The 144179-nt window shown below is 33.6% G+C and overlaps 5 protein-coding genes across 13 annotated transcripts in view; 3 read left to right on the forward strand and 2 right to left on the reverse strand.

Annotated features, from left to right (window-relative positions):
- Positions 1–10501: 10501 nt before the first annotated feature.
- LOC137823596 (TOM1-like protein 6) lies at positions 10502–15831 on the reverse strand. The gene is made up of 9 exons (XM_068628800.1): positions 15341–15831; positions 14764–14842; positions 14526–14624; positions 13799–13912; positions 13124–13287; positions 12922–13003; positions 12751–12836; positions 12353–12637; positions 10502–11966 (listed from the first exon to the last, which is right to left on the reverse strand). Exons 1-9 carry the CDS (start codon positions 15463–15465, stop codon positions 10757–10759), a joined length of 2244 nt encoding a protein of 747 aa, XP_068484901.1. The 5' UTR covers positions 15466–15831; the 3' UTR covers positions 10502–10756.
- Positions 15832–31549: 15718 nt separating this feature from the next.
- Positions 31550–87893, reverse strand: LOC137823902 (protein LURP-one-related 10-like). 2 transcript variants are annotated; one of them, XM_068629226.1, is made up of 3 exons: positions 87554–87893; positions 81241–81471; positions 31550–31958 (listed from the first exon to the last, which is right to left on the reverse strand). In XM_068629226.1, exons 1-3 carry the CDS (start codon positions 87854–87856, stop codon positions 31788–31790), a joined length of 705 nt encoding a protein of 234 aa, XP_068485327.1. In that variant the 5' UTR covers positions 87857–87893; the 3' UTR covers positions 31550–31787. The 2 variants fall into 2 exon arrangements, with proteins under 2 accessions (XP_068485327.1, XP_068485328.1); XM_068629227.1 differs by lacking the exon at positions 31550–31958 and adding an exon at positions 76116–76526.
- On the forward strand, positions 54205–68977 carry LOC137823901 (protein LURP-one-related 15-like). 3 transcript variants are annotated; one of them, XM_068629225.1, is made up of 3 exons: positions 54205–54582; positions 54733–54960; positions 68630–68977. In XM_068629225.1, exons 1-3 carry the CDS (start codon positions 54382–54384, stop codon positions 68798–68800), a joined length of 600 nt encoding a protein of 199 aa, XP_068485326.1. In that variant the 5' UTR covers positions 54205–54381; the 3' UTR covers positions 68801–68977. The 3 variants fall into 3 exon arrangements, with proteins under 3 accessions (XP_068485326.1, XP_068485325.1, XP_068485324.1); XM_068629224.1 differs by lacking the exon at positions 68630–68977 and having other exon boundaries at positions 54242–54577; positions 54733–57443; XM_068629223.1 differs by lacking the exon at positions 68630–68977 and having other exon boundaries at positions 54345–54582; positions 54733–57443.
- A 7704-nt stretch (positions 87894–95597) lies between the features above and the next one.
- Positions 95598–144179, forward strand: part of LOC137823903 (protein LURP-one-related 15-like) — a 52293-nt gene continuing 3711 nt past the window's right edge. The window contains exons 1-3 of one of the 6 annotated variants that reach the window (XM_068629230.1): positions 95598–95848; positions 96002–96235; positions 96354–96692. In XM_068629230.1, coding sequence (XP_068485331.1) covers positions 95648–95848; positions 96002–96235; positions 96354–96524 — 606 coding nt within the window. In that variant the 5' untranslated portion in view covers positions 95598–95647 and the 3' untranslated portion in view covers positions 96525–96692. Of the gene's footprint in view, positions 95849–96001; positions 96236–96353; positions 96693–117636; positions 117836–117985; positions 118234–118339; positions 118586–144179 lie in introns of those variants that run through there. The other 5 variants (XM_068629228.1, XR_011083179.1, XR_011083180.1 and 2 more) reach the window with 5 other exon arrangements.
- On the forward strand, positions 120588–125816 carry LOC137826308 (uncharacterized). Its single transcript, XM_068632235.1, has 8 exons — positions 120588–120593; positions 121008–121034; positions 121192–121301; positions 122192–122266; positions 123696–123811; positions 123909–123958; positions 124675–124782; positions 124913–125816. Exons 1-8 carry the CDS (start codon positions 120588–120590, stop codon positions 124994–124996), a joined length of 576 nt encoding a protein of 191 aa, XP_068488336.1. The 3' UTR covers positions 124997–125816.

The following is a 144179-nucleotide window of genomic DNA, read 5'->3' on the forward strand; positions in this document are numbered from 1 at the left end:
ATCTGAAATCAATACAAGCAGAAATCCTATTTCACACTATTTGATCAATCTCAATCTCTAAGCAATCTCAACTCTTTGAAAAACTAAAACTTGTGTTAAAATCTACTTACTCAAATCTGTTTTTCTGAATATATTCAAAGATAAATTTTGTTATCAAATCTTAACAAACTTATTCATTGCATTTAAAAGATTGGTCAAAGCATTAAAGACTGGAGCGCAATCAGTTAAAACATTTAAAGCTCAGCCAAAGCTAAAACAGTTTTTCTGTTATGGTACCAAAACAAACAATCGGTTGTTTCCATGAATCAATTGATGGTTTTAGTTTTAACAGTTCAACCATTTGAAAAACAGTTTTCAACCTTTTCTAAAAACACCTAAGTATAAAACAATCGGTTGTTTCGACAAAACAATCGGTTGTTTTTCACTTAGTTTGAAAAACATTTTTCTTTTAAAAAGATTGAGAATGCCTATGCTTTGGATTCAATCAAGAGTGTATTACATAACCAATCTACCCCAGATCTTATCTAGGACAACTCAGCAACAACAAGCACAACCTAGCCTTCAACATTCTTCAAAGGGTTTGGATTCTTCAAAGCTTGAACACTACTTGGTTCAACAATCTCCCCCTATTTGATGAAGACAAATCCCCGGTGCTTGTGTTTGATCTGATTGAATCTGAAGTAGTACCTGCAAAACTAGCATATATACAGTCTAATGCTTCTTACAGCAGCAGGTTAGATTTTCACACAATTAAAGTATAAAACCTAAAAAACAATCAGTTGTTTACTCGAAACAATCGATTGTTTCTATCAGCAGCAGCAGAAAACAGTTTTATATCAGAGATTTTAACAGGTTACACAGTTTCAGATAAAGATATACAAGAACCAATTAATTCTCCCCTTATTTGTCTTCACAAATAGACTTTAGCATGTATCAAAACAGATTTAGGAGAGATTATTAAGATCAAGGATACCTAACTCACTTCTTAGGAAGAAAAACCTCTCTTTTGGTAAAGGTTTCGTGAAGATGTCAGCTAACTGCAGTTTGGTCTCCACAAACTTCACTTCATAGTTCCCATTGTTTACATGATCCCTGATAAAATGATGCCTTATCTCAATATGTTTGGTCCTTGAGTGCTGAATCTGATTTTCGGTAAGATTGATGGCACTTGTGTTATCACACATCAAAGGAACCTTGATGATTTGTAATCCAAAGTCTGCAAGTTGTTGTTTAAGCCACAGAATTTGTGCACAACATCTTCCAGCAGCAATATACTCAGCCTCAGCATTAGAGAGCAACACATGCTTGCTTCTTGCTATGCCATGAGATTAGGCTTGAGCCAAGAAGGTGGCAAGTGCCAATTGTGCTCTTTCTATCTAGCTTGCAACCTGCAAAGTCAGAATCTGAATAACCAATTAAATGAATTGGAGAGTGAGAAGGATACCATAACCCAACAGATGATGTTCCTTTGAGATATTTCAAAATTCTTTTTGCAGCTTTGAAGTGTGACTCTTTAGGATTTTCTTGATATCTTGCACATAGACATACCGCAAACATGATGTCTGACCTACTAGCTCTTAGATAAAGCAAAGAGCCAATCAATCCTCTGTATTTTGTTTGATCTACATTCTTTCCAGCAGCATCAGCATCCATGTAACAGCTTGATGGCATTGGAGTGCTTGCTTCTTTGCAACTCTCCATTTCAAATTTCTTGAGAATCTCCTTGCAATAATTTGATTGACATAGAAAGATTCCATCCTTTGTTTGCTTAACCTGCAATCCAAGAAAGAAAGACAGTTCTACCATCATAGACATTTCAAACTCACCTTTCATTGCAGCCACAAATTCTTCACACAAACTATCTTGTGTAGCACCAAAGATGATGTCATCAACATAGATTTACACAAGAATTATTTCTGCATTTGACTTTTTGATGAAGAGAGTCTTGTCTACCATTCCCCTTTCATAACCATGAGATAGCAGAAAGTTGCTAAGCCTCTCATACCACTGTCTTGGAGCTCGCTCCAGTCCATACAAAGTTTTCTTCAACTTGAAGACATGGTTGGGATATTTATGATCTTCAAAGCCCAGTGGTTGATCTACATAAACTTCCTCATTGATGTAGTCATTCAAGAAGGCACTCTTGACATCCATTTGGAAGAGTTTGAAACCACTCATACGAGAAAATGTCAGCAGCAACCTTACAGCCTCCAATCTAGCAACAGGAGCAAAGGTTTCACCATAATCTATGCCCTCCTCTTGATTGTAGCCCTTGGCAACTAGCCTTGCTTTGTTCCTTGTGATCACACCATCTTCATCTAACTTGTTCCTGAAAACCCATTTCGAACCAATAATGTTCATTTCATCAGTTCTAGGGACAAGAAACCATACCTCATTCCTTGCAAACTAATTCAACTCCTCATGCATAGCTTCAATCCATTTCTCATCCTTGAGAGCTTCATCAATTAACTTTGGCTCAATTTGAGAGACGAAAGTTGTGTGCCTGCAGAAGTTTGAGATGGAGCTACGTGTGGAGACACCTTCCTTTATCTTTCCTATGATGTTTTCCACTGACAGATCTTTAGGAATCCTCCACTCTTTGGGCAGCTCACTCTGTTGCAGAATTTCAATTGGTTGTTTCTGCGAATCAACCGGTTGTTTTTCTGCACAGATTTCCAGCTTCTCCAAACTAATGCTCTATTCTTCTTCTTTAGCACTGGTCTTCGGGATTTGGATGTTTCTGTGATCTACCTCATCAAAGACAACGTGAACTGATTCTTCTACAGTCATCAACCTCTTGTTGTAGATTCTGTATGCATGACTTGTGAGAGAATACCCTATGAAGATGCCAAGATCCGTTTTCTCATCAAACTTCCCTAGATTTTCCTTTCCATTGTTGAGAACGAAACAGCTGCAGCCAAAAATTCTGAGGTGATTGATGTTAGGCTTCCTTCCATTGAAGAGTTCATAAGGAGTCTTCTTCAGAATAGGTCTTATAAGCACTTTATTCATCACATAACAGGAAGTGCTTACTGCATCCGCCCAAAAGTACTTAGGAAGAGATGATTCACTAAGCATTGTTCTTGCTAACTCTTCAAGAGACCTGTTCTTCCTCTCTACCACGTCATTCTGTTGTGGAGTTCTTGGAGCAGAGAAGTTGTGCAGAATCCCCATCTTCTCACAGAATTTGCTGAACTTCTCATTTTGGAATTCTCCTCCATGATCACTTCTAATAGAGCCTATGTTGTTGTTCTTTGTATTTTACAACCTTCTTGCTAGCTTCTTGAATGCAGAAAAGGCATCACTCTTTGATTCCAAGAAAAGAGTCCAAGTGTACCTAGAAAAATCATCAACAATAACAAGAGCATAATAATTTCCACCAAGACTCATAGTTCTCGAGGGTCCAAAGAGATCCATGTGAAGAAGTTCAAGAGGTTTTAAAGAAGAAACAACGTTTTTGATTTTGAAAGAACTTTTCACTTGTTTCCCTTTTTGGCATGCTTCACAAATGTGATCCCTCTCAAACTTGAGCTTTGGTAGCCCAATCACAAGATCCCTTGAAATTAACTTGTTCAAGTGATTCATGTGAATATGAGCAATTCTTCTGTGCCAAAGCCAAGATTCATCTTGCTTGGATAGAAGACATCCAATTGAACATGGTGAAGAGATATCTAGAAGATACACATTATTGACTCTCTTACCTACCAACATTACCTCTTTGGTTTTGGGTAGATAGATTTCACATGTATTTGACTTGAACATCACTTGATATCCCTTGTCACATAGTTGGCTAATGCTCAGCAGATTATGCTTTAGGCCTTCTACATAGAGCACATCATGGATGACCAAGATGTCTTTGTCTCCTATGGATCCTCTCCCAAGAATCCTTCCTTTGTTGTTGTCCCCATAGGTGACATGTCCTTCTTGCTTAAAGGAGATGCTCATGAACTTTGATTTATCTCCTGTCATATGCTTGGAACATCCAATGTCCAAGTACCATTGTTGCTTGCTCTCCTCCAAGATTTTTCTACAAAGAAAATTTTCAAGTACAAAGATTTGGTCCCCTTATGAATGTGGGTCCATTTGGTTTACATTCATCAATTAAATCTTTATTACACTTAGGAATCCACTTCATAAAAACCTTAGGAACAACATATTTTCTGATTTTACAGAACCTCACAGAATGACCTCTTTTTATGCAATAAAAGCATGTAACAATCGGTTGTTTCGATGGTCCAATCGATTGTTTTTCTGGCATTTTCGAAAATGATTTTGAAAATCTATCTTGCTTGTTTTGTGGATTAAAACCTAATCCAGCTTTTCCAAAAACACAGTTTTGAGATGCCAAGACATTCTCAAAGTTGGATTGACCTTTAGAAAGCTTATCCACAGTTTTAACAAGATAGTGAACCTTATTTTCAAGATTTTCGCAATTTTCACAAACAAGAGTATAACACTTGCAAGAGGAGTTTTTGTAGATGATTTCAAGGTTTTCAAAATCTGTTTTTGAATTTTCTAATTCCTCTTCCAGTGTTTTTATTATGTTTTCAAGCCAGCTATTATTTTCCTTTAACCGATTGTTCAAGAGGGCCAATCGGTTGGCTTCTTCATGCGTTTCTTGAAAGGCTTGAAGTAATTGACCATAATTTTCAGAGTTTGATGAACTTACACTACTTGAGTCATCCTCCTTTCTGGCCATGAAGCAAAGGTTGAGGCTCTTCTTATTTTGCCTTCTTTTCCTTCTTGCTTGACTCTTTGACATTGCCTCCTTTGGTTCATTGTTTCCATGAGCAGCCTTGAGTGTGTCATCTTTAGCAGTTTTGCATTTTGATATCCTGAAAAACTCATTAGTATCTAGTGCAGAAGCTATTATGTTTTTAGCAGTACAATCAAGCTTGGCCATTTTACATTCATCATTGGTCCATTGAGACCAAGGTTTTGCAATTAAAGAACCATTCTTTTTAAACTTTGGAATGTAAGGACCATTCTCAATTGAATTCCAAATTCCTTGATCAATAGATTCCACAAAGATTTTCATTCTGGCTTCCCAATATTTGTAATTCAATCCACAGAATAAAGGAGGTTTGTAGATTGAAGCACCTTCCTCAAAAGATTGTTTTCCAGCCATAGAAATTTTTTTTTGGATCAACTTGAATAACTTTCAAGAACCAAGCTCTGATACCAATTGTTAGAATATATGGCCTTAAACGAGAGGGGGGGGGGTGAATTGTTTAAAGAGGATTTTCGCAAACTTTTAAGCCTTGAATGAAATTACTTCAAGAATACCTTGATTGAGAAATCAGTTTTTCAAAACACAAAGCTAAAAGCACAGCACCAGTAAAACAATCGGTTGTTTCGCAGAAACAATCGGTTGTTTATACCAATAAACAAATATCAAAACTGAATTTAAAGAGATTAAGGATAGAGAGAATGCACACAGATGTTTATACTGGTTCACTCTAAACCCAGAGCTACATCCAGTCTTCTCAGAAACCACTGAGGAATTCCACTAAGCAATCAAACCTAGATCACTTACAACACAACCAAGAAAGTGACCTTGATCCCCTCAAGACACACACTTCTCTTGGCCAACACACCAACACTAAGAATGCTGATCTTGATCCCCTCAAGAACACCCAACACTTCTCAGCAACCACACAAATAAGCTTGTTCAACAGAATACAAGGATTACACTTGTTACAGAAGCAAATATGAAATCAATACAAGCAGAAATCCTATCTCACACTCTTTGATCAATCTCAATCTCTAAGCAATCTCAACTCTTTGAAAAACTCAAAAACTTGTGTTAAAATCTACTTACTCAAATCTGTTTTTCTGAATATATTCAAAGATATTGTTTGTTATGAAATCTTAACAAACTTATTCATTGCATTTAAAAGATTGGTCAAAGCATTAAAGACTGGAGCCCAATCAGTTAAAACATTTAAAGCTCAGCCAAAGCTAAAACAGTTTTTCTGTTATGGTACCAAAACAAACAATCCGTTGTTTCCACGAATCAATCGATTGTTTTAGTTTTAACAGCTCAACCATTTGAAAAACAGTTTTCTACCTTTTCTAAAAACACCTAAGTATAAAACAATCGGTTGTTTCGAAAAAACAATCGGTTGTTTTTCACTTAGTTTGAAAAACACTTTTCTTTTAAAAAGATTGAGAATGTCTATGCTTTGGATTCAATCAAGAGTGGATTACATAACCAATCTACCCCAGATCCTATCTAGGACAACTCAGCAACAACAAGCACAGCCTAGCCTTCAACATTCTTCAAAGGGTTTGGATTCTTCAAAGCTTGAACACTACTTGGTTCAACAATTTGTATTAGAAAAAGTTGTATCAACCTCTCTCAAGAAACAAACCAAGGAACATTAAAGATGAAGGTTGAGCTCTTCTTGATAAACAAGCCCACAAAGTTATCTGTTTGACATTATCCCACGATGTTGCATTCAATATTTTTCAAAAGAAAATACCACATTGGGTCTCATGGTGTGTCTTTGTAATATGTATAAACTCCATCGACCTCAAACAAAGTTCATTTGATGAGGCGATTATTCAATTTACAGATGAAAGAAAGAGCATCGATAAGACAACATTTCAATGAACTCAATATAGTTACAACCCAATTGAGTTTTATTGGAATAAAATTTGATAAAGAAGTATGAGCACTAATACTTTTGTCTTATTTACCAAAAGATTGGAATGTTATTGTCACAATTGTGAGTAGTTCATTGGTAAGTAATAAGTTAAAATTCAACGATGTTCATGATCTGTTTTTAGTGAAGAGATTTGACGAAAAGAGTCAAGTGAATCTTCAACCTCTTTAGTTGTACATACAAAGTTAAGAGGAAGAATTTTAAGCAGAGGAAGTGATAAAATGTTCATGTCCAAGAATCATCACAATTTTCATAACTTAAAGACAATTAGTGTTGGAATTTTGGAAATATTGGACATTATAAAAATCAATGCAAGAGTGTATCAAAGAATATAGTGGTGAAGGTAGAGGAAAATGTTGCTTCTACATCAGAAAGAAAGGATGCATTGATTTGTTCCTTACAAAATAAGGAAGATTCTTGGGTGTTATAGACTTTGAAGCATCCTTTCATACCACTTCACAGAAATAGTTTTTTAAGAAGTATGTCATCAGATATCTCAATAAAGTTTATCTTGGTAATGAGAAATTTTGTGAGATTTTTGGTAAAGTTGTAGTGAAGATTAAATTAAATGGGTCTGCATGGAAATTGAAAAATGTTAGAAATATTCTCGACTTGAAAAAGAAATTAATCTCAGTAGGTCAATTGGACGATGATGGCTACCCAAAAGTATTATTTTGGAAATTTTTAAAGGGTGCAACAACAATTGCATATGGTAAAAAAAGTAGTATTTTTTACAAGACTAATGAAGCATGTCATTTGATTATAATTACAATAAATGAAAATTTCAATCTATGGCCCGAAGGTTAGGTCATCGAGTAAAAAAGGAACGAAGATCATGTTACTAACTATTTGATCAATAGAAATTAACATATGTGAAGATTGTATGCTTGGAAAGCATGTTTTTCGACAAGTGGAAAACCCCTAAGAGAGAGAGAGACTTGAGCTTGTCTGCTGTTGTTTGGGGGCCAACGATTGTCCATTGGTGGAAAAAAAATACTTTGTTGCTTTTATATATGATCATTTAGGAAGGTAAGTTTACTTTCTAAAACAAAAATCATAAGTATTTGAGGCTTTCAAGATTTGGAAAGCCATGGTAAAAAAAATGAGATAGTATGAGAGATAAGAAAACCTTAGAACTGACAATAATCGTGAATATGAAGACAATAAATTTAAAAGGTTTTGATATGAGTAGAGGATCAAAATGGAAAAGATTGTGTTGGGTTCACCTCAACACAATGGTGTAGCTGGGCATATGAGTCGAACGTTAACTAAAAGGGCCATAAGCTTGTATTTGCAGTTAGGCTTGTCGAAACAGTTATAGGCAGAAATGATCAACACAACAACTTACTTAATCAATTGAGGTCCATCGGTACCATTGGAGTACAAAATACCAAAAGAGGTATGGAGTGGAAAGAGACAAAATTCTCACATCTTAGAGATTTTTGTTGTGTATCACATGTGCACGTTAGTGATTAAGGAAGGAATACACTTGATGGAAGGAGATGAAGCTTCCATGCTTTGCAATTGTTGATGATCGAATGGAATTGGATGAATGAGGCAATGAAAGACTTTGGATATAAAAGGGAATGAAAGGAATGATGTTCATGGATCAAACTTCTCAAGGAAGCAAGAAGAAGAATTGTTCTTCTTCTTAGAACCCTAAGCTTGGTCTTTAACTCTAGCAAGGATTAGAGTGAGATCAAGGAGAGAAAATGAATTTGTAATTTGACATAATTTCTTTACTCAAACAAGTCCGAATTACACATGAAGAGTATTTACAGGAAAGAAGGAGAGAAAGTGGCATGTTTCTCAAGCTACCTAAACCTTAGCTTGCATAGCAAGTTAAGGTTAAGGTATGGAGTAGCCCTAGGTCTTCTACTAAATCCTAGCTTGCTTGACAAGTTAGGCTTTGTAGATACTCTTATATGCATCATTTTAATCTTAGGTTTAGAGTTTATTTTTATTCTAATTTTGACCCAAAATACAAGTGCAGGAAGGAAATTTCATATTCTACTATTTACAAATTTATACAGGGTTTAAGAGATCAAATATATTCTTCTTTTGGATGAATCTTCATCAACACTTGATCCTAAATTGAAGAGGTTCACTTTCATCGATTATGGTGAAAGTGAATGACTACAATTAATAAGTAGAATTCACCTATAAGAATCCCTGTCGAAAGTCAGACAAGAAACCTCTTGGTGAATGTAGAATTCACCTATGTGAAGCCCTATCGAAAGTCCGATAAAAAAACGCATCTCGACGAAGGTAGAATTCACTGAAGTGAAACCCTACCGAGAGTCTGATATGAAACCTCTTGGTGAAGGTAGAATTCACCCAAGTGATTCCCTACCGAGAGTTCGATAAGAAACCTCTCCCGGGATAGACATCTATCTAAAGACAAAACAATTTTTCTTTTATAGACTCAACGTTACATTTTAATAATTCCACTTAAGCCTGGGGAGCAAATGTACTATCGGATGACCGAGAGGCCGAATGGTCGACAAGGTCTAATGAATCTAAGAACAAACAATAAATCCATGATTAACTGTAATTAAATCAATTTAATTATAAACTATGATTAAGGTACACTTGGACCCTCGTTTGAATCCAAGAGTAAGCCCATAACAGTTGAGGCTCATCCCAAAGTTATAAATACCTGAGGAGACCCAGCATCAAAAGGTAATATTTCACTCTTAACTCACCTGCATATTGTACTCGGACTAACTTGAGCGTTAGAGGGCCTTCGCAGGTATCCCACCCCACTCATCTCGGAGAAGGGAAGTACAAACCGAAAATCACTAAGCCTAGAAGTCGGGAAGACGAGAAGACGAACACAGAAGGAATCACTATAAAAGGAATCCGAAGTTGTGCTCAACTTCAATTTACTTGTTAGAATAACATACAAGAGAAGGTTGTTGCATTAATTGACGTGTGAAGACATATTGAAATTAGTCTTCAGTTGAAGATTGTTAGACTTGATCATAAAAAGTAAAGCAAAATGCATTAAAGAACCTACTTGTTGAGAGAAAATAGGAAAACCAATGCAAATGAAAGGATTACATAAACATAGAAATAAGCAAAATCACATTGGGGAAGAAGACTGTTTCAAATAAAAGTTCAATGGACAAAACAAGTATTTCAAAACTTAAAAGGAGTAGAGGAAGAAAAAACCTCAACATATTCCCTTTGTGCTGATAAAAAAAAAATCCCTTTGTGCACAGATATGATATTTCTCTATGGGGAAGTGGTTTTAGTACCTCGTGATATTTTCTTGTTATAAGGTCACGACGTTGCAAGGCAGATTACGCATTCGTGGGGTTTGAGATTTACTACCACATCTAAAAAAGAATTTCCATAAAAAAGGTTATATAAGGATTTTAAAGTTTTTAATAATAAAATGCAAAATGGGTCGATCAAAACAAGTATGGAATAAATATTTCAGTTAGAGTGGTGCACGTAAACATTGTCCTCGGATGTACTTTTATTCCTACATACTGTTTAAATTATATGAAAATATTACCACAAATAAAAATGGATTTATTAATAAAAAAAGATATCTTGAGAAATTACAGGGATTGAAAATGGATATGAATCCCAAAGTGCCTTGAAGAATCTGAAATCAAGCCTATCCAAAATTCGCACATGTAAATCGATTTACTGATCCAAAATCCAGATTCATAAATACCAATGCGATGAATATTAATTTTCCTTGTTAAAAATTCACATCAGACTTGTCAATATGTATGGATTTGTCCATGTTAACTACGTGTCGTGATTTGATGGCTACCTTACAAGTGTATATGTTCTCAATAATTAATGACATCATGAAAGAACATAAGTACGAGAAACACTACCAGAAACTAAATATTACATCAAAGAATGTTCAAAGTCTGTCGTCTGAGGTAACACTCAGCTAATGACTTTATGATCTGTTGTTACTCATAAAATAGGAAGAGTCACTTGTATCAATATAGAGAGCTTCCATAAGATGCAAATGAGAAGCTGCAAACAATACTGCTGGTCCCATTTTTTACAGTATATCAACACATTTTTTACACAAGAGAGAGAGAGAGAGAGAGAGCACTTCACTTACGACCCCCAATCATACCAGGTCCCATTGTCCCTGACAAATTGGATGATGAACCACTGCTGGTCATCTTAACCTTTCCGTCTGTGTTTCCGAAAACATTCAAATCTTCAAATAACCTGTAAGATGGAACAAAAGTCTTTTGTCCTGTTGCACTCGCAGGAGTTCCACCGATACCTACTTTGGCAGGAAATGCATTATTGTGTAGCACGGGCCTAACCCCTGGAGCAGAAGGATAAGATACTGTTGTATTGGCTTGTGTTGAATTCACATTTGTAGCAGGCGAGTGATTTTGATAGTTCGTATATCCAGGTGTAGCTGCCCATGGTGGGGGAGGATATCTTGCAGGGTATTGAAGATGTTGATTCTGAAATTGTTGCTGTTGTTGATACTGTGAATGCGGTTGGGGTTGTGAGTGTGGATGAGGTTGGGGTTGAGATTGCAGTGTTTGATGCTGCGGCTGATACTGTAGAGGTTGCTGTTGATTATGAGGTTGCAAATGTTGTTGGTGAAGGCTATATTGATTATGTTGAGGTTGTTGTTGCTCAGACTGATACTGTAGAGGTTGCTGTTGATTATGAGGTTGCAAATGTTGTTGGTGAAGGCTATATTGATTATGTTGAGGTTGTTGTTGCTCAGACTGGGGCTGAGACCGGTCCTGCTGGGTCGGTTGATGATGCTGTTGTTCAGATTCATAATGTGTATGTCGAGATGAGGGTGGGGTTGGGGGATTAGATTGGGATTGATACGTCTGTTGTTGTTGTTGAGGCTGGGTTTGAAATTCTGACTTAGATTGAGGTTGAGCCCAAGGGACAACGTAACTGTTGTAAGACAAATTTGCCGGATATGTTTGGGAAGCAAAAGAATACCCTTCTGATCTGGACTGAACAGGTATCTGATGCATGCCTTGACTAGAGGGTGATGGTGCATATGTTGCCTGTGGAGACGGTGCATAACTTGTCTGTGGGGATGGTGCATAACTTGTCTGTGGGGATGGTGACATTGACAAAGTGATACTAAGTAAGTCAATAATGTCCTGATCCTTTGCAATACTAACTGGGGCAGGAGGGTTGGAAATAACTAATGCATTGGATGGGACTGAGGTTGAGGGGTTTGGAACATGTGGAGTTTTGGTGCTAATATTAACTGAACTTTCGCTGGAACCAGTTGCGGCATCATTTGAAATCACAAGCTGCGCCTTAGAATGCCTGCAAAAATAAAAAAAATTATTGACATGGTAGAACAATCTCATTACCATTACCCATGGTAAAACAATACATACTGGTATAAGGGCTTTACAAGAAATTCTATAACAAAACTAGGGCTTCTAAAAAATAGTTGTAGGACAGAATGAAATAACATGAGTGGAAGTATAAAACGAAAATACATGCTCAACGCATTTTGACTTCTATAAAACAAAGGGTACATAATCCCATTGCACATGCTTATCCATTCATGTCCATAGATAAAAGACCTAAACAGATATTCTAAACTAGTTTATTTTGAAGTTATAAGCAAGCAAGACTGAAAAGAAAAACATGTTTCAATAACCACGAGGCACAAAATATTAAGTATATTAGCAGATCTAAGTGACCTCCGAGCTAGCAGTGCAAATTCATCCTCTTCCTCCTCATCACTCTGGCTCCTGGTTTCAGAAAGCACTATGGCTGAAGAGCTAGCTCTAGGTGTTGAAGACTCTCCAGGGCTGGAGCTGTTTAGATTGGATTGATCTACAGTAGATCGAGCTTCAGTTGACACAGTGCTGGGACTTGCTCCTTGAATTGGAAACACAGTACCAGAAGCAATTGCATCATGCCTAGCTAGCAAACCTTGAATACTATCATTTAATTCCAGGCCTCGTCCAAGAAGCTCCTCATCCCTATGACAAAACCAAGATGAGAACAAAACCCACATATCTGCAGACAGACTTCACGAAGTAACAAACAAGTATATTTGGGTGTGTGCCAGATGGAAAATCCGAGTTGAACTAACCCAGTTGTTGTTAGCATTTGCATCAACTTTTTCTGGTTTGTGCGACAGCGATCAACAAGATCAATAATTACTTCATCTTTTACAGCCTATAAAGCATAAAACTCAGACGTTAAATCATTTCACTTAAACAAAGGGAGGATTCAGAAGACCATGAAAAACAGTTTAACTTACTGCACGATCACTAGGATTCACAGCCTGCAACATGTCACTTAACAGATCCAAAACATGTCGCATGGACTCCAAGCTTGACATACTGAGTATTTCAAGAGAAGTTAGCTTAAAAGCAAATATGATAACACAGAAGTTCTGTCATACAAAGGACAGCAGAGGAAGCAAGGGTGAAAAGGAAAAAAAAAAGAAGGCAGACATTAACCTTAAACTTTCTATCTCAGTCGCCATAGTTTCATCCAGTGTTTTTGATGAATTGCTTGGCATCCCATATCCAGCTGGCATATTTCTTACATTTGGATGGGTAGGAGGAGGAGTAAATATTGGAGCTGCATCTGGTGATCTTTTTGGAAAAACTACTCCAGATCGCTGTCATTCACATAATTCAACATAATATTATGGTGATAAAATCTGATGGTCGTTGAATAGCTCACATGTGGATATGGCTTACAGATATCAATGCAATCTTTCCTGTACATAAAACGTAAATTTGGAACAAAGGGGAGCTTTTGCCAGGGGACAATTCTCCACACTGAGGTGTTGATGGAATAAAGTATGTGGAATCTTATAAAGTTAAAATTCACCCATTTGTCACTAAAGATTTCCAAGAACTTTATAGTTTTAGGCAAAGCATCTATATGTGTTTTGTTTAGGTGACGCATTTAGTACAAAATACAAATTTGTATTACATATTAGAATAAGTAAAAGTGTCTTCCTAAATTTGTAATCTCACCCTTAAGATGAACCGATTGTCAATCATTTACAGAGTATACACAAATGCCAATTATATAATTTTGAAAATCTAGCATACCACTTTGCACATGAAACTATCAATGAAGAGATTGACAAAAACCAATACAAAATTTTTATCAAGTATTACCTTTAACTCCTCATATGCCCAATAGTACTGGGGATGTTTACCACCTGGTCCCCCAAATGCCTCTTGCCATGAGTCCAGCAACATTAAGATTTTATCCCTCACTTGCATATCTGCCTAAATAATCATTACATGTATTTCATGTTAGACTAGACAAATCAAATAAAAAAAATAGTTTGCTGGAAACAGTAGTAATTTAACAGATAAAGAACCCATCCATATTTTGATGAGTAAATATTAAGATTGTTTTGATAAGTAAAAAAACAGGGGGACTTCTACCAATAAAAACAATCTTTGTATTCACATATCAACATGTAGATAGATTCTATAACAGTTCAACTGCACATTACAACTTTCTTTTTTGAAAGACAAATACTGCCCATGTACATTTAACACACAGGTAGTTTTGAGCAAATGATCGAGTAACCTATCTAATATAGAATCATATACTACGGAAATCTCCACAAAAGACTACAACATACTCGTCATTAATAATGTACAGCAGTAGCCGCCGGACTAGATTTGGATATATATTGAATTAGGCAAAAGAGCATTTCAAAGAATTACACCCTTAGATGTCATAAATAATAACAAAATAGATTAGATCCTGACATTTGCATTTATAATCACAAATTCCATGAAGAATGCAATAACAATTCCTTTCAAGCATCAAATATACAAACTAAACCAGGAACATCTTAAGTTTCCAATCCAACTAAAACCACCTTACCTTTTTCCTTATGATTTTGATCATCTCTTCCAGTATGTTCCTCTCAGCAATTTGAAAGTGCACAAAATCACCACAGTTCTTTACCATTGTCTCCAGCAGCTGGGGTAGACAAACAGAAACCACAAATCAAGCTCCAAACAAATGAATTTTAAAGTTAAGTAATCCAGGAGGACACGGCCACAAACAACTTGAGCCAAATACAGAAAAGTAAGACCAAAAGCCAGTGCCAACAAAGTACCGTTAGAGCTAGTAATTGAACTCTAGAGCTCCTATGTTGTAATCTCCTCTTCACAGCTTTTACCACATCTTTTGGCTGCCTGAGAAATTAAACATGCAGTATTCATCAAAGATTCAGTAAAAACTTAAAAGACCAGTGCAAATAACGAGAAAGAAGCACAGTTTGCAGTGTCATCCATGGACCCTGGTTTTTCTGAAAGGAAACTGAAGGTAAAAAATTGTTCAATTTTGACAACAGTTATGCATGAGAAAATTAAAAATCACAAGAATTATAAACAATAGAAAAAAATGAATAGAATCAGAAAAAAGGAACAACCAGTTTCCACTCTTTTCCCAATAATACAATCTTATTGTCAGTTTCATCACAAAGAAAATACTAACTACCATCAACAACAACTTTAGTCCCAAAATTCCATCCGATGACAGAACCAACAAACATTAAGTGGAGCATCATATTCAAAGACATAAACATGTGGTATTTGATGAAAGTCAAACCCTTCAAAATAAAATAAAATAAAACATATTATCGAAATTGATATGCTATCTATCTTCCTCCTTTTCTTGTAGTTGAAGATTACCAATGATTAGAATTGATGGAATCACAAATTTCGATGTTCATGGTCCAATCAGGGCCCATAAGAAGATCGCTGGTTGCCTTCTCCACTGCGACAGTAGCAGAGGAAGAAGAAGAAGAAGAAGACATCGTATCCGTCCCCCCTCTCTCTTTCTGAAACTTCTTCAAGGAGCACCAAAATCAATTCTGGATTTAACGACCCAAAAAAAGATGAAAACTTTCCACCAAAATTGTTCTAATAAGCACCGCAACGATTGTTTGGAAGAGTGCAAAATTACGAAACCCTAACGCAATTCGTGAATGGAAACATCAAAATAATAACCGGAATAGTCGTCGCTTGTTTTCTCAAATAGAATAGTTTTTTATTTTTTATTTTTTTTTTATTTCTCTCTCTGAGCTAAGAAAGGGGAATCGGGGAATTTTCTCTTTTCCATTATTTTCTCGATACAAATTTTTTTCCCGGAAAGTGTGCGTAATTTTCCTTTATCATTCTATATTTTTCGTTTTCTTAGCTGAAAGGGGTGCGAGTTTTGTGCGGTGTGATAGGTGCACTCGCTCTCCCATGCCTGTGTAACCCACGCGCTATTGGCACGTGATGAGGAGAAGCACATTTGAATTTGGGTTTCCTTTTCCGCTGTTGAAATTGTTCTGTCACCCATACAAATTCTTTGACTTTATAGTAATTAATAATCATTTCAAAATCTCAAAAGATATTTAATTATTCACACTTACAAACCATGATTCATTTATTTCAATTTACATTACATTGAACTATAAGAATATAAAAGTATTTCTTAATTTGTACCTCATTATAAATCATAATTAGATACTTGTGAAGATTATTTGAATGGCAGAAATTGTTTGAATCTTTCTAACTCTGAAGAGATGAAGTACTGATAGAAAATTGTAAATACAAATATAAACAATCTAGATTTTTTGGAGTAGATTTCTATTCCAAAAGATCATGTAGTGTTATTATGATTTGATGTTATGATCAATCATGTGTTAAACTATGTCATGTTGATGCATCTCACTCCAACAGCATAAAAGTGATAATATTAGAATGCATAGACACCTATGATTTAATTGTGGATGGTAAATAACATTTAACTTTAATGATTATATTAAGATACTGGATAAGGTGGTAGATAATATCTTACTATAATATTAAAATTAGACTATAATAGCTAATTTTTTATTATATTTATCTGATAATTAATTGTTTTTTATTTTAATTAATTAATATTTAATGATTTTTACAAGATATCATTACATTTTAACAATGTAATATATTTAAAAATAAACATGATAAGTAGTAATTTTAAAAAGTTAGGATGTAATTTATAGTAATAAAAGAAATTAAACATTACAATATTTATAATTCTTAATTGCAGCAATTTAAAAAAAAAATATTTAAAACAAAAGATTTATAACTAATTCATGTTTATATAAGATAGTCATTAATCACCAAACATTAAAAAAAATTACAACATTATTTTCTTGCAAATGTGATTCCAACGTATAGTGATGATACAACCCTTTTTTTCTATTTCTTTAATATTACATTTATACTCCTCTAGAACAATTTTAAATATCTTGCGCCCTAAAATTTTGAAAAGAAAAACTTTTCTTGTGGAAAAATAAATTATTTCCAAAGATGGTAGCTTTTGGGACTGGAGGGAAGTCAATTTTATTCTCAAAATATTTTATTAAATAAAAAAAATAGACTAAATAGTAAGCATGATATTATTTTGTTATGATGATGATGATGAAGAAGAAAAAGGAGATAATTTGAGAAGAAAATGTAAATATAGAAAATGTGAATTAGGTTTGAAATTAAAATTGAAACAATTTTCAGTTTGTTGTGTTGTGTTGTATATATAAACCAAGAAATAGTGTGTAAATGAAGTTTTTGAAAAGAATATTATTTTATTAATTTATTTTATGCATTGCACACTTACTATTTTGGTGGCATCATTGTATAAGCATTAAAGTGAAAATGACACACTGAAAGCAAACCAAAAGGAGAGAGGAAGCTCATCGAGCTAATCGTCTCCTATCAATAATGCTGATAAAAATTATGACAAATACTAATATATTAATTGTTTTTTCTTTCTATTTTTTTTACTTTTAATTTATTTAAACTAAAGAAACGAGCACAATTATAAAAGTATAAAAATTTACTATTCAAAACAAAAATACGTACATATATATATTTTTCTTTTTATGATTATATTTTCATACTTTATAAAGCAACAAGGTATGGTAGGTGATTCAATAACAGCCCGATAGTAAGTGACCTGATAAAGTCAACAAATACTCGCTAGGATAAGCTTGAAATGGCTCTGATACCATATTACAAAGTGGACTTTAAGCCTAACTCAACCCCATAAAACCAATTCATGAGGTGAGGTTTGCACTCACTTATATACAATGAATTATCCTCATCTCTAGTCGATGTGGGATCTCCAATATACGGTTTAAAACAATTAAAAATACATATTAAAAAAATAAAACTAGGCTAGGCAATAGGTGTTATGGTGAAGCAAATACACTATTATAGTCTCTTATGTTTAATTAAGGTAAGGACATCCTCTTTGAATTTTAATGCACTTAAAGAGAATAAGGAACGCATTACAAATTGTTAAATTTTAATGTTAAAGAATATTAGTTTGGATGATTTTGTATTTTTTTTTTTTCCTGAGAGTATTTTATATTAAAATTAATTCATATTTGATGTCACATCGAGTAGAAATAAAAATATTTAATAGTATATAAGTAAGTAGATGTAGATTACATCTTATAAACTAGTTTTATAAGGTTGAGTTAGACTTAAAGTTCATTTCTTGATATGATATCAGAATCGTTTAAAATTTATTCTAATGAAATTTTATTAGATAAAATATTTCATAATATATAAGAAGGTACAACAGATGATTTTATAAGGTCTAATTATAAAATACCATTAATCCACTTTTATATTCTAATTAATTATAATTAATATTTATATTTTAAATTTGTCAACTAATGCCCAAGACACTTGTTAACAAGAACTAATATTTTCTAGAATGTTACTAATCTATTGTGTTGCTTTTAAAAGAAGATTAATAATGAAATTAGTTTCAAATTTGTCAATGTATATTTCATTATCTATTAACTTTATATAGTATTTTACTAAGAGTGCTTCTCTTTCTAATATGCATTCAATTATTAATTGAAGTTGGTTAAAAATCATAACATTCGATCAACTTTTCTTTTAAATTAATAGGAGACTTACTTTGAGACAGCGACTACCACTCATAGCCGTTTTTGTACACCAAACGTTTTGGTTTAGAATGATGTTTTAACTCATAGCCGCCGTTTTATACCCGTTTTAATTTTGAACCGTATAAGTATTGTAAATATATTGTCATAAATAGAACTTTTTGCACTAATGGAAATTAAATATATAGCTTTTTACACTTTTTGCATAAATCCAAAATCAATGATCATTTGCATATTCTTTGTGGAGAACTTAATATAGCTGAAAAAAAAAAATTAACTAAATAGATCTCTTAAAGACTTGTTAAAATTAACCTTAAGATGTTTGATAGAGCTTCAATTAAAGATAACTAAAATAGCTTCCTTTCTAATTTCATTGATAACTCAATAGCGTTTTAAGTGTTGTATTAATTGTTAAGATAATAATGTGCATACTTTCATTGAACTTTAACTCAAATGTAAATGGTAGACATTGAATTTATATAATTTTTAATTAATAGTGACTAATTGAATTTTACCTCTAATTTATTACAGACACCACATTTCATTTGTGAACTTTTCCAAATAAAATTCAGAAAAGCGACATAAAATTCAAAAATTCAAATAAGTATGATGACATTATCATTAAAATACTTTTGTAAAAGAGAAAGTGGATACTCAGAAAGTCATAAAGTCACCAAGAAGAGTTATTATTATTATATATACATTTATGAATGAAAGTGAAATGACCAAAAAACTATGAGTGGTATTGATGGAGTATATATTTTTATCTGAATTTCTTTTAATATTATTATTTATCTTTTGCTTTTTCGTTTGTTCTATAAGCTGCCACGCGCCACTAGCCATGCATATTTATTCTTCGTTTTCATAGTCATTTCATTATTTATTAATTATTATTATAGGGCCAAAGTTCATGACACGTGGAAGTTTTACAATGATTCAACGGAAAAATGTCGATATGCACTATATATATATATATATATATGTGGTAACTAGATTCTATTATTAAAAAAATTGAAATTTGCTAAATTTGACATTTTTTATGATAATTATGTCGATGTATTTATATTTTTCTTAAATATCAGGGCTTGTTTAAATCTCAATTTCAACGATTAATGTCGGTTTCATATTCATTATCTTTAGGAAATAATTTTTAGTTAAAGTGAGATAATTAAATGAAAATATTATATCAAACAGGATACAAATTATATAGTATTCAAGTGCTGTTGTCCTAATGTGACTACTTTTCCAATGATTTCAAATGCTTGTTAGTAAAAGTCTTGTATAAAATTCAATAAATATAAAAGGATTAAGTTGAAGTACTAGATTTGAAGCTACAGTTTCAACTTTATTTTTTAATGCTATAGGTTCAGTCATATTATTCTTTGCGTATACTTAAAAAATAAAATGGTTATACCAATATTTTGAAAAGTATTACGCTTTCTTATATTTTCAGAAGAATTCAATAAAAACATTAAAAAATAACTCTTTTGAATGTATTTTTCCATAAAAAGTCAATATGTATTTAATAAATATGACCCAACAACCATAATCTTGGTTTATTGGGTGTGAGATACCACTAAAAAAAATCATGAAATAGAAAACAATTTTAGAGATAAAAAATAATTAGTTGCTATAGTGACTAAATTAGATATCATTTTAGAAACTAAAAAAAAATGGTTTCTAAATTAGTTTATATTATTGTTAAATAGTTTCTAAATTGGTATCTAATTAGCAACCAATATTTTTGCTACCAAATTTAGAATCTAAATAATTGGTTGTTAAAACTTTGGTAACTAATTAAATACCAATTTAGAAACTATTTAACAATAATAGAAACTAATTTAGAAACCAGAATTTTATTTTAGTTTCTAAAATAGTCTTTAATTTAGTTACTATTGCAACTAATTATTTTTTATCTAAAAATTAGTTTTTATTTGATGATTTTTTTTTTGTAGTGGACTAACTTCTTCAAATTTTAGTTATAAATTTTAAAAAATAATATAATATTTTGATACTCTTGAAAAGAAATTACTTTTTACAACTCATTTTAATGATATAATAACATATATTAGTATTTTAAGTTAAAAAATATATTTATTATTAAATGATTGTTTCTTTTAGTGTCTAATATTAAAATAAAAGTTACACAGAAATATATTATTTTCCTTCTGATTCTATTTTTTTTTTTGTCTGTAAAGTATAATATTGGCTATATTGTTTTTTTGTTTGTTGTAGGACAGAAAAATGAAAGGTGTGGAAAAGAAAGAATGACAGTGTTTTGTACTCCATGAATAGAGAGTGAAGTAAAGGCTCCACATGTACACCAAAACAATAAAAGTAACACGACAGACAGTGACCACAAAGTCATGCACGCGGTCTTGGAAGACACCACATTCCAATATCAAAAAGCACCATTCATGACTGTGTCTATCTTCAACCAAATAAAGCTATGCAATGGTTAACCAACTCAACAATCAACTTTCTCAGGCACTATCGCCAAATAGCAATAACAAAAATAATGACAAAAAAAAGGAAGGAAGCAAACACACTTTAAACACACTTTTGGAGATTGCAAATTTCAAACACCACCTTCCATTCATTCACATTTCTCAAGAATCTGTTTGGAGTTGTGTTTGCAACTCAAGAAGTATATTCTTATTTTGACGTTACTAAACTGAAAAAAAGATGTGAAAGCTAAAGAGAGTAGCTTCATTATTAATGCATATTCTCATTTTTCACCTTAAATTGGAGAAAGATGTGAAAGCTAATAATAGTATAACTTTACTATTAATGCAGGAATCGTGTCTGAAATGGATTACCTAGACTAGCACATTGTCCATATATATATATATATGCTTAAACCTTTTCTTTTTCTATAAATATTACCATTATTAAGCATGTAGGTTATGACTCCATTCTGTTAAGAAATTTACTGCAGTATAACACTGCCTTAAATAAACCTTATTCTAGATATACAGATGCATGCTGCAGATGTGTAAAAAAAATTGTAACCAATGCAATGACTGTTTATGTGTCATATAACTCATAATTAATGTGGTCCATATATGCCAGAAGTGTTTGGCATTTGAATGGTCAAACTCTGAGTGGCCTTACTGTGGTGATAATGGGTCATGAATGCATTCTTGATGGAGTAGAATGGTATCCATTAGTACACCATTTGACATGGGAGAGTGAGCCTGGAAGGTCAACAAAAAACTAGCAGCTCTTCTTCTTAATCATGGCTGGAGTTGGTTCTGTTTATTCCACATTTGATTTACAAATGTGTTAGTTATTGATTTCCTCATTCTGTGAACTCCAAGTTCTTTCAAATAAATATTAAAAGCAGTAATATATATATAAAGAATTTTATTGAAATTGTCTAACCTTTTTAATAAATACGTTACATTGAAATGAACAAAGACTGATTTTTCATGTTTGTGTCAAAATTTTAGAGATAAATTTAAAAATGTTTAACACTCTTAAAGTTTTTGTTGTTATTGGAGGAAGTCCTTGTGAATTATAAAAAATCCTTTCTAGTGAATTAATAATACTCTGTTGAAAATTTTAAATCGTTTGAAAAAGTAACATTGTTCATGCATCCAATCTCTTTATTGTAGGATTATAAACCATTATTTTTACCTATCAACCCCAAACATGCAAGGCCTAATACTAATTGCCCTACTAGCCCATAATTAAAAAAGGTGTCTTTGGAAACTACCTTATTAGGAATCATGATTAACACATACATGGTACGGTTCTATTTTTGTGCTTAAAATGGTGTATTATGCCAAATGTCCTGTGTATAAAGGAGTTTGGCAAAAGTACTTGGATTTTACATAGTTTGGCAAACCTAACAAGTTTCACATTCTTGTCTAATTTCATTTTTACTTTATTCAAATAATTTTCAAGGCATCCACTACTTAAATTTTCTTATGCAGCAAAATAAACCTAACTAGTGATAAAGTACCTTTTATTTTTTGGAAAGAATTAACATAACGGCTTCCAAGGTTAGTGTGCACAATTTTAAGAAGTTGAGTGTTTCTTATAACATTTTTTTTTATTTTTTTTTTATTTTTTCTTTTTTACAATTCACATGAATATTTATATTTGTAAAATCTAATTTTGGAAGAATCTTATTCTATATTAATATTTTCATTCTTTTTTTAGAAATGTAACTCAAATGTTTATACCTTAAGAAAATAGTGTGTTCACTAAATTGCATTTAGTGTCAACATTGTGAGGTGTAGAGTCATTAGAGTTTCAACATACAAATTATTCAACTTCAATATATTAAGAATGACAAAAAGATGAAAAGAAGAAATGAAAAAAAGATGAAAAGAAGAAATGAAAAAAAGAGAAGAATATTGTATAAAGAAGGCACCACATTGAAACATAAAGAAAGAGGAATAGAAACACTAAGAAAAATATAGTAGAAATACAAATAGACATAAAGAAAAAACAGAGAAGTGTTACGATGCATGAATTATTCCTTAAATTATTGTTGCTTAACTTTGATATTGAAGTTGTGTTATGTTATTTAGATGTATAAATTTAAAATTTTTTAATATTAAAATTAATTGTTAAAATTAATTTACAAAAATAGATAAATGTTTATTTGATGTTTAAAATTAAAATTTGAAACTTAAAAATAGAAAAAATATAGAGACTAATTAAATAAACTATAGTGGTTTTCACATTCATTTTTTTTTTCAATTTTAAAACTTATTTTTACAAGTGTCACTTAATATTTTTTGTGTACATCACACAAAATCATTTCTTAAGTTAAAAGATTACAAGTACAATCGTGAAATTATAAGTTTGAGCATATATAATAGTTTGTAAAAGTTTAAGATCTTATTCTTCAAAAATTCAATTCAATAGGACATACATGGCAATAAAGTTTTAGTGGAAAATTGATCTGATTATCATTCTTTCATCGATGCTTTATTTTCTATATGCAAATTCGAATGATAAAGAAACAATAATAGAGGGGTTAGGGAGATTTGAGGAAAAAGAGTGGGTCTGAAAGTTGAAATGGAGAAAATAGTGGTTTGAGTGGGAAATTGTAGGCATCTTTATTGATGCAAGAGATCCAAAATCAAATCTTATATAGGTACAAGAACAGGAAGGATGAATGGTGTTGGATGGATGATGAAACTCATGCTTATATTGTTAGATCTGGTTGTAAGAAACTACTGAATGAAATCACTAGTGAGGATTGCCAAGTGTATGAAATGTTTTGGAAAATCAAGACTTTAGATTCTGCTCAGACCTTTTGCATAGAGAGTAATACAGAATAGAGTAGTCACGAAGGATAATTTGAGCATAAAGGGGGTCGAGGTAAGATGCAATATATGCGTTTTGTGTGGAGAAAGAGAAGAGTTTTTTAGTCAGTTTTGTTGATGCTGAATAGGGAGCTAAACAGAGTTTGGTGTTGTATGGGTGTTTGTAGTTTGAAAAATATGGTATATTAGGAATAGCATTATTTTCAGAAGAAAAGGGTAGATGATGTGGCACAAAAGTTGTGTTTTTTTACTAGGATTGGTGCTTGATCCTGTAACTTGTCTAAAATTCATAAGGGGTAAATTTTTATTGGTTGAAAGTGGTACAATAAAGGATAAAATATGGGTGCTGGGAAAGTGTTTGTCATGGTTATAAACTGCTGGGATAATGGGTTTAGACTAAATGATTGGGGGCTATCAGTATAGATAGTTTTAGTTCAGCAAATGGTTGATTATAAGGCTTGGTGAAAGGGGTAATGTGTAGCTGTGATGCGGGGCAACGTGGAAAGCAACTTATAAAATCATGGCTTCTGCATAACCATAGACATCAGAACAACACATTGACCGTAACTAAATGCAGTAGTAGTGGTTTGGCAATAGTTTCAGGCTTCTTGAGTTGGTTGCTGGTGTAATATGATAATGCAAAAAAGAGGAGTTGCTAATAGGAGAATATACAAATTTGATGGATGAAATTGGTGTTGAAATTGAGTTATTGCTAATTACTCTATCACAAACACTTAAAAGGAGATTTAAAGTATATTTTTAATATTATTTAATAAAAAGTATCTTGAAATATCTTATATTGAACTCACTTTTTCTTTTCTACAACCTTCGAATCTAAGTGGTTTAAATTTATAAGACCTAATTCAACCATCAGGTGACATGTGAAAGATAATATAAAATGTAATATTAAAAATATTAATAATAGTTTATGAAATTTGGAATGTTGTTTCGATATTTTTTGTTTAAGGTTAATTTAGTTTAATTTTTTTTTAAAGTGTGATTATTTAAAATTATGAAATAATAATTGTGTTATTTATTTTGTGGAATATTCTATTTAATTTTAAAATATATTAATATAGGTTTATTCAATATATTAACTAAAGTGGTATTAAAATTTGTGTAATATATAATTTTAGAATGTGATGTTGGCTTTTTTTTTTGGATAGAATATGTCATATAATATTTCAATGTGGTATATAATATAAGAATTTTATAAAACCTAAACAAATAAACTAAGAAAATAATTATCATCCTACTTAGTATCATCAATTATTGTCATGATCATTGTTGGAGATAGTTTAGTGTGAAAGGTTAAGGATTCAAACACAATTTAATATATTCTGTGTAGCTTGATCCTCAAAGCCTCTTTGTGAGGTAACATGATCAAGATACTCATTATGTGCAGGACATTGGTATCTCCCAGGAAAACTAGTGGACATGTAGAAGGAAAATACATAAAATGTGTCAATGATGGTCATCTAAATTTTTTACAATTATAGTTTTCATTTGATTCATGTTTAATGGTGATGGCAAACTAACTAATAGAGGGAATATTGTTGCTTGCGACTATAAAAGAAAACATGATTGACAAATGAAAAGGAGCATAACTCTCGACCTAAGGTGGATCCCCTAAAACATAGAATTTTCACAACCTAGAGATGAGGACTTGAAAACTCAAAAGTCCTCGTGGAGCCAACACATATCTCCTCCATTTGACGAGAGATGATATCATCGATCTTGATGATGAAGGTATCTTGAGTTGCATAGACAATCTTAGTGAATGTGTCGGATGTGTGAAGGATGGGAGCATGTTGGAGAGGATAAAATGCCATCCAAATATGCAAAAAAAAAGGCATTTATATGTGGTTTCTAAATACGTGATGGAACAATGTTTTTCCATTGTGCATATTCAAAAGGATTCTAATATATTGACACTCTCTGACAATAACACACATTTGACGCTGCAGACGTAACAATGACGTAGTAGAAAGAAGATTGTGCGCGAATGAGGAGGGCGAACTTCAAAATAGGGTAAAAAAGAATATATTACATCGATTCTTACTAACAACCGGTGTAATATATATATATATATATATATATATATTTTTTTTTACTCAGAATGACCCATATTACATCGGTTAAGCCATCTAACCTGTATAATATGACCCATATTAAAAAAACTGAATTCTTTTTCATGAAGAGTGGGTGGTCATAAACGTCACATAAGTAATCACTTACAGACACACGGGTAACCAGTTTTGCGTTCGTCACATAAGTAACCACTTACAAACACACAGATAACCAATTTTGCGTTGTGGAGGAACCTGTGGATGGGTAACAAGTTATGGTAGGGTTATTACACTGGTTAAGTCATCTAACCGATGTAATATATCGTTCTTATTAAAAAAGAATTAATTTTTTTTTCATGAAGAGTGGGTGACCCATAAACGTCTCATAAGTAACCACTTACACACACATGTAGCCAGTTTTGCGTTGTGGAGGAACCTGTGGCTGAGTAACAAGTTCTGGTAGGGTTATCACATCGGTTAAGTCATCTAACCGATGTAATATATGGTTCCTATTAAAAAAAATTGATTTTTTTTTTCATGAAGAGTGGGTGACCATAAACGTCACATAAGTAACCACTTATAGACACACGGGTAATCAGTTTTGCATGCGTCACATAAGTAACCACTTACAGACACATGAGTAACCAATTTTGCGTTGTGGAGGAACCTGTGGCTGTGTAACCAGTCCTCATGGCGAAGGACCTTATACCGATGTTTCCGACAACGTTCTGAGAGTTGTGTGGGTATGTTTCGACGCCAACCATTTTCGCGTCATCGTCCACGATAGCAACCGCACGTGATCCTTACTGTTAATGCTAGAGTTGTTCCCGGTGCATCGTCATGTCGAGCGCAACAGCGACGATCTCAGCGGGGCGCTGAACGTCACCACCGACCTCAGTGTCACCACCAACCTCCCAATTCCAACACCGCCTTCTTCCTCCGCGTTGAGAAAGTTCAACTTCTCACACCGTTTTCAAACCCTACGTTCTCCCCTTTCTCTCTCCCAAAGCCATATCACCATCATGACATTTACAACAATATCCTTTCCACATCACCCACCGTTTCCACGTTTGTAGCATTAAGAGTGTGTAACTTGACAGAGGGTGTTAACAAAATGTTTTCCTATTCAAAATCACAACCCCTCAACATCCAAGACAAGACCGTATCAAACATTAGAAGGACCTCAGCAGAAGAAAAACTGGACATAGGCTAGAGCATCAAATGTTGTTTCTTCTGGTCTTTTTACAAGACAAGTTTATGTAAATAATTTTGGCTCTTTCTAGGAGTTCAAATAGAAGAATAAGCTAGAGTAGGGTGTACTTAGTATAAATTGTGCTTGTGCCAAAGCCCACCTTAACCTAGCCTCTAGAAACACATTGATAGCTGTCGTTTTGCTGTCAAATTAATATGATTCTAGCGTAGACTTGTCTAACACTAGAGAGATGATAGTATAATCGTGGACAAATGTCCCCAAGTCGTCTCCCAACGAATCCAATAGTAAAATCAGTTGATCAGGGTTTAACATCTATCTGCAAGCAATAAAAGTTAGCAATAACAATAAAGATGAAAAGGGGGTTTGAGATAGTTGTGCAAAAAATATAAAAGATATTAAAATAGCAAATAAAAAGCGGTTGATCCCAAGTTCTTCCACCATTGAATTCTTCACAGGTTCTCTAAAGATTAATCTTTTCTCAATCCTCCAACAGAGCTAAACCAGATTGAACATGCGCCGATCTAATTCAACTGAAACTCACCAGTAAAGCATGCGTCTACTAGTTTAATCAATACTCACTTTGTTCCATGTGTATACTCCATGGGAATGCTTACCTCCTCTCTCTTGAATCATGCGCCCAAGAAATTAATTAGAACGATGCGAACTAACTAAGAAACCAAAGTTTAAGATAAGGAAGACTCTCAATCATGCGTTCAAGTACAATCTCTCACAAAAACTAGTTTTCCAGGAGATTAGACAATAAAAACAACTGCTATAGAGAATTAAAAATAGAAACTTTTATTGAACGAAACCTCAGAGCTCAATGGGAAATTACAGAGGAATCAACCAAAATGGTTTAGCCTTCCATGCGGAGGCAAAACAAAAGAATTACAAAGAAGAAAATAAACTAAGAAAACCCTATGAAGCTCTCTCCTTTCTCCTTGATGCTTGTGTCCTTTTATAGGCTTTTCACCTCCAAGGATCTTGAGAGAATATTGTAGTTTATATTTTGTTAACCGTTTCCAAGTTTCTATATTTCCATAATTCTTGTATTTTGCAGAAGATTTGCTTCCAATTCTGTTTCTGAGATATTATAGATTTTATTTTCTCTTTCTTCTCCTCAGAATTTGTTTCCTGTTTTGGTTCAAGAAGCATCTTGGACTTTTGCATATTTGGCCCATTCACAAAGGTAGATGCTTCCTCTGGATAATTTACTCTAAAAACACAAAATTAACAATAATAATAGTTAAGGCCCAAATCAACCCAATTATAAGAATATTAATTAAAACAATGGATTTATTTATTATTATAGTCCAATAATCTATGAACAAGGCTAGTGAGTGTGAATAAATATATGCTCATCACACATCCATGTGCCACCCATGTGCTCACCTTTGATCTAGATTCTAGAAGTCTCTCCATGTGCTCACATTTGACCTAGTTTCTAGAAGCTTGTAGTCATTTACACCTCTACCCTTCCTCTCTTCCTCTTCAAGGCACTTATCTCTATAAATAGGGTGCCTCCCCTCTTGTAAAGAACACATTGAATTTTGAATAGAAAATAAAATCTGCCAGAGTGTTTAGTGAGTTGAGTCTCCTAGAATTTGGGTCTTATCTTGATTGCTCTACACTTCAAGTGGCGGCTCTTCACCACTCATCTTGGAGTCTCCTCCCCCTCCAAGTGGCATGACCACACCTTCATCATCCTAAGCTTCTCTTTCCTTTCATATTTTTATTTTTCTATTCCTTTATGTTCTTATGTTAATCTTTTGCTATTCAGTTTCCATCTTCTTTCTTTCCCTTATATGCACTTTAATTCTGCACCCATTCACCATCAACACCATATGATTGTGTTTTCTCTTTGTCCTCTAGAAGTGAACCTTCATACTTACTTAATCACGTGGTTAAGTTCGTGTCCAGTGGGAATCTTCTTTGGGTTTCTCACCATATTCGATTTAAAATAAAAAAAACCATAAATAAAGTGCAACACATAAAAATGTGCAATTCTAAAATTAACTCACATTAACTCTTCTCATAATCATTGTTCTACTATTAAAAAAAATAACAGTATTAGAAATTCAATGCATCATTTTATTTAAAAAATTATTAGTGTTAGTTTTAAAAAATAAGAAGCACTTAAGCGAATATGAAATTGTTTAAAGTGTCAATCATTTAAATGATAAAAAAAGAGGGTCTAAAGGACATCAATCAAGAAAGTTAGTATTTACTTAATGTTCAACGAGGTGCTTTGATGTCTTCAAATCCAAGTGGAATGCATGAAGATCCTTGTTGCTGGTTGTGTGTGTGTCTAGAAGTAGTTGAATTTGTTAATTCACTCCTTGTGATGATCCAAGGTTAAATGAATCTTAATCCTTTTGAAAAAAGATGTTTTCTAAAGAAAGTGAAAATTCAACATGTTGAAATGTCGATTCAACTTGTTGTTTTACACTTAGTGGATTTTGAAAAGGTTTTGGAAAGCTTGACTTTGTTTGAATTTGCTATCAAGCCAATTCAATCGTTTGATTCGTGATTTCAATAGATTGATTTTCTGAAAACCTTAACATAATTTTGTTAAGTTGTGGAAATTTGTTTTAAATGATTAAAACTTCTTTTGGTTCTTGAATTAAAGGTTTTGACCATCTGATTGGAGTTTAAATAAGTTGTTTTACGCTCCTGGTCATTAACTAAGCAAGAGAGTTTAATCAAAACTAGTTTTTCAAGATTTCAAAGTGTTTTGGATCATTCTCAAGTGTGGAATAGGATATTCATGTATTCTCTGTACTTTAATCTTTGATTGTACCTATGTGTATTCTATTCCTTTATTTCTTGACCACTATAATTCTGTTTGACTTGGTGTTGTGCACTTTCAGAGGTTGTTCTGAAAACTGTGTGTTGTTTGCCAAAGGTGGTGTGTGTTCTTGAAGGGTTCAAGATCACCATTTTGGTGTGTTGTTTGTAATCAGGGTTTGATTACTCAGTGAATTCTTAGTGTTTTTTTAGTATTGGATGTAGTTCTTGGTAAAGAGTGAACGAGTATAAACATTTTGTGTTAATCTCTTTATTCTTACTCTTTTTTAAAACTACTTTAGCTTTGATTTTATAAATTGCTAGTATAAACAACCGGTTGTTTAACAAAAACAACAGTTGATTTTCTGCAATCAAACTAAGAACAGTTTTCTAATTGGCTGAAATGATTGTTTTTCAATCTACCTTCGATACTTGTGAAAATCTTTCATAAACAATTTATACTCCATCTTGTTTAAGGCTTATATTTCTAACACTTAAGTGAAATTCAACATACACTTAAGAGGCAATCATTTAAGTGAATTAAGACACTTAAGTGCTTTCACTTAAACATACTTATTCTCACATAAGAAGTTATCGCTTTAAGTGCATGATTCTTCACACTTAAAACAAATTTGAAAAACACGAGCTCACCATATCTTTCGAAGCTAATCTCAATAACTATAACTACAGATGAAAATTACATTTATTGCGATAGTAAATATTTGTTATTGAGACAACAAATGTCAAAATAGCAAGCAAAAACATAAATAAAAAAGGAGACAAGAAAAGAAAATATAAAAGTGAAGTGCAGGAATGATGATAACAAAAAGATCACATGATGAATGCCAAAGAAATTTACTGAAGAAATGATAGGTGGAGAAAGTAGAAAAGATAGGTATGTTAAAAAATGAGTGGGATAGGAATTATACAAGAAGGTGAGGGACGAATAGATGTAAATATGCTTGTGATTAGGTTAACAACGATTAAAAGGTTAAATATTTTTAATTTCCGCTACTTTGAAAAGTTGGTAAATTTTAATATCTTTAAGCACATGCAACAGTAAACTTAAAGCAGGGGTTAAGTTGTGCTTAACCGATGTCAAAACACAGATTAATTAAGCACTAAAGCATGAATTAAGTTGCACTTGCGCTTAAATGAAGAGATGTGCTTTACTCATGACTTTTTGTGACTGCATTCAATCACACATATATGCATCATTCTTTATATTTTTATCAAAAAACAATTTATTAATGTAAAAGAGATTTTTTATATATTATTTAAGATAAAAAAATTTATGTACGTTAATGGATGTAAATTTACGTTGGACCCGATCTCCGTTATGTCAAGGCACAACACAATAAACGTGTATTTATAATAGAAAAAAAATAAAAATTGTTCAAAATTTATGTCGGATATTATAAGATTTTATGTAAATTTTGGATTTTTTTAAAAAACACATTGGGTTTGGCATCAAACCAAAACCTGAAATACATAAAAAAGTAGACATTTTAACTAAAAATTCTATACTAAATCTCTAATCTAACTTAAGAAAAAATATGAACAAGAAAAAAAATTCTATACTATCATAATTAACGTACAAACAAAATTTAATATCATAAATTTGATAAATCTTTTACAATATTTTATATTGATCTTCCAAGTACACATGTGTACAAAATAAAAGTAATTACAAATCATCATAGTCAAGTATGTAACCAGAAAACAATATCCAATTATGAAAATGGTCGAAAATGAAAGCCAATGTTTTCTACATTTAAACTTGAATCAAGCCAATGTTTACTTTTAATTCGGTCCACGATCCAAGTAAAATTATTAGGGAGCAGCTATCATAATGCTCACTAACAATGGCGTAATTTTGGCTATCGAATTCAACACTTCATTGTAATAGAATTTAATGTCATTAATAATCATAAGTAGTGCCACTATGAATGCGTAGTCCACAAAGGGATTCACCAAGACATCGAAGCCACGATTATTCACCATCTACAAAGAAACACAAACTATAGTAATTACTATGTTTCTTATTATATCACTAATATACAAACATTGTTTCTATATTGATTAAAAGGTTCACAAACATAAAAATATGTTTCTATATCCGATAATGTAACTATTAGTGATAACTAATATACTCTTATATGAGTAGAGTTTTTAAGATTATATATTTGTTCTTCTCTTTGTTTTGAGATCATCATAATACAACTCTATTTTTTATCTTATTCATCTTTTGTAATATGGTATCTAGAGCTTATTAAGATCTGACCATGAATTTTATTCCTTTTCTTCTATTATGCATTGTGTAAATTTTTCTATTTCATCCTTCTTTCAGCCTCATACTTAACCTTTATGGCGTATTTGCTAATCATCAAAAAGTGTGTTGACACTCTTGTTACTATTGGAGCAACTCTTTGCAATGAAGATCATGAAGCTATTCTTGATAGATTACCTAAAAATTATGATAGTTTTGTTACTTCAATCTTGTCTCATCTTGATCCTTACATAGTTGAAGAAGTAAAAGCTTTATTGTTATCTCAAAAACAAAGGTTTACCAAACATAGATATGCTATCCACACTTCAGTCCATCTAATATTTGGTGGTTCATATTAGAAAAATAATCATTTTCAATCTCGCAACTCTTCATCCAGCAGGTTCTCTAACAATTTTCAACATAAACAACAAAATAGAGTTTTTTTTCATCAATTCTTAGAACTCCTTCCAATGTCAATGATCCTTTGTGGTATCCGGATAGTGGAACATGCCATTCTCTAAATCTAATACTACTTATACTACTACTCTTGAATTATTGTTCATTGATATATGGGATCCATCCCCAATTACTTCTAATATTGGTGCTAGATATGTGACTTTCTTGGATACTTTGTCCCAATTCACTTGGATATCTTTGTTGCATATAAAATCTCAAATCTCTTCTGTCTTTACTCAGTTTAGTTTTTTTGATGAAACACAAACTAGATATAAGTTGAAATCAATTCAAACGAATAATGCAAGGAATTTAATAGTCTTGCATCGTTTCTTAACATACATGCCATAAAACATCAATTAATGTGTCCTCATACACATGAGTAAAATGGATCTATTGAACGTCAACATAGACATATCACTGAAACTGGTTTGACTCTTTTGGCTAGTGCATCTATGCCACAAAATTTTTGGGAAGAGGCTTTACTATTTCTGTTAATATAATAAACACTTTATCCACTGTTGTTCTTAATAATAAATCTCCTAATCATGTGTTGTTTTAAAAAAAATTGAATTATGCTAGTTTAGGGACTTTTGGTTGTGCTTGCTACCTTTTCTTACACCACTATAATAAGAACAAACTTGATTTCTAAGGTTATTTCTTGGATATAGTAATCACTATAAAAGCTATGTTTGCCTTTTCCAAAGGTGGATGTACCTACATTTTTAGACACATGGTCTTTAATGAAAATGCTTCCCCTTTTTCCACCAATGCTAATATTTTTCTACAACACAATTCAAATTCGCCTATGCTTTCCTCAACTCCTTTTCCCTTAACCATGTTTAAAGTTGTTTTTGCCACACTTGATAAAACCCCAGATATTCCCGTTATAACTCAATCCTTGTCTTCACCTATTCCTAATTTTGTTGCTTTGTCTAATCTACTTGTAACTACTCCAACAACTACTTTTGACGCTACAACCTCCTCATCACCTTCTCACAACGTGCATCCAATGGTCACTCATGCCAAATCAGTTATGTTCAAACCCAAACCTTACAATGTTTCTATTTCTGATAACTACATTGAACCTACAACTTTTAAACAAGCAATAGTTGATCCTAACTAGTTTAAAGTAATTTAATTAGAACACAATTCTCTTATGAAAAAAAAAAAACTTGGACTCTCACTAACCTCTCATATGGTTCAAATTTTATTAATTGTAAATGGGTATACAAAACCAAGTTCAATGCATATGGCACCTTCCAAAGACACAAGGCACACTTGGTTGTTAAGGGATTCCATCAAACACCTAGTCTTGATTACTCTAACACATTCAATCCAATTGTTAAATCAATCACTATTTGGATCATCCTTGCTCATGCAATGTCTTGCAAATGACCTATCCACCAAGTTGATATCAATAATGATTTTCTCCATGGTGATTTAAAGGAAATTGTGTACATGCAACAACCACTAGGATTTATCTCATCAAATCCACAACAAGTTTGTAAGTTGAACAATGCCATTTATGATCTTAAACAAACACCAATTGGGCGTTATTTCATAAACTTAGCCACACTCTTATCTTGATGGGTTTTTTTGCTATGAAGAGTGACTTTTCCTTATTCACGAGGTTCAATTATGTTTCAACTCTACTTATGTTGATGATATCATTATAATTGATAATTATTCTATTGCAATATCATCTCTTATTACTTTTCTGCATATCCGATTTGCTTTTAAAGATCTTAGTCCTTTACTTTATTTTGTTGGAATAAGGATGTTGGATTAAATGCTTGCCACTTGACCAAAAGTTATAACTTTTCTGCTTAAGACCCAATTGCCACAATTCGATAATAACCTAACCCACCTAGCCTCCATCATAGAATAATTGATGCCACCTGCAACAATATCCCCTTCAATAATTTTCCTAATAGGAATCAAACCCTTTGATTGTGACTTGGCCCATTTGACCCGCGCCACAGGACAATTGTGCAACTTGCAACAATCTCCCGTTAAACAATTGCCTTACTATGAATCAAACTAGTGACCTTAGTTTAGATACCAATTGTTGGATCAAGCGTTTACCACTAAGTCAAAAGTTATAATTGATAGTCATGGTACAACACTTTCTACTTAAGAGCATAACAATTTAAACACCACAATTCCATTATAACCTGACCCATCTAGCCTCTTTCATGGAACAATTAATGCCACTTACAACAAAGGAGACCACTATTAATCTTTTTCAAACCAAATACACTGAACAACTTCTTTATAGAGTGAACATGTATGAACCTTAGCCTCAAACTACTCCAATGATAACATCCCTACACCTCACTCAAGATGGCTCTACGATTGTTTAAAATCTTTCCTTCTGCAATATGTTACTGTTATAAGTTCAAAATTAACTTCTTATATTAATAAAGTCTCAGTATATGCACCAACCTCAATAACATCTTTAGAAAGCCCTTAAACATGTTCTATGTTATCTAGGTTGAACAATTTATTATGGTCTTGTTATTCAACCTTCCAATAATTTCTCAACCATTGGGTTTACTAATGCTAAATGGGATTGTGATCTTGATGATTGAAAATCAACTATACTGTATATATCTTATATCTTGGCCAAAATGTGGTTTCATGATGATCTCATAAAGAATGTGTTGTGCCCAAAAGTACGACAAAGGTTGAATATCATAGCATAGTTGCAACTCTAACTGATATTACTTGGATTGTCTCCTTATGACGTGAATTGTGCATTATTGATCATGTTCCAAACATATAATCAGATAATCTAAGTGTTGTTCTCCTAGCAACTAATCTAATTTTTCATTCTCAAACAAATTACTTTGAGTTGGATTTTCATTTTATTCGTGATCATATCCAACAAAAACTTATTAGGCTAATTCACCTTCCAAAAAGGTTTTAAATTTTTGACATTCTTACCAAACATCTCTCTCATTTACTAAGTTTCGTGATAAACTTCTGGTCTTTGAAAGATCAACCATAACATTCCGGAGGAATGATATTAAATGATACGGATACAAGAGTTATAGGAGGATCCTAATATTAATTGGGTGTCTTTTCTAATTATCAGTTGTTTCTCTTTATAGAGGAGAATAATTGGGTGTCTTTTCTAATTATCAATTGTTTCTCTTTATAGAGGTGAATAACCTTTATTTTGTCTTTGTGTGTTATGATTCTAGTATTTAAATATTGATTCTTTCCTCTTTAGTTAAACCTAGAATGAGTGTACTACTTGTATATATTCAGACCATTTGTTTTGATTTCAATAACAAAAAAAGAGAGATATTCATTCTTATATATTTTACCTTCCTTTTACTCTTTTGTTCATCTTTTGTTCTCTTTTGTTCATCTCTGTTCTATTTCGTAACATGGTATCAGAGCTCTGATTAGAGCTCTGATTGCTACATTTATCTATGGGTGAAGTTGTTGATCCCTCACAAGATCTTTGTTCACCTTACCATGTTAGTTCATCAGATAATTCATCCTTGAATAGAGTTTACTCTCTCATTACACAACAAGAGTGACAAGTTTTTGGTGATCAATCCAAGGCAATGATTGCTACTAGTAAAGGAGGTTATAATAACAATGCTACAACCTATGACATGGGTGGTGGATATGAAAGAGGAAGCTATGGAGGAGGATATACTTCCAAAATTTGCAGTTATTGTGGAAAGACAGGACATACCATTGATACATGCTATAAAAAAGCGTGGTTTTTCACCTCATTTAAAATTTAAAAATCAAAACCATCATCAGAGTCATACAACCTTTCACAATATAAATTTTAACAATAATGAGCAGAATCATGAAGGTTCAAAGTCAGAAGTGGAGTCTCAACAAATTTGTTTTACTCCTGAGCAATATCAAACATTGTTAGCTCTTTTACAACAGGTCAAATCTAGTGACAATGTTTCTAGTCAAGTCTTTGTTATTCCTTCCAACATGACAACACAAACTGGTAATAACTTTATTTCTTCTTTTAGTTCTTGGATTATTGATAGTGGTGCTACTTATCACATTTGTTCATCCTTAACTTACTTCATTTTGTATCATCAAATTGATCCTATTTATGTCAAATTACCAAATGGAAATCAAGTCATTGCCAATTATTCTGGAAGTGTTTTTCTCAATCAAAATCATGTCATAAACAATGTTTTGTATATTCCTTGCTTCACTTTTAATCTTCTTTCAGTAACAAAATTGATTGATAGACTATCTTGTGTTCTTACCTTTGATTCTAATGGTTGTCACATTCAAGACAAAAACTCCTTGAAAATAATTGGTTATGCTAAGATGCAAGATAGACTTTATATACTCAGGATCCCATCTTACCAAAAATTTCAAATTAAACCCCTTGAATCTACACACATCATCAATACTGTTAATGTTAGTGCTAGTGATCTAGAAACCCTTTGGCATTTTCGATTAGGTCATATTTCAAATAAATGTATTGATGTTATCAAGAATAAATTTCCTTATGTTAAATATAACAAATCTTTTTGTATGTGATGTTTGTCATTTTGTAAAGCAAAAAAGACTTTCTTTTCCTATTAGTACATCTAAATCAAAAAAATGCTTTGATTTGATTCATGTAGATATTGGGGACCATATTCAATACCATCAATTCATGGTCATAAATATTTATTGACCATAGTTGATGACTATTCGAGGTACACATGGATTTTTCTTTTGAAACAAAAATCTGAAGTTGTTAAGGTTTTGGAACATTTTTTTATTTTTGTTCAAACACAGTTTGAGACAACAATAAAAATAATAAGAAGTGATAATGGAACTGAGTTTGTCATGACTAATTTTTTTGTCAGTAAAGGAATAATACATCAAACATCATGTGTCAATACTCCACAACAAAATAGTATAGTTGAAAGGAAACATGGTCATTTATTAGATGTAGCAAGAGCTCTTATGATACAATCTCATTTACCCAAAATTTATTGGTCATATTCTGTGATACATGCTGCACATATTATAAACATGCTTCCCACACCTGTTTTAAACTATTCTTCTCCTCATGAAATGCTTTTCAAAACTGATGCAGATTTTAATGGATTAAAGGTGTTTGATTCTTTATGTTATGCTAGCACTTTGTCAACAAATAGAAGAAAATTTGATCCAAGAGCATCAAAATGTGTTTTTATTGGTTTTCAAAGGGACAAAAGGATATATTTTGTTGAATATTCAATTAAGAGAAATTTTTGTGTCTAGGGATGTTGCCTTTTATAAACATGTTTTTCCATACCAAAGGGTTCAAGATACTAGCAATGAAACTAACAGTTCTGACATTAATGATCAAATTTTGTTTGCTGAAGATCAATCTGTCTTAAGTCAACCATCACAAGTCATTCTTGCACCTTGTGATAATACACCTTGTGATAATGTTGAAAATAGCAGTGATAATAATTGTGAGTCAGAAATTGAGGTTTCAGAAGAAGATTGTTCTCATATAGATCAAAACCTCAATGAAAATCATGATATAGAACAAAGTTCTGAATCAGATCCATCTGTTCGAATGAGCACAAAAATAAAAAGACCACCTGAGTATTTAAAGGATTATCATTGTAATCTTAATGTTTCCACTGCATCTTCAAGAGTTAAATATCCTTTGAATTCTGTTTTGTCTTATAGTAATTTATCACCTTCTTACAAATCTTTTGTTATGTCTCTTTCTTCACATGTTGAGCCAAACACTTATTTTGAAGCTATGAAACATGACTGTTGGAGAAAAGCTATACAATGTGAGATATCTGCTTTAGAGTTAAATCAAACTTTGGAGACTGCTCTTCTGCCTAAGAACAAAGCTGCCATAGGTTGCAAATGGGTATTCAAAATAAAATATAAGGCTGATGGGACAATTGAAAGGTATAAAGCAAGGTTAGTGGCAAAGGGATATACACAAACATAAGGCATTTACTACCTTGATACTTTCTCTCCAGTAGCAAAGATGACCACCATAAGGTTGCTTCTTTCTTTAACTTCTATTTATAATTGGGAATTGAAACAATTAGACATAAACAATGCCTTTTTACATGGATATTTGAAAGAAGATGTATACATGGTTGCTCCTCTTGGATTGACTTCTATTCCACCAGGAAAAGTTTGTAAACTAAAAAAGGGTTTATATGGCCTTTGTAGAAGAAACAAATTTCTCAGCTGCTAAGGGCATGGAGGAGTTGTGTATCTGGGAGGGGGAGGACTATTGCCGGTCAAAAGGGGTAAAGGCAGGAAAAGAGGTGGAGGAAAAAGATGAACAGTGTTCGTAAAAGACAAATCCGCCAATTGTGGGCTCTATTTCGAATTTTAAAAGTTGTTAGGGGAAAAGTCATGAAGCTATAACGATTTTGGCAAGGAAGGAGCAGAAGGTGTCGGTAGGGGTTGACATCTTTCCCTCTGATCAAGTCTGCGGAGTAGTGTCTCGTAGTGCCCCTATACAAGCTGAGGTGGCACGCCTAGTGATGGATGTTGAATGTGTGAATAATAAAAAAGAACTATATGTGGGATCGGGCTGTGAAAGGATGATGAAAGCCCACTCTCTAGAAGTGGATAGTGGCGGGCTTGAGAAAAGGTTAGTAGAAGTGGGCCTTGACTCGAGGGGTATTATTGGAAACTCTTGCAAGGGGGGGTGAGCTTAACAGGTGGCCCATTAGTGCGGAACCTCATTCCCCCACGTCAACCCATCTCTGAAGATAGCTTCTCTGGAGTAGTTGTGTTAGAGAAATGGTCGACGTCATATGTGTACGAAGGGGAAATGGTGAAGCCTATGAAAGGTGTTAACGATGACGATGGAATAATGGGAGCGACAAGGTTTGACGAGGCTTCCTCACACTCAGTAGAAGAGGGGGGATTAAAGGTGAGAAGGGCTGCTACTTCCTCACCACGGAGGAGAAAGAAGAAAGCGTTGGCAGTGCTAGGGGACTCATACTCCCATCCGAGGAGGTAAGCAAGGATTGGCGCGAGGATGACCAAGGAGGCTCAAACTTCCATTTTAAGGGATGACTTGTCCCTCGCCTCAATTTTGGATATGGACATCAGCAATTGTAACATACGTCTAAGGACATCTCGTAATCTGGACAAATCACCCAAATTATGGGAATCTGGCAAGAGATTTGGCTTTTCATGCCGTGGAGACGAAGAGGAGGTCATCAATGAATATGTCTGTATGGAAGCAAGAGATGCGGGGGTGGCGATCTGTCCTAAGGAAGGTAATAGGAAAGGTAACTTATGTTAATTGTGAATCTCAATATCAGAGGTATGGGGGGAAATACAAAAACTAGGTATTTGAGTAATATTATAAGGAGTGAGGGGGCGGATTTTGTGTGTATTCAAGAAACTAAGTCAAAAGTGTTCTCTGATGCTAAATGCTTTTCTCTGTGGGGGGACAACAATATTGGTTGGTTACATTATGAAGGGGTTACTGGAAGTGGTGGTTTGTTATCGTTGTGGCATAAGGAGGCTTTTTGTTACAACAGTCATTTGATGGGAAAAGGGTTCATTGATGTGTTCGGAACCTACTCCAAAGCTAATGTCAAATGTGTAATAGTAAATGTTTATGCTGCCTGCAACCTAAGAGACAAAAAGATGCTTTGGGAGGAGATGTCTAATGTGAAAGCTTCTTCGCAAGATATGGTATGGTGTTTCTGTGGTGACTTCAATGCCATTAGAAGTCGTAATGAAAGGAAGGGTAGAACGAATAGGGAAGACCAGTCCAGTGAGATCGTAGGGTTCAACAGGTTCATTGATTCAAACCTTTTGTTTGATCTACCAATTGTGGGCAAGAAATTCACGTGGTTCAACTCTAATGGTATGACAAAGAGTAGGCTGGATAGAGTTCTTATTACTGAGGAGTGGTTAGATTGTTGGCCCATGTGCATGCAGTATGTGCAACGAAGGGAGGTGTCGGACCACTGTGCCATTGTGGTGAAGTCTTTGCTTAAAGACTGGGGGCCAAAGCCCTTTCGATCAATCAATGCTTGGTTGTCGGAGAGGGGTTTTTGTGAAATGGTGAAGGATAAATGGTGTTCCTACTCGGTTCAGGGGAGTGACTTCCATATGTTTAAAGAGAAGTTGAAGCGGCTGAAGGGTGATCTAAAAACCTGGAACAGGGATGTGTTTGGTAATATTGTCTCAAGTAAGAAGAAGATCCTGCAGGAAATTGAGGAGTTTGATTGCCAAGATTGCTCTGGTGATATTACGGTTACTGGTAGGGTGAAGAGGTGTGAGCTGGTTTGTAGTTTGAGAGAGATAGATAAGAAGCTTGATTCTCTTATGTTCCAAAAAGCTAGAGTAAACTGGCTTAATAATGGAGACTCGTGCTCTAAGTTCTATCATTCAACCTTGAGATGGAGAAGACATAGAAATGAAGTGAAAGGTGTGGAGGTTGGGGGCCAATGGTGTGAGGAACCCGGTACTGTACGTCTAGAAGCAAGGAAGCTCTTTGAAAACAGATTTAAATCAACGAAGGATTTTGGTGTGAGGCTGGATGGGGTTGAGTTCAAAACCCTCTCCTCTGAAGACAGTATGAGCTTAATAGCTGAGTTTACTGAGGAAGAAATAAGAAATGCGGTGTGGCAGTGTGAAGGTACAAAGAGTCCAGGTCCTGATGGCTTCAACTTCAACTTTCTCAAGAATAGTTGGGATTTCTTAAAAGAAGAGATAGTGGCAGCAGTGCTCATTTTCCATGAAACTGGTTTTATACCCAAAGGCTGTAATGCCTCATTCATAGCTTTGGTCCCCAAAGTTAAGGACCCGTCCACTCTTGACCAATATAGACCTATTTCCTTGGTGGGTGCTTTGTATAAAATTATTGCAAAGGTTTTGGCGGAAAGGATCAAGAAAGTTCTAGCGTCTGTGATTGATGAAAGCCAATCGGCTTTTCTAAAGAATAGAGGTATTCTTGATAGTGTGCTTATGGCTAATGAGATGGTGAAGGACTTGAAGAGGGGAGGGAGGAGCGGATTATGCTTAAAAATAGACTTTGAAAAAGCGTACGACTCAGTTAGATGGGAGTTCCTTTATGATATATGCTTCAGAGGCTGGGTTTTCATAATAGGTGGATTTTGTGGGTGAAAGGGTGTTTGGAAAGTGCTACGGTGTCAGTTCTCATAAATGGGAGTCCTACGAAGGAATTTAAACCGTCTAGAGGGTTGAGACAGGGTGACCCTTTAGCACCGTTCCTTTTTATAGTGGTTACAGAAGGCCTTGCAGGGCTAGTAAGGCAAGTTGTGAAGGCTAATATGTTTAATGGCCTTAAAATCGGTAGGAAGAAGGTTGATTTGAGTCTTCTTCAGTTTGCAGACGATACTTTGTTCCTTTGTGAGGATTCCTATGCCAATGTTGTCACTCTCAAGGCTATTCTTAGGGGCTTTGAGCTGGCTTCGGGTTTAAAGATCAACTTCCATAAGTCGAAGTTAGCAGTCATCAATGTCATCCAAAGAGACTTAGATTGCTACACTAAGACTCTGAACTGTGCACATATGGGTGTCCCTTTTAAGTATTTGGGTTTAGAAGTGGGAGGCAATCCAAGAAAGATGAAGTTCTGGGAGCCTATGTTAAATGACTTAAAGTCGAGACTCAGTGTGTGGAAGGGGAGAAACTTATCTATGGCAAGTAGAATTTGTTTAATAAAATCTGTTATTTCGGCCTTGCCGCTGTGGGGTTGGGGAATGGAGAACATATCGATATCATGGGTAAGTTGGAAAACCATTTGTAAACCAAGAGAGGAAGGAGGGTTAGGTATAAGAGACATCCTTAAGTTTAATGTTGCGCTATTAGCCAAGTGGAGATGGCGTTGTATTTCGAGCGAGAAAGGGAAGTGGAAAGACTGCTTGGATTCTAAGTACGGGTTGGAGTGTGGTGCTGCCCAAATACCAGTCAAACTTCAATCCTGGTGGTGGAAAGACTTAAGAAAGGTTTGTGGGGAGGGAGGAGGCAATGGATGGTTTCATGAAGTGCTGGGCTGGAAAATGGGGAGTAGTGATAAAGTAAGGTTTTGGGAGGATGTTTGGGAAGGAAATGCCAACCTTAAATCGATGTTCCCTATATTGTTTTCCTTGTCGTTGAACCAAGGTCAAAGAGTGGAGGAGGTAGGAAGGGGGGATGATTCGGTATGGAAGTGGTCATTAAGGTGGAGGCGAGACCGTTTTGAATGGGAAATCCCGATGGAGCTGGAGCTTGGTATGCAAATATCTAGGGCCATTGTCTCTAAGGACGTGAAGGATGTCCAAGTATGGTCTTGTGAGGAATCTGGATGCTTTATAGTGAGTTCAGCTTATGATTACCTTGATAAGCTTGATAGGGGACCACAATACGATGCTTTTAAGTACTTATGGAAGGCAAAGGCGTTCCCGAATGTTTTGATCACAACTTGGAGGGCACTGCTTGGTAGACTACCTACCAGGGAGAGTTTGGACAGGAAAGGTGATGGAAACCAACCAGCCACATACATCCACATAATGATGATGAAGAAGAAGCATTGGATTTGATGACAAATCCTTTTCAAGAGGGATGGCATGATGGAAGAGACCCAAGCCCATGATAGAAAAAGCCCAAGCCCAAGCCCAAATACAAGTTCAAGCTTCAGCTCAAGCCCAACAAATAGAAGATACGGGCTAACTAAGCATCATTGGATGTCTTTCTTTTGTAATTACTTTTGAGTATTTTTAGTAGAACATAAAGGGAGGTGTAGATATAAATATAAGAGGTGCAAATGTATAAAGCTAAGCCACACCTTCCATGTGACATAAAAAGAAGGTGTAGGTGTAGATTTAGGAGGTGCAAAAAAAAAAAGAAACCAAGTCACACTTTCCTTGTGACTAGGAATTGGCTCATTTGAATTTCCCTCCACTTTCTTTTGAATTTCCAGCCCTCTAAACACTATAAATAAGAAGGTTTGGCTCATGTATTTGCAAGATTAATTGAATAGTGAAATGCTGCCAAAATTGTGTCATTCTCACTCCTTGCCTAAACTCTCTTAGGAATAGGCTTTTAATCTTCAAACCTTCACCTACAAAGGGAGTTGGCCGAACCACTCCTACTCTTCATACTTCTCATGCATCTCCAAGGCTATCACAACTCTTAGGAGAGCCTTGTTTCGCCAACAATCCATGGAGCTTCCGCTAGTTCACCTCAAAAACGCAAAGAAGATACAAATCCATCATTTGGTTGCTATTGAACACAACTGTGTGTCCTCTGTGTCAGAGGACGGAGGAATCGTGCCAACACCTGTTCCTGGAATGCAATATTGCAGTACAAATCTGGAACATGTGTTCCAGATGGAACGACATTTTGTCTGTCCAACATAACCAGTTTATGACCCACTTTGAGAGTTTTCATCTGCCTCAAAGTAATAATAAACAAAATTTGATCTGAAAAGGAGTGTGGGTTGCTATAGTAAGGTGTTTATGGGAGCATAGAAACCATGCTGTGTTCAACCAAGGTGTAGCAGATGCGGAAGAAGTCCTTCATAATGCCCAACTGGTTATGGCTGAAATACAAGTCAAAACACTTTAATTTCTCCTTTGCTGAATGGGTGATGAACCCCCTTCTGTGCATCAGCAACTGTAAATGAGTGAGTCCTGTAGGCTCCTTTTCCAGGGGCTATGGCAGGGAAGGATGGCTAGGAGGGTCTGGGTAGGAGGTGCACAGTGTGTTTTTCTGTTGTGTTCAGGAGTGTAGGAGTGTCTTTGTGGTTGGCTGTACGCTGAAGCGTTGCTCTGTGGAACATCTATCTCAATGGTTACCCTTACTCAAAATTCTTGTTTCTACAGGGGTGGATGAGGAAGTAGGAAAATGCGTTATGATTCACGTGAAGCTTAGTGAGTTCTTCTAAGCTATAGGAGACCTAAGTTCTGGTTGAGGATGTTGTTAAGAAATAGTATGTTGGTTGCTGGTCTTGTGGGGCAGAAGTAGTACGTTGGCTATTGAGATGTACTTAAGGTGTTGATCCTATTGGAGTGCCAACCCTTGGTATGGTTTGTGCCGCATAGCAATTCTGAGAGATGGATGATTAAAAAAGAGTTGCGACATGAAAGGGTGGAAGGTTTGTTCTGGTGGATTGGAAGTTAATGTAGTCTATGCTGGATGGGTCTAGTTTTGAGCAAGCATAGTTAGACGCTTTAATACTGTGGAGGATGAGAGTATTGGAATTGAATATGTTGGAAGGTTCTGGAGCCAACGGAATGAGAAAAGGTGGCATGGCAAGGTGGTATTTTGATACGTGGGTGAACCATAGTCAAAGAAGCAGAGGAATGCTCTGAAAGGGAGCCACATAATTATTTTTATTACAGTATTAGAAATATAGAATTTCTAGAATTTTGGAGATTCTGGTGTGAAAGAGTTGGCCAATCCAGAGGGCTTATAGCATAGTTGATGCAGCTGTTATGCATTTTATGCAATAAACAGCTTTTATTGTGATAGCTTTTACTGCGGTAGCTTATGGGTTGTTGCTAACATATGAGACCCTCTAAAGAGGTCTCTACATCATTTGAATACCCTGTAGTATCTTGTTAATTCAATTTTATTCTTTGTTGATAAAAAAAAATCTATAAACAAAAGAGTTAAATATCTTAAAATTGATTTTTATTCTTAATTTAAACTTTAGAACCCTTAAGTACTTGTAATAAGTACACTATTAAAATGGATTCTTGTAAATATTTTTACGTGACAAATAAATTTATATTAAAAATTTATAATAAAGATGAAAACTAATTTTATGTAAAAGTAAATGAAGGAAAAATATATTTAACGCATGAAGCTCGTATAAAATAAAACTTTTTGAAAATTAACTATGCATTGTACTCATTATCTTATTCATTGATTAACTATGCATTGTACTCATTAAAACAAAACTAAATAATATCCTACTTTACTCACTAGCCTTTACCTAAGTCTACCGTTGCCAAATGCTGCTATATTCTCTTCTACAAGGTTGTTAGCATATTCTCTTTTACAAGGTTTTCTTTTTGGAATTGATGTAGTCTTGGAGTAAAAACAGGGAGCAGCAGGTGTGTTAGTGTGGAACATTCAGACCAAATTTATGGACTTGGTTGGATTGTTGTATTGTAAGCAAAGTAGGTATGCCTTAGTAAGAATAATCTTTTAGATGGTTTCTGGATTTTTTTTTAAATATTTCTTTTTTAATTCATTTAATTTTTTGTTAAAAAAAAATCCTACTTTACTCTATCATCTTTCTTCCTTAAATTTTAGAGTTTGTGCGGTTTTTCTTCTCCTTCTCCTTTTGAAAGCATCAATTTTTTTTTATATAAATATTCTTCATGACGTCTCCTAATAGCAGGAACTCTTTTTATTCTTTGTATAGTACCAAAATCCTCAACCCTCTCTCACTAGTGCAAAATGTGCCAATTACTCACCATTTTGACATTAAATGTCGAAATATACAATTTTAAAAAAATGTGGTGGTGGTTTTTGTAAATATTTCAAATATAGATTCAAGGTAAACATTCATTTTTATGTCACACATGTTAATGTTAAGATCCAATATAAATATCCATATTTACATAAAAAACTTACATCATTTGATGTAAATTAGCAATTTTACATAGAATTTGAGAGTCCGACGTAAAACTATTTAAAACATACACAATGCTTCTACTTCCTATATTTTTGGCACACAAGTTTATGAATTTTCTCTCCTTCTCCAGCAGCGACAACAACGATTATGCATTTGTGGTTGACCATCTTTGTGTTGTGCTTCCATCTTTATGTCTCATTTGTGGCGGTGAGTTTTTCTCTCCAATTTCATTGGAGTTGTTAGAAATTAGCTCACAAATTCATTACACCATCTATCCCTACAAATGAGTAATAAATGATAACGAAGAACTTGCAAGAACAGTTAAAAGGTTAAACAAAAGGAGTAACAAAATAAAACGTACAAAGAAATTTAATGTGGTTAAATTGAAATGTTAACTAATTTTAACTTATATTCACTTTAAAAAATTCACTAAGAACAAATATTAAAAGTCAAAGTGAACTCTTAATTTTAGGACTGGTCTGGTTTAGTTTTCTGGAAGTAGATAATAGCATATGCCCCTGGTTCAATATCTGCAGTTGAAACCATGTAATAACTAGCTAAAGTCAAATTTGTTAAGGAATGGAGGGTGTCATAATGCTAATCTTAGTAATAGCGTAGTGAAATTTTTAAACATAATAACAAGTGTTACTTAAGACTTTTACTATGGATGGGACAAAAAAAAGGAAATGAATGAAGGCAGAGAAGGAAATGCTAGGAGGAGGAAAGGGAGTGTATGAGGAGAGGCAGTTTCTAGTTGAACGTTGGCACAGGTTGGAAAGTGCAAGGAAGATAGCAGCAAACACAAAAGAGCAGCAAGTGATCAACAAAGGCAGATTATTGGTTATATGCTGGAGTGAATAAGGATACGGTAATATGTTGGAGCAAGAAATTTGGTGCCAACACAACCTATCTCTTGATGGGGCTGGTACACCAAGCCAACAAGGAACTACACGGGCATTCTGCTTTCATCTTTTTCCACGTTAAAATTTTAGATTATTGTTTCAAATTTTTGAAATTAAAAAAAAAAACATAATTTTGAGATAATTATAATATTTATCTCCAGTACTAAATTACAAGATTGAAATATTAAGAAAATGTTTTAAATTTTGATAAACTACTAGGAAAATCTTTCAAATTATTTAAGATATATTGTATAAGTTTTTTTTTATAAGTAATAATGAATAATTAAATATGTGTTATTTAAAGAATGATAAACCCTTATAACTAAATCTGTATAAGTAAATATTTAAATAATTTAAAGTATAGGATTAAATCGTTTAAATTTTAAATTATTTTAGTTAAATATGTTAAATTGATCAATATAATCCAACCCTATTCATCTCCCCCACTGAGAGCACATTTGATGCAATCAAAATTCCATTAACTCCAATAAACAACATCATTGCCACATAATTGACATATTTTGGCATTTATAATTGTTATCCAGAAATCAACTCCTGCCACGCATAAAACATGCAGCATGGATGATAGATTCTTCTGTTGACTTTTTGCCGATAAAAAAAAAAGAAACTTTATTATCTCTATGTGCATACTTAATTGTGGAAGGGCATATTTGGTTGTCTTATTTGTGCTACTTTTGTTTAATAATGCTTAGTCGTTTGCAATTGGGATTAGTATTGGTAAACCTGAATAATTTGCTTTGTATGTTGCTCTGTGAATTGTCATATACAACATATAAATAATAAAGACACTTTGGTTCCATAAAACAGCTTCCTCTCCAATGGCAAAGCAAGTCTCAGTTATCAACTCTTCCTACTGTGCTCCTCACTCTATCTCTCTACAAATTAATACTGAGAAAGGAGCCACTTACAATGAAAAGGATGATCGTCTCTTTTATACTGACGATACTTTTTTCACACTTCACAACCGTCGTGTCTTACATGATGATGCAGAAAACCCCATCGTCACTCTATACAATAAGGTTTGGTTGCTCATGCATCTAGCAATACTCATTCTCAAGTTAATTAAATATTCGCCTATCTGCAAAAATAATCTCCAGTTATAAATTTTTCATTCTAGCCTCTAACTTAACCATGCTGTTCTTATTACCGTTGACACCTAAAGCCACGGATATAAAACCGTTGATACTTTAAGCAACAATTTTCTAAATGTGACTTTATAATAGATTATTAAAAAAAAAAATATTGGGAACACGATTTCTTCTTTCCTCTCTTTTGAAAAATGCATAAGCTCTCCCGCCTCTACAAGACTAACTCTCCCTCGTGTTTTTCCTCCTTTATTTCTCACTGTGCGTCCTCACCATCTTCGTGTCCGTCCTCACCGTGCGTGTTTCACGTTCTTCCTCTCACCGTCTTCGTCTAAGGTTCTTCCTCTCACCGTCTTTGTCTTACGTTCTTCCTCTGGCGTTGTTAGATTTGTTTGAATGATTTTTTTTATTGTTTTTTTTAGGATTTTAGGGTTTTAGGCGTTTTTCCTCTAGCATTCTTTGCAATGTTCACGGTTTTATATTTTGGGGCAACATTTTGAATTCGTCATTGTTAAATTCAAAGGTGATATCTGTTTTCCATGCAGAATTTATTTAGAGAAGTAGAATTGAAATGGCAAAAATCCTACCTAATAACCAAACTGCCAGTTCACTGATTAAAACAATTCAGGGAAAAAAAACCTGTTTTAAGTCCAAACCCCTAGTTCAAGTGTTAATTTGTGATGAAATGTGCTATTTCACAAAGATGTTTTTGTTTCTTTGCTCCAAATGTCTATATGTCTCATCAAATATAGAAAATGGGAGCCATGAAGTTAATGTCCCACAGGAATGGACCCTTGACTAGATTCTCTGTCTCATGTGGCAGATGCTTAAGGTTGCAACTATTTGTCTCAAAACATCTAACTTTAGGACCTTCTTTCTTTTTGGTTTCAATTAGAAAACTGTAATTGTTCTAACCAAAGATGGTAGGAGTAAACAATGGGCTGCAATAGTTGGTCTATGGAAGTGGTAGCGTAGGGTTGATGAGTCTAGTTTCTCTGGCAGTTCATGATGGTGGACGCCATGTTCTGGGGTTTGTTCTCTCTCTCTTAATCTCATTCTATGTGCATATATTATATATATAGACCAACTTGATTATTCTGTTGATTGGTACAACGAAGTGGGTTGTGATGTTTAATCCTTCTGTTTTGCCTACTGACCCGTGCGTGTTTCCCTGTTTCCTAAGAAATGTGTTATGTAGAGGACATCATTGGATAAAACTCATGCATCGTTGTGGGGAATTCAAATTGGTCTTCAAATAATCATTTTTCCTCTTATAAAATATTTCCACCTCTGTCTTTTTGACTGATGGTGTGCAAGAAGAAGAAGAAAACAAGTTGTACTGACAAATACCTTTAATTGATAGGATATATCTCTATTGAACCTGATTTAGGCCAAAAGAAAGATGTAAAATCCTTTGTTTTAGACTTGGTTGAACAAGTTTATCATGAATGATTGCTCTGTTTATCCGTTTTCTCTAAAGCTTACACATTTTTAAAGAAAAGATTGAAAAAGATGCTATAGAAAAATTTGAGCTTTGGACGAGTCACACTCAATTTTAAATATGTGAAAATAAGTAATTCAAATAAAATTCTCCTAATGAAAATAATAAATTATGAACAAGATTACTAAGTTAAGGAAGTCAATGAACGACCTCTAGAAGTTGAAAATTTAAAACATAATGTATTTGATGTAACTGAATTATGAGAAAGTGGATACATCTGATGGTGTGCATCATTGACATGCAAAGTTTTATAAGAGGGTGAAAGCACCTCTTTCTTTTTTACTGATGGGAGATGCAAAGTTTTCAAGGGTGAAAGCACCGATTCATCTGAATTGCTATTTTGGGTGAAGAAAATCAAGAAATCACCTGGGATAACTAAATTAAACGTGTTCCTCGCAAACAACCAAGACAAAAAAAGAAAAGAAAAAGTGACTTTAGAGTGATCATTTTTGGAAGTAAAAGCTCGTGCACTGTTTATGCCGGTGAATCTCCTAACATCGTAGCCAAAGTATGAGTACTGAGTTAGTATATCTTTTTATATATATATTAGTAATTCTTTGTTTTTGATAAGTAGTAAATTTAAATATATTATGCTAATAATATATGCATGTTTCTTTCTTTATGTAGATGGAGAATAATGGTGGCTTCAATGTCTTCGTCAATCCTAATATACACTACGCATTCATAGTGACACTACTTACGATTATGATTGTTAAGACATGAAATGTCCTGATGATCAGCCCAAGGATAGAATGAATAAAACTATTTTAAAATTAAAACAGGTATAAAACGGTGATTGTGAGTAAAACCGTCGTTTACCAATTACTTTGGTTTAAAACAACGGTTTCACTTACAATCACCGTTTTATACCAAAGCGCTTTGGTATAAAACGGTGATTTTACTTAATAACCTTCGTTTTAGACTCATTTTATTATCCTAAATCAAAGTGCGCCACTTACGCTTTCGTTTTTCGTTTGTCTTTTCGCGTACTCTCTTGCTCTTTGGTTCTTCTCCATTATGACATTCTCTATTGTAAGTTTTTCCTCCTTCAATTTCACTCATTGCATTCTTTATTGCTTATTATTTTGTCTTTCTCTTATTGGTTTCATTGGTTTTGGTTTTTGTTGTCGCTGCCACTCTTTCATTAGTGAACTTCGCTCCTCCACGGTTTTGTGCTTCTTTGCTACCAACATCGTTTCGTTGTCGTTGCTCGTCGCCACCATTGTCCTTCACCATCGGTTCTGCCCACACACAAGGTTGATTGGTGTTTTTAATATTTTAATATTTTTTTAGTATTATTAATTTTTATATTTAATATTTATTATAATTTATATTTATTATTAATTTATATTATGTTAATTGTTAGGGTTTAGGATTAGAATAAAATTATTAATTTGTTATTGTTAGATTATAACAGAATTATTAGTTTGTTACATTGTAATTAGAGTAATACTATTTAGTATTTATAATTAATTTAATAATTTGTAATTAGATTTTGTAATTAGATTATAAATAATTTTTTGATTTTTAATTGATATTTTTTATTATGTATAATTCTATTGAATGTATATTTATAATTCTGGGATACGTTTTGGTATTGAGTTCGAAGATGTTCGACCCTCGACAATTGTTTCCTGTATGAGACCCTTAATTTCCCGTTTGAGATTTAATACATGTATTTTTCTACTACTCCAATTGTAATTTTTTTTAAAAACATTTTATAAAAAGTAGAGGAGGTTTTAGGACAGTAATTGTATTGAGTCTTGAATTGTCCAGGTGGACATTTTGAGAAGAACAATAATTTTTATTAGTTCAATAGTACATAACTTGTAATTGAAATGTCATATATATTTTACATAATTTTGGTTCATAGCACTTCGTGTTGTTTTTTAGTGCATATTTGATTGTGGAGATTTTGTGTCACCACTTTCATTTCGTGTTATCTGAAGACCAATGCGAAATGTTGCCGAAATTTTGTTAAATATAAGGAATGCTGACTAAAATTATGTACAATTAAATTAATAAAAGGGAATCTTCTTGAATGAGATAAGTTCATACCTATAAAAAAAATGTGAGATTTCACATGCATTAGTGAACACCTCAATGACCATTACAGAACATAATGGATTGAGATTGGATAATAATTTCGTCCACATAAGTGATGAGTACGAAAGAGGAGTAGAAAAATTTATACAATTTGCGCAACGTAAAGCCAATAATAGTGGTCATGATGGAGTAAAGTTTAGGTGTCTGGGTGTTAATTGTTTGAACGGAAGGAGATTGGATGTTAACAAAATCAAGGAGCACCTTCTATGTGATGAGTTTCTACGATCTTATACAACATAGACATGACATGGTGAATTATTAAATTTACCAAGTTTTTTCGTATCCGAAGAATAGGTTCAGTCCACCATGGATTATACAGTACATGGTGAAGTAGATGACGATCGATTGGAGAATATGATTCATGATGTTGGAGCTGAGTCTTTTGTAGAAGTGCATGGACTAAAAAACTCTCATAATAGACGGTAGTTATGACCTATAACCGTCATCTATACCTCTCAAGGAAGGAAATAGACGGTGGTTTTGTATAATAACCATCGTCTATTCCCTTCCCTAGTATTGTATAGTCATATTTGATTTTTGTTATACACTACGGTTGATCAAAAGAATCGCGTCTAGATGTGACTTATAAATGGTGATTTTGCAACCATTGTTTATTCTCCAATAGTATAGACTATGTGCTGATAGATAATTGTTTTAAAATCGCTCAAAAAATCGTAGTCTAAGAACTTTTCTGCACTAGTGTAATGACAAAATCGTGATGGAGCTCTAAGCTTCAAAGTAGACAATACATCGAATATGGTGATTGACCGTAATAATATTATCTTAAGGGACTTAAGATCTTGAGATCAGAACATTAATATCATCAGTAAAAATTGACGAGATTTCAAAATAATTAATCATATAATATATTATTGATTTTTATTTCTTTTCAGTCGCATAATCACATTTGTTACAAATATAAATCAACTCAATTTTTCTCAATCTAAATTTTTTTTTTCTCATTCTTTTTTATCACTTATGTATACTTAATGACATAATTAACCTAATGTCATCACGAGGATGACTGCCTAATAATTTATCATATTCTCTTAACAATCACATTTTTTCGGTAAATAAAGGACTTATAGATAAAAAAAATTTGGTATTAATTCCTTTATAAAAAAATCTAAATCAAATAAATTTTAATGTGATGTTCTCTAAGATCTAACCCCTCCTTATTAATTCCCCACAAAAAGAAGTGACTTACGGCACAATACAATATTTTTTTTATAAACATCATCTTTAACTCTCATTGTCAGATCAATTCGAAAGTTGACATTTATTTTTTATCAAAGTATGTTTTTAATCAGTGGTGGGTATGTTTTATAATGATTTATCAGTAATATGTTTTTTTATTAGTAAATAATAGAATAAAATAAATTAGAAGAATAAACCAGTACCAACTTGCAAATTAGAAGAATAGTTTCAGATAGTGATTAAACATATCAAATACTATTTTATGTCACCGAATTGGTTTGGAGAAACTGAAAACACCAAGTTCATTGTACTCCAATAGACGACCAAAAGTGTATGTGGTTCAACTGTAGACGAAAAAACAAATCCTCTTAGGCAAGTCTTCTCCTCGTTTTCTTCTTTTCCATATCCACTGTTAAAATTTTAGATTATTGTTTCAAATTTATAAAAACATAATTTTGAGAATTATAGGAAAAGTTATATATTTATCTGCAATATTAAATTATAAGATTGAAAAAAATAAGAAATTGTTTGAAATTTTAAATAAACTACTAGGAAAATCTTTCAAATTGTTTTAAACGGACTAATCCATATAAGTAAATATTTAGATAATTTAAAGTATATGATTAAATCGTTTAAAATCATTTTAATTAAATATATTTATTTATTTTATCAGAAAATAATAATACATTAAAATAAGTCTTTAAGGAATACATTTATTTTATTATTTTTATATACAATTTTTTTTTATCAGCAAGTAAAGCAAATAAATTTCTATATAAAAAAAATAGTATAATCAAATTCTTATATACAAATTTACAAAAAATAGACTAATCATGTGTTAGTTGGTTTTCCAGTTACAAAATAATCCAACCCTATTTATCTCTCCTCATAACACACATGTGATGCAATCAAAGTTCTCTTAATCTCCATAAACAACACATATCATTGCCTGATAATTGATCCTACATACATCAATTCCTGCCACGCATAAAACACGCAGCTATATCATGGATTGTAGGCACTTTCTTCTGTAGACTTTTTTCTGATAAAAAAAAATATTTCTTCTGTTGACTTTTTGCTGATATCTCTATGTGCATTTTTTTTATCAGCGAAGTTATCTCTATGTGCATACTTAATTGTGGTAGGGAATATTTAGTTGTTGTATTATTTGTGACCTTTTATTTAATAATGTTGTCAAGCTCTTGGCTTAGGGTTTGATACATACACCTGCAATTGGGGACTGGTATTGTGTCTCTATAAATTGCCATATACAACACATAAATAAAGACAGTTTGGTTCCACAAAACACCTTCCTCTTCAATGGCAAAGCAAGTCTCAGTTATCAACTCTTCCTACTGTGCTCCTCACTCTGTCACTCTACAAATTAATACTGAGGAAGGAGCCACTTACAATGAAAAGGATGATCGTCTCTTTTATACTGACGATACTTTTTTCACACTTCACAACCGTCGTGTCTTATACGATGATGCAGAAAACCCCATCGTCACTCTATACAGTAAGGTGGTTCCTCATGCATCAACTATACCCATTCTCCAATTAATTAGCTTTATTACTTTAATATTCGCCCACCTACAAAAATAATCTCTGCTTAAATTTTTCATTCTAGCCACTAACCTAACCAGGATGTTATTATTCTTAATTTTTATGCAGACTGTGTCGTTGCATGGGAGATGCAACGTTTTCAAGGGTGAAAGCACTGATTCATCTGAATTGCTATTTTCTGTGAAGAAAATCAAGAAATCACCTGGAATTACTAAATTAAACGTGTTCCTCGCAAACAACCAAGACAAAAAAAAAAGTGACTTTAGAATGATCATTTTTGGAAGTAAAAGGTCGTGCACTGTTTATGCCGGTGAATCTCCTAACATCGTAGCCAAAGTATGAGTACTGAGTTAGTATATCTTTCTTATTTATATTAATATTTCTTTGTTTTTTTTTTATCAGCCAAAAAATAATTAAATTAAATTTGAGACAACCCTTATACTATAACAACGCTCTTCCCTCATGCTTCCTACATAAAACCAAAATTAATAAACTAGGATGATACAGAAGATAACGCATAACAAAGGGTTTGTTTCCCTAATCCTAGATAGGCATGGGCTTGAAAACTGAGAATACCTCGCAAAAAACCAACAAAACTGCGCCTTCAAATTAGGCACACAAACTGCTCTTGCAAAACTTGTGATAGCATAACTAACCTGCACCTACTAAAAGGGTGCATCACACCACACAACACCGCAACATCCCCTTAGAATTAGGTTCCTGGCCAAGATTTACTCCTCCTTCTTCACTCAACACGTCCCTGCCTATAGTTGTAGCCCTGTACACGCTGACCTGGCAAAAGTGGTTGTAGATATCGAGTCTACTTTTTATTCAGTCAACCGTAATGGGCAGGGCCAAGATGGAATGTTGGAGGCCCAATTTGGCGTTGGGAGGGACCCCATAGTTGCTCATGACTATGATGATGGGCCAAGGCCCGATATGGAGATCTGCGTGAGAGAGGAAGAAAGTGATGCCCAGATGTGTGGGGAACAGGGGACACAAACAGAACCGAACGAAGTTTCTGATGACTACGAAGACGGGCCAAGAACCGATATGGAGATATGCGCGAGAGAGAAAGAAAGTGAATCCCAGGTGTATGGGGAACAGGGGGCACGAACAGAACCGAACGAACGCGAAGGAGATGATGTCGAAAAATGCCATACGCACACCGAAGAGCCTAGGGGAGGAAGCGCACAAGCAGTGAATGGTGCGGCGAGTGAGAAGGAGGATGAATACGGGATTATGTAAGAAGATGAACTTTTTAGATACGAGGAAGGTGATAACTCTGGAAAAGGGAACCAATCAGGGGATTTTACGGCGCGAATCACAGGCCCGAGTAAATCCCCAATTCGTCAACGCAAGGAGAAGGGGCTTACCGAACTGGGGGACTCAGCATCAATCCAAAGGAGGCGGTCTGCAAGACTAAGTGAGAAACAAGCCCTGGTAGGCCCTGGTAAACATCACCAAGAAGGTAAGATTTCTGCCTCAATCTCGGATGGTGACATAAATAATTGCAATTACCGTCTTTGTGAACAAGTCCATGGGGCGGAACCAGTACAATTGTGGGAGGTGGGAAAACTAACAGGGCTTGTTTGCCATGGGGATGAAGAGGAAGTTGTCCAAGAATACGTGGGTTTGGAAGAGAGGGATACTAAGGAGGTGAAACATGCTAAGGAGGGGGATAGGGAAGTTCTGCTATGATAATTATAAATCTGAACATTAGAGGAATGGGGGGTGGTACCAAGGCTAGGTATTTGAATCATCTCATATCTAGGGAGGGAGCAGAATTTGTTTGTTTACAAGAAACTAAAGCAATGCAGTGTTCGGATGCCAAATGTTACTCGCTTTGGGGGGATAACAAAGTTGGATGGTTACACTACAAAGGGGACAACGGGGGAGGAAGTTTGCTCTCGATGTGGCACAAAGATGTTTTCATCTATGATAGTCATGTGATGGGGAAGGGGTTTATATTCGTCTTTGGACTGCACGTTAAAGCTAATTGTAGGTGTGGGGTGGTAAATGTCTATGCCCCATGCTCATTGAGGGAGAAGAAGGTGTTGTGGGGGGAACTGACACGCATCAAACTGGCTTATCAAGATTTGATTTGGTGTTTTTTTGGCGATTTCAATGCTGTTAGAATCCTAAGCGAAAGGAAAGGAACAAGGGAAAGGGAGTCTCAATCAAGCGAAATAAGAGATTTCAACCGGTTTATTGACACCAACCTGCTAATTGAGTTACCTTATGTCGGGAAGAACTTCACATGGTTCAATTCCAATGGGATGGCCAAGAGTAGGCTTGACAGAGTATTGGTATCCGAAGATTGGATGCATATTTGGCCAAGCTGCAAACAGTATGTGCAACGCAGGGAAGTCTCTGATCATTGTGCCTTAGTAGTAAAATCCGTGGATAAGGATTGGGGCCCTAAACCCTTTAAAACAATTGACGCTTGGTTGTCTGAGAAAGGATTTATGAAGATGGTGAAGGACAGATGGTCGGCTTATCCAGCACAAGGGAATAGCTTCATGAAGGTTAAAGATAAACTGAAATGGTTGAAGGGGGACTTAAAAGTGTGGAACAGGGACACTTTTGGCAATATGGAGACGAAAAAGAAGAGGATTCTACAAGAGATTGAGGATTTGGATTGCCAAGACTGTAATGGCAACTTTGTGGAAAGTGAGAGACTGAGAAGGATCGACTTAGTGGGTCATCTGAAGGAGATTGATAATAAGCTAGACTCTCTTTTACGTCAGAAGTCTAGAGTGAGGTGGTTCAAGAACGGGGACTCATGTACAAAATTCTTCTACTCAACTCTGAGGTGAAGGAGAAAAAGGAATGAAGTGAAGGGTGCTGAGGTTGGGGGCCTGTGGTGTGAGGAGCCTAGCACAGTACGAACGGAAGCAAGAAGGTTGTTTGATAATAGGTTCAAAGCAACAAAAGACTTACGGGTTAGACTTGATGCAGTTGAGTTCAAGTACCTATCTATGTCAGATAATCTGAGCCTGGTAGAGGGATTCACTGAGAAGGAAGTGAGGGAGGCGGTGTGGCAATGTGAAGGCTCAAAAAGCCCAGGACCTGACGGGTTTAACTTCAACTTCTTAAAGAAGGGATGGGAGTTCGTGAAGGGTGACTTCATGGAAGTCATGAACTTATTTCATGAAACAGGGCGTATACCGAAGGGGTGCAATGCGTCCTTCATTGCACTTATCCCTAAAGTAAAGAATCATGTTCTTCTTTATCAGTACAGACCAATCTCCCTTGTAGGGGCTATGTACAAAATTATATCCAAGGTGTTGGCTGAAAGGATCAAGAAAGTTTTGCCTACGGTTATTGATGATTGTCAGTCGGCCTTCCTGAAGAACAGAGGGATTTTAGATAGCGTGTTAATGGCTAACGAAGTGATTGAGGACATCAGAAGATGTGGGAAAAGTGGGCTATGCTTAAAGGTGGATTTCGAAAAAGCCTACGACTCGGTTAGATGGGAGTTCCTCTATGATATGCTGAATAAGATGAGGTTTCATAGAAAGTGGATCAGGTGGATTCAAGGTTGTCTAGAAAGCGCCTCTATCTCAGTATTAGTGAATGGGAGCCCGACAGAAGAATTCCAACCTAAGAGAGGGTTGAGACAGGGAGACCCACTAGCTCCCTTTCTTTTTCTGATTGTTGCGGAAGGATTGGCTGGGTTGGTAAGGCAAGCAGTGAAGGCAAATCTACTATCCGGTCTTAGGATTGGTAGACAAGAGGTCGAGTTAAGCATTTTACAATTTGCTGACGACACTTTGTTTATGTGCAAGGACTCCTTTAGTAATGTGGTGACTTTAAAGGCTATTCTCAGAGGGTTTGAGATAGCCTCTGGTCTTAAGATTAATTTCCATAAATCCAAGCTTGCAGGCATTAATGTGCCAAGGAACAATATCATATGTTACATGAAGACTTTGAACTGCGATCAGATGACAGTGCCTTTCAAGTATCTTGGAATCGAGGTGGGAGGCAACCCAAGGAGGAAGAAATTTTGGGAGCCAGTCATTGACAAGTTAGAAGCTCGGCTTAGCACGTGGAAAGGGAGATTCTTATCAATGTCAGGCCGAATTTGTGTCATCAAATCTGTTCTTAATGCCGTACCCCTATACTACTTATCCTTGTTTAGAGCTCCGGTCTCAGTCTGCAAGAACATTATTAGTATCCAAAGGAGATTTCTGTGGGGTTGGGGGAAGGAAAAAAGGCCGATATCATGGGTAAGTTGGAAAAACGTGTGTAAACCAAAAGAGGAGGGAGGACTGGGTATCATAGACATACGTGACTTCAACTATGCTTTGTTAGCCAAATGGAGATGGCGTTGGCTATCGGATGAGAAAGGAAGATGGAAGGACATTTTGGAGTCGAAATATGATGGAGGAGGCGAGGTTATGCAATCCTCTCTTAAATCACAGTCATGGTGGTGGAGGGATCTTCATAAAGTATGCACAGAAGGAATAGGAGACGGATGGTTCCAAGCCGAAATGGGATGGATCCTAGGATCCGGTGAAAAAGTAAATTTTTGGGAGGACGTGTGGGTTGGAAATTCCAACCTCAAATCTTTATTCCCCAGGCTGTATTCTATATCTTGTAATCAGGGCCAGACAGTGAAAGAAGTAGGTGAGTGGGAAGGGTCAGAATGGCGATGGAATTTAAGGTGGAGGCGTGCCAGATTCGAGTGGGAATCAGTGTTGGAAACGGACCTAATAATACACATATCTAGGGCGAATGTTAAAAGGCAGGAGCAAGACATTCGGGTGTGGGGGATCAATGAAAAGGGGTGTTTTTCTGTAAAAACAGCATATGCAAGCCTAACTAAGAGAGGTGATGGCACCCATAATGAAGTCTTTAAACTATTGTGGAAGGCCAAGGCTTTTCCCGCTGTCACGATCACTGCATGGAGGGCCTTGTTGGACAGATTACCAACTAGAGAGTCTTTGGAGAGGAGGGGAGTGACGATGGAATCAACGCTGTGCGTTTTATGCCAAACTAAAGCTGAATCTTGTCACCATTTGTTTCTAGAGTGTGATGTGGCTGTGCGTGTGTGGGAATTATGCTATAGATGGATTGGTATTTTATCCGTACAACATAATGCCTTAAAAAATCACTTTGAAAGCTTTACGTTGACTCAGGCCAGCAACAAACAAGACATGGTTTGGAAAGGTATTTGGGTAGCTATTATACGAAGTATTTGGGAGCATAGGAACTTCATTGTGTTCAAACAAGGGGTTGCAGATGCAGAAGAGATGTTTCAACAAGCTCAGCTTAAATCTTGGTTATGGATGAAGAACAAGGCACACAAGTTCAACTACTCTTTTGTGGATTGGGTTTTAAACCCAATGCTTTGTATCAAGAGTTATAAGTGAAGATATATGGTATAGGAATGTTAGGAGGTCCTGATGATGATCTTGTGCACAGAAGGATGTACAGAGCTACAAAGGGTACACTTTTGTTGTTTATAGTTTGGTACTCACGGCCCAATCGGTGTTTTGTTCAAAACTGCAGTTATGAGCTATAGGTGGAATGGAGGAGTTTTAGATGCTGGACGTGGTTATGGACATGGCTTTGGACACTCGTTGGGCTCACTGGGGTGAATGGTGCAATGGACTGGAGTGATAGTATGGGTAGCTGATGCTGCTAGATGGGGTAGGGATGGCCTGGAACGGTATGCAGTAAATGCTACATTAGGTGGGTGGGGCGGAATGGTGATGCTGTAAGGTTGGTTTGCTGAAGCAAGGTCTTGGACCGAATGGGTGAAAAGGCTTTGATGGTGTCACAGCTTTTGGGTGCAGTAAGGGGCATCACGAAGTAGGAACGCTTTGGTTGCCTTTTCACATGTGTTATGGCAGGTCTTTGTAATCATAGCAGCAACACTCAATTCTCAGGGTGCAACACGGACACTGTGCTGAACGTGGAGGTAGAATCTGTTAGCAAAATGTGGTAAAAAGTGAATGGGTCCATGATGCTTTTCTGGTCTAAGAAACTGAAAGTGCCTATGGCTTTCGGTGGGAGACTTGCATCCAACTCTGAAGCAATTATGCAGTGGTCATTTTCTTAGTTTTTCCAAGTGGATCACGCCTGAGGTGGGGCAGGGGTTTTTCTTATAGCTAAGTTGTGTACTCACTGCTGTAGTATATTCTGTCATATATAGTTGTATGCTTAAGCTTTGAACACTTTTTGTATACGGGTTGGGACACCCCTGAAGTGTCCCGTTCTATTTCATTAATTCATTGCTGATAAAAAAAAAACAAATATAACCAGAGTAACCACCCTTCATCCAACTTCCATGTATCAGATTATTTGGTGCCATCTGATTACAGCACCTTCAACTGCACCTTACAGAGCTCCCTTCACAAAACTTATCCACAGCACATGATTTGAACCATACAAACCTTGTGCCACCTTGCATGTCAAGACCAGAAAAGTGGCTTCTATTTAGGGTCAACTTCAGCTGACAAAAGGCTTCCCGAATTCCGCCAAGACCAGAGTCATACAAGCAGCTTGGTTGCCACTTAGTAAAAGAGCTTCCTACGCTTGGTTAAGGCATTTGAACATTTTTCCAATGGAGCACGGCTCCAGATCCACATCTTCGTAGATGAGGTTCCTCCCTAGGAAAGCAAGGTGGTCTAGTTCCACCCAAAGCCAGTAAAGTCCAACTGTAGCAGACCTGCAGCAAGACACCCTTAAGCAGCACCAGACAACACCTAGAAAACAAAAAGCATACAGCTCCTAGACACAATTCAACAACAACTTTGAAGTCTCTTAGACTTCTGAACCTTGTCCACACCAGCTTGAACTTGTGCAAGAATCCCTCGTGATTCGCTTAAGCTTCATTACAATCTTCTTAGAACCTGTACTTAATTCTACTTTCACTCAGCAAACCTTCAGATCCCTTAATATGGCAAGACAAATCCTAAAATCTAAAACAGACCATCAGGATCAAATTTTCCAACATCTCTCAAGCTGGCCAAAAAGCCCAAATCCATATGCTTCTCTTGATAGCCCCATACTAGTAGCCATTACACTTTTTGAATTTTTACATTCAATTGTGTAGCTTTGCATACTAGATTCATAGTTACTGTCCCACCAACACCTCCATCTGTGTCATGGCCCTATACTTTCACATTTCATATGACAGCAACACCCTCTTGGTCCTTAATTCCTTGCCCAATAATCCAGCACATTAGAATACCTGCAGAAAAATGCGAGTAGATGTTTTATAGTCCCTTTCACACCAAACTCCATTCTAAATGCACAGGGCCATGACACGGGTTGGTGTTGCTCCAACTATAGGGTGGACCTCTCAAAACCCACCAGTGCCTAGCCCCCAAACTCCAACAGTCCTCTAAAGTGAGCTTTATATTGGGGGGAATACTACAACAGTTTGCACTCCCATCCTGACACAGCCCCCACTTATTCCTCCAACCAATTAGAGCTGATCACTAAACCCTATGTCCAGGCCTTTAGACCAGATATGCCAACAAACCTTCCGTTTCTCTAGGGACCACTAGATACATCACTTAACCCCACTTACTTATAGCTTCCAATGCAGATAAGTGGGTTCAAGACCCAATCCACAAAAGAATAGTTGAATGTGTGTACCCTATCCTTTAGTCATAGTCACGACTTGAGTTGGACCGTTTGGAATATCTCTTCCGCATCAACTATCCCTTGCTTAAAAATTATAGAGTTCCTGTGCTCCCAGATACACCTCACTATAGCTGCCAAAACACCTTTCCACAATAGGTTTTGTGTACTACTGGCCTGAGATAAGTAGAAATTCTCAAAGTGAGTCATAAGATCATTGTGTTGGACAAACAAGATACCAATCCATTTAAAGCACAACAACCAAACAGCCTGGGCAACTTTGCATTCTAGGAATAGGTGTTGGCATGATTCATCCTTAGTCTGACACAACGCACATAAACTTGTGTCCAACGTCACCCCTCTCCTACTCAAACTCTTTCTTGTTGGGATTCTTCCCAAGAGTACCCTCCATGTTGTGGTTATCACATTGAGGAATGCTTTAGCCTTCCACAGGTACTTGAACACATCATGATGAGGACCTATTACATGCTTAGCTAGACATTCATATCTGAATTCACAAAGAACACCCTTGATTCATCACACCTCCACTTCTGTATATCTTTATCTTCTGTAGACATGTTAGCCCGAGAAATGTGCATAACAAGATTTGCTTCCATGACGGCTTCCCACTCGAATCTGACTCGCCTCCATCTTAGATTCAACTTCCATACTGATTCTTTCCACATTCCAACCTCTTCCACCTTTTGGACCTGATTTAGAGACAGGAAGTACAACCTGGGAAACAAAGTTTTGAGGTTAGTATTACCAACCCACACATCCTCCCAAAATCTAACTTTGTCTCCACCTCCTATTTTTCATACTAATTCTTCTTGGAACCAACCAACTCCTCCTCCCTCTCTACATACTTTAGATAAGTCTCTCCACCAACAGGTTTGGAATTTCACTGGTGTATGTGAACTGTCTAACTCCAAGCCATACTTTGAGTCCAGAAACTCCTTCCACCTTCCTTTCTCTTCTGATAAGAGACGTCATCTCCACTTAGCCAGGAGAGCATAGTTAAACTTTCGTATATCTTTGAACCCCAGTCCACCTTCCTCTTTCGGTTTACACAGGTCTTCCTAGCTTACCCAAGAGATTGGTCTCTTCTCCTTTCCCCAACCACATAGGAACCTTCGTTGAATAATGATTATGCTTTTATATACCTAGTCCGGCTCTTTGAAGAGGGAGAGGTAGAAAAGTGGTACAATAGTGATAACTGATTTGATTAGACATATTCTCCCCGTCATGGATAGAAATCTCCCTTTCCACACACTGAGTCTAGCTTTTAACTTGTTTAGAATAGGCTCCCAAAACTGCTTCTTCCTTGGGTTCCCTCCCACTTCTAGGCCCAAATATATAAACGGGACTCCCATCTGCCCATAATTCAAGGTCTTTGTGTAGCATACAAGAGCGTTTCTATCAACATTGATGCCTGCTAGCTTGGATTTGTGAAAGTTAATCTTCAAGCCTGATGCTAGCTCAAAGCCCCTAAGAATAGCCTTCATAGTTACCACATTGACATAGGCATCCTCACATAAGAAGAGAGTATCATATGCAAATTGCATGATACTAATCTCTACCTCCTTCCTTCCAATCTTAGTACCTGACAATAGGTTGGCCTATTGGCTTCCCTTACTAACCCGGCTAGGCCTTCAGCTACCACAATAAAGAGAAATGGGGCTAATGGGTCACCCTGCTTCAAACCTCTTGTTCGTTTAAATTCCTCCGTAGGACTCCCATTAACTAGCACGAAGACGGTAGCGGATTCCATACAGCATCAGATCCATTTTATCCATTTGCTGTGGAAACCCAACCTGTGAAGCATATCATATAAGAAATCCCACCTAATCGAGTCATAAGCTTTTTCAAAATCCACCTTAAAGCACAATCCTTTCCCGTCGTACCTCTTCAGATCTTCTACCACTTCATTAGCCATAAGCACACTATCCAGCATCTCTCTGTCCTTTAAAAATGTTGATTGGCTTTCATCGATAACCGATGCTAGCACTTTCTTTATTCTGCCAGCCAACACCTTTGATATGACTTTGTATATTGCGCCCACTAGTGAGATAGAACGATATTGTTCTAGCTTGGTGGGGTCTCTTACTTTAGGTACTAATGCAATGAATGATGCATTACACCCTTTCAGAATTTGTCCTGCTTCATGAAAGTAAGCTAAAGATGCAACAAACTCATCTTTGATAAAATCCCAACTTTCCTTAATAAAGTTGAAATTAAATCCATCAGGATTAGGACTCTTTGACCCATCACATTGCCATACTGCATCCCTCACTTCTTCCTCGGAGAAAACAAATATAAGACTCACGTTGTCTTCGGGGGAAAGAGATTTAAACTCTACCGCATCGAGTCTTACCCCGAAATCTCTTGTTGCTTTAAACCTATTTTCAAATAGCTTCTTCGCTTCTATTAGAACGGTATTAGGTTCTTCACACCATTGGCCCCCAACCTCAACTCCCTTGACTTCATTTTTAAGTCTTCTCCACCTTAAGGAAGAATGGTAGAACCTAGTGCAGGAATCCTCATTCTTCAGCCAACTTGCTCTAGTCTTTTGACATATAAGGGATTCTATCTTTTTATCAGTCTCCCTTAGTCGGTTCGCCAGTTCAGTTCTTTTCAACCTCACACGTCCCAAGAGATCACCATTGTCGTCGTCTTGGCAATCTAGGATCTCTATTTCCTGCAGGATGCTATTCTTGGTTGACTCTAGGTTCCAAACACATCTTTATTCCATAGTTTTAAGTCAACCTTCAGCAATTTTAGCTTTTCTTTGATCTTCGTTATTTCATTCCCCTGTACTAAGTATGATTGCCATTTTCCTTTCACCAAATCATTAAAACCCCTCTCCATGTGCCAGACGTCAATGGTCCTAAAAGGTTTAGGACCCCAATCCTTATCCACGGTCTTCACCACTAACGCACAGTGGTCTGAAACTTCCCTCCTCAGGACATATTGTTTGCACATTGGCCATTTTTGTAGCCACTCTTGAGAGACAAGAACTCTGTCTGGTCTACTTTTAGTCGAACCATTTGACTTAAACCACATATATTTCTTACCTACTATAAGTAAATCCAACAATAAGTTGGAGTCGATGAAGCTATTAAACCCAAATATCTCACTTGATTGGTCTCCCCTGTTCCTTACACCTTTCCTTTCACTTCTGCTTCTTATGGCATTAAAGTCACCACAGAAGCACCAAACTGAGTCTTGAGATGCCACTTTAATATTGGTTAGTTCCTCCCATAGAATCTTCTTTTCACCCAGATGCAGCGTAAATATTTACTACAACACACCTACAGTTCGATTTTAGGTGCTGACCAAATATAGCAATGTACCCCTCCCCCATCTGGTGACTTTCAAAACTAAAAGCTTCTTTGTGCCACATTGACAACAAACTTCTAGCTCCGTTGTCCCCTTCATTGTGTATCCATTCAACTTTGTTGTCCCCCCACATAGAAAAACATCTAGGATGCGAAAAGACAGTTGTTTTTATTTCTTGCAGACATACAAATTCTGCTCCCTCACAAGTGATGATATGCCTCATGTACCTAGCTTTGGTACCTCCTCCCAAACCTCCAATATTCAGGTTTACTATCAACATAAATAACCACTTTTGTTACCCTCCTCATAACTCTGCATAACCTCCAAATCTCTCACATCCATACACTGAAATTCTTTCACAACCTCTACTTCATCCCCACGGCAAGCGATGCCAATATGTTTATTAATCTCCCATAGCTTTGATGGTTCCTCCATATATTCCGACTCACGATATCTTGAGTTGCAATTATTGATATCCCCATCAGAAATGGTACAAAATTCTTTCCTACACAAGAATGAGAGGTATCCCTTACCTAGGATGTTCTTGCACTTATTCTGACCGACCGCCTAGGGTGGGTGCTTGATTCGCCCAATTCCCATAGTCCTTTCATCTTGTGCCGTCGTGGGGGTGTTTTGCAGATGCTTCCCACATATGCTTCCTCATCTCCTAGCAAGAGAGATACATTCCTGCTTGGGCTAGTATCCTTTGGTTCGTCATTAGCTTCTTGGGCCCTATGCATATCACGATTATCTTGTAGACCATCTTGCTCCCACGGTTTCAGCATCAATCCGACAAGCGGCTCGGGTTTAGCTGGTTGCCTCAACGTGTTTTCTTCGTTGGATTCTTCCTCTAGCACCTGCACCACCGAAGCTGTAGCTTGACATTCGTATTCTCCAGTATCGATTTTCTCTTCGCACCCTGACCCACAACCCATCTGCATAGACCCTTCATCTCCCTCTTCCAATTGGGCCAACGCACAACCCTTCTCTTGTCCACTTCGGGCCAATTGCTTCCCCTGTTGGGCCAAGGAAGTATTGGGCTTACGCTGGGTAAAGTTGTTCTCAACATCCACCACAAGTCTAGCCAGCTCAGCGTGTTCAGAGAGGCTATCACTATCGGGGTCGCAGATGTAGGTAGAGTGGTTGGCAGGATCAACCTCTTCAGATACCTTCAGACCCTTCATTCCTTCATTAGTGAAACTCTTAAAAACTTTTTCCTGGCTTACCTCTCCTTTCGTTGCAGATACCTCAAATGGTTTATCCTTTGTCGTATGCGCTTCCTGTTCCCCACCTTCATCTGCCTCTCCTTCCTCCGCCTCCCCCTTTGACCCGCGGTCCTTCCTATCCCAAACCTTGACCTCCTCCTCACAGCTTTTCGCAAATAAGTCTGTTTCTTCTATATAGGTCTTCGACAAAGAGATACTATCAAAACACTCATAAACATTGAGGGCACACTTACATTGGCTTTCATTTATTGTTGAGTTCTCCTCTTCAATGAATATATTGAACGTTTGGTCATTTATCTACATACCCTTCGCCAACCTAGCGTTACAGTTCTTCAATAAATGAACTTGAAGTCTGGCGTATTCAAGGTTCTCCCATAATAACGTGGACTTATCAATGGCCACCAGCTTTGCCACTTCTCCTACCACTTTAGAAAAATAGTCCTTGTTCCAGAAGGTGATCAGCAAACCATAGCACCTCACCCAGACTATCTTATGGCCTGCTACATAATCTTCCAACCAAGGGTCAACGATCTCAAAGACACTTTCGAACCACTCCTTGTTAAGTTTCAAAAGATCTTCCATGCTCTCCCCTTCTCTTGGCGTCAGGAGAGTTAGGTTGTCACCCAAATACCTCACTTTTATCATGTTCATTCCTCCTTTCACAAATTCTTCTCCCAGTTGGGCAAAGTTCATATCTATATTGAACTGGCCAATGACACTGTTTTCCATCCACGACAATACATGATGTTGCGTCTTGATAACAGGTCCCTTCCATTTCTGTTGCAATTCACCTTTAACTATGTCAGCATAGGATTTGTTTCCTTTCTTTTCCACCCATACCTCTTTTCTCTTCATCTTCCCGTTTAACACCGGAACCTCCTGGATTCGCTTCTTGGTATCCTTTGGGATCTCCTTGTGTAGGATTCTGTTTTCCCTTCTCGATACTCTGTTAGATTCCAACTCATGCCTTCGATATCTTGGAATGTTCACGTAAAGCTTCATGTTTCCTATATACACTACAAGAAAATCATGAAATAGAAACCAATTTTTAGAGACCAAAATAATTAGTTGCAATGGTAACTAAATTAGATACCATTTTAGAAAATAAAAAAAAATTTGGTTTCTAAATTAGTTTCTATTATTGTTAAATAGTTTCTAAATTGGTATCTAATTAGCAACCAAGGTTTTAAAGACCAAATTTAGAAACTAAATAATTGGTAGTTAAAACTTTGGTTGCTAATTAGATACCAATTTAGAAACTATTTAACAATAATAGAAACTAATTTAGAAACCAATTTTTTATTTAGTTTCTAAAATGGTCTCTAATTTAGTTACTATTGCAACTAATTATTTTGGTCTCTACAAATTGATTTCTATTTCATGATTTTCTTGTACTGATAGATTTGGTCTAGCTCCCTCTCCAGTCGTCCTGCATTTCTCACTTCAAAGAATCTTACAAACCCAAATCTTCTCTCCCATCTGTTTAGCCTACGGGATATGAAGACTTCTTTTACCCTAGTCCATTTTTGGAAGACCTTAATCATGTCTAGTTCACCAAAGCCATTTGGGAAGTTTGAGAAGAAGAATGTTGTAAAATCATATGTAGGTTTATGTGGTTTGTGGTCATACCCATGGCCACCGTATCTCTGAGTTCTTCTCCCTTCCATTTCTCTTGGGTTAAGTTCTTTGTTGCAAAGTTGATGTCTGAATTTCTATGTGGGGTATTGGCTGGACCAATTAATGAACAATGATTGTGAAAATTAATTTTTTGTTTGTCTTATAAGTAGTAGAATTTAAATATATTATGATAATTATATATGCATGTTTCTCTCTTTATGTAGATGGAGAATAATGGTGGCTTCAATGTCTTCGTCAATCCCAATGTGGACTACGCATTCATAGTGGCGCTACTTATGATTGTTAAGGACATGAATTGTTGTGATGAGCCCCAGAATAGTACAAATACAAATAAAACTATTAGTGCCCTAAAAATAATTTCATTATCTTTTTGAAGTAGCTAAATAAATATATTGAATAAGAAAATATAAATAAAAGTGAGGAAATAAGTTTGGAGTCCTCCCTAATGTACTTATATAGATGTCTGTTGTATTATGTTGTATATGGCTATTTCTTTATCTTTTATTATATCAATGACAGTAAAGTTAATGGTAACTTATATAGATCCGAAATGTGTGGGAGAAGTTTTTTTTACCTTATCTCTTGTAATAGCAAAACCCAAACGACACAATTTTGTAGGCAAAACAAAAAAAAAAACATTCATGGTATAGGAAAAACTTATCTTAAAGTTAGTTATATCAACAATTACCAAGTTGATATGTTATGTAAATAACTTACTCACGAATTATTCTTTGAATAATAACTTAGTTATAGGTAAGTTACCATTGAATAAATTTGTGAATAACTTCGTAGATCAATGCATGCATGGATAACTTATCTATAGAATTTCTTTTAGCTAAATCATGCATGGACTTTTTTTTATGAATAAATCCATAAGAAATAGTAAGAATATTTTTCGTCTTCCAAGTCATGCCACTCTATACTTCTATAGTTACAAATGTGAAAGAAATTTTATCTCAACATTTAAATATCATATCTCAAATATTCAACGTTTAGTTCAAACATCCATATGCAACACACTGAAAAAAAAAAGTTTTAAGGGGATTTATTTTTACATTATTCAGGGTTAAAACCTCTATTAAGTCATTTATCCAGGGTTGCAGTTTCCCCGCTAAACCATTCTTGGGAAACGTGTTCATCGGGGTTCTTTTAAACCTTAGGAAAAGTCTTTCACAATCCATGTTCATGGGTTTAAGAACCTCCGTAAAATATCATGAGTTTTCAAAACCTTCGTAAAATATCATTAGTTTCAAAATTTTCGTAAAATGACTTGCCATTTGATATAACCTTCAACCTCATTTTCCATCATCTTTAACAATTCTCCGGACTTCTCTCTTCCACTTTAGATACACTGCTCTCCAGCACATGCTCAATGGCCGCCAACGACAGTCCTAGTAAGGAATCACAATTCAGCCACACTTATGTCTAAGGAGAAGAAACATTAAATAAGGCATTGTCTTCTTCGAACTCCAATATTGTTCTTCCCCAACTTGGATCACAAGCCACTATTATCTAACACAGCAACAACTGATGTTTATCACTGTTTTATATATCCTAAAGAATTGCATTATCTATCAAATGTGGGCTTCAAAACCATGTGTGTTCTTGACTAACAATTGCAAGAACATATTGCAAGAAGAAATTAACTTTATTACTTCTCACTTTTACAGTGAATTAATTATTAGATGTATTTTAAAATAAAGGCCTTAATTTAAAATATTTCAAAATTATGAGAATTAAATATTAACAATTATAACTAAAACTAAAATTGCACATAAAATATACGTACATCAAAAGTTAAAACAAAATAAGTCAGATTTTTTGAAGTATGAGCTCGTAACAAAAAAAAACTAGGAATTATATAAACCAAATAATCAATCATAAGATATATGCAAATATTGTTAAAATACTTATTATCCAAGATTAGTTGTTGAAATACTTATTATCCAAGGTTTTTTTGTAGATTTTTTAAAATAAATTTTTGAAACTTGAGAAAACTTATTTGTAATGGAAAGTTACACTTTCAAAATTTTAGAGAATTTAGTTATAAAGTATATAAAATATATTTAAACTATGTAGTTTTAATTATTTATTTATAAATAGATTTAATTATATTTATTTATTCAAGTTTGAAAAATATGGAGTGTTTTATTGAGGTTCTATAATAAATCTTTGAAATTTAACGAAGGTTAAAAAAACTCTGTTATTTTGTTGGGATTTTAGAATAAACCTTTGAAACTTAACAAAGGTTAAAAGGACTTTAATTTACTGAGGTTGTAGAATAAACCTTTGAAACTTACTGAAAGTTAAAAAAATCCTCTGTTATTTTGCCGAGGTTTTAGAATAAACCTTTGAAATTTAATGAAGGTTAAAAAAACCTCCGTTATTTTGTTGAGATTTTATAATAAACCTTTGAAATTTAACCAAGGTTAAAAAACCTCTGTTATATTGCTGAGGTTTTAAAATAAACCTTTTGAATTTAATGAAGGTTAAAAAAAAATTCGTTATTTTGTTGAGATTTTAAAATAAACCTTTGAAATTTAATGAAGGTTAAAAATGTAAAACATGGAAGCTTTGATGATCCAAATCAAATCTGAGTGAAGGGTTGATGCTTTGGTGTTTTGGTTGGAGCTTAGTTCTAGGGTGTTTAGAATTCTTGTACAGATCATTCTTGTCCTATGCACAAAGCTAAATCAATCTATGTTAAAAGAGAAAAATGTTTTTCTAAGCAAAGAGAAAAACAACCGGTTGAAATCACGATATAATCAGTTGTTTTACACTTAGCCTGATTGAAGGTTTTCAATACTGTTTTTGACTTGGTTGACTAACTGTCATAACCAATTCAACCGGTTAAAACGACATTTCAACCGGTTGATTGTCACGTTTCATAACATCTTTTTCAAAAACCTGTTGAATCTGTTTTCAGTTGGATTAAAACTGTTTTGGCTCATGATTGACTGCCTAGAACAGCTAGTTTTAAGAGCTATCAATATGGTTTCTCTTTGGATTTCAAAAACAACAAGAAAGTGAGATTGAAATTGTTTTTTAGAAGAGATTCTAATCAAATTTTTGCAAGATTGCTAAGTAGTTGAGCATTGGTTCAAGATCTGATCTTAGGAGCTCTGTGATTCCTGAATCACCAGGTGTAATCTGTTCCTTTCTGATTCTTGTATTTTTTCTTTTATAAACTTGTAAAAGGTGTGTAAACCTGTAAGGTCAGAGGGTGTTCTGACTAAGGTTGTGTGAAAGGCAAAGAGGGTGAGTGCTCTTGTGGTTTCAAGAACACCTCTTTGTGGCTTTGAGTTTGTGTTATCTGAGATTGATTAATAAAGGAAACCCAGTGGTTGTTATGGGGATTGGATGTAGCACAGGGTTGAGTGAACCAATATAAATTGGTTGTGTAATCTCTTTCTCTCTCTCTCTCTCTCTCTCTCTCTCTCTCTCTCTCTCACTCCTTATAAACTGTTTGATTTTATTTTGTATTGATGCTGTCATAAAAAACCGATTAAAACGAAGTTTCAACCGATTGATATTCTGCAAACAGTTTCAATTACCTTGTTTGATTGGCTTCCTTGATTACTCTTCTGTGATTGTTGTTAAAACTTCATTCTTATCCAATCTTTTCAAAAATCTTTTGACAAACAATTCACCCCCCTCTTGTTTAGGCCATTAATTCTAACAAAAAAAACCTTCGTTATTTTGTTGGTGTTTTAGACCAACCTTTGTAACTTAATGAAGGTTAAAAAACCTTCGTTAATTAAATCACATCCTAGGGTTATATTAACCTCCACTAAATAACCTCCGTTAAAATCCTTTTTTTCTTGTAGTGACAACAACATTTAACTTCAAACTATATTTTAACTTAAAACTCTATAAATTACTAAATGTTAAGAGTGTGTAACTTGACAGAGGGTGTTAACAAAATGTTTTCCTATCGAAAATCACAACCCCTCACACAAAGTCCACCCCCGATGTATGAATGGGATGAGGATGCATGATCCACTCATCATATTTCGATAGGCATCTTGGAGGGTGTGGAGTGGTGTGGCTCGAACTTCCCATCCTCCTTATTGCTCTCTCATGGTAGGAATTCACATAGAATTCTCTCATTATGCTCTCGTTGAAAGTGTGTTGAGTTGTACCAACTTATTCAATCTTCCGCTCTTTAATTTTAAGACAAACCACTCATATTTACCTTACTGAACTCTCACCCATCTTTGATATGAGTTTCTTCTACATATTTGCTTTAAATGATACTCAAGAAGTGGAGGGTAGAAGATATCCCCATCATAAAGAAGTTATTCATTATTTCGATTGTCAGCACTAGAATAAGAGATCCCTCTCAAAAGAATCCATTGCCTTTTAGTAACATTGTTGGAGTCAATCACTCTTGATACAACCCAATTCAATAAGCAGATGACTAAGGACACCACGAAAATTTCACAATTAGGTTAGTCATCTCAACATCCAAGACAAGACCGTACCAAACATCAGAAGGACCTCAGCAGAAGAAAAACTGGACATAGACCAGAGCATCAAATGTTGTTTCTTCTTGTCGTTTTACAAGACAAGTTTATGTAAATAATTTTGGCTCTTTCTAGGGGTTCAAATAGAAAAATAAGCTAGAGTAGGGTGTACTTAGTATAAATTGGGCTTGTGCCAAAGCCCACCTTAACCTAGCCTCTAGAAACACATCCATGTGCCACCCATGTGCTCACCTTTGACCTAGATTCTAGAAGACTCCCCATGTGCTCACATTTGACCTAGTTTCTAGATGCTTGTAGTCATTTATACCCCTACCGTTCCTCTCTTCCTCTTCAAGGCACTTATCTCTATAAATAGGGTGTCTCCCCTCTTGTAAAGAACACATTGAATTTTGAATAGAAAATAAAATTTGCCAGAGTGTTTAGTGAGTTGAGTCTCCTAGAATTTGGGTCTTATCTTGAGTGCTCTACACTTCAAGTGGCGGCTCTTCACCACTCATCTTGGAGTCTCCTCCCCCTCCAAGTGGCGTGACCACACCTTCATCATCCTAAGCTTCTCTTTCCTTTCATCTTTTTATTTTTCTTTTCCTTTATGTTCTTGTGTTCATCTTTTGCTATTCAGTTTCCATCTTCTTTCTTTCCCTTATATGCTCTTTAATTTTGCACCACATTCATCATCAACACCATATAATTGTGTTTTCTCTTTGTCCTCTAGAAGTGAACCTTTACACTTACTTAATCACGTGGTTAAGTTCTTGTCCAGTGGGAATCTTCTTTGAGTTTCTCACCATATTCGACTTAAAATAAAAAACCATAAACAAAATGAAACACATAAAAATGTACAATTCTAAAATTAACTCACATCAACTTTTCTCATAATCATTGTTCTAGTCATCTATTAAAAAAAATAATAGTATTAGAAAGTCAATGCATCATTTTATGTAAAAAAATATTAGTGTTAGTTTTTAAAAAATAAGAAGCACTTAAGCGAAGACGAAATTGTTTAAAGTGTCAATCATTTAAATGATAAAAAAAAATAGGGTCTAAAGGACATCAATCAAGAAAGTTAGTATTTACTTAATGTTCAACGAGGTGCTTTAATGTCTTCAAATCCAAGTGGAATGCATGAAGATCCTTGTTGTTGGTTGTGTGTGTCTAAAAGTAGTTGAATTTGTTAATTCACTCCTTGTGGTGATCCAAGGTTAAATGAATCTTAATCCTTTTGAAAAAAGATATGTTTTCTAAAGAAATTGAAAATTCAACATGTTGAAATGTCGATTCAACTGGTTGTTTTACACTTAGTAGATTTTGAAAAGGTTTTGGAAAGCTTGACTTTGTTTGAATTTGCTATCAAGCCAATCGTTTGATTCGTGATTTCAATAGATTGATTTTCTGAAAACCTTAACAAAATTTTGTTAAGTTGTGGAAATTTGTTTTAAATGATTAAAATTGCTTTTGGTTCTTGAATTAAATGCTTTGACCATCTGATTGGAGTTTAAATAAGTTGTTTTACGCTCCTGGTCATTAACTAAGTAAGAGAGTTTAATCAAAACTAATTTTTCAAGATTTCAAAGTGTTTTGGATCATTCTCAAGTGTGGAATAGGATATTCATGTATTCTCTGTACTTTAATCTTTGATTGTACCTATGTGTATTCTATTCCTTTATTTCTTGATCACTGTAATTCTGTTTGACTTGGTGTTGTGCACTTTCAGAGGTTGTTCTGAAAATTGTGTGTTGTTTGCCAAAGGTGGTGTGTGTTCTTGAAGGGTTCAAGATCACCATTTTGGTGTGTTGTTTGTAATTAGGGTTTGATTACTCAGTGAATTCTTAGTGTTTTTTTAGTATTGGATGTAGTTCTTGGTAAAGAGTGAACGAGTATAAACATTTTGTTATCCTTACTCTTTTTAAAACTACTTTAGCTTTGATTTTATAAATTGCTAGTATAAACAACCAATTGTTTAAAAAAACAACGGTTGATTTTCTGTAATCAAACTAAGAACAGTTTTCTAATTGGCTGAAATGATTGGTTTTCAATCTACCTTCGATACTTGCGAAAATCTTTCATAAACAATTTATACTCCATCTTTTTTACGGCTTAAGTTAAATTCAACATACATTTAAGAGGCAATCATTTAAGTGAATTAAGACACTTAAGTGCTTTCACTTAAACATACTTATTTAAACATACTTATTCTAATATAAGAAGTTATCGCTTTAAGCGCATGATTCTTCACACTTAAAACAAATTTGAAAAACACGAGCTCACCATATCTTTCAAAGCTACCCTCAATAACTATAACTATACAGATGAAAATTACATTTATTGCTATAGTAAATATTTGTTATTGAGAGAACAAATGTAAAATAGCAAGCAAAAACATAAATAAAAAAGGAGACAAGAAAAGAAAATATAAAAGTGAAGTGCAGGAATGATGATAACAAAAGATCACATGATGAATGCCAAAGAATCTGAAGAAATTATAAGTGGAGAAAGTAGAAAAGAAAGGTATGTTAAAAAATGAGTGGGATAGGAATTATACAAGAAGGTGAGGGACGAATAGATGTAAATATGCTTGTGATTAGGTTAACAACGATTAAAAGGTTAAATATTTTTAATTTCCGCTACTTTGAAAAGTTGGTAAATTTTAATATCTTTAAGCACATGCAACAGTAAACTTAAAGCAGGGGTTAAGTTGTGCTTAACTGATGTCAAAACACAGATTAATTAAGCACTAAAGCATGAATTAAGTTGCACTTGCGCTTAAATGAAGAGATGTGCTTTACTCATGACTTTATGTGACTGCATTCAATCACACATATATGCATCATTCTTTATATTTTTATCAAAAAAAAATTTATTAATGTAAAAGAGATTTTTTATATATTATTTAAGATAAAAATTTATGTACGTTAATGGATGTAAATTTACGTTGGACCCGATCTCCATTATGTCAAGGCACAGCACAATAAACGTGTATTTATAATAGAAAAAAAAATTGTACAAAATTTATGTCGGATATTATAAGATTTTATGTAAATTTTTGGATTTTTTTTAAATTACACTGGGTTTGGCATCAAACCAAAACCTGAAATACATAAAAAGTAGACATTTTAACTAAAAATTCTATACTAAATCTCTAATCTAACTTAAAAAAAATATGAACAAGAAAAAAAATCTATACTATCATAATTCACGTATAAACAAAATTTAATATTTTGATAAATTTTTGACAATATAAGTACACATGTGTACAAAATAAAAGTAATTACAAATAATCATGGTCAATATCCAATCAAGTAAAAATACATTAAATTATAAAATTAAAAACATATTAAATTACAATTAAGTGGAAATACACATTAATATGAAAATGGTCGAAAATCAAAGCCAATGTTACAATTAATGTTTACTTTTAATTCGGTCCGCGATCCAAGTAAAATTATTAAGGAGCTCCTATAATACTGCTCACTAACAATGGCGTTATTTTGGTTGTCAAATTCAACACTTCGTTGTAGTAGAATTTAATGTCATTAATAATCATAAGTAGTGTCACTATGAATGCGTAGTCCACATAGGGATTCACCAAGACATTGAAGCCATCATTATTCTTCATCTACAAAGAAACACAAACTATATATGTTCCTTATTGTATCACTAATATACAAACATTGTTTCTATATTGATTAAAAGGTTCACAAACATAAAAATATGTTTCTATATCCGATAATGTAACTATTAGTGATAACTAATATACTCTTATATGAGTAGAGTTTTTAAGCTTACATATTTGTTCTTCTCTTTGTTTAGAGGATCATCATAATACAACTCTATTTTTTATCTTATTCATCTTTTGTAATATGGTATCTAGAGCTTATTAAGATCTGGCCATGAATTTTATTCTTTTTCTTCTATCATGCATTGTATAAATTTTTCTATTTCGTCCTCCTTTCAGCCTCATACTTTTTAGCCTCCTATATATTTCAAGTTGGATGATGACAATTTTCTTATATGACAACAAGTTCTTACGACTATCAAGGGTCCCCAAGCTCACACAAATCTTGGATAATCCTAATCCTCCTTTCAAATACATATAGAAGATGTCGTGAACAACATTGTAAATCCAAAATTTCTTCAATACAAACAACAAGGTCACATTCTTGTTGCATGATTCCTTGCTTCAATGTTTACGCTCATTCTTACAAAGATGGTTGATCTAAATTCTTCCTTCAAAATAAGGTCCAAGTTAAGGGTGTATTATGCGTCTTAGAATAAAGAAAGAATTAAGAAACTCAATATTGAATTGAGTTCACAAAAGAAAGATAGAACCTTTATGGCGTATTTGTTAAACATCAAAAAGTGTGTTGACACTCTTGTTACTATTGGAGCAACTCTTTCCAATGAAGATCATCTTGAAGCTATTCTTGATAGATTACCTAAAAATTATGATAGTTTTGTTACTTCAATCATGTCCCATCTTGATCCTTACATAGTTGAAGAAGTAAAAGCTTTATTGTTATCTCAAAAACAAAGGTTTACCAAACATAGATATGTTATCCACACTTTGGTCCATCTAATGAAAACCAACTGAGCAAATCAATATTTGGTGGTTCATATTAGAAAAATAATCATTTTCAATCTCGCAACTCTTCATCCAGCAGGTTCTTTAAAATTTTTCAACATAAACAACAAAATAGAGTTTTTTTCATCAATTCTTAGAACTCCTTCCAATGTTAATGATCCCTTGTGGTATCCGGATAGTGGAACATGCCATTCTCTAAATCTAATACTACTTATACTACTACTCTTGAATTATTGTTCATTGATATATGAGATCCATCCCCGATTACTTCTAATATTGGTGCTAGATATGTGACTTTCTTGGATGCTTTTTCCCAATTCACTTGGATATATTTGTTGCATATAAAATCTCAAATCTCTATTGTCTATACTCAGTTTAGTTTTTTTTTTTATGAAACACAAACTAGATATAAGTTGAAATCAATTCAAACGGATAATGCAAGGAATTTAATAGTCTTGCATCATTTGTTAACATAAATGCCATAAAACATCAATTAATGTGTCCTCATACACATGAATAAAATGGATATATTGAACGTCAACATAGACATATCACTGAAACTGGTTTGACTCTTTTGGCTAGTGCATCTATGCCACGAAAATTTTGGGAAAAGGCTTTAATGTTGTTGTTAATATAATAAACACTTTATCCACCGTTGTTCTTAATAATAAATCTCCTAATCATGTGTTCTTTAAAAAACAATTGAATTATGCTAGTTTAGGGACTTTTGGTTGTGCTTGCTACCTTTTCTTACACCACTATAATAAGAACAAACTTGATTTCGAATTCTCTCTTTAGTTATTTCTTGGATATAGTAATCACTATAAAAGATATGTTTGCCTTTCCCAAAGGTGGATGTACCTACATTTTTAGACACATGGTCTTTAATGAAAATGCTTCCCCTTTTTCCACCAATGCTAAGTTTTTTCTACAACACAATTCAAATTCGCCTATGCTTTCCTCAACTCCTTTTCCCTTAACTATGTTTAAAGTTGTTTTTGCCACACTTGATAAGACCCCAGATATTCCCGTTACAACTCAATCCTTGTCTTCACCTATTCCTAATTTCGTTGCTTTGTCTAATCTACCTGTAACTACTCCAACAACTACTTTTGACGCTACAACCTCCTCATCACCTTCTCACAACGTGCATCCAATGGTAACTCATGCCAAATCATTTATGTTCAAACCCAAACCTTACAATGTTTCTGTTTCTGATAACTACATTGAACCTGCAACTTTTAAATAAGCAATATGTTGGAGATCCCACATCGACTAGAGATAAGGGCCTTTCATAGTATATAAGTGGGTGCAAACCTCAACCTTATGAGCCGGTTTTATGGGGTTGAGTTAGGCTTAAAGTCCACTTTGTAATATGGTATCAGAGCCATTTCGAGCCTATCCTAGCGAGTATTTGTGTTGGGCCTATCGTGCCATTCGCTATCGGACCACCCAAAAATATATAGTCCCACGCACGAGCTTCTATCTATCACTCTCGGCGTGAGGGGGGTGTGTTGGAGATCCCACATCGACTAGAGATAAGGGCCTTTCATAGTATATAAGTGGGTGCAAACCTCAACCTTATGAGCCGGTTTTATGGGGTTGAGTTAGGCTTAAAGTCCACTTTGTAATACAATAGTTGATCCTAACTAGTTTAAAGTAATGTAATTAGAACACAATTCTCTTATGAAAAAAAAAACTTGGACTCTCACTAACCTCTCATATGATTCAAATTTTATTAACTGTAAATGGGTATACAAAACCAAGTTCAATGCATATGGCAACTTCCAAAGACACAAGGCACACTTGGTTTTTAAGGAATTCCATCAAACACCTGGTATTGATTACTCTAACACATTCAATCCAATTGTTAAACCAATCACTATTTGGATCATCCTTGCTCCTGCAATGTCTTGCAAATGATCTATCTACCAAGTTGATATCAATAATGATTTTTTCCATGGTGATTTAAAGGAAATTGTATACATGCAACAACCACTAGGATTTATCTCATCAAATACACAACAAGTTTGTAAGTTGAGCAAGACCATTTATGATCTTAAAAAAACACCAACTGGGCGTTATTTTATAAACTTAGCCACACTCTTATCCTGATGGGTTTTTTTGCTATAAAGAGTGACTTTTCCTTATTCACGAGGTTCAATTATGTTTCAACTCTACTTATGTTGATGATATCATTATAATTGACAATTGTTCTATTGCAATATCATCTCTTATTACTTTTCTGCATACCCGATTTGCTTTTGAAGATCTTAGTCCTTTACTTTATTTTGTTGGAATAAGGATGTTGGATTAAATGCTTGCCACATGGCCAAAAGTTATAACTTTTTCTGCTTAACCTAACCCATCTAGCCTCCGTCATAGAATAATTGATGTCACCTGCAACAATATCCCCTTCAACAATTTTCCTAATAGGAATCAAACCCTTTGATTGTGACTTGGCCCATTTGACCCGCGCCACAGGACAATTGTGCAACTTTCAACAATCTCCCCTTAAACAGTTGCCTCACTGTGAATTAAACTCGTGACCTTAGTTTAGATACCAATTGTTGGATTAAGCGTTTACCACTATGTCAAAAGTTATAACTGATAGTCATGGTGCAACACTTTCTACTTAAGAGCATAACAATTTAAACACCACAATTCCATTATAACCTGACCCATCTAGCCTCTTCCATGGAACAATTGATACCACTTACAAAACAAAGGAGACCACTATTCATCTTTTTCAAACCAAATACATTGAACAACTTCTTTGTAGAGTGAACATGTATGAACCTTAGCCTCAACCTACTCCAATGATAACATCTCTACACCTCATTCAAGATGGCTAAAATCTTTCCTTCTGCAATATGTTACTATTATAAGTTCAAAATTAACTTCTTATATTAATAAAGTCTCAATATATGTACCAACCTCAATAACATCTTTAGAAAGCCCTTAAACATGTTCTATGTTATCTAGCTCGAACAATTTATTATGTTCTCGTTATTCAACCTTCCAATAATTTCTCAACCATTGGGTTTACTAATGCTAAATGGGAATGGGATTGTGATCTTGGTGATTGAAAATCAACAATAGTATACTGTAATATCTTATATCTTGGCAAAAATGTGGTTTCATGATGATCTCATAAAGAATGTGTTGTGCCCAAAAGTACCACAAAGGTTGAATATCATAGCATCTGCAACTCTAACTGATATTACTTGAATTGTCTCCTTGTGACGTGAATTGTGCATTATTGATCATGTTCCAAACATATAATCAGATAATCTAAGTGTTGTCTCCTAGCAACTAATCTAATTTTTCATTCTCAACCAAAACACTTTGAGTTGGATTTTCATTTTATTCGTGATCATATCCAACAAAAAACTTATTAGGCTAATTCACCTTCCAAAAAGGTTTTAAATGGTTGACATTCTTACCAAACATCTCTCTCATTTACTAAGTTTCGTGATAAACTTCTGGTCTTTCAAAGATCAACCATAACTTTACTGAGGAATGATAATGCAATTTTCAGTGATAATGTAATCGTTAGTGATAACTAATCTACAATTATATTATTAGAGTATTTCTATATGCTATATATTAGTTACTCCCTCTGTTTTGATAATTATCATAATACAATTTCGTTTTTATCTTCTTCCTCTTTTGTAACAATATTTGATACCAATGTAGAAACTCTCCAACATTACTATTAAAATATTTATATAGTAAGAGTACATACCGTGGCAACAACCGTAGGAGATTCACCTGCAAAAACAGTGCATGAACTTTTGTCACTTGAAATGTTTACCCTAAAGTCACGCACACTTTCTTTTTTGTTGTTTGCAAGGAAGACATCTAATTTAATCACTCCACTCTGGAGAATTTCCGATTTCTTCACCGAGAACAGCAATTCGGAGGAATCACTGCTTTGGCCCCTGAAAACTTGGCATCGTCGGTGCATAGTCATGATCTATTATAAGAACATTCGTCCATAGTTTAGTAACTAAGGTGATTTTGTTGGAATGTTGAATTTGTTAGAAACGAGGAATAGGGTATAAAAATGCATGAACACAGTACAATCCAATTATGCAATCAGCCCTAAGAGGAAGTGGAAAAACTATAAAACCATGCGTGAAATTAAGGTTACGAAAAAATTAAGAAAACCGCAACTATGAAATAATAAAAAAAAAAAAGCCAACTTGATATATTTCAATAATACAACATTGACTTTTCACCGGACAAAGTAAAAAGTAGTTATATATGATTGAGCTACGGGAAAAAACACATTAACTTGTAACCTTGCATTTTTTTTTGTCTATCTCTATTGCAAGTAATCATTAAAGCTGAACAAAAAGTTATTGTTAATGGAAAAATAAAAATATTATATTTCAACACGTCCCCTTCAAAATGTCTTTCAACATTCCAAGATTTTATCTTAACGTAAGGCCATTGGTTACGATTTATGCAATATGATTCTCAAAATTGCAATGGTCCAAGCCTACTTTTTTTACGTATGTGCTTGTCTAATAATATCATTTAATTCCGTTATATCAAATGACTCATGAAATTGATAGGATGAAAGGTGAATCGAAATGTTGGAAAGATTAAGTCTAAAAGTTGAAGAGTAAAAAATATAAATAAATAAATTATAATTGATTATTGTAGCAAAGTCCATAATAACATTATCTTAATAGAATACTATAAATAGGTCATCAATTTAAGAGGTATGTAGAGTGAATTTATCTGATAATTATATAAAGTTGAATCTGACTTTGGCATCGGAGCGCCTTGCAATTACACACACCCATCCGTGAAAGGAGACCGAGAGGAGAAGCAGAGAGATCCAGTTAATCCAACCCAACCAAGTGAGCTTGCCAAACAAATAAGTCCAACCTAAAGTTAAGGTAGGAGTGAACCGAAAACCCAACTCGTAAGTAGAGACCGAGAAGCCTAGAAGATTTAAGAAGTTAACACATTTTAAAAGAAGAACAGTTTCTAGACCCTTGTACCAAAGTTTATGTATACCTTTTCTGATTGGATTTTGAACCCTCTTATGGTTGAAAATCTGTTAATCTATTAATGTTGTTGTTCTTCTTTTATGTTTTGCAGGGGAAAAGGAAGGTGTACGGGTACTCAGGCTACACCCAACAGGAATAGTTGGCTTCTTAGGAATGTAGTCAACCAGAGTGAAGGATAATATTGCTGCATGAGTGAGTTAGTGATGGTCTTAGATGTAGGGGAGATTGGGTGACATACAAAGCAAATGATGAAGAATAGCACCGAAGAAGAAAATCTGTTGTGTGATGATAGTGCTTGGTACACTAGTGCAATTTCTTTGGACCTACTCTTATCCAGTATGCAGAATTATGTTGCAGAATATATGGTAGAAATAGCATTGGATACTGATAAAGAAGAAGTGTTAAGCTTGGGTAAGAGAAATCATATCTTGTAAATGCTTTTGTTTGTAAAATTTTCTAATGGTTCAACTCAAGGGCTACTTAGCTCTACAAGGTTGAAAGAGAATATTGGTGAATATTGATCTCTATTAAGGAAATAATAATTATCAAATTATATGTAATTATTGTATGCAATATTTGACGATATTGTACCCAATTATATGCAATTAATTTAATAATTATAGAATCTCATGATTAGTATCCTACCTAATCAGATTGTAATTTGAGGGAGAGAAACTCCCTTATATATTTCCTATACATGAAGTGATGTAATATGCACATAAGAGAATAAGAAACATCTCTTCTTCTTACCATTTTTTTATCATTTTCTTATATGGTATCAGAGCACCGATCTTGGTGCCCTGACAGCCTCTCCATTTTTATTCCCTAAATAAAAAATCATGTATGGCAAAGAAGTCACTAGTAACGAGTCCGATAGAAACCTCGTACAACGCTTCAGTGCCGAGCAAATTCAGCAATTGGAAAAGGTTATTTACTCGCTCAACAATAACGGTAAAAGTGACACGTTTGTTAGCTCTGCAGATCTGCTTGCCCATAACTCCTCTTCTAATTCTGCTTTTACGAAACCATGGATTTTGGATAGCGGAGCAACCCATCACATTGCATCTGATTCACAATTTTTCACACACACTTCATCATCATTTATTTCAAATGTTAATCTGCCCACAGGCTCAACTGCACCCATCTCATCTACAGACACAATTAAATTCAATGACAAAATCACTCTCAAAGATGTTCTTTGTGTTCCTTCTTTTAATTTAAATCTCATGTCCATTAGTAAGATAACCAGTTCACTAAATTGTTGTGTCGTTTTTACTCCACATGGTTGCGTTTTACAGGACTTGGCTACGGGGAGGATGATGGCTCGGGTAAACAACACGCAGGCTTATACTACATGTCCCCTCTTCCAAACCAAGCCCACACATCTCAAATATCGACCGATCCTGATTTATGGCACAAGCGCCTTGGACATCCTTCTCCGGCGTGTCTACAACTTGTATCTTCCTTACTACCTATCCCTATCAGTAAAAATCTCATTTCCATTCATAATCGTTGTAGTATTTGTCCCAAAGCTAAACAGACAAGGCTACCCTTTCCTTTAAGCACAATAAAATCTCATTCTCCATTTAATCTATTGCATTGTGACATTTGGTGTCCTCATAAAACCCCAACTCATTTTGGAAAACGTTTTTTTCTCACTATAGTCGATGACTATACTAGATGTACTTGGCTATTTCTTATGAATCACAAATCTGAAACCCAACATCTCTTAGAGTCATTCATTACATTTGCACAAAATTAATTTCAGGCATCTATTAAAACCATCCGCGTTGCCAACGGATTGGAATTTATTTCAATGTATGATTTTTTTCTTAAAAAAGGTATTGAATGTCAACGCACTTGCGTTTACACTCCTCAACAAAATGGAGTAGTAGAACGCAAACATAGACATGTTTTAAACACAGCACGAGCCCTCCTATTTCAGTCCAATTTACCATTAGAATTTTGGGGAGAATGCGTTTTAACTGCCACATATATCATTAATCGCTTGCCATCACCTTTACTAAAAAATAAATCACCTTTTGAGCTACTATATAATCAACCACCTTCACTTTCTCACCTAAAAACTTTTGGTTGCCTCTGTTACGCAACTGTTGTTTCACCTAAGCAAAAATTTGATCCGCGCGCTCGACAATGCATCTTCATTAGTTATCCTCACAGTAAAAAAACATACAAATTATTTGATATAGATGTAGACACTTTTTTTACAAGTCGGGATGTCATCTTCTATGAAAGTGTTTTCCCATTCCGCCAACAGTCACAGACACAATCCTCACCTCCATTACAAGGTATTTTGCCCACTATTGACATTGACTTACCCACTCCTGTCCAACATTCACTCGATCAACCTTCTTCTCTTACTCATTACAATGCACCTGAATCTCCATCAAACCAACCTTCTTCTCCTACTTGTCACAATACACCTGAACCTCCATCAAACCAACTCTCTTCTCCTACTCGTCACAATGCACCTGAACCTCCATCAAACCAACCTTCTTCTCCTACTCGTCATAATACACCTGAACCTCCAGTAGACCAACCTTCTTCTCCCATGCCAAGAAGTTTAGCACCCATTACCAAACCTTCTCCAACCGACCTTCCTGTTCGACGATCCAGTCGCACATCAACCCAACCTTCCTGGCTTCAAGACTACGTAACGGGATCCCAAGCCAATCATTCGACCACTGCCCAAGACCGACCGAATGGAACCAGGTATCCTATGAATCATTTTCTTTCTAATTCACGATTTTCTTCTACACATAGTGCATATCTTGCTAACATCACAGCCACCAAAGAACCTCACACTTATGCTAAAGCTATCCTTGATCCAAATTGGCAAAAAGCAATGGACGAAGAGCTTTCCGCCTTGCAGCTAAATCAAACGTGGACCTTGACACCGTTACCCGCTGGGCAGAAACCCATTGGATGCAAATGGGTCTATAAAATAAAGTACAACTCATATGGTAGCATCGACAGATATAAGGCGCGCCTTGTCGCAAAGGGGTACACTCAGATTGAAGGTGTCGACTATTCTGAAACTTTTTCACCTACAACAAAATTAACAACTTTGAGGTGTCTCCTCACCATTGCAGCAGCCATAAATTGGTTTACTCACCAGCTAGATGTGTAAAATGCCTTCTTACATGGCACATTGCATGAAATTATTTACATGGACTTGCCACCCGGCATCATCGACAGGGGGAGAACATTGTATGTCGACACAAAAAATCCCTTTATGGTCTCAAACAAGCATCTCGAACATGGTTTTCAACATTTTCTCATGTGATTAAATCTGTAGGATTTCAACAGTCCAAGACAGATTACTCTCTATTCACAAGACAGAATAACTCATCATTTACTGCCCTTTTGATTTATGTGGATGATATTCTTTTGACAGGGAATGATTTGACCGAAATTCAGTGTGTTAAAGATTGTTTATTACAACAATTTCGCATTAAAGATCTTGGAGACCTAAAATATTTTCTAGGGATTGAATTTTCCCGTTCCAAAGCTGGTATTTACATGTCCCAAAGAAAATATGCACTTGATATTTTGCAGGATACGGGACTCACAGGTGCTCGTCCAGACAAATTTCCAATGGAACAATACCTAAAACTCACACCAGACGATGGAGAGTTATTAAAGGATCCAGTCAAATACAGGCGACTCGTGGGACGACTGATATACCTCACGATTACTAGACCTGACATAGCATTTTCGGTTCGGACCCTAAGTCAATATATACAGGATCCACAGAAACCTCATTGGGATGCTGCAATTCGAGTCCTAAAGTATCAAAGTATCACCAGGACAAGGATTGCTATTGCCATCCGAAAACAATTTGACATTGACAGCTTATTGCGACTCAGACTGGGGAGGTTTTCAGACAACTCAGAGATCAGTATCTGGATATTGCATTTTTCTTGGTTCCTCTATTATCTCATGGAAGTAAAAAAAAACAGACAAACGTATCAAGATCATCAGCGGAAGCAAAATACCGCGCAATGGCCAATACTTGTTTGGAGATAGTTTGGTTGCGATATCTGTTGCAGGATTTAAAGGTGCCATGTAACTTGCCAGCTTAACTTTTCTTTGACAATCAAGCGGCATTACATATAGCAACAAAACCAGTATTTCATGAACGCACAAAACACATTGAGATAGACTGCCACATTGTGCGAGAAAAATTACAAGTTGGGATAATCAGTCCTTCATATGTGCCGACACAGTATCAGCTCGCAGATATTTTTACGAAGGCATTGGGCCAGGAACGATTTTTGACGCTACGACACAAGTTGGGGTTCTTGATCTTCACTACCAACTTGAGGGGAGTATTAAGGAAATAATAATTATCAAATTATATGCAATTATTGAATGCAATATTTGACGATATTGTACCCAATTATATGCAATTAATTTAATAATTATAGAATCTCATTATTAGTATCCTACCTAATTAGATTGTAATTTGAGGGAGAGAAACCCCTATATATTTCCTATACATGAAGTGATGTAATATACACATAAGAGAATAAGAAACATCTCTTCTTTTTAAGTTATTTTGCTGAATATGTTTGGTATTAATGATGGAAGATCCTTATTTTTTCTTCTGTAATTTTTCTTTATGGATATTGCAAGAGCTTTTATTAGGATTATTTTTGTGCAGTAGTTTTTGTATAAGAGTTAAAGTATAATACCTCTATTTATTTACTGTTTGTGCTAATAAAAAAAAACCTCCAAAAATGGTAAAACTATGAAGCCCTTTGTTGAGCAAAGCAAAAGATAATCATAACCATACCAAGAGAAGAAACATCGTTAACTTATAATTAGAAACATGTTTTTCTGAATCGTAAACAAACTTTTAATCAATATTATAAGCAACCTAAAAAATTAAGCAGATATTTAATATCAAAGATAAAATGGAAATCTGAAATTGTAACAGAATCGATAAGGCTATAATCGAGTAATTTGATGTGGGAAGTGAAGGAGTATAATTGGTCAGAGTAGCCAAACCTTCTTGTACAGAGTGAGGATGGGTTTTCCAGCATCATCATACAAGACACGACGGTCGTGAACTGTTAAAAGGGGACGTTTGATATAAAAACGAAGGCGACCATTTGCGTCGTAAGTGGCACCTTTCTCAGTGTTAATTTGAAGATTGATAGTGTAAGGAGCACAGTAGGAACTGTTGATAACTTGGAATGGATTTTCCATTGGCGAGGGAGACACAGTATTCTGAGCTGTATATGATTGATGGAGCAACCTACGAAACCACTGACTTATGTTCACGCTGTTATTGCAATGTATGGTATCCATGGATACACGCCTTAAACACGGGACTTAGTCAAACTTTAAACTGAGGCGAAATGTCAAATAGGTTAAATTTTATGAAACAAGTACGTGCGTGACGTATGGTAGGTAGTGAATTAGAGTTAGAAGTAGAAGAAGACTTTAGTTGACTCCATAGTTAAAACACGGATATGAACATTCCGCAAACTCGATACCATGCAACTCAGTCATTTAATAGCTTTCATTACTGGACCCACCATGCACCAAGGTTTTGTTTTTTCTTATCATCAGCTACCTTACCTATCAGTATTAATTGCAAAAATTATTATTATGATTTAAGACTTTGTTAGAAAACTATTTCTGGTAATTAATTATAAAATTAATATAATTGATTGTCAGTTTTCTTCTCTTCCGTCAAGATATTTTCGTTTTCGCTCTAATTTTTTTTCTGTCTTTCTCTCATTTACTATTTTCTTTTCATTTTCTTTTATATTTTTCTAAAATACATTATAGTAGATCAGAGAATAAGATAATGAGATTTCACTTTTCATTTGTTTTTTCAACTGATGAACAATATGATTTAATAACGCCTTAATATGACCATTTGAATTTACCTGTCATGAGTCAAATAATGATAAATTTTTTAAAAAAAAGTGTCTTTTGTAGTGCAAAATGTGCCAATTACTCACCATTTTGACATTAAATGTCGAAATATACAATTTTAAAAAAATGTGGTAATATTTTTGTAAATACTTCAAATATATTTACATCAAACGTAGTAAGATTCAACGTAAACATTCATTTTTATGTCAGACATGTTAATGTTAAGATCCAATATAAATATCCATGTTTATGTCATACGTCATATCATTCAAATAGAAAAAGTTATCATAGTAAGTTTAATCAAATTAACAAAGCACTACTATCACTCTTAATAAAAGAAAAAAGATAGTCAATATTAGAGAAATGGGAACTAAGAAAAATTTGTTGAATCCAACTTCAAATATGCAAAACATTAAGACATTCAAAAAAATAAATGTTGAATAGATTCTTCCTGTTTTTCACACAACATACACATAGAACATATATATGCAAATCCCTATGTTGAATATGTTGATCTTTAGGAAGTCATCAATTAAAAACTTTTCAGAATACTAAAATTTTAGAAGAAAGAATATATGGATAGCAAATGAGTTTTTAATGACGTGGTAAAAATTAACGAGGTTCCAAAGTAATTATTTATATAATATTATTATTTTTATTTCTTTTCAGTTGCATAATCACATTTGTTACTAATATATAAATCAACTCAATTTTTCTCAATCTAAATAATTTCATTTTCTATTTTTTTTCTCATTCTTTCTTATCGGTTATGTATTTTTAATGACATAATTAACCTCATGTAATAACGAGGATGACGGCTTAATAATTGTCAGTCACAATTTTTCGGTAAATAAAGGCATTATAGATTAAAAACATTGGTATTAATCCTTTTATAAAAAAAAAATTAAATCAAATAAATTTTAATGATGTTCTCTAAGATCTAACCGCTCCTTATCCTCAACAAAAAAATGACTTACGACACAATACAATAATTTTTTTATAAGCATCATCTTTAATTCTCATTCTCAGATCAATTCGAAAATTGACATTTATTTTTTATCAAATTATATATGTTTTTAATGACTAGTGGGTATGTTTTTTAATCATTTATCAATATTAATATGTTTTTTTATTAGTAAATAATAGAATAAAATAAATTAGAAGAATGTCCCAGTACCAACCTGCACCTAATATGTCTGAAGAATATAGTTTATCAAATACTTGGATTTTATGTCACCGAATTGGTTTGGAGAGACTGAAAACACCAAGTTCATGGTACTCCAATAGAGGGACCAAAAGTGTATGTGGTTGAAGTGTAGACCAAAAACAAATAACCTCTGAAGTCAAGTCTTCTCCGCGTTTTCTTGTTTTCCACATCCACCGTTAAAATTTTAGATTATTGTTTCAAATTTATAAAATCATAATTTTTAGAATTATAGGAAAAGTTATATATTTATCTCCAATATTAAATTATAGGATTGAAAAATAAGAAATTGTTTGGAATTTTAATAAACCACTAGAAAAATGTATAAGTAATTATTTAAATAATATAAAGTATAGGATTAAATCATTTAAAATTATTTTAGTTAAACATGTTTAGTTTTTTTTATCAACAAATAATATACAATAAATTAAAATAAAGTCTTTAAGGAATACTCTAACTTATATAAAAAATAGACTAAAAATCCTTACAAGAAGTCCAAAAACCGAGTAATCAGTAAAAAAGATCTTAAAAACACCATCAAATCAATCTAATTGCTGTGTTTGCTGTGCCAAAACAGAAGCACCACAACATAACCTTGTTGTGACTTGGTTTATTGCATGATATACGAGAGACTCCCATCCATCATTGTGGTAACTCCTACTTATTAATTTGTCCTTATAGATTAATTTATGTGCTTTATTCTGTTATAATTTTATTTTATGTAAATCCTAAATCCTAAATCTTAAATCCTAATCTTAATTGATGTGCTTTATTTTTTGTTGTTATAATTTTATTTATATTTATTTTTTTATTCATGCATATATATTGAGCAAACTTTCAATTAATTATTTACATTAAGTTATTGAACTATTTGAAAAAAATATTTTACATTTGTTAAGATGTACAGATTAAATCTAACTTTGGAAAAAAATTAAACCATTTATTTTATTCTTTTTATATACATTTATTTTATCAACAAGTAAAGCAAATAAAGTTTTATATAAAAAAATTATAATCAAATTCTTATATACAAATTCTCTTAATCTTCATAAAAAACACATATCAGCCGGATAAAACACTACTACAAAAAAAATCAGTATTATGTACGGATTTTTATCAACGGATATGAGTCCGTAGGTAAATTCAGCATTACCTACGGATATTACCTACGAACAACATTACCTACCGACATTATCCACAGATTCTGAATCCGTAGGTAAATTCAACATTACCTACCAACTATTATCCACGGATCTTATTACCTATCAACTTTTACCTACGGATCTCTATTACTTACCAACTATTACTCACGAATCTCTATTACGTACGAACTATCACCCATAAATTTCTATTACCTACCAACTATTGTCATAATAATTATACACATAATATTAAAAATATTAATATAATATGAAGAATTATAAAATCATAATTCATATTCATAAAAAATAATAATCATAACTAATTTATACATATTATTAATATTATAAAATTAATAATATTAATATAATATTAATAATATTAAATAATATTAATAATATTAATAATATTAATAATATTTAATCATATTTAATCATATTAATAATATTAATATAATATTAATAATATTAATAATATTAATAATTATTTAATAATATTCATAATATTTTATAATATTAATAATGTATACCTATATATAAAGGGGATTCTCTCTTTAACTGCTCTCAAATTCTTCCTATTTTATCCTTATATTTATATTTAGTTTTATTTCATTATTTTGGGTATTGCGTCATTTCCTTCTTTTTAAAAATATTTGAAATAAATGGAGGAGCGGTTTTGAATTAAAAGAGATGGTTTATATTTTGAAAATGAATTGCTACAAAAAGAGGGAGTGTCTGTTAAGATTATGGGAGAGAAATAAATTTAAAAATTATTTGAAATAAATCGAGCAACTGTTTTGAATTTAAAGAGATAATTTATTTTGAAAATTAACTGCATAATGAGAGGAGTGTCTGTTTGATGAGAGAGAAATAAATATTAGGAAAGGTGAGTAATGAGTAGTGGCCGAACGTGAGCAATTTTGAAAATTCTTGAGTATATTGACATTTTGTCATTTTCCATTATTACTGAGCGGTTACATAGGAGTAGTGGGTTTCAGGAGTTTTCACCGGTTACATCCACTTCATTTTCTCTTTTATATTTCGACTCCAAAGAAAAAAATTCTCATAAATTTTGACACATCTTGAACCCTCTTCCTTCACGCTCCGTGTTCTTCTCCTACTCTCACCCATCTCACGTCCACTACATCCATTCCGCCTTTTCATCGGCCTCCACTCTTTCAAAATGCTCTCTAAGCACAAAAGAAGTCTATATAATTTTGATTATTTAATTGTTGGAAGAGCAAGTGGAGACGGAAGAAGTAGAAAATGGATAAGCTGATCTAGGTGAAGGAGAATCAACTATTCTTCCCAATCTTTTGCGACCCCTTTCACTAATCTCAACTAGGTTGATTCTGATCTCGCTTGCTTGAACCCTCCAGGAGCAGGTTTCACTTTTATTCTTTTTTTTCTCATTCTACTATATTCCTTCATCTTTACTCCCTTTAATTGGGGAAAAATGATTATTAACGTAACACTAATTTGTTTGTTTGTTTATTCATGTGTTTTGTTTGAGTTTTGGTGGGATTTTTTTTTTTCAGTGTATGCAAGGTAAAACAATTATTTTGATATTTAGTAGTTTTTTTTTGGATGAGTTTAGAGAGAATGTCTCCATTAGAACTGTAATCACTTTTGTTGTCATATTAAATCATTATTATTATCTTATTTTATATTTAGTATTAGATCAATCATGGGGTTTCACTTATTCATATAGTTGTTTTTTCAATAATGTTTGCATAAGTGTTTTTTCTTTTATAGTAATGTAATTGTATATCTGGAAAATTATGTTTGATTGTAATTCACCATTAATTAGTATCTTTTGTCTTCCAGGTGTTAGGCATGATGGTTGATATTTCTATATATTCGATGTACAATTTGGAAACAAAGCCTCACAAGGAAACTTCCTGCTTCTAAAACACGGGCTACTAATGATGAAGCATCTGAAGAACCGGTGATTGACCATTCTAACAATGTTGAGAAAAAAAAATCTAACAATGTTGAGACCCTCACAAAGTAGTGTTAACAATGAGGCACCATCAACCACTGTTGATTAATGTATTTTCATATTCGTGGAATGTTTGGAAATAAAAGTATTCCACAATAATAGTATTTTTTTCTTTTAATTCTCATGATTTTGAATCTCATACTTTTTTGTTAATATTGGAAAAAAGTTGAATTTCCATGTTATTCTAAAGTTTGCAGAAAATATTGTTGGCTAACTCTGTCTCATCGGATTTTATATTTTATTTTATTTTATTCTCGACTACAATTTTTAGTTTTTGTTTATATTAATTTTATAACAATAAAATATAAAGAGATTATATCAGTTTTAGTTATGCAAAGACTAATATTTATTTAATTATTAAAGAGTGTATTTAGGATAGCAAAATGTGAAAAAAATTGAATAATAACAATTAGGACATATATAATAATTTAAAGAAATATTATATAACTATTCCTAATTAATTTTATATAAATAATCCTAATTAATTTATTTTACATTCAATTATTTTTAATTTTTAAAAGATTAATGTGGTATAAACATTCAAAATCTTAACCATGGAAGATGAAAAATATATAAGAAAAGAAAAAAAATCATAAAATTAGTTAATAGTTTTACAATTTTAATATATTTTTTTAAAGAAATTATTATAAAATTAAGCACTTTTAATTTATAACAATTTATTATTTAATTTTAATATATTTTAATTTTAGTGTTATTTATATTTTAACAATCTTATGTTTGCCACTTGAATTTAATACAGAAATACCGTTTAAATTATTATTAACTAACTTAGTTTTTTTTACTGTAATTTTATTAAAAAATAGTATTAAAATATTATATAACCTTATTTACAAAATAAATTATTTAGTTATTTTAAAATAATGAAAAATTATTTGATTGTTTATTTTAAATTAAATAAATAAATTATATTTTATTTACATAAAGATTTTTTTGTATAAATATAATACTATTTAAATAAAATTTTATTTTTTTTAAACAAATAATTGTATATACAGTTTTTTTTATTAAAATTTCAAGTAAATCCAATCTGCTTAAATGAATCTTTCGCATATCTTTTCATATCTTTATTATATTAAAAAATATATAATTTTAATATGTTAATTTTAAAATTTAATTGTTTTATGTTTTCGTATTTTTATTATATTAAAGTACATATAACTTTACTATGTTATTTTTATAATTTAATTTTTTTATGTTTTCATATTTTTATTATATTAAAGTATATGTAACTTTAATATATGTTATTTATACTTCTATACCTATATAGGGATTCCCCACTTAACTGACATTTTATTTTATTTCAATTTTATCTTTATATTTTTATTTTATTTTATTATTTTATAAATATATGATCGAAGATATTTTTGTGAGTAGTTTTAATTTTATATCTTAAAGTGAGACTAACAGAATAGATAAAATTATTTTTAAATTCAAAATTAAACATTGCAAAGTGAGACTTGCTTAGGAGCATTGCACAATTGCATCTTTTTTCGTTCATCTACATTTTTATCCCCATGAAACGTTTTTTTCGTTTTCAGAAGTTATATTATCATTCCAAAACCACGAAATCAACCAATACGTATTGTTTTTCAATTATAAAATAGAAGATGGATATGCAATGTGTGAATTTACTTTTTTTTTTTAATGCAATGTGTGAATTTACTCTTTTTTTTAAAATTTATTTATGCATATGGGTGCACTGTCCATTCTTGAATTTTCCAAAGATTGAAAATACAAAGAGAGGATAGGAAGAGAATACAGGTGTTGCAGTTGAATGAAGATATCAACACAAAGCATTTACACATTTATCTACACAAACATGTATTTATTAATATATGTATATTGCATATATATATATATATATATATATGTCTGTGTGTATTTTGCAATTTATTCATAATTGACATTCTTTAGTAGGAATAAAATTTGTAAAACAATGGAACACTTAGAAGGATGATCGAACACTCGCATTGATTACGCCAATTAACACCAAAGTATAATGATTTTACATAATGATGATGATAATGATATTTTTTATTCATAATATACTATAAATTTATATTGTTAATATAAGTGTGTAAATAATAACATTATTTATTTGAATTTTTAATATTAAACATATATATATATATAAATGATAAAAATAAAAAATGCGGATACACAGGCGTGAGAGCACCTGTGTGCCCGCTAGTATTTTATAATATTAATAATATTAATAATAATAGGAATATTTAATAATATTAAGAATATTTAATAATATTTAATAATATTAATAATATTAATAATAATGATGATATTAAATATATGAAGAATATTATTAATTTTTATTTTATTAATTAATAATATTGATAATTATACTAATAAGTATAATAATAATCATAACTTGATAATAAAACTTGATTGGTGTAATGGGTAAAACTTTTATGAACATTTTTCAAGGGACTTGACTTTTAATTCTAACATTAATTATAATTCTCAATAATAATCATAAAATTTGGAAAAAAAATAATATTTGTTTTAAAAATAAAGTATACTTTGAGTCAGTGGGTGGGTTCTTTCTATAAACTTTTCACTAATTATTTCTTCTGTAGACTTTTTGCTGATAAAAAAATTTGTCTCTATGTGATTTTTTTTTATAAGTAAAGTTATCTCTATGTACATACTTAATTGTGGTAGGGATACTTAGTTGTTGTATTATTTGTGACCTTTTATTTAATAATGCTGTCAAGATGTTGCAAGTGGGGATTGGTATTGAACTTGAATTATTTGTTTTATATGTGGCTCTATAAATTGCCTTATACAACACATAAATAAAGACACTTTGGTTCCATAAAACACCTTCCTCTCCAATGGCAAATCCAGTCTCAATTATCAACCCTTCCTACTGTTCTCCTCACCCTATCACTCTACAGATTAATACTGAGAAAGGAGCCACTTACAATGAAAACGATGATCGTCTCTTTTATACTGACGATACTTTTTTCACACTCCACAACCGTCGTGTCTTATATGATGATGCAGAAAACCCCATCGTCACTCTATACAATAAGGTTTGGTTGCTCATGCATCTAGCAATACTCATTCTCAAGTTAATAAGTTTTATTACTTTAATATTTTCCCACCTACAAAACTAATCTCTGCTTAAATTTTTCATTCTAGCCACTAACCTAACCATGGTGTTATTATTCTCAATTTTTATGCAGATGGTGTCGTTGCATGGCAGATGCAAAGTTTTCAGGGGTGAAAGCACTGATTCATCTGAATTGCTATTTTTGGTGAAGAAAATCGCGAAATCACCTGGGATTACTAAATTAAACGTGTTCCTCGCAAACAACCAAGGCAAAAAGAACAAAAAAAGTGACTTTAGAGTGATCATTTTTGGAAGTAAAAGGTCGTGCACTGTTTATGCCGGTGAATCTCCTAACATCGTAGCCAAAGTATGAGTACTGAGTTAGTATATCTTTCTATTTATATTGGTAATTCTTTGTTTTTTTAATAAGTAGTAGAATTTAAATATATTATGATAATTATATATGTATGTTTCTCTCTATGTAGATGGAGAATAATGGTGGCTTCAATGTCTTGGTCAATCCCAATGTGGACTACGCATTCATAGTAGCGCTACTTATGATTGTTAAGGACATGAATTGTTGTGATGAGCCCCTGAATACTACAAATAAAACTATTAGTGCCCTAAAAATAATTTCATCTTTATCAAGCAGCTAAATAAATATATTGTATAAGAAAATATAAGTAAAAGTGAGGAAATAAATTTGGAGTCCTCCCTAATGTACTTATATAGATGTCTGTTGTATTATGTTGTATATGGCTATTTCTTTATCTTTTATTATATCAATGACAGCAAAGTTAATGGTACCTTATATAGATCCGAAATGTGTGGAGAAGTTTTTTTTACCTTATCTCTTGTTTTTCTTTATCAGCAATGAATAAATAAAATAAAAGGGATACTTCAGAGGTATCCCAACTCATATACAAAAACCAGAGGTGGACTTCTTATATCATCCACAAATCACAAAAGAAACCCTCCTTTATGGTTGGAGCATGGCAACCTTAAAGTAACAACATTCAACTATACCAATACACCCAGAATCGAGGCCACCTACATTCACCTCCATACACCTCGCCACGCGTCGAGCTACCCATGCACGTTGCAAAACGTAGGCGACCACCGACTACGCACACATGGAGATACCTTATCTCTTGTAATAACAGAACCCAAACGACACAATTTTGTAGGTGAAACAAAAAAAACCATTCATGGCTAGGAAAAACTTATCTTAAAGTTAGTTATATCAACAATTACCAAGTTGATATGTTATGTAAATAACTTACGAATTATTCTTTGAATAATAACTTAGTTATAGGAAAGTTATCATTGAATAAATTTGTGAATAACTTATTTAAGGATTCATATTTATAATATACTTACGAACTTATTCATGGATAATTTATTTATATATGTTGATAACTTATTCATAGATAAATGCATGGATAATTTATCTATAGAATCACTAGTGCAAAATGAAGAAAAGGATACGCTTTATTTAGTACGGCTTTTGCACGACCCGTTTTCGTAAAAAACGCGGTGGCATTTTTTAAATTATTTTGATTTACGAATGCGGCTATTTGTATAACCGGACTTGTAAATCAAAGCGCTTGATTTACAAATGCGGCTATTTGTATAGCCGCACTTGTAAATCAAAGCGCTTGATTTACGAATGCGGCTATTTGTATAGCCGCATTCGTAAATCCTTTTTTACCCTAAATTTTGAAGCGCGCCACACACAATTTCAAACCTTCTGCTACACCTGCATTCCATTTGTGCAATGTAAGTTTCTTGAACTCTCTTTCTTCCTCTTCATCTTCACAAATATATGCATAAATGTTTTCGTTTTTCTTATATATGTTTTTTTCCTTGCATTGGTGGTCTCGAAGCACTGTTTCGTTGGCTGGCATTCGTTTTTCTTACATTGTTTGGTTTCTTGCATTGCTCAGTACTCTTTCATTGTCTTCGTGGTTTCTTGTGAATTTTTTGGTTTGCTCTGTTGCTGCTTCCCTGTCTGCCGTCGCTTCTGCTGCTGCCACCGTTGTTGGCGCTCCCGTGACTCTTCATCAACGTTGCCTTCACAGAAGATTGACGATGTTTTAAAATTTTTAATTTTTTTTTAATGATTTGGCATATACAAGTGCGGTTAAAGCAAATAACCGCACTTGTAAATGGTATTTATAAATGCGGCTATATAGCCGCATTTATATTTCTTGATTTACAAGTGCGTGTTGATCAAATGCAGCTTTATAAATTCGAAATAACCGCATTTGTTTTATGTTTCTGCACTAGTGAATTTCTTTTAGCTAAATCATGCATTAACTTTTTTTTATGAATAAATCCATAAGAAATAATAAGAATATTTTTCGTCTTCCAAGTCATGCCCCTCTATACTTGTATAGTCACAAATGTGAAAGAAATTTTATCTCAATATTTAAATATCATATCTCAAATATTCAACGTTTAGTTCAAACATCCATATGCAACACACAGAAAAAAAATGAATTTAAGGGAGATTTATTTTTACATTATTCATGCTTAAAACCTCTATTAAGTCATTTATCCAGGGTTGCAGTTTCCCCTCCTAAACCATTCCTGGGAAACGTGTTTCCCGGAGTTCTTTTAAACCTTAGGAAAAGTCTTTCAGAACCCTTGTTCATGGGTTTAAGAACCTCTGTAAAATATTATGAGTTTTCAAAACCTTCGTAAAATATCATGAGTTTCAAAATTTCCGTAAAATGACTTGTCGTTTAATATAACCTTCAACCCATTTGTCATCATCTTTAACAATTCTCTTGACTTCTCTCTTCCACTTTAGACACTCTCCAACACATGCTCAATGGCCACAGACGACAATCCTAGCAAGGAATCACAATTTAGCCAAACTTATGTCTATTAGATCTAAGGAGAAGAAACACTAAATAAGGCACTCTCTTCTTCGAACTCCAATATTGTTCTTCTCCAACTTGGGTCACAAGCCACTGTTATCTAGCTCGACATTAACTAGAGTTTATCACTGTTTTATATATCCTAAATAATTGTATTATCTATCAGATGTGGGCTTCAAAACCATGTGTGTTTTGGGCTAACGATTGCAAGAACATATTGCGAGAAGAAATTAACTTTATTACTTCTCACTTTTACTGGGAATTAATTATTAGATGTATTTTAAAATAAAGGCCTTAATTTAAAATATTTCAATATTATGAGAATTAAATATTAACAATTATAACTAAAACTAAAATTGCACATAAAATATACCTACATCAAAAGTTAAAACAAAATAAGTTAGATTTTTTTAAGTATGAGCTCATAACAAAAAAGAAACTAGGAATTATATAAACCAACTAATCAATCATAAAATATATGCAAATATTGTTGAAATACTTATTATCCAAGATTAGTTGTTCAAATACTTATCATCCAAGGTTATTTTGTAGAGTTTTAAAATAAATTTTTGAAACTTTAGAAAACTTATTTGGAATGTAAAGTTACACTTTCAAAATTTTAGAGAATTTAGTTATAAAGTATATAAAATATATTTAAACTATGTAGTTTTTAATTATTTATTTATAAATAGATTTAATTATATTTATTTATTGAAGTTTGAAAAATCTGGAGTGTTTTATTGATGTTCTACAATAAATCTTTGAAATTTAACGAAGGTTAAAAAACCTCTGTTATTTTGTTGAGATTTTAGAATAAACCTTTGAAACTTAACAAAGGTTAAAATGACTTTAATCTGCTGAGGTTGTAGAATAAACCTTTGGAACTTACTGAAAGTTAAAAAAAAAACTTTTGTTATTTTGCTGAGGTTTTAGAATAAACATTTGAAATTTAATGAATGTTAAAAAAACCTCCGTTATTTTGGTGAGATTTTAGAATAAACCTTTGGAATTTAAACAAGGTTAAAAAAGAACCTCTATTATATTGTTGGGGTTTTAAAATAAACCTTTGAAATTTAATGAAAGTTAAAATCACCTTCGTTATTTTGCTGGTGTTTTAGACTAACATTTGTTTTTTTTTTATCAGCAAAGAAAAAATAAAATAAAAAGAGACACTTCAGGGATGTCTCAACCCTTATACAAAACCCCAAATTACAAGATCCTAGAACCCTACCAACTAAGGATCCGACAAACATTGTACTACATATCAAGGTATAAAACCAAACCAAGACATAGAAACCCACCAGATACAGTTGTCTCACCCCACCAAATCGGTCACACCCTCAAATAAAGACATGCATCCAACAACAAAACAAGATCATTGTCATCAAGCTGAAGGACCTTACCCAAGAGACAAACTCAAAGATACAAGACACATCATCCAACAACTAAACCATAACTTTGTATCAGACTGAGTTGTACCAAAAACCCAAGTACTAACAACGACAAACAGACCCTTATGAGAAGAGAACATAAGCCAATTATACCCTACAATGTACACAAAACAACCTCCCAAACTGGCCACAGAAGTAACCAGAAAACGCCTCAAATCCTTTTGCCACAATTCAAACACCATTAAGATACAACACCAAACCGAAAAGCATACAACATAAACACTTCCTTTACCGCAGCACAGAGCAGAATCATCAGTCCGACCCTGCCAGATAGGAAATACCAAAACAACTTGCACAACCACTCAAAGCTTTCCAAGCCTCAGTCTAGCCTTTCATATAGGAGTTACTGAACGAACCTGCGCAAACCACACCACAACTACCAAAACTAGGAAAGAACGTTAGTTAAAAACACAAATAATCAGACTTTCAAAACCAGTCTGAGTAAGAGAATGCAACCGATTTTTCTTTTACTGTGACCCAAGACCAAGTCTTCCTTTGTGCCACGGTAAATACCTCCACTAGATCCACCCGCCCATTCTCAAACACAACCCTATTCTTGTGATTCCAAATTTCACTCACAAAACCTACCCAAATACCCACCAGCACTTGGTAACTGCGTGGTTCAGACCAAGAGGTTTGAACATCCTAAAGTGCATTTGTGCATCACAATGTAGCACCAAAGGGAAACCCAGCCACGTGAGACACATACCCCAAATTCTCCAAGAAATCTTACACTCAAAAATTAAAAATGAAGGTTAAAAAACCTTCGTTAATTAAATCACATCCTAGGGTTATATTAACCTCCATTAAAACTCTTTTTTCTTGTAGTGACAACATTTAACTTGAAACTATATTTTAACTGAAAACTGTATAAATTACTAAATATTATAACTCTAAAAATTCTTAGTGTGGTGCCAAATACCAACAAAAAAAATTATTCTTCATTCATCATTAACTATTTCTTTCTATGTAGATAAATCATATCATGAGCTACAACCCTAAAGTTGCATCATTTGCTTCTTGGAAAGTTGTTTGGTTTATTTGTTCCAACCAGTTCACATAGAAGGAGTATACCTTGTCTTTTCTATATGATGTTGGTCTTTTTTTGCGTTTGGTTTTGAAGCTTATAGAGAATGAAAAAAATAAGCAATTAAACTAATTAATCTAAGTGAGTGTGTGCATCTTAAATCTTAAACAGTTTGAGAGTCACTGATTAATTGATAATTGTGGTTGTTTGATTTTTTATTTTATGTTACATCATAGAAGAACATGAAAATGATTAAGACATTTGTATTAGAAACTCAAGACCAAATAGCCAACCTTTATTTAAATTCATTATATCTTTGTGACAACCCTTTCTGTGTCAAGAATATTTTTGTTATTATTATTGTATCCTCAACCTTAATTGATATATTTTTCTACCTATTGACATGTTTAAGGAATGAGAATATAGCAATTTATATATAAAGAAAAGGTGATGGTTGGCTTTAGTTGTTTTAAAGTTTAAAAAAATTATTTGGTTGGAAAAAGGAATAATTTATTTCTATTATCATTGATTGAAAACAAAATTAATCTATAATACAAATGGAAGACACTCCTAGGGTAAGTTCTAAAAAAATCAAAAAGAAAAAAAAATTCAAATTTTAACCCTAAATAGAAATCTGAAATGCATTTTGGGAGTGACAAGTGACACGCTGTAGAGCTTACACGTGACACAAAACTCTCATTTTAAAAACCATCATCATGTTTCCCTCACATTTCAAACTCTCATTTACTTTCATTTTTCGTTACCATCACCATGTTTCCCTCTCATTTCAAACTCTCATTTACTTCATTTTTCGTTTCTCTCTCTTTGATTTACTTTGACCTCTGTTTTTATTCTTTCATTTCCTCGCCATTTTTGTTTCTCACTTTCATTTCTTTGATTTCTTCTTCCTTAGGTTTGCTCATTCATTTTTGTCTTAAGAACAAGTTAGTCTTCATCCTTTCTTTTTCCTTTTCTTCCTTTTTGGGTTTTTTATTTGGGGATTTTGTATTTTGATGTTTTTGCCTATTGTCTTCATCTCTTTTACAATTATTTTTACTTCATTGTTCTTGATATTGTTGTTTCTCTATTTGTTACGTTTTTCACACTAAAAATGATTTTTTTTTTTAGTTTTCTTATGAAAAATCCTTGTTTTTGATGTTTCTGCCAATTCTCCTCGTCTATTTTTCGTTTTCTTTGCTTCAATGTTCTTCATATTCTTGGTTCTTTGTTTGCTATGTTTTTCGCACAATAATTTTTTATTTTTTTTTCTTAGGAAAGTTCCTTGCTTTTGATGTTTTTGCTGATTGTCTTCATATTTTTTTACGTTTTTTTTCTTCATTGTTCTTGATATTCTAGCTTATCTATTTGTTACATTTTTTGCACCATAAAAATGATTTTTTTCAGTTGTCTTATGAAAGATCCTTGCTTTTGATGTTTCTGCCGATTCTCTTCATCTGTTTTTCAGTTTCTTTACTTCAGTGTTCTTCATACTCTTGTTTATTTGTTAGTTACGTTTTTCGCACCATAAAAATGATTTCTTTTGGGTTTTGTTATGAAAGTTCCTTGCTTTTAATGTTTTTGCAGATTCTCTTCATCTCTTTTACAGTTTCTTTGTTTCATTTTTTTTGATATTCTTGCTTCTTTATTTGTTACGTTTTTTGCACCATAAAAATGATTTTTTTTTTCCGTTTTCTTATGAAAGATCCTTGCTTTTGATGTTTCTGCCGATCCGATTCTCTTCATCTGTTTTTCGATTTCTTTGCTTTAGTGTTCTTCATATTCCTAGTTCTTTGTTTGTTACATTTTTCGCACCATAAAAGTGATTTCTTTTGGAATTTGTTATGAAAGTTCCTTGCTTTTAATGTTTCTGCAGATTCTCTTCATCTCTTTTACAGTTTCTTTGCTTCAGTGTTCTTCATATTGGTTCTTCTCTATTTGTTACGTTTTTTGGCCGATAAAAATGATTTGCTTCAGTGTTCTTTGCTCCATTCTTTTAAATCTTTTTGGTTCTCTATTTTTAGGGCTCATCTTGCTTTATCTTTTCACAATATTATGTTCATCTCTTTCACAACTAATTTGGACTTCTGATCCAACTTTCGAAGTGTTTTTTTAATATGTTTATGTTTATGGTTCCATCATTAATTACATGCAAATTTTTTTGTAGAAGATTTTGCATCAAAATCACAGAGCACCTAAAAAAGGTAATGCAAGCAACAAATTAGGTGCTTTTGGGCTGCTACAAAATCTGAGAATTTGGGAAGAAGGTAATCAAATTTGAAATTCAAATTTCAAATATGAATTGAATTTGTCTCCCCATTTATATGTTGTTGTTTGTGAATCACTACCTATATTAAAGTGTAGTGTATGATATTTTGGAAGAGATCATAGTGGTTCAATCATTTTTTGTTATACTTGGTTGCTACTTACAAAAATTGGCAAAGGAAGGAAGGGAAAAAAATTGTTGACCATGAGATTTTCTATGCTAGGTCTTACCCTTTGGAATCATAACTGGCAAGGTTGGATCGGAAGTAAAATGTTTGAGAACCGAAACGAACAATCACAAGAATCAAAAGTGAGGTAAACTACATTATTTATTACAACTCTTTTAAGAATCCATGTTTTAAGAGGATAAATGTGAGGAATGCAAAATCTCTATGGTGCTACAATTGGAATGCAACATATGAAAGTTTATTGGGTGGCAACAAGAGGGTCTGTATGACTAACCTATACAAGATTGTAGCAGTGTAAGTTGGTTTGGTCATTACAATAATTATAGTTCGTTCTTTCCTATGAAGGAAGAGGAAAATTTGACATACTGTAGTTAATGACTTTATATATCTGTTGTAACTTCATTTTTCAGTTCACAATGACAAGGAATTTTATTGTAATTTTTTCATAAATTTTATATTTGTTGGATTGATACTGGATGAAACAAATTTGTATGTAAATACACATTTTGTATAGTATGATCAATTTCCACCCTTGATGCAAGTCTGTATCTCTGTAAATTTTGTTTAATTCAATAGACATGAAAATTTGAATTTGTAAAGCATCACTGTTAAATGCATTTTGAAACTCTACAATACATAAATGTGCAATTCCAATTTTACTTAATTATTGTACTTCAGATAAAGTTATTTTCATAATCTGCACATAATAAAATTTCTAAATTATTTAAAATCCTAAATAAACACAAATCCTAACTTATTTCATAAACATGACTGATGAAACACTATAAACCACGATATTCAAATGGCTGTTTAAGCCAATTTTTTTGTGATAATTTTGTGGCATGATATTTACAAAAAGAATAAATCCCACTAAAAAAGCGTAACTAAATAATAAAATGGAATGTTTTCATGATTTAAATAAAAGGACAATATTTTTAGAAATGTAACTTACAAAATATTATAGATTATGGGTCAAATATGATTTATTCATGCTTTATTTAACCAAACTCACATAATTAAATTTAACTGGATAACGTTTTTAGTTATTAATATAAACCTAGCAAAGTGCAAAACGTGCGTAAGCAAGTGTACCCTGTGAGCAATTATGAAGCAAAATCAAGCTATATATATAGTAAGTATATCCGTACCATATTCCATATAGATAAAGGCTTTGCAGAATGCATGCAGATACCCCATTCCTTACCTGCTATTTTTCTCTATAGTGGCATTAGTTGTTGGGAAAAAACGGGTAATTTTTCCACTAAAACAAAACCCTAATAGAGCTACCCGACAAATAATATTGAATAAATAAAGCGGAATAATAAAAGAGATAAAGAGGAAAGAACACACCCGAAAATTGTTAACGAAGTTCGGCCTGTTTAGCCTAATCTCCGAGCACAGCAAAAACAGCTCACTTTTATTACTATGAGAGAAGATATTACAAATTGGGATATTTAACAGTGAAGGAGGGGATGTTAATATATAATCCTCAAACCTCCTTCCCAAACAATGAACCCACCGATGTGGAACTTGGGATTAAGCCAAAATCAACAAATCTCCACCTTGGCTTAATTTCAAGTCCCACCTAAAACAAATCTTCTCAAAACATAACAAAAACAAAACTTTACAGTGCTTCAAATTTGCGCCTCTGGGCGCCAACTTCAAATGTGCAAAATATTAACCAAGTCTAAACAATGTTCAAACTTGGCCCTTGTAACCACCTTGGTGAGCATATCTGCAGGATTCTCCGTAGTGTGAATCTTCTGGAGAACAATCTCCTCTTCTTCGAGAATCTCACGCACAAAGTGATAACGAACATCAATGTGTTTCGTCCGTGCATGAAAGACTTGATTCTTTGCTAAATGAATAACACTCTGACTGTCAGAATATAACTCAAGTTGTTTCTGACCAACTCCCAAGTCTTTAAGCAACCCATGAAGCCAAATTGCTTCTTTCCCAGCCTCTGTAATCGCCATATACTCTGCCTCTGTCGTAGACAAAGCCACCGTAGACTGCAAGGTAGACTTCCAACTAACTGGCGCTTTTGCTAAAGTGAACAAATAGCCAGTTGTAGACCGTCGCTTATCCAAATCACCTGCATAATCAGAATCACAATATCCAACTATGCATTGACCAAGTGATTCATCTTGCTCAAATGCCAATCCAACATCTAAGGTATTTTGGAGGTACCGTAGAATCCATCTCACAGCTTGCCAATGACCCTTGCCCGGATCATGCATGTACCTGCTAACAACACTCACAGCCTGTGAAATATCTGGTCTTGTACACACCATTGCATACATCAAGCTTCCAACTGCATTTGCATATGGGACTTTCGCCATGTATTCTCGTTCTTCATCAGTCGTCGGAGATAAACGACTACTCAATTTCAAATGAGGAGCAAGTGGGGTACTTACAGGTTTTGTATCTTCGTGTATACCAAAACGTTGTAGTACCTTCTGCAAATACTGCTTCTGTGACAGCCAAAGTTTTCCCCTCTCTCTGTCCCTGTTTATCTCCATGCCGAGAATCTTCTTGGCTTCCCCCAAATCCTTCATCTCGAACTCTTTACTCAACTGAGCCTTTAACCTATCAATCTCAACTTGGCTCTTTGTTGCAATCAGCATATCATCAACATATAAGAGTAAGTAAATGTAGGAACCATCTTCAAGTCTGCGCAAATACACACATTGATCATATTTGCTTCTCTTGTACTTCTGATCCTTCATGAACTTATCAAATCGTTTGTACCACTGTCTCGGAGATTGTTTCAGTCCGTACAACGATTTGCTAAGTTTACAAACCCAATCTTCTTTACCATCAACCTTGTACCCTTCCGGTTGAGTCATATAGATTTCCTCATTCAAATCACCGTGTAGGAATGCGGTCTTTACATCAAGTTGAGCAAGCTCCAAATTCAACTGTGCTACCAAGGCCAACAAAATTCGAATGGAGGAATGTTTAACAACTGGAGAAAATACCTCATTATAATCAATTCCCTCCCTCTGAGCAAAGCCTTTAGCAACCAACCTTGCCTTGTAGCGAACATCTTCTTTATTAGGAAATCCTTCTTTCTTTGCAAATACCCATTTGCACCCAATTGCCTTCTTACCTTTCGGTAATTGTGCCAGCTTCCACGTCTTGTTCTTCTTCAAAGACTGCATCTCCTCTTCCATCGCACCTGCCCAATTACCATTCTCTGAACTCAGAATGGCTTCTAGGTAAGTGGATGGAATGTCATCAACAACTGGAAGTGCATAGGCAACCATATCCATGAAACGAGTAGGCTTCTGAATGTCTCGTCTCTGTCTTCTAACTGCAATTGGCGCTGATTGTTGTTGAGATTCTTGGGTAGGAACCTCTTCCTCATCTGACTCTTCTTCTGCCATAGGAGAGTGACTTGTGGTATTTCGTGTTGGGATCACCACTGTCGGCTCAAACTCCACCTGCTTCCGGGCACACTCCACCTGCTGTGGAGTACTATCAGCTCCTTCTGGATTTACCTTCTTTAACATGGCAGATTCATCAAAGGTAACATCCCTGCTGATAATCGTCTTCTTTGCCTCTAGACACCACAAACGGTATCCCTTCACTCCAGGACTAAAGCCCATGAAAAGAGCTTTCTTTGCCCGTGGATCCAACTTTGATTCAATCACATGATAATATGCAATAGAACCAAAAATATGCAAAGAATCATAATCAGTTGCAGGTTTTCCAGACCATACCTCTAACGGGGTTTTGCCATCTATAGCAGATGATGGCAAACGATTGACGAGATGTTGAGCGTATGTCACAGTCTCAGCCCAAAACTCTCTGCCTAACTCAGCATTAGACAACATACAACGAACTTTCTCCACAAGTATCTTGTTCATACGCTCCGACACCCCATTCTGCTGTGGTGTTTTTCTAACAGTGAAGTGCCGAACTATGCCACAATCTTGACATACCTTCAGGAACGGATCACTCTTGTATTCTCCTCCATTGTCTGTTCGGAGAACCTTAATCTTCCTTCCTATCTGGTTTTCAACTTCAGCTTTCCACTTAAGGAAAATTTCAAGCACATCATTTTTGTTCTTCATAGTAAACACCCAAACTCTCCTGGAAAAATCATCCACAAAAGTGACAAAATAATGCCTACCTCCGATTGACGGAGTCTTGGCAGGTCCCCACACATCGGAATGCACATAATCCAGAATACCCTTGGTATTGTGAATTGCAGTGCCAAACTTCACTCTTCGTTGCTTTCCCAGAACACAATGCTCACAAAATTCAAGTTTGCAAGCCTTCGTACCTTTCAACAATCCTTGCTTGGTAAGAATTTGCAAGGATTTCTCTCCAGCATGTCCCAACCTCATATGCCACAACTTCGTTGCCTCAGCATCCTTCTTAGAGCTAGAAGTTGCTGCCGCTACTGTCCCCACCATTGTACTACCTTGATAGTAATACAAATTGTTCTTCATCACGCCTTTCAACATCACCAGTGCTCCTGAAGTTGCTTTAAGAATTCCATCTCGCATCGTCACAACTAGGCCTTTAGATTCTAAAGCCCCCAATGAGATGAGATTCTTCTTCAACTTTGGCACGTACCGTACATCCCGCAAAATTCTGGTGGATCCATCATGATTCCGCAGCTTGATTGAACCTATCCCAGCTGTCTTACATGGATTATCATTACCCATGTAAACAACCCCGCCATCGAGTTCTTGAAAATCAAAGAACCATTCCCGAATGGGACACATATGATAAGTACAACCTGAATCCAATATCCACTCATCTGGATACGATGATGCTGAAAGCGAGACAATTAAAGAGATATCTGATTCCATGTCACTTTTGCATTCTACAACATTTGCATCTTGAGGAGTCTTCCCTTTCTTCTGCAGTTTTGGACAGTCTTTCTTCCAGTGTCCTTTCTCATGACAGAAAGCACACTCATCTTTGGCAACGACTCGACCTTTAGACTTAGACATCCCTCTTCTCTCCTTTGTTTGGCTTTGCTGACGACCTCTTGCCACCAATGCTTCTTCTGATGTCGTTGATTTGGTTCTCATCTTATCCTGCTTTCTTAATTCATGACTATATAAAGCAGAACAAACAGCATCTAACGACACATTCTCCTTCCCGTGAAGGAGCGTAGTCTCCAAATGTTCAAATTCATCAGGAAGAGATGATAACAACATCAAAGCCAAATCCTCATCCTCAAACTTCACATCTAAATTCAACAGGTCTGCTACTAATTGATTAAACATAGTGATGTGTGCATTCATAGTAGTACCTTGTTGGTAGTCAAATCGGAACAACCTTTTCTTCATCAGGAGCTTGTTCTGACCACTCTTCTTCAGAAACTTGTCCTCCAATGCCTTCCACAGTTTGTGTGCAGAAGTCTCGTTTTTTACAGCGTACTTCTGCTCTCTGGACAGGCAGGATCGAATAGTTCCGCATGCCAACCGGTTGATGATGCTCCAATCTTTCTCCTCTACCTCTTTTGGTTTCTCTCCTTCAATAGCAATATCAAGACCCTGTTGAAAAAGAGAGTCCAAGACCTCTCCTTGCCACATGCCAAAATGTCCAGTGCCATCAAATATTTCCACCGCCAATTTCAAGGTGGACACCGGGAACCTCGACCATGATGAAGAGGAGCCCGACACTCTGGATACATCCTTGGCTTCTTCTTCTTGATTTGCCATTACAAACTCAAAATATAATATTCAATATTACAAATAATTTCAAACAACCCAAGGCGAACCTTTGGCTCTGATACCACTTGTTGGGAAAAAACGGGTAATTTTCCCACTAAAACAAAACCCTAACAGAGCTACCCGACAAATAATATTGAATAAATAAAGCGGAATAATAAAAGAGATAAAGAGGAAAGAACACACCCGAAAATTGTTAACGGAGTTCGGCCTGTTTAGCCTAATCTCCGAGCACAGCAAAAACAGCTCACTTTTATTACTATGAGAGAAGATATTACAAATTGGGATATTTAACAGTGAAGGAGGGGATGTTAATATATAACCCTCAAACCTCCTTCCCAAACAATGAACCCACCGATGTGGAACTTGGGATTAAGCCAAAATCAACATTAGTTATATCTCTTTGATTTGCACTGTAGTTATAAAGCTCCGAACAATAATTTGGTTTCCTAACTTTGAATGTATGATTACATCTATAATAACAAGGGCCATCAACAATCCCTTGTTATCTGATAACTTCAGAAACCTGTTGAGTGTTGAAGCTAATCGAGAACTCTCACATATTCACATGAATATGACATATGATTGATTTGATAACAACATTAGGAGAAAGGGAACAACAATACTTCAGCATCAACCGTTAACTCTTACCTCAGATTTGAAGTCAAAGTGGAAATGGAGGCATGCAGAGTTACTTATTACAAGAAAACAAGCAATTAGCTTCTAAATATTTGCGTGGAGTAACTACGAAGTTTGGGGTACAATTTGGGTTGGCATTGTGAGCGAAATCTGGAAACATAGGAACTCGGTCATCTTCAATAGAGGTGTGGCAGATGTGTCTGAAGTGTTCGCTTCGGTGCAAGTAAAGGTATGGTCTTGGATTATGCAAAGTCTCGTTCTGCTTATTTCCCTTATTCTAGTTGGGTTTTAAATCTTTTGGCTTGTATGAGGTTGATTCATTAACATTGGTTAGTGTTGGTATGGTTATCCCTTTGCTAATTTGGTAGGCGTTCTAATAGGAGACTGATGTCAAGTATTTCTGTATAAGGGTTGGACCACCCCTGAAGTGGTCCCTATTTATTTATTTATTTTATTGCTGATAAAAAAAAAACGAATGCTAATATTGTTGGACAAGATGGGGGCAAAATTCATACAAAATAACATTCGACGTAAAACGCACGCACTTATGGATTTAATTTTTTTTTTTAAATCCAGTTTATATTTTAAGATTTTAAAATTATTTATTTAAAGTATAACATTATAAGAAATATTTTAATATTTAATTTTTTATTGTATTTATTTTAAAATTATTTCTTTAATATTATAATAAATTATTTAATTTATAAATTTGTAATATAAATTAGTTAAATTAAATTTATTAAATTAATTAAGTGTTTGATTTAAAATTAATTGAGTAAAAGAAAAGATGTATTTAAATTATTTAAATGTTATATAAAATATTTTATTATTTTAAAGATTATTTATTTTAAATTTATTTGATTTATATATTGTCATATATAAATTAAACAATATAGATTATTATTTGTCATATATTTTAAAATAACTTTTTGTTGTATAAATGAAATAAATTATTTTTGTTGTATAAATTGAATTTAATTGTTTTGTATAAATTAAAGAATTTTTTTTTTATAAATTATATACAGTTGTTTATACATTAAATTTATTTATTTGTTGTATAAATTTAAAATAAAATGAATTAAATTTTTGAAAGTTTTAATATAATTTTTATTAAATTATATTTAAGAAAATTTTCACGTGCCCCACATTAATAATAAGTGTAATAAAAATCATAATATGACAAAAAAACTTGTCTGGTGTAGTGGTTAAAGCTTCTTTAATCAGTGAAAGATTTGGGTTTGAGACTGGTGTAGTGGTCTAAAAAATAATTGTGAAGGTAAAAATGACATTATTATACTGAAGTTTGTGACGGTTATTAATAATCGTTATATTAATAACCGCTATATTATTAAGTTTGTTTAATGGTTATAATTTTATGTCGAACTAGTATGTTGTTAATAATAGTGATAAATAATAATAATTATACTTCTCTATGAGCATTAAATTGTTTAAACATTGTGTTTTATAAAGAAAACGTTGACAAACTATTGATTAAGGAAATAATTTTTAGATATTAGTAGTAATAAATAATGTAGAGATAAATTTTATAAATTTTATAAAATTATACAAATTATATACATGTTGTATTGGTTTAGTTTTTTTTATCAGTAAAAAAAAAAATATCAATCATTTAAGGGGTGATCTAAACCGTATATATATCAACTGCTCTATTCAAGAGAAAGACCCAATAACCTTGTCAAAATCAGCAAATTCAATAACCTTGTCAAAATCAGCAAATTCAAAACCAGCGAAAGTGCCTAAAAAACAATACCTTCAATCCTTCATACACAACCAAAAACTAACATAGACTTTAAATTGACAGCAAAAAAGTCAACATATCAAGACACCAATTAGAAAAAAAAAAAAACAAGCAGAAACATATTAAGAAGTAATCTAAGACCAAACCTTTAATTGAGCCAAAAAAAGATTTCAGAATGATTAATCGCTCTGCCCTTAAAAATTGTGATTATTCTTGTGCCTTCAAATCTCGCCAATGATTGCAACCCAAACGTCGTTTACATACCCTAGAACATTACATAAGATAAAGTGTAAGAAATATGAACCAAAATCAATATGATCTACCGACGTCATCCCAAGCCAAGCATAACACTGATTCCAAACTACCCATCTATTCTGCATTCAAAAAACAAGTGCCTTGTAGTCTCAACTTCTTCCCGGCACAAACAACACGAGGAACAATAAACTGTAACCCCACGCCTAACTAGATTGGTCTTAGAAGCAATCTAATTACCCAACACCCTCCAAGCAATAAAGAGAAGCAGAAGGTAACGCTTTAATCTTCCAAAAACCTTCAAACAAGGGCGAACCTTCACTGATGCAAGACTTCCTTAAAATACTGTAGGTCAAACTGATTGAGTATCCCAAATTCGCGTCATCCTTCCACACCCAACTAACTTCCTTACCTAAGACAAGACGCGATCCTTGAAGATCCTGCATAAGCTGAAATTCTTGAGCCTTTTCCCAATAGAACAAGCCTCTCCTACACTTAAGAATCCAATTCCAAGAGTCAGAGGCCCACTCCCCAAAAAAATTCAAGCAAGCGTCATTGCAAATGCTTAAGTAGCACACTCTTGCAAACCTACTCTTCAAAGCTTCAGAACCCAACCACACATCATCCCAAAACAAAATATTATTTCCATTACCAAGTGTCCACTCAAGGCAACCCTCAAAATTACTTCCACACTGCTCCATCTTCCAAATCCCCTTCAGATTTCTCCACCATAGAGACTCATAATAAGAACTCTTATTCTCTTTCAGACTCCTTCAATCGCCGTATTTGATTCAATAACCTCTTTCCAAAGCCTCCTATGTCAGAACCCAAACGCCAAATCCATTTCCCCAACAACACCACATTGAATAACTGTAGATCCAAAATACTAAGACCACCAGCTTCCCGAGGCTCATAGACCTTTTTCCAAGAAACCTAAGCAATCAATCTTCTTCTCAGCCGAACCTCAACCCCACAGAAAATTCATCTGTAATTTCACAATTTCCTTCAACATCGAAGAAGACAACTTAAACAAAGAAACGTAAAACAATGGAATGAAAGAAAGAACAGACTTAATCAAACAAATTCTCCCTGCCAGAGACAGGAATCTACCTTTCCAGATACCCAACCTGCTTTTAATCCTTTCTAACACGCCGACCTAAAAACACACTTCTCTTATGACAACCCCCCATGAGCAACTCCAAATACTTAAAAGGAGTATTCATCACGTCACAATTGAGTAACACAACAAAACGTTGGATCTCAAACATATCCACTCCCAACCCACCAATCCTACTTTTCAAGAAGTTAACCTTAAAGCCAGATGCTAAATCAAAGCAATTCAACATTACTTTAATAGTGAACACGCTTTTAGTATTGGCTTCACAAAACAACAAAGAGTCATCACTAAATTGAAGCATATTTACATTTACCTTCTTAATCTCAATCTCCAAACTTTCAACCAAGTTCAACTCGACTGCTTCCTTTGACACCCCTGCCAAACTTTCAACCACAATAAGAAAAAAAAAGCGCAAGAGGATCACCTTCACAAAGACCCTTCTGTGGATGGAATTCCTTAGTTGGACTTCCATTTATTGACATCGAAGGAGAAGAAGATTCCAACCAGGCTTTCATCCATATAATCCATTTTTCACAAAAATCCAACCTACCTAACATGTAAAAGATAAACTCCTAACTAACAAAGTCATACACTTTTATGTGTTTATTATTTTTAATTTTTATAAATGTATTTACATAAGAAAGTGTTTATTTTTTTTATTTTTGTAAATGTATTTACATTTTCTTTTATTATTATGTGTTTACTGTTTGTACATTTTTTTGTATTATTTATTTACTGTTTTTACATTTTTTGTATTATTTATTTACTGTTTTTACATTTTTCATTATTGAACATAATTTTTAAAATATATAAATTATTCAAAATATTAATAATATTAATTATTTTATTACTATTATAATTATTAATATAATTATATATATACAATATACAATATATAATTTAAATATTAGATAAATTTATTTAATAATTTAAAAATATTTAATGATTTTATTAATAACAACATATAATTATAAATAAATAAAAAATATAATATCAACAAAACATATATAATTATATAAAATAAAAAAATGTATATAATAATAAATATTATTTTCATAAATTTTAATATATTTAATAAATTTAAATTTAACACAAAATTGTTTTATTACAAAATAACAATAATTATGAATATTATATATTAGAAAAAATAATTAACTCAAATCTAAAAAAAAACTATACCATAATCTATTATTAAAAAAAAATTAATAACAAGGATAAATTTGTAAATTTACATTTTATTTCTTTAAAATAACTTCTAAATTATCTCATAAGTATGGCATCATTCAGAAATTTCAATAAATCATTCTCACAAATTAAGTTATATATCACTTCTCAATCCAAACAACCTCACACATCCTTTTTAATCATCTTTAATTCAATCCCTCCCCTACCCTCTCCACAAATCCCCACCTCAATTCAACAACATTTTTTTTCTTTCATCCTTATTAATCTGGTCAAGAATGTTGTGTTTGAATTTTATTTCATCGTTATTAATTTTCTTCATTTTTTATGTTTTTTTCTCATTCTTTCTTATCACTTACGTATACTTAGTGACATAATCAACCTAGGCAAATTCTTCCTGCACCATATCAATTTTAACCTCCACCATATCAATTTTTTAAATTTCCAAAACTATCCTCCTGCACCATATCAATTTTAACTTCCACCACATCAATTTTTTAAATTTCCAAAACTATCCTCCTGCACCATATCAATTTTAACCTCCACCATATCAATTTTTTAAATTTCCAAAACTATCCTCCTGCACCATATCAATTTTAACTTCCACCACATCAATTTTTTAAATTTCCAAAACTACCCTCCTGCACCATATAAATTTTAACCTTCACCATATCAATTTTTTAAATTTCCAAAACTACCCTTATTCCAAATTAAAAAATCCAAAATAATAATTATAATTGAGAAATAGAAAAATACATGGTGGAAAAAAATTATGAACACAAAACTAAGAATACATTCTCGATAAAAAATTTCAGAATTCAAAAATATGTTCCAAAAATTGAAATCCAAAATATTTCAAATAAAAGTTTCAAAAATAATTTTTCTATTTTTGTGTAAGGTTATTTTCATTATTTAGAAGGGATATTTTTGTCTTTTAGAGTGATTGGATGCATATGGTGGAGTGAGAAATATAATGTCATAACGATGATTGGTGACGTTATTACCTGGAGTGACTGAAAATACCAAATGTGTACGTGGTTGAAGTGTAGATCACAAAACCAATATCCTCTTAGGTCAAGTCTTTTCCGCGTTTTCTTCTTTTCCACGTCAAAAATCATAATTTTGAGAAAATTATATATTTATCTCCAATACTAAATTATAAGATTGAAAAATTAATTTTTTTTTGAAAGCTTAATAAACTACTAGAAAAATCTTTCAAAATGTTTAAAATATACGAACTAAATCCGTATAAGTAAATATTTTAAATTATTTAAAGTATATGATTAAATTGTTTAAATCGTTTAGAATTATTTTAGTTAAAGATGCGTAATTGATGTTCTTTATTTTTTTGTCATAATTTTATTTATATTTAATTTCTCATTCATGCATATATTAAGCAAACTTTAAATTAATTATTTATGGAGAATAATGGCGGCTTCAATGTCGTGGTCAATTCTAATGTGGATTACGTTGATTTTGGCTTAATCCAAGTCCCACATCAGTGGGTTTATAGTTTGAGAAAAAGGTTTGAGGGTTATAAATTAAACTCTCCTTCTTTACTGTTATATATCTTAATTTGTAATATTTTCTTCCATAATAATAAAAGTGAGCTGTTTTTGCTCGGAGATTAGGCTAAATTGGCCGAACTCCGTTAACCATTTTTTGGTGTGTTTAATTGGCGGTGGAAATATTTGATGACAGAGGACATTTTGGCATGTGACAAGGAGAGATCTTGAACTCTTTTTTTCAGCAAGCCTTGTACAAATTTTGTTCAGCAGCACCCTCGAGACTATGACCATTACATTGGGAAACGTCTTTGCCTTCCAAAGTTACTTGAAAACTTCAATTTGAGGACCCCTACCAGTCTTAACTAGACACTCGCAGAACTCAATGTAAAGCAGCCAGTAGATGTACAACAAAAATGTTGAGAGACTCAAATTTCCAGGTTCATGGTATTCCAATAGACGGACCAAAAGTGTAGATGACAAAACCAATAACCTCTTAAGTCAAGTCTTCTCCGCGTTTTCTTCTTTTCTACGTCCAGTGTTAAAAATTTAGATTATTGTTTCAAATTTACAAAAGCATAATTTTGAGAATTATAGGAAAAAATTATATATTTATCTCCATTATTAAATTATAAGATTGAAAATTTAAGAAATTGTTTGAAATCTTAATAAACTACTAGAAAAATATTTAAAACTGTTTAAAATATACGGACTAAATCTGTATAAGTAAATATTTTAAAGAGTATATGATTAAATTGTTTAAATCGTTTAGAATTATTTTAGTTAAATACGCAATTGATGTTGTTATAATTTTATTTATATTTAATTTCAATTTCATGCATATATTGAGCAAACATTAAATTAATTATATTAAATTTTGAATATCCGACTGAACTGTTAGAAAAAATTATTTTTCATTTGTTAAAATGCACACATTAAATCTAACTTTAGTTTTGATGAAAAAAAAAACTTAAACCATTTATTTTATTCTTTCTATATGCATTTTTTATCAGTAAATAAATTTCTATATATAAAAAAATAGTGGAAAGAGGTACTCAAATCCTTATATATAAATTAACAAAAACAAGATTAATCCTGTGTTGTAGTGGGAGATTCGTACAAAACTTGGTAGGGATGCAGCAGCAAAATATAAGAGTTAGGGTGGATGGGTTAGATGCATTTGCTTTTATTGTGCAATTTCAAATTTCAGCTAGTAAAAATGCAGTTATTCTAACATTCTACACTCTCAATTGATTGATCTTTTGTGCTATGTCTGGGTCAGACACTAATATAAGGAGTTAGAAATATTTTTTTATTTAATTTATTTATTGTCGATAAAAAAAATTAATCTGTGTTAGGTATTCCAGCTACGAATAATTCAACCTTATTCCTCTCTCCATGCAGACCACCCATGTGATACAATCAAAATTCTCTTAACCCATACAAACAACACATCATCCCATACTTTGGCATTTATCAGAAAACCTCCAGCTATCATGGATGGTAGCTACTTTCTTCTGCATACTTTTAGCTGATAGAAAAAAAAAACTTTCTTCTGCAGACTCCAATATTGTCTCAATGTGCATACAAATTAATTGTGGTAGGGCATTTTTTATTGTTGTGTTGTGAGTTATATGTGACCACTTAATGCTGCCAAGTTCTTGACTTAGTCATTTGATAGATACCACACTTGCAATTGGGATTAGTATTGGTAAACTTGAATAATTTGGTTTATATATGGCTCTACAAATTGCCATATACAGCACATAAATAAAGACAGTTTGGTTCCACAAAACACCTTCCTCTCCAACTCTCCAATGGCAAATCAAGTCTTCCTACTGTGCTCCTCACTCTGTCACTCTACAGATTAATACTGAGGAAGGAGCCACTTACAATGAAAAGGATGATCGTCTCTTTTATACTGACAATAGTTTTTTCACAATTCACAACCGTCGTGTCTTATATGATGATGAAGAAAACCCCATCGTCACTCTATACAGTAAGGTGGTTCCTCATGCATCAACTATACCCATTCTCCAATTAATTAGCTTTATTACTTTAATATTCGCCAACCTACAAAAATAATCTCTGCTTAAATTTTTCATTCTAGCCACTTACCTAACCAGGATGTTATTATTCTTAATTTTTATGCAGACTGTGTCGTTGCATGGGAAATGCAAAGTTTTCAGGGGTGCAAGCACTCATTCATCTGAATTGCTATTTTCGGTGGAGAAAATCAAGAAATCACCTGGGATTACTAAATTAAACGTGTTCCTCGCCGCAAACAACCAAGAAAAAAAGAAGAAGAAGTGACTTTAGAGTGATCATTTTTGGAGATAAAAGGTCGTGCACTGTTTATGCCGGTGAATCTCCTAACATCGTAGCCAAAGTATGAGTACTGAGTTAGTATATCTTTTTATTTATATTGGTAATTCTTTGTTTTTTTATAAGAAGTAGAATTTAAATATATTATGATAATTATATATGCATGTTTGTTTCTTTATGTAGATACAGAATAATGGTGGCTTCAATGTGGTGGTCGATCCCAATGTAGACTATGCATTCATAGTGGTGCTACTTATGATTGTTAATGACATGGATTGTTCTGATGAGCCCATGAATAGTATGAATAATACTGCTTCTGCCATGCGAATGATTACATCTTTATCCTCGCTTGGATCAGGCGAGTAAATAAATATATTGTATAAGAAAATATAATTAAATGTGAGGAAATAAATTTGGAGTCCTCCCTAATGTACTTATTGATGACTTTTTACGGCAAGTGCACCGTGAATAATTGTTCCTAAAGACGAATATCGATCCCACAAGAAACCGTGAATTATCAAGTACAATAATTACTAAATATAAAAACAGAACAATTAAATTAAAAGAGTTTTGAATTAATTGTGTTGGCACTGATTAATGAGAAAACAGACAAAGAATTAGTTGTTTCAATTGAAAAAATAAGGATTAGTTTCATCTCTCTCAAGTATTTTTATTAGCATGTCAATATTAAGTTCTTTGATTGAAATTGATGCCCGTATAAAAATCATTTATATCGATTCCTCGCATATAAAATCCTTAAGAATGTCCCCTAACTATCGATCTCTCGCATAATTATAAGAACAACTACTTAGAACGAAGCTCATTTAATAGCAATTAACATTTCAATCTGGCACACTAACGTTGAGCCTCTAGCCCTCTATTTATCCTAGTTTTCTAGGGTTAGGTTGTTTCCTATGTCGCGCTAATGGGATAAATGATAAAACATAAAAAAGGCTCTTTTCTTTCATCTTTTTCCATTCTGGGACCTTCTATCTTTATCTTTTTAGCTCAAATCATTCATCTTTAACCCAAATCTCCAATCTTCCTTAGAAATCTGCAATTAACACCAAACTTGGGAATAAAATACTCTTATTCAAATAAAGATCATAAAAAATGTAAAAAGGTATAAATTCATAAATTAGGGATTATTTTATATGTAAGTTAGCAATAAATTCTCACAAGTGTCTATATTTTAATATGAAATATTACTGAAATTAGACAATTATCACTTATACAATAGATGTTTGTTGTTGTATTATGTTGTATATGACTATTTCTATTACCTTTTATTATATCAATATATATAATATTTTAGATTTTCAGTTCTAATTAATAAATAACAAAGTTAATGGTACCTTATAACAGATCGGAAATGTGTGGTACAAGTTTTTTTTTTTTTTACCTTATATCTTGTAATAACAAAACCCAATTGACACAATTTTGTACGTAAAAAAAAAACATTCATGGGTAGGAAAAACTTATTATAAAGTTAGTCATATATATCATTAATTAGTCATAGGTGTTGACATTTATTTATTTATTTTTATTTTATTTTATTTTTTATTGGAAAAGAATATAATAAATAAATAAAGAAATACTTCAGGGTATCCCAACCATGATAGTTGAATCGAGATACAAGTAGTGTATTGGATATATGATTTTCTAAATCGTGTATCGTTTCGTATGGTGAATCATAAGATTCATAAACATTTAAAAATGTAACATATAACTAAATATATAAGATAGGTAGAAATGAAAAGATGCAATTAATAACAAAACAACCTCATATTTTATTTTGAGTGTTGTATATATATATATATATATATATATATATATATATATATATATATATATATATATATATATATATACCACACAATTTCAGCAACACAACATCAAAAAACAATGTGGTTGTTGCATAAGATTCCTATAACCAAGCATGACTATATGCTACTAAACAAATTTTATATTATAGTCATTCAAAAAATAAGTGTTGTTGTTGTTGCTACATAATTACTGTTGGTTGTTGCTTCTACTTGTGCATACTAAACAACCTCAAACAAAAAAATATTATATCCTAATCATTCATATTTCATCATCTTCCTCTCCAACATCTACATCACTCAAGTCATCTTTATCTTCTATTAAAACTTCTTCTTGAAAGTTTTCAATTTCTTCCTCATCTTCTACTATGGATTTTCTATTTTTATTGATCTTGGTATTTAAATTTCTAGGACCTATATTAGCAAAAGAAAAACAAATAAATTTGAATTAGTTATAGTTAGATGAACTTTCATTTCAAATTATAGTTCTAAATAAAAATAATTACCTTTCTTCCTTTTCTTGCTTGGAGCTCCCTCTTCAACATCAAAACCCTCATGTATATCCATCCAACACTACAAAAAAATGTGTAAAAAGTGGCGGTTTTAATATGGCGGTTATTAATAACCGCCACAAATTTCAGTATAATACGTCATTTCATTAACCGCCACAATTATCTTTCAAATTATGTCATTTTTAACTGTCATAATTTTCCTTCAGAATTGAAATTGCTTTATTCCTTTATTCCTATATTCACATTTTTTATTTAAAAATCCTTCAGTTTTTCAATTGAAAATAATTTTTTTTTTTGAAAACTTAAGAAAATAATTTTTTTTTTGAATTTCAGGAAACCAGAGTGAACCTAACTCCTAACTCTTCACTCTCGTCTCTCTCTGCCTCACGAACCCTAACTCTTCACTCTCGCCTCTCTCTGCCTCACGAACCCTAGCGCTCTCTGCCTACTCACGAACCCTACCGCTCTCGGCCCCCACACGAACCCTAGCGCTCTCGGCCTCCACACGAACCCTAGCGCTTTCTACACGGAACCGATTTGAAGGTAATTAAATGCTCGCACGTTCTCTTATCAATGTCGACCATCAACTTCATTCATGTTTTGGATGTGCTTGCTTCGTAGATTTTTTTTTGAATGTTTCGTGCTTTGTTTGATGTTTTGAATGTTTCGTTCTATTTGTGTATCCGCATCTTTTTACTAGGTAGCTAAAGAGCAATTGAAGCAAGTTATCACAGAGGCGGCAGGGGAGAAAGAGTTTCCTGACTCGAGTTCTGATTTTCGAGCAATTGAAGCAAGTTATCACAGAGGCAGGTGAGAGAATTCTAAAACTCATTTTAAGTTCTAAGAAAATGCAATATCTCTTTCAAATGCAAAATCAGAGCAACCTAAAATTCCAAGGTATAATTCTGTGCTTGTATTCTTTGCTGGTAACTGGTGTTGTATGATGCACCTTCGACAGTGTGTGAATTGGATAAAAGAATCGTCATGACTAATATCTGCTGGTATCTCTAATTTTGTTAAAGCTTTTTTAAATTGTTCCTGCAACTTTTCAGTTAGGGTTTAAGTTTGATATTGTTTTTAGAGACTTTATTGTATATGTGAAATTCAGAATATAATAGTTCTTATAGGAATTGAGAAGAGACATGACTTTTTAACTTAGATAAAAAGGATATACAATTTATAACTGGTAAATTGATATATAATGGAAAGAATAAATAGATGATTAACGTTTTTTAATTTATCTTTATATTGGTACAAACTAAGATTTGAAACATGCATCATCATTAATGAAGAAGCCAACAATAGAATTTAGTAAAGGAGTTTGATGTATGCCACTTCATCAACATTTGTAACTCGAAACAAACGAAATTCTGATTATATATATTGGCATGATAAACGATGGAGTCTTTTTGACAGTTCAAATCTGTGTAAAAGGCCAAAGTTGTTTAATATAATATTCCCACACTAAACTGCACTTATTTAATCCAATATGGATATTTATCTCATACACAAGTCCTTTTTTATTGTTATATAAAAAACAGAAAACTTAACATTGTCTTTAGACATACTTATATAAAAAAAACATTATTTAGAACCATGATTAGTCATATTGACAGGGTAATGCAGTGCATTCCTTATACTTATGGTAGTTTGTCATTGTTAACTCTAGTTTTTTATATGCTGCTTTGTCCTTTACATAGGTTTTATGCATTCAAGGCTTCCTTACGTGTCCCAAGCACGCTGAGCGCATCATTCTTCTTGTTGAGATGTTGCAGGTAACATGAATGTCAGCTCCTCCTGTGGTTTCTATGGTCATATAATTTATAGTCTGCATGTGTTCTGTCTGGTTGTGATTGTACTTCCAGTTTCCCCAAACAAGACAATAGGTTGCCTAGAGTATGCTTCCTCAAACAACCTTGCAAACTGTACTGACTGAAAATATCTAATTATATGATGGAAACATGGGATCTTATTAGAAAGAATAAGGGTTCTCCCTCAAATATAGTGCCCAATTTGTAGACCTTTGACAGTTTGAGCTCCAATGGCCAAAGGCTCCAATGAACTTTAAGAGTAGCTTGTAAATAAGCCTCCTTTGGTTGGTGCATAAATTGGCTTACTAAACTCAACTTTATGTTTGGATCAATTGGAGTACTAACTGGCTTGCAGGTTATCTTCCATATTTCTTTAAGTCAATAATAAATATTTAGGTCTTCCTTATCTCAATTTTTGTGGCAAGGCATTGACTTAGGATTTATTGCTTCTTTTTGCATCCCCAATTACTATAATATCATTAACATACATCAGTAATATTGTTTCTCCCCTTGAAACTGAAATGTTTGAAAATCCTTCAGTTTTTCACTTGAAAAATGATTTTTTTTTTAAAACTTAAGAAAATAATTTTTAAAGAAGTCAAGTCAAGGGATTTTATTAAGTCCTTAATCATGACTAAAAGATTATATAAAAGTGTGTTTATATTTTAATTTTTTTAGTTTTCTATTTAATTCTCATTTCTCAAAAATTTAAAATCATTGTTTTAATGTGCTGAGATTATTTTTAAGAATTCAGTTTTCACAACTCTTTTTAGAATTCAGTTTTCACTATGATGCCCATAACTTGTCCCTCTTGATGCTTTGGTGATGGTGACTATGCTCTCCTGATTGAGTGACTATTCTGATTTGCTATATTCTGTGGGAATATAGCAACGTGGGAAGCTTATGAAGGTACTACTAGGATTATAATATTTTAAGCACCAAAAAAATAGCTAAGTTTTGTTTACAGAATAACTTTTTTTGAGTCAGTACAGTGTTCTGAAATTGATAGAGCGATACACAAAGCAATAAACAATCCTCACAATTTTAAGATGCAATTTTGAACTTCTAAATTTTAGGACAACTACATATCCTCTGCTATTGTTGTCGGATTGGTTTTCAATGACTTGGAAGGTTGTGACATACATACCCTGGAAAATGAATTTTGACATGTTATGCTATGATGTCTGATTATAAACTGTTTATAAACAAAGGCTAATGAGTAATGACATCCCTATTGAGTTACATTTATTTGCATAAATAATCTTCTCTGTATACCTTATAGTTTCAGTTCCAATGTGTAATAGTTTTATATGGGCCAAACTGTATAGATCCTTTCTATGGTCCAATACAATATTCTGGTCCCTCACTTCAACATTTTATGTTCTATTTGCAGTTGCAACTACATTCATTATGATGTGACTTCATCATTCCCCCACCTTGGGCATTCAGGCATAGTTGAAGCTGCACGAGAGCTTTTTATGCAGATTGAAGGAAATCCTGAAAGGCTTGGTAAGAAATACTTTAGGTTTTTTAAACTTTTTTTCTTTTTATTAAGAAGAAATGGTACAGATCTGTACCACTTGATTAAGAAGGCAGTTTCAATTAGGAAGCATCTGGAGAGGAACAGAAAGACTAGCTCCTACCTATTTGGAAGTAGTAAGTGCCTTCAAACCCCACACCTATTTGTTGCACTGATCACCATTTTGATTAATGATTGCTTTGATTTGAATTGATCTGCTAGTACATGCTTGCAGCAATTGATTATGCTAGTACATGCTTGCAGCAATTGATTATTAAAACACTGTTTGAAGATTATTATAGTATTATTATAGTCAAAACTTGTGTTTGAAACATCAATACTGACCTAAAGTTGAGAAAAATATCATAAAGCCAGCAGAGATTTGAACAACTCTACGACTTCCAACACGGGCATGAAAGAATCTTGTAAGGTAAAGATGATTTAGGTTTCGAAGCTTCATTAAGTTCGTAAAGTTGTGCTTTATGACTGCAAGATCATGATGATGCAGAGTAACTGTATGAGTTGGAAAAAGAAGCAGAGTAACAGTACTTATGGTAGTTTGTCATTTCTTCCAGATTCTATGGATTATAATGTACATTTGAATATTTATTGATTTATTTAAGTTGGATGTCACTTGTTTGGAATATTCTTACCCTACTCTTTTAATACAAGCTATCAATATAGTGTTTAAGGTGATTATTGTATTTTATGCACTAATCTGAATCATTTTGTGAATCAGGACTTCTTTGGATTAATTAGGAGTCATAACAAGGACAAGAATTGCTCTTGTGGCAGCATCCATAAGAAGTACATTAAATTAATTAGAATGGAAGAATGATTTTGGTGTTTATAGGGAGAGACCATGCAAGCTGCCAATGCCAAGAAGCCATGCACAACTACAAGTAAAGCAACAAAACCAAAGTCAAGCCCACTCAAGGATCCTCAAAATGTTGCTGCCAAGGTTTGCTTAATTACTTCAAACCTAAGTTAAATTATGTATGTCGCATATATGTTCCATGTTTTGATTGCAAATTAAGAAAACTTAAATATAAGCTCAATGCTGATAGAATGTTTGTACGAGTGTATCACAGAACAGAAGAGAGAGAATAAGTGAGCGACTTAAGACACTCCAAGAACTGGTCCCTAACGGCTCCAAGGTAGATTTTTCAAACTAGTTTGAAATGCTGCATTCTTTTGCATTTCCTTTGCAACAATATCTAGGATTATGATTTAATTCCATTGATGGATTATTATTGTTATGATGAATGACAGTTAATGAACATAAAATTTCTCTATTACTATTATAATACTAACAATAATTAATATTTATTTTTAATTTTAATTCCAATTCTTTGCTATATTTTAAAGTATTTTTGAAAGATTATTTTTTAAAGTGACTAATTTATCCTTTAAATTTTTTTTTATTTGTTTCAATTTATTCCTTATAACAAATTAGTTTGCAGGTCCACTGGCCTTTGAAAATGAGGAATACAATGGGAGCTTACCTAATTTGAAATTGAAACGACAAAGGTTGAGTATGCATACATGTCTAGACCCTTACCTGTTACCTGAATTAGATATATTAATATATAACACTGATTTCATTTGCTATGTAGTTATTCCATCTACAACTTTCTTTGTTGCAAGCTTCACTTTCCTCCTATTTTAAATAATTAATTTGTCACATGTTATTTTTTCTTTCTCTCTTTTCTAAAATAATTCATTTATTTTTTAAAATTTGAAAATTAACTCTAAACATATTTTAATTAATTTCAGGCATCGGATGATGGAAGTCGTACTTCATCACTGAACCAGAATATTATTGGATCAAGTGGAGGCAACAAGACAAATTAGAATTAGGACTATGACATTAGTTGTAATATATTCAAATAAAATTTACATTTTGACAATTTAATTTAATTGTTTTTTGGATTAGTTTGACATTATAAACTTTGTTATCTTAATGAATGAATAAAATCATTTCTTATTATTATATTTATCAATTTGAATTATATTATGAGGTGTAATTTTATTATAAAATTAATTTATCTTATAATTTAATTATATTATGAAATTTAATTGCGTACTGAAATTTAATTATAATATAAAATTAAATAATATTATGAAATCAAATTATAAAACGAAATTAAATTAATTATTATAAATATTAAAATTTAAATTAAATTCATATTATATCGTATTAAGTGGCGGTTAAAACTGCCACTATTTACGTTAGAATTGGTGTACCCAGTTTTAAAATTACGACATTTATAACTGACGTCAATTACACGCTTAAAACCGCCACTTTATACAATGCGTAATATGGCGTCTGCTACAACGGTTCTTAATTGACCGCCACATTAAACTTTGTGGCGGCAAGAATTCTGGCGGTATGCGGTACCGCCACAGACGTATAATGCGGCGGTTAAAAACGCCAGTTTTTACGAAAATAACCGCCGCATTATACACGTTTTTTTGTAGTGCAAGAGGAATCAATAGGTAAACACAGATTTTCTTTTACAGTGATCCATTCATCATCCGATTCAATATCTGACAAACATTTGGGATCATAAGTTTCCCCATTCTCTTTTCTACTTTTTTGTCTCATCTCAAGTTGAAGATTGTACTTCACATACACAAAAGCATTTAATCTTTGTTGTTCCAATATATTTCTTCTCTTAGTATGCATTTGGTCAAATGTGCTCCAATTCCTTTCACATCCTATTGCACTACATGTGAGGCTCAAAATTTTCATGGCTACCTTTTATAACTCTTTACCTTCTCTCTCATAACTCTCCCACCAAAGAGTTGTCAAAACAAAAATGTATTCAACTATAATGTAATTAAAGGTTTATAAATCATATAAGAATTGTAATGAGTAATTTAATTACCGGGTTGTTTCATATTTCTAGTATCTATTTCCATGTCCATTCCAAAAAGCCATTTAGCTCCCTTAAACTTCTCAAGTTGTTGATCTATTGCAACTCTTGTTCTTGCATCTAAAACCATTCTTTGAAATGTCTCATATAAACCAACCAATACCTCACTATCCGAATTGAAATTTTTTTCATAGTTATATCTAACACAATAAAAAAAATAAGTTAATGAGAGCAAAGAATATACGGTTACTTAGTAGGATAAATTTAGAAGTAATTTAGCTTACCTAGGATTGAGGTAATAGGCAGCTGCATGGAGAGGCCTATGTAAATGTAAATTCCACCTAGTGTCAATAATTTTCCAAACTTTTTTATATCTTGTTTCTTGCTTTTGAAAATTTTCAGCAATTTTCTCTTTAGCTCTGTCCATTGCTTCAAAAATATATGCCATGACTAGTTTTGCATCACCATCTACCAGCCTCAACACTTTTACAAGTGGATTTACACATTTAAGGCAATGTGTGATAGATCTCCAAAATCTTCCATCACTTAACACTAGATTCATGACTTGTTTGGCCTTATTTTTTGTAGCATGTGCATTAGTAGCCCATTCCTGAAGCAAACATTGATCTGAGATCATTTTTGTGTTTCTTAATACAATTTAATGTAAGATAAGCAGTAGCAAAACGTGTGACAGCTGGTCTTGCTAATTCCTTTCCATTAGAATGCTTCCTATACAAATTAAGAACCCATGTGTGCCTATATATGTAAGTGGTAACTTTCTTTGCATTGCCAATGGTATTGTAAAATACCGGAAGCTTTCCAATATCCTCAAGAATTAGATTAAGACAATGAGTTGCACACAGGGACCAAAATAATTTGGTTCTTTTTTCCATTAACATTATTCCAACTGTCCAATAATTCTTACATTTTTTCCCATCCTTTATCACATCACTAGTGTTAATGGATTTCAAAAAAACAGTACCACTTGGACTGTTAACAAGAAAATTAGTGAGTGATCTTCCTTTTCCATCAATCCAACCAACACACTACAAAAAATCATATATGTAGTGGCGGTTTTAATATGGCAGTTATTAAAAACTGTCACAATTATCTGTATAATACAATAGTTTAATAACCGCCATAATTCTCCTTCATGTCATTTTGAACCGCCACAATTCTCTTTCAAAATATAATTCTTTCGCGTTTGTTTTCTCTACACTAATACGCAAACCCTCCCTCCCTTCACCAAAACCCTATCACCGCAAACTCTCACTCAGATAGATCCTCACTCTCCGCAAACCCTCTCGATCTCACCCTTCACACAGAACCCTCTGATTATCGCAAACTCTCCTTCACACAAAACCTAACACTTCTCATTATTGTCGTTGTGTTGGAGTAACGTTATAGCTGATTAATAGCTGATTAATAGGGAGTAGTTTTCTGTTTGTTTAAAGTAGCGATTTTGTAGGAGCTAATTCTGTGATTTCTGTTTTGTAAAGGCTTTATTATAGCCGTAGTTATGTTTCAATAAAATATATCAGTTTCCTTTATTTGGTATTAGAGCAGTAAAGAAGCTGAAAGAATAAATACATTGAGTGTTTGAGAGGAAAAACACTGAGCAGATGGCAAGTGATTCAGGAAGCTTTGTTGCACCATGTGTTCCTAAATTCGATGGAGACTACGACCATTGGAGTTTGGTCATGGAAAATCTACTACGTTCCAAGGAATATTGGAGTGTTATTCAATCTGGTTTTGAGGAACCAAAGGGAGACGAAGCACTCAACGCAACCCAGCAAAAGACAATCGACGAAGCAAGGCTCAAAGATCTCAAAGCAAAGAATGATCTCTTTCAATCCATTGATAAGAGTATTCTGAAAACCATTATTCAAAAGGATACTACCAAGCAATTGTGGGATTCAATGGAACTCAAGTATCAAGGAAATGCTAGAGTAAAGCGAGCCCAGCTACAACGGCTTCGCAGAATTTTCGAAACCTTAGATATGAAAGCAGGAGAAGGTGTCTCTGAGTATTTTACAAGAGTCATGTCTACTGCTAATGACGTGAGGAATTGAGAAGAAGATATGCCGGACGTTAAAATTGTTGAGAAAATACTTCGAAGTCTCACCGAAAAATTCAACTTCGTAGTTTGCTCAATCCAAGGACATTGACAAATTAACAGTCGATGAATTACAAGCATCTTTGCTTGTACATGAACAAAAAGTGATCGATAAGAGGAGTGAAGAGTAGGTCCTACAGGTGGAGAATGTACAAAAGTATGGACAAGGAAGAGGCAGATGGCCATCTCAGAGAGGAAGAGGTTATTCTAGAGGACAGGGAAGAGGTAGATCTTTTGTGAACCGGTCTGCCATCAACTGTTTTCGATGTGGAAAGCAAGGACATTACCAATTTGAATGTCCGGGCTTAGAAAAAGAAGTTGTCAACTATGCTGAATTTGGCGAGGAGGAAGAACTGTTTTTCATGGCATATACAAAGAAAGGTATTGTTGAAGGCGAAGGCTTTTGGTTTCTCGATTCCGGGTGCTCAAATCATATGACAGGAGACAAAACATGGTTCGTTGAGCTTGACGAAAGTTTCAAACACACTGTCAGGTTGGGAAATAACTCAAAATTGGCAGTTGAGGGAAGAGGAAATGTCAGATTTGAAGTTGAAGGTATGACGCAAACAGTGACAAATGTCTACTATGTCCCAAATCTCACCAACAACTTGCTAAGCATAGGGCAGCTACAGGAGAAGCACTTGGTGATCTTAATCAAAGAAGGAACCTGCAAAATCTATCATCAACAAAGGGGTCTGATAATGAACACACAAATGACAGCAAACCGCATGTTCCTAATGTTAGAATATATGGCCTTAAACGAGAGGGGGGGTGAATTGTTTAAGAAGAATTTTTGAAAACTTTTAAGCTTAGAATGAAAATACTTCAGAAGAACCTTGATTGAGAATTCAGTTTTTCCAAAACAAACAGCAAAAGCACAAAGCTGGAAAAACAATCGGTTGTTTTAACGAAACAATCGATTGTTTATACCAGTTCCAAAATATCAAACTGAATTAAAGAGATAGGGTTAGAGAAATTGTACACAGTTGTTTATACTGGTTCACTCCAAGCAAGAGCTACGTCCAGTCTTCTCAGAAACCCTGAGGATATCCACTAAGCAATCACCACTTGATCACTTACACCACAACCAAGAGAATGACCTTTAACACCTCAAGAAACACACTCTCCTTGGCCAACACTAAGATTGCTGATCTTGAACACCTCAAGAACACACAGCCAATCTCAGCAACACACACAAACGAATTGTTCAGCAGTTTACACAGATTACACTTGTTACAGACGAATATCTTAAATCAATACAAGTAGAATCCCTATTCAGCACCTTGATCAATCTCTCAACTCTTTAGCAATCTCAGAATACTTTGAAAAACTCTTCTTAGATCAAAACTATGTTTCAAGATTCTTAATATATCAAAACTGTATTTTAGAATATATCTAAGAATATAGTTTGTTATCAAATCTTAACAAACTCTTAATTGCATTTAAAATAGATTGGTCAAAGCATTTAATGACTGGAGCGTATTCAGTTAAAGCATTTAAAGCTCAGTCAAAGAAAACAGTTTTTCTGTTATGGTTTTAAAACAAACAATCGATTGTTTCCTCGAATCAATCGGTTGTTTTGTTACTTAACAAAAACACCATTCAAAAACAGTTTTCAAACTTTCTCAAAACACCTAAGTGTAAACCATCGGTTGTTTCGACAAAACAATCGGTTGTTTCAACTTAGTTTGAAAAACATTTTGCTTTGTTAAAATTGAGATGCTAATTGCTTTGAGATTTAATCTAAGTGTTGATTACAACATTGAACTACCTCAGAACAAGGCTAAAACCAGCACAGAGCATCAAGCAAAGCATAGGTTTCATCATCCTTCAAAGGATTTGGATTCTTCAAAACATTGAACACCACTTGGTTCAACAATCTCCCCCTATTTGATGAAGACAAATGCCTGGTGCTTGTATTGTACTGATTAAATCTGAAGCAGTTCCTGCAGAGAAAGCAATCATACTATCCAAAGCTTCTTACAGCAGCAAGTTGGATTTCACTCATTAAGCATAATAATCAATCGGTTGTTTACACGAAACAATCGGTTGTTTCTATCAGCAGCAGCAGAAAGCAATTTTAAATTCAGAGATTTAAACATTTTATGCATATAAGACATAGATATACAAGAACTAATAATTCTCCCCCTATTTGTCTTCACAAATAGACTTTAACATGTATTAAAAATAGATTTAAGAGAGATTATTAAGATCAAGAATACCTAACTCATTTCTCAAGAAGAAAAACCTCTCTTTTGGCAAAGGCTTTGTGAAGATGTCAGCTAGCTGCAGTTTGGTCTCCACAAACTTCACTTCACAGTTCCCATTTTGCACATGATCTCTGATGAAATGTTGTCTTATCTCAATATGTTTTGTCCTTGAGTGCTGAATTTGATTTTTGGTAAGATTTATTGCACTTGTGTTATCACACATCAAAGGAACTTTGCTGATTTGTAAACCGAAATCTGCAAGTTGTTGCTTGAGCCATAGGATCTGTGCATAGCAGCTACCTGCAGCTATATATTCTGCCTCAGCAGTAGAAAGAGCAACACATGCTTGCTTCTTGCTATGCCATGAGATTAGGCTTGAGCCAAGAAGGTGACAAGTGCCACTTGTGCTTTTTCTATCTAGCTTGCAACCTGCAAAATCTGAATCTGAATAACCAATTAAATGTATTGGAGAATGAGAAGGATACCATAGTCCTACAGAAGATGTTCCTTTAAGATACTTCAAAATCCTTTTTGCAGCTTTGAAGTGTGACTCCTTAGGATTTGCTTGATATCTTGCACATAGACACACCGCAAACATGATGTCCGGTCTACTTGCTGTGAGATAAAGCAATGATCCAATCAAACCTCTATATTTTGTTTGATCTATACTCTTTCCAGCAGCATCTGCATCCATATAGCAGCTTGATGGCATTGGAGTGCTTGCCTCTTTGCAATTCTCCATGTCAAACTTTTTGAGAATTTCCTTGCAATACTTTGATTGACTTAGGAAGATCCCATCCTTTGTTTGTTTAACCTGCAATCCAAGAAAGAAAGATAGTTCTCCCATCATAGACATTTCAAACTCACCTTTCATTGCAGCCACAAATTCTTCACATAGCCTATCTTGTGTAGCACCAACGATGATGTCATCAACATAGATTTGCACAAGAATAATTTCTGCATTAGACTTTTTTATGAAGAGAGTCTTGTCTACCATTCCTCTTTCATAACCATGAGATAGCAGAAAGTTGCTAAGCCTCTCATACCACTGCCTTGGAGCTTGTTTCAGACCATACAAAGCTTTCTTCAACTTGAAGACATGATTATGAAGCTTGTGATCTTCAAAACCCGGTGGTTGATCTACATAGACTTCCTCATTGATGTAGCCATTCAAGAAGGCACTCTTTACATCCATTTGGAAGATTTTGAAGCCACTCATACATGCAAAAGCCAGCAGCAGCCTCACAGCCTCTAATCTAGCCACAGGAGCAAAGGTTTCACCATAGTCTATGCCCTCTTCTTGATTGTAGCCTTTGGCAACTAGCCTTGCTTTGTTTCTAGTGACCACTCCATCCTCATCTAGCTTATTCCTGAAAACCCATTTTGAACCAATAATATTCATTTCATTAGTTTTAGGGACAAGAAACCATACCTCATTTCTTTCAAATTGGTTTAGCTCTTCATGCATAGCCTCAACCCATTTCTCATCCTTGAGAGCTTCTTCAAATGACTTTGGTTCAATTTGAGAAACAAAAGTTGTGTGCCTGCAGAAGTTTGAGATGGAGCTACGTGTGGAGACACCTTCCTTTATCTGCCCTATGATGTTATCCACTGACAGATCTCTAGGAATCCTCCACTCTTTGGGCAGCTCACTCTGTTGCAGAATTTCAATCGGTTGTTTCTGCGAATCAACCGGTTGTTTTTCTGCACAGATATCTAGCTTCTCCAAACTGATGCTCTGTTCGTCTTCCTCAGCACTGATCTTTGGGTTCTCACTGATTCTGCGATCTACCTCATCAAAGACTACATGTACTGATTCTTCTACAGTCATCAATCTTTTGTTGTAGACTCTATATGCATGGCTTGTGAGAGAATAACCAATGAAAATGCCAAGGTCAGCTTTTTCATCAAACTTTCCCAAGCTTTCCTTTCCATTGTTGAGAACAAAACAGCTACAACCAAATACTTTGAGGTGACTGATGTTAGGCTTCCTTCCATTGAACAGCTCATATGGGGTTTTCTTCAAGATGGGCCTTATAAGCATCCTATTCATCACATAGCAAGAGGTGTTCACTGCATCTGCCCAAAAATACTTAGGAAGTGATGATTCACTAAGCATTGTCCTTGCAACCTCTTCAAGAGATATGTTCTTCCTCTCTACAACTCCATTCTGCTGTGGTGTTCTTGGAGCAGAGAAATTGTGTAGGATTCCCAACTTCTCACAAAACTTTGCAAACTTCTCATTTTGGAATTCTCCTCCATGGTCACTTCTTATGGAGCCAATGTTGCTCTTCTTTGTGTTTTGAAGCCTTCTTGCTAGCTTTTTGAATGCAGCAAAGGCATCACTCTTTGATTCCAAGAACAAAGTCCAAGTGTACCTAGAGAAATCATCAACAATAACAAGAGCATAATAATTTCCACCAAGACTCATAGATCTAGAGGGTCCAAAGACATCCATGTGAAGGAGTTCAAGAGGTCTCAATGAAGAGACAAGATTTTTGGTTTTAAAAGAACTCTTCACTTGTTTCCCCTTTTGGCAAGCCTGAAACAAGCACCGAGGGCCTGGTTTAGCAAAATCGAGAGCTATTTCAAGAATGAAGGATTTGATAAAAGTAATTATGATCACACCTTGTTCTTGAAGAGAATTGGAAGAAAATTATTGTTGGTCTGCCTCTACGTTGATGATTTGATTTACACAGGAGATGATGAGAATATGTGCAAATATTTCAAGTTATCAATGCAACAGGAGTTTGAGATGACAGACTTAGGAAAAATGAAGTTCTTCCTTGGAGTTGAGGTTTATCAAAACGAAGGAGGAATTCATTTGTGCCAAAAGAAGTATGCTAAGGAAGTTTTGGAAAGGTTGAATATGTCGGATTGTAATGCAGTAAAGAATCCGATAGTCCCTGACACCTTCTTGCCAAAGTCAGGCGGTAAAAGTATCGAAGCAACATTGTACAAACAACTAGTAGGATGCTTAATGTACCTCACGGTAACTCGTCCCGATTTAATGTTTGTGGTTTGTTTGATTTCACGTTATATGGTTGATCCCAGAGAAGAACATATGTTGATTGCTAAAAGGGTACTGAGATATTTAAAAGGTACATTAGATGTTGGAGTTTATTACAAATGGAGTAAGGATGTAAATCTGTTGGGATACACAGACAGTGATTATGCACGAGATATTGACGACAGGAAGAGCACTTCAGGCTATGTTTTCTTTCTAAATGGAGTAGCAATATGTTGGAGTTCAAGGAAGCAGGGAATTGTAACACTGTCATCTACAGAAGCTGAATATGTGGCTACCACTGCAAGTGCATGTCATGGAGTTTGGCTTACGGGAATTCTGAAGGAGCTAGGTGTTCTAAGCAGCGAGTGTATCGATATCATGTGTGAAAGTAGTTCAGCAATAAAATTGTCCAAGAATCCAGTTATGCATTGAAGGACAAAACATATTGATGTCAGGTACCATTACTTGCGTAATTTGTCAACTAATGGGACTGTGAGGTTAGTGTTTTGTGGAACTGAAGATCAAGTAGCATACATAATGACTAAACCAATTAAGGTAGATCAATTTGTGAAATTCATAAGCATGCTTGGAGTTCGACGACTTGAGTAAACTGATATTGTTTCAGCATACTTCAATTTACGGGGAAGAATTTTTTGGAGTAACGTTATAATAGCTGATTAATAGGGAGTAGTTTTCTGTTTGTTTAAAGTAACTATTTTGTAGGAGCTAATTCTGTGATTTCTGTTTTATAAAGACTTTATAATAGTCGTTGTTATGTTTCAATAAAATATGTCAGTTTCCTTTACGTTGGTTGTGTCCACCATTGCCGTCGGCTTGATCGACGCCCTCCTCTTAACGATTTCTTTCCATGACCCCTCACTGTCAGCCATCACTGGTTCATCCACGTCCTTCATTCCTTACATCAAAGACAACATTGAGAGGGAACTTTCTTTCACTGATTTTTTTAATGACTCTCCTTTCCCAGACTCCCTAACCCTATCTTTTCTGAGACTTTTATTTCTCAAACCCTCTCATTTTGTCACTCACTCACGGTCATTCTTGAATTCACGATCTCATGTTCATTCTTACATTTGCACTCACAATTCTACTTATTATACAATTCGACTTCTAATCAGAATGGGGAACTCCCCTTTTGTGTTCTTCGGTGCTTCAATACCACTTTCGAGTTATTGGTAAGTTTAATAAAAAGAATATAATTTAGGGGTTCGGATTTTTTGTTTAAAATTTGATTTAGGGCTTTGGATTTGTTTAAAAAATTTGTAACAGATAAATATTGTTTTGCAGATCTTTTTTGGTGGTGGAGTTCTTCCATGGTTCTTGTCAAAATAATTTACAACAAATATTCCCAAAATAGGTTTTCTGCGTAATACAAATAAAATATGATATAAATAGAAATAAAGTTAACTAAATCAAATCTGTATCAGATCTCCTGAAATATATCTGTAATATATTTACATGTGATTTTTTGTGTCTTCGAAATGCTTTTTCAGGATGGAAAGTACGTAAGGATGTGCATTTGTGTGAGACTATGGGGACACATAGTATAAGTGTCATCTTTTTGCCCGGATTTGTTTGCTAAACCACAACAGAACTATTTGTTGTGTTGAGTGGCAATTTGTTGATGTTGTGTGTGTGGGAGAGAATGAGTCCTTACATACTATAGGATCTGCAGTTTAAAACAACTTTATATTTTCTTTTAGGTTTAATTGTGAATGCAGCATGTAGAAGATCACCATTTATATTCATTAAACTACATTCATTGGGGAGCTCCAAAATTGTGGTATGGAGTCCCTGGAAAAGATGCCTGCAAATTGGAAAAGGCTATGAGAAAGCATTTACCAGAACTTTTTGAAGAACAACCCGACTTGCTTCATAAGCTGGTGAGTAAAAGTTTTTCTATCACTTGACAAACATCATTTGATATTCTTGTTTGTTTTATATGCTCGAGAGGTGACAAAAGAATTAAAATTATTACGTTCTCATTTGGTGGAGTTCCATGTTTTACATCTCCATTTTACCTACCTGTCCATATTTCTATTATTAAAGAGGTAACTAGTGATGTTGGATGATCTTGTTTATTTCCTTTGACGTATATTTATCTGCTGCTTGTATTTCTAACTTGTTGCAGATCACTCAGCTTTCTCCTTCTATCCTTAAGTCTAAAGGAGTACCAGTTTATAGGTGTGTCCAAAACCCTAGGGACTTTGTTCTGACATTTCCTCTAGCCTACCACTCTGGGTTCAACTGCGGTTTCAATTATGTTGAGGCTGTTAATGTATCTCCTGTTGACTGGCTGTCGCATGGGCATATTTCTAAAATGTTAGTTAACATTTTTTGTATAGGCACTGATAAAATGCAAATTTCTTTCAGAAGGACACCGATTTAAAATAAAATACATATAGATCAATTTTTAATTTGATTATACTTAGAACAAGTATGAGAAAGCATGATATTAATATATATTTCTTTCATCATGTAAACTAATTTAGTAAAAAGTTACATTAAGTACCTTCCTCACTAAAGATTATGAATGTTTTGAAGTATTGTAACAGAAATTATAGTGAGCGTGAGAAACAAGAATAGTAGCTATTATATGTAACCAATTGAAGAAACAAGGTGGGGTAAGGGAATAGGTAGGTGGTGATGTAGCTTGGTAAGTCTAATTTTGACACGTTGCTTACAATATAAATTCCCAATTTAATTGTTCTAGGGAGACAATATTGATTTCATTTCTATTGATCTCTTCTACTCCTAAGATTATTAAAGTGAATTGATTTCCCCTTCTGACTATTATATTAAATTTAGTATTGATAGTGTTCTAGTTGGATGTCCTCATACTGCCTCATAGAGACTATCATGGTAACTCCCGGAAGGCTTTTTAAAACTTTTATTGTTATAGAATAAACTCTTAGTGCAAATATATTATTATCATTGTTGCTCTTAAAAGTGGGAAAAAAAGTTGAAAGATTTTTTGGTCTTAAAAATATATTACTATCATTAGTTTATGTTCTATACTTATAATTTGGTTAATTTTTTTTTATATTTCTCATAGGTACTTGTATCCGGGAGAGAAGAGATCGATAGTTCTTTCCCCTACAATGGATGCGGTGATAAGGATCTTCAAGCGTGTCTTTGGATTATCTGAAATTGATGGTGAACTTTTGAATAACTATGTGTTGTAATTTTAAACTTGATTAAGGAAGTTTAAACTTTTTATGTGTTTTAATTTATAATTATGTATAAACTTTTGAATAATATTATGTGTGCTTTAATTTTCAATGAAATGAATGAATGATTATAACTTTATACATTATTTTTTTATTATAAAAATATATTATGTTTATGTTAATTGTATAAAACAGATTATAAAAAAGTGGTAGTTAAATTTTCTTTATTAAGAATTAAAATTATGTCAGTTAAAAATGTCACGATTTATGTATATTATTCGACCAAAATCTTCTTCAATGAATGTAAATTGCGACAATTATAACTGACACTACTTACATATAAAAACTATCACTATTTACACTATGTTTAAAGTGGCGGGTGTTGCGACGGGTAGCGTAAAACTGTCACATTAAACTTTGTGGCAGCCAGTTCTATGGCGGTTTGGGAAACCGCCACAAACATATATTGTGGTGGTTATAAACGTCAATTTATACGAAAATAACCGACATAATATACATCTTTTTTTTGTAGTGACACATCAGTGTGCATCCCCATTTCACCCAATCACTCTTATATTTTTCTAGACATTTTTGTACCTTATCCACTCCTTTTTTCAGATAAGATACTCTTACCTCATGATAAGAAGGAGGTTTAAAACTTTTCCCATAGTCTCCAACCGCCTTTAGCATCTAGAAGAAAAGAGGGCTCCTAACAAGATTAAATGGCAATGCATTACCATAAATATAGTTGCAAATTTCTTGAATTACATCTTCTCTATTCTTGTAAGATGCATTGATTGTCATTTGGTGCAAATCACTCTTTCTTAATTCTCTTGTAACTTTTCCACAATCCAAGTTCATCTCCTCTTTCTTTTTTCCTTTATCTTTCAGCAGCTTCAAAAAGATTACCTTCACCTCATCTGGAACACTGCAACAGGGGATAACGTCTTTCTTTGTTCCATCAAGATGATGCTTCATCCTAGTTATTCCACCCCAACAAGTATGAGAGCAAAACTTACGTTTTACTTGTAGTTTATTTGTTGGAAGACTTTCACAGTACTTCCATGTAATGTCTGACTCCCTTTTTGTTTTACTAATCTTAATAAATGAATATAGTAGCAAAAAACCTCCCTTAAACCTCCCATGTTTGGTCTTCCTCCACAATAAAAAAGGTTTTTTTTGCCTCCGACAGTTGGTTTTGTTCGCTGTCGTCGTCGCGAGTTTTGTCATCGTCGTTGATGTCGTTCGCACCTTCAAGCTCGGTTGTCATTCGCAGTTGTCGTTGTCGTGGCAGTTGTCGTCGCAGTCGTTGTCGCCGTTGCGACTTGGTTGTTGTTGGTCGAAGAAGAACGCAGGGAAGAAGGACAAAGAAGAAGAACGTTTGAAAGGATGCACTGCTTTGCGGGTAAATTAAAATTAGGGTTTTTATAAAATAATTAAAATTAGGATTTTTTAAAAGCAAGTGACGATATATGCGAATCATATCACGATACGTGTGATTCGTATCACGATTCACATGATACAGCTACGATACAAGAGCAAAAACAATTGTTCTTGTGATTCGTATCATAGGCACTCAGAATCATATCGTATCGTATGGTTCGTATCGTGAATCGTACGATACTTACTACCATGATCCCAACTCGTATACAGATAACAAGAGGTCCTCACCTCAATAGAATTAAACTTTTTAAACATTCCTACCATATAAAAAAACTAAATTTAACCCTCTACAACGTTATCCAAAGATAGAGAGAACAACCTAGGATACAGGACCTTAAGGGGGTTACTACTTGCGCACATATCCTTCCATAGTCCGACCTTGTCCCCCTACCCACTCTCCACCGTATAGATTCTTGGAACCATCCACCATCTTGCCCTTCACCACAACTTTTAGATAAATCTCGTCACCACCACGAGTGGTATTTCCTATCTGAATGGTTGTGATCCTATTGCATACCATATTTATACATAAGAACATCTTTCCATCTTCCTTGTTCTCACCTAAGAGCCTCCACTTTCATTCTGCCAATAAAGAGACGTTGAAGATTCTAACATCTTTAATTCTCAACCCTCCTTCCTCTTGGGGTTTGCATAAGTTATCCCAACTCACCCACGGAATAGATTTCTTTTCCTTTCCCCACTTCCATAAGAAGCTTCTATGAATGCTTATGATTCTATCTTATACCGACTTTGGGGCTTTAAAGAATGATAAGTAGAACAAAGGAACTGAAGTGAAAACTGACTTCATAAGGCATATTCTACCTGCCAAAGACAGAAATCTCCCCTTCCAAGAACTTAGCTTCGCGCTAACTTTACTCACAATAGGTTCCCAGAACCTTTTCCTTTTAGGATTACCACCAACTTATAACCCCAAATATTTAAACAGAACCCTCGTAATTGTACAATTTATGGTTTTAGCATACACTTGAAGATAAGAGAACCCTCGTAATTCTCTAATCGCTTGTCTAACAAGCTCTGCCAGGCCTTCCGCAACCACACGAAAAAGGAAGGGTGCTAAGGGGTCCCCCTCTCTCAATCTCATTATCGGTTTAAACTTAGAAGTAGGGCTTCCGTTAACCAACATAAATACCGAAGAAGACTCTAAGCACCCTCTGATCCATGCAATCCACCGCTCTTTAAACCCCAACCTCAAAAGCATAGAAAAACCTAGTTGACCGAATCGTACGCCTTTTCATAGTCTACCTTCAAACACAACCCCCTCCTCCCTTTCCTCCAGACACTACAAGAAAATAACAATTTAGTCACCGAATTTAGCGACCAAGAATAAGTGGTCGCAATTTGCGACCGAAATAGCCATTGAATACCCTTAGTATCAAATTTGTGTCTGAAATAGCGACCAAATGAATTGTTAATGAATTGGTATTAGACATTGTGAGTGATGTTTTTTAATAAAATGAGAGTTGTGACACGTGTAAGTTTTACAACGTGCCACTTGTCCCTCCCATAATCAATTTGAAATTACTATTTTGAATTTAAATTTGAAAATTTTTCTTTTTGATTGTTTTTAGAACTTATCCTTGAAGAGCATTCCATTTGTATTATAGATTGATTCAAAATAAATTAAAATAAAAACAACCAAAGCTATGAGAAAAAAATATGGAAATAAACATCACTAGTTTTATTGAAACTGGTTGCGTATAACTGGAGCTGTACGAAAGGGGCAAAATGTCTTTTTATCTCAATAATTTATTTTAGAAATAAAAGTATACTTGCTTCCAATAAATCACTAAACATAATTTTATGCCATTTTAATTTTTTTTAATCAGGTCAGCTAGCATATTTTTTTATTTTATAAAATTATACTCTTTTTCTTTTATCAGCAAAAAATATAATAAAATAAAGGCATGTGCTGGTTTTTAGTAGCCTGCAGGTTGTTTTTACTGCATAAATGGTTGTGTGAGTCTAGTAGGTGTTCTATGGTGTTCAAGAACCTAAAGCTTCTGTTGTATGGAGTTTTTAACTATTGTATACGGGTTGGAACACCCTGAAGTGTCCCATTTTTAATTTTATTTTTATTTATTCTTTGCTGAAAAAAAAATAATAAAATAAAGGAGGTACTTCAGGATTACCTCAACCCATATACAATAATCCAAAACAACAAAAAAGTTATTAGTTTCTAAACAAATGACCCTATATCCAACCTACATAGATTAAATACATCCACCCTACACAAATTAAAGACTAAAATCAATGCCTGCCAACTCCCAGACTAAACTCCCAGACTAAGTATATAAAATTATACTTAGTAGAACATTTTTTTATTTGAATGTTTTTAAAAAAAATAGTTTAATGTAATGTTGTAAGTTTTATTGTTATGATTTTAGTTGATGTAATTAAATAATCAGATTATTTACGTTGATTAAATATAATTTAGAAAGAAATAAAACAATACCACTAAATTAATGTTCTCAGTTGATTCTGAGGGTGATACTGTGAGTTTTTCTGAAAGTCAATTTCAATATGCATTCCTATCCGTAACTATCTTTCTATCATGTTTGATGAATGTCTTCTTATTTGCTCCCATCATCATTGCCTTGTGATTCTTTTCTCAATCTCTTCATCATGCAGCAAGAGTTGAACTAATTAGATTGGTGTTGTCTAATCGGGCATCTTCCACAAAGGAAAACTTATACGGAAAGGTAATTCTAATAAAGGAAAACTTATACGGAAAGGTAATTCTAATGAATAATCTCATATCAAATTCTTCATATCTACTAACCGTCCACATCATAAAGAAGACCATATTAGAAATGACAGTTATGGAGAAGATTAGTTGTATGTTAAATTATATAATAGATTGATTCTTTTAACTAGTTTTCAATAGTTTTCATTATGTAATACGATTTACTTTTAATTTGTGTACACCTCCTTCTTAAACTATGCATTTGAAGTTCATTCTTATTTAGCTTGATTGAATTTTGAGTATCTATAAGGAGGTTTGACTTTTTTTTATAAAATGGAGATTTGGTGGATATATCTACAAAGTTGTTGTTTAGCGATCGAAACAAAATCGGTCGATGTAATTAAAAAATATATTTAGCCACCGAAATCAAATTTGTCGTTATAGGGGTTTTCATTTAGCCACTGAATTAGCCACCACAAGCTTTTTTAGTTAATTATTTTAATACATTAGCGACCGAAAATGGTGGTCGCTATCACCTTCTATTTTAGTCACCAATTTAGCCACCGATTTTTTTATAAAAATTTGGTTTCTGAATTTTGGTGACCAAATTTTCTGCAACCAACCGAAATTTCGATTGCTAATTTGGTTCCTAAATTTTGGTGACCAAATGTTCTACGACTGATTTAGCCACCGAAATTTCGGTCGCAAATTTGCGACCAATTTATAATTCGGTCGCTAAATGCTTTGCGTCTAGGGTTTTCGTTTCCATTTTTATTTGGAGACCATTTCGATCGCAAATATGTTTAGCAACTTATTGTAGTGCTTCTAGCGACCGATTATAGTGCTTCTAGTGACCGAATTTGGTGGTCGCTAAAAGGGATTTTCCTTGTATGAGCTCATCAATAACATCATTAGCTACTAGAATACTATCAAGTAACCCTTTGTCCTTTAAGAAAGTCGATTGACAGTCATTTATAACTTCAAGTAAAACTAGCTTGAGGCGACAAGATAAGACCTTTGAGATAATTTTATACAAGTAACCCACCAGAGATATAGGTCTATATTGATCCAGACTCGTAAGGTCCCTTACTTTGGAAACAAGGGTTATGAAAGACGCATTACACCCTTTAGGTATACAATCCATCTCCTGAAAAAGTTGAACAAGAGCTACAACATCATGCTTCAACATTTCCCAACTATTCTTGATAAAATTAAAATTAAAGCCATTTGGGTCAGACTCTTTGACCCCTTACACATCCAAACCGTGTCTTTCACTTCTTCCTCTAACTATAGATAACGTACTTAGGCTAGTCTCCACTGACAAGAATTTGAACTCAACATTCTCAAGTCTAACTCGTTTATACAAGATCCTATTTATACATAAAATAATTGTCAAAATTAACTTTCATAAAAAAACATAATAATTTAAGACACATGAATAGTATCTCACATTTAAACTCAAAATGTTAAAAGAGACTCATTCGAATCATGAATAAGGAAGTTATAACTAACTTATAGAAAATAATGTAAAACCCTAAAATACTTTTACTAAAAAAAATTATTAAATGAAAACTAATTTAGTGACTAAAAATAAAATAATTAGTTATTATATTAAATAAATTAAATATTATTTTATAAAAAAAATTATTAATTTAAAATAGTTCTAATTATTAATAATAAATAATTTTTAAATATTAATATTTAATTTTAACTATTAAAATTTTAGTTATTAACTATTAATCTAAATAACTTCATTTTTTATGTTTTTCTCATTCTTTCTTATTACTATGTATACTTAATGACATAATCAACCTAATGTCATAACGATGATTGGTGACGTTATTACCTGGAGTGACTGAAAATACCAAAAGTGTACGTGGTCGAAATGTAGATCACAAAACCAATATCCTCTTAGGTCAAGTCTTTTCCGCGTTTTCTTCTTTTCCACGTCAATAAAATAATTTTGAGAAAATTATAGGAAAATATATATATTTATCTCCAATATTAAATTATAAGATTGAAAAATTAAGAAATTGTTTGAAATCTTAATAAATTACTAGAAAAATCTTTCAAATTGTTTAAAATATACGGATTAATTCCGTATAAGTAAATATTTTAAGTAATTTAAAGTATATGATTAAATTGTTTAAATCGTTTAGAATTATTTTAGTTAAATATGCGCAATTGATGTTTTTTTTGTTATAATTTTATTTATATTTATTTTCTCATTCATGCATACATTGAGTACATTTTATATAATTATTTATATTAAATTTTGAATATCCGATTGAACTGTTTGAAAAAATTGTTTTTCATTTGTTAAAAAACACACATTAAATCTAAGTTTAGTTTTGATGGAAAAAAAAAATTAAACCATTTATTTTATTCTTTCTATATGCATTTTCTTATCATTAAATAAATTTCTATATATAAAAAAAATAGTGTAAAGAGGTACTCAGATCCTTATGTGTTGGAGATCTCACATTGACTAGAGATTAGGACATTTTATTGTATATAAGTGAGCGCAAATCTTACCTCATGAGCCAATTTTATGGGATTAAGTTAGACTTAAAATCCATTTCGTAATATAATATTAGAGCCATTTTTCGAGTCTATCCTACTGTAGTTATAGCTTACCAACCCCCAGCCCGGGAACCAGACCCAAACAAAATAACAAAAAGTGAGCCCGCAACTCATTTTTGAGGTCCACACCACACCAACAAAGAAGAAAAACTTTTTGCACTTGAATGCCTCATTGCTGGACGCACCTACCAGCAACCCTTTCCTACAATCAAAATTCTCTTGATC

The sequence above is a fragment of the Phaseolus vulgaris genome, chromosome 8 (genome assembly GCF_000499845.2).
Source record: "Phaseolus vulgaris cultivar G19833 chromosome 8, P. vulgaris v2.0, whole genome shotgun sequence".
NCBI classification, from domain to species: Eukaryota; Viridiplantae; Streptophyta; class Magnoliopsida; order Fabales; family Fabaceae; genus Phaseolus; species Phaseolus vulgaris.

What these genes read in the sequence shown, in the direction of transcription:
- LOC137823596 (XM_068628800.1), bottom strand. Translation starts at nt 15,465, where the DNA reads ATGTCTTCTTCTTCTTCTTCTTCCTCTGCTACTGTCGCAGTGGAGAAG. An exon ending in TTCAATTACTAGCTCTAACG is followed by an intron (nt 14,625 to 14,763) that starts GTACTTTGTTGG and finishes TGTCTACCCCAG; the next exon opens with CTGCTGGAGACAATGGTAAA. An exon ending in CAAATGCTAACAACAACTGG is followed by an intron (nt 12,638 to 12,750) that starts GTTAGTTCAACT and finishes GTTTTGTCATAG; the next exon opens with GGATGAGGAGCTTCTTGGAC.
- LOC137826308 (XM_068632235.1), top strand. An exon ending in TACACGGAACCGATTTGAAG is followed by an intron (nt 121,035 to 121,191) that starts GTAATTAAATGC and finishes TCTTTTTACTAG; the next exon opens with GTAGCTAAAGAGCAATTGAA. An exon ending in CTCCTACCTATTTGGAAGTA is followed by an intron (nt 123,959 to 124,674) that starts GTAAGTGCCTTC and finishes TGGTGTTTATAG; the next exon opens with GGAGAGACCATGCAAGCTGC.
- LOC137823901 (XM_068629224.1), top strand. Translation starts at nt 56,322, where the DNA reads ATGATAATTATAAATCTGAACATTAGAGGAATGGGGGGTGGTACCAAG.
- LOC137823902 (XM_068629226.1), bottom strand. Translation starts at nt 87,856, where the DNA reads ATGGATACCATACATTGCAATAACAGCGTGAACATAAGTCAGTGGTTT. An exon ending in TCCTCACTCTGTACAAGAAG is followed by an intron (nt 81,472 to 87,553) that starts GTTTGGCTACTC and finishes TTCTTATAATAG; the next exon opens with ATCATGACTATGCACCGACG. An exon ending in CTCCTACGGTTGTTGCCACG is followed by an intron (nt 31,959 to 81,240) that starts GTATGTACTCTT and finishes GTTTCTTTGTAG; the next exon opens with ATGGTGAATAATCGTGGCTT.